The 120,644-nt window shown below is 45.4% G+C and overlaps 3 protein-coding genes across 3 annotated transcripts; 2 read left to right on the forward strand and 1 right to left on the reverse strand.

The window, feature by feature from the left end:
- Positions 1-7,900: 7,900 nt before the first annotated feature.
- Positions 7,901-73,012, forward strand: EP300 (E1A binding protein p300). Its single transcript, XM_065944571.1, has 31 exons — positions 7,901-9,224; positions 27,526-28,163; positions 33,062-33,238; positions 34,486-34,747; positions 35,884-35,997; positions 36,894-37,139; positions 40,519-40,612; positions 41,142-41,279; positions 42,945-43,062; positions 43,718-43,889; positions 45,773-45,850; positions 46,290-46,399; positions 47,877-48,014; positions 48,798-49,235; positions 50,862-51,041; positions 51,244-51,388; positions 53,240-53,358; positions 54,993-55,232; positions 55,649-55,737; positions 57,544-57,624; positions 59,419-59,475; positions 60,093-60,170; positions 62,113-62,180; positions 62,829-62,979; positions 63,097-63,243; positions 63,866-63,979; positions 64,689-64,854; positions 65,645-65,809; positions 66,862-67,023; positions 69,203-69,484; positions 69,739-73,012. Exons 1-31 carry the CDS (start codon positions 9,131-9,133, stop codon positions 71,911-71,913), a joined length of 7,236 nt encoding a protein of 2,411 aa, XP_065800643.1. The 5' UTR covers positions 7,901-9,130; the 3' UTR covers positions 71,914-73,012.
- Positions 73,013-89,964: 16,952 nt separating this feature from the next.
- L3MBTL2 (L3MBTL histone methyl-lysine binding protein 2) lies at positions 89,965-108,341 on the forward strand. Its single transcript, XM_065944580.1, has 17 exons — positions 89,965-90,087; positions 91,906-92,146; positions 93,700-93,833; positions 96,984-97,107; positions 97,956-98,035; positions 99,228-99,345; positions 99,735-99,869; positions 100,131-100,219; positions 101,423-101,654; positions 102,183-102,259; positions 102,432-102,536; positions 103,353-103,500; positions 103,881-103,963; positions 104,279-104,513; positions 104,990-105,055; positions 105,891-106,007; positions 106,442-108,341. Exons 1-17 carry the CDS (start codon positions 90,064-90,066, stop codon positions 106,552-106,554), a joined length of 2,121 nt encoding a protein of 706 aa, XP_065800652.1. The 5' UTR covers positions 89,965-90,063; the 3' UTR covers positions 106,555-108,341.
- A 2,950-nt stretch (positions 108,342-111,291) lies between these two features.
- CHADL (chondroadherin like) lies at positions 111,292-115,585 on the reverse strand. Its single transcript, XM_065937317.1, has 6 exons — positions 115,506-115,585; positions 115,293-115,461; positions 113,031-114,731; positions 112,385-112,551; positions 111,537-111,735; positions 111,292-111,303 (listed from the first exon to the last, which is right to left on the reverse strand). The coding sequence occupies exons 1-6, from the start codon at positions 115,583-115,585 to the stop codon at positions 111,292-111,294; spliced, it is 2,328 nt and encodes a 775-aa protein (XP_065793389.1).
- Between the last annotated feature and the right edge of the window lie 5,059 nt (positions 115,586-120,644).

Consider the following 120,644-nt stretch of genomic DNA (forward strand, 5'->3'; position numbering starts at 1 on the left):
ATCTATTATTAACATATTTGCATTTGTTTCTTTCACTCCATAGCAAGACCCTCCAAGGCCAGGACGGAATTTGATTTTCCTCCAGCCCTGTACATCCAGCTGTCCACTGGAGATCTCCATACAGGTGTCCCACAGGCAGATCACCCTGCCCAAAGCTGAGCTCACCTGCCCCCCAAGTGTCCAGAAAGCGCCCAAGCCTCTTTCATTGCATCTTTTTTCAAAATTTTTATTTATCTATTTTATTTTTGGATGTGCTGGGTCTTCCTTGCTGCTCACGGGCTTTCTCTAGCTGCAGCAAGTGGAGGCTGCTCTTCATGGTGGGGCCCAGGTTTCTCTTGTTACGGAGTACAGGATCCAGGGTGCTTGGGCTTCCACAGTGTGGAACCCTGGCTCTAGAGCTCAGGCTCAATAGTTGTGGTGCCTGGGCTTAGTTCCTCCACGGCATGTGGGATCTTCCCAGACCAAGGATCAAACCCATGTCCCCTGCATTGGCAGACGGATTCTTGTCCACCGTACCGCCAGGGAAGTCCTCTCATTGCATTTTGCATGTAGGTTGTAGTTTTCTGTTAACAAAACTCTCTCTCCCATTAGGTAGTGAGAAACTGGGGGCAGAAACCATATGAATTTTATTTGTCTTTGTATCCTTGGAGCCCAGCCTAGACCTTCAATGTAGGAGCTATTGAATAAATGCGCACTGAACTGAACTGGGTGTCTATATCTTCAGGCCCAGGTTCCATACGGGTACCTGGGAAACGCTCAAGACAGGTTTGTGCCATTAGATCCGAGGAAAGATGCTTCTCCCAGAGTCCTCTGCCCGCCCTCCTTCTCTAGCAGGCTTGGATTAACACTGAGAGCCAATAGTTTGTCACGTAGCAACAATAGTAAAGAATGAGCTACTGCCGCAGAGAGCAGAAGCTTGCCTGCTGCAGAGAGCAGAGCTATTTTGAGATCCTTTAGGTAAAGTCACAGTCTGATAGGCCCACGCGTTGTGGCAATAGTTACCCTCAGCTTAGGGGTACAAGGCACTGAAAACATCTTATTTGCATATCTGTCTCTTTTGCCATCCTTTGGAGTACCCTTTTAGAATACGAAGTACCACATTTTAGGTCATGGTTTTTCTTATTGTGCAGTCAATCAGCTTTTCATCTGCAATACTACTAACATATTTTAATATTCCACTGAATTACTGTACAGACGTGCTAATTTAGAGATCAAATGGCCACAAAACCCAAACAAAAAATCAGGACTTAGGTCTCAGTCCAAACTTCCCAGCATGACACACAGGGCCCTTTGTGGCCTGGCCAGGTCCACTTTTTTGGGATCGTCTCCTCCCTGGCTGTTCTCATCAGCATATGCTCCAGGCTTGGTGAGCAGTATTGAGGCACCAATGTGACAAGTGCTTTTGCTCATGAATTATCCATCTTTGTTTGCCTTGAGAGAGCCTCTATCACTCTTTCCAGGAACTATTTACCTCTATGAGTTTCTTTCCAAATAGACAGTGTGCCCAGAGGACAGGAACAGTGGTTTTTCCCTTGTTGAAATCTGCAGTATCCAGCAAAGTGCTGGGCACAGAGAAGATGCTCAGGAAAAGCTGGTTCAGGTATAAAGAATGCAAGTTCTTCAGATACCTTTCAGGCTCTGCTAGTCCATGGTGGGACACCATGCCTAATGACATGGACAATTATTACACATTCTATGGTTGTTTTTGTGGCCTTGGGACTCTGTGTTATTTTATAGAAAAGATATTGTGACTGTGTGTTTATGTATACAACTTTCTTCTTCCTTTATTCATTCATTCAACAAACACTCATTGGCTGTGAATTCTGTGGCAGTTCCTAGAAGCGGTGCTTCCTACCCCAAAGGTTCAGTGGTAAGAGGCCTGTGCTTGAGGTTGGAAGACCTACAGTCAAGCAGGCCTTGCCTTTGCCTCAGTTTGGGGTCCCGTACAGGACACTTCACTTGCTTTAGGGTCATAGTTTCCTAGATCATCAATGAATACAAACACTTATTCTCCTTCTGTTGTAATTGCAAAGAATTTGGGTCAAGATATTCAAGATGCCAGGAGAGAGGAAAATAGGCTGGCATGTTGATGGACAGGAAAAAAGAAAAAAAAAAGACCAAGTCCTTTTCAGGGCCAGAAAATCCTCCTTGCTGCATTAGAACACATGAGGGTGGGAAGGGAGACCCGCCCACCCAGACCATATTCACAAGTCAATGATATCCATCCATTTGTTTAAGAAATTTGTTGAGTTCTTGCTTTCCCTTGTAGCTCAGTTGGTAAAAAATCTGCCTGCAATGCAGGAGAGACATGTTAGATTTCTGGATCAGGAAGATCCCCTGGAGAAGGAAATGGCAACCCACTCCAGTATTCCGGCCTGGAGAATCCCACAGACAGAGGAGCCTGGCGGGCTACAGACCATGGGGCCACAAGAGTCAGACACAACTTAGCGACTAAATCACCACTTGAGTTAGGAGCTGGGGAGAGAGAAATGGACCATTTGGTCACCCTTCTCACTATCACAGGGAAAGACCAACAAGGACTGTAACAGTGTGTAATGTGGGGCAATTCAGAAGTGTAGGATACTGGCCATGGAGGCCCTGGGAGGAGTCAGTAACTTGGACTCAGGGACTGGGGAGGACTTTGGTGGAAACGTGCATGTAAGCTGAGATCTGAAGGGTGAATTGGCAATTAGGTGGAGAAAAGGGATGAGGGTGATGAGTGTTTCAGACAGAAGGAATATTTGTATAACTGTCCCAGGCACAGAGAAACCACAGCACGAACAGAACAGAAATAATTCCACTTGGCTGCAAGGAGGGAAGTTGAAAGGAATAAGACAGGTGGGCAAGAGCCATTTCTTGAACACGAAACTTTACCCTCACGATAAAGAGGAACTATTGAAGGCTTTTGAAAAAACAATTTTGGGCTCTGATGTCACACACCACAGAAATTCATATTGCAGAATGAAAGCTCTCATTCCGACACTGGTAACAGTTGGGTGCATATTCACTCCCATTATTATGATTAATAACATTTGTAAAAATAGAGCCATTCTTTACCTGCTATCTTATTTTCTCCCTGTCCTTAGTAATATGGATATCTTTCTACAGTAGTATGTATCTACCTACTGGTTTTTAAATGACCACATAATACCCCATCATTGTAAGGCTGTTTGATTGCTTTGTATTGTGGTAAAAAAAAAAAAAATATATATATATATATATATATATATATATATATGTATGTATATTCCCTGGTTGCTCAGTTGGTAAAGAATCTGCCTGCAGTGCAGGAGACCCAGTTTGATTCCTGGGTCAGAAAGATCCACTGGAGAAGGGATAGGCTACCCACTCCAGTATTCTTGGGCTTCAATTATGGATGGTAAAGAATCCACCTGCAATGCGGGAGACCTGGGTTCGATCCTGGGGTTGGGAAGATCCCCTGGTGAAGGGAAAGGCTACCCACTCCAGTATTCTGGCCTGGAGAGGTCCATGGACTGTATAGACCACAGGGTCACAAAGAGGACAGTCGGACTTGACTGAGCGACTTTCACTTTCATTTTCTCCATCCCCACTCCCCCCAGTCCCTGGAAGTCGCCATTCTGCTTTCTGTCTTTATGCATTTGACTGCTCCAGGTACTTTATATAAGTGGAAACATATCTGTAGCGTTTTGTTTTGCTTTTTAAAACATTCACATGAAAGTGAAAGTGAAGTCCCTCAGTCGTGTCCAGCTCTTTGTGTCCCCGTGGACTGTAGCCCACCAGGCTCCTCCGTCCATGGGATTCTCCAGGCAAGAATACTGGAATGGGTTGCCATTTCCTTCTCCAGGGGATCTTCCCCACCTAGGGATCGAACCCAGGTCTCCCGCATTGCGGGCAGACGCTTTAACCTCTGAGTCACCAGGGAAGCCCCATTCACATTCACACAGAGACAGGCAATTGGTTTGTTTCCCCTTTTTGGGTGAGGGACATTCTCATCTCTGTTTACTTGTATAATACATCCTAGAGATACTGGAATTTTCAAAGTCTGTAAACATTTGGTACGAATCTAAACATTTGTACCATGCTCTATCCCCACTAACAGTGTATGAAAGCCCCAATTCTCCACATCCTGGCCAACTGTTGTTATTTAGTTGTTAACTTGTGTCCAACTCTGTGACCCCGTGGACTCCTCTGTCCATGAAATTTCCCAGGCAAGAATATAGAGTGGGTTGCCATTTCCTCCTCCAGGGGAGCCTCCTGATCCAGGGATCAAATCCACATGTTCTGTGTCTCTTGCATTGCAGGCAGATTCTTTACCTCTGAGACACCAGGGAAGCCCATCCTTGCCAAAATCGGCTATCAAAAAAAATTTTTTTAAGAACAGATCTTACTAAATGTGTGATATAAAAAATATGTTCTTGCAAATGTGGACATTTTACATATAGTATATCAATCAATAATTCCTTGTGATGGGTATACAGTCACTTTCACCACCCCGTGCACTTTCACATTTGCAGGAGCAACCCAAGTTCGTGAACTGTTTTTCCCTCGATGACAAGTGCTTTGGAAAAACTTTATTGAGGCCGCACCTATAAGAGTTCGCTTTAATTTTTGTGAATAGGTGATACTTGCATGTGGTTCAACATCCTCGATTTGGAAGATAATTCAGGAAGTAGTATTCATAGGGCTTGATGACTTGGTGTGAGGAAGAAGGAACAGGGAAGAAGACTATGTGGATTCATGGATGGTGCCCAGATATCCATACACAAATAGAGGGATAGTGGGGTTATTCGTAGGAATAGGAAACAAAAAACAAAAGATATAGATCCTGGGGAAAGGGGGCAGGGGTGAACTAAGGCTACAGTGCCAGTGGGTCATAGGGGTAGCATCTCGACCAGATGCAACTGATGGATACACCCTGCAGTAATCCCTATCTCCTCCTATTCTTGTGCCCATTATCTATGTGTGTTTGTGCTCAGTCATGACCAATTCTTTGCGGCCCCACGGACCGTAGCCCACCAGGCTCCTCTGTCCATGGAATTCTCCAGGCAAGAATACTGGAGTGGGTTGCCATTTCCTCCTCAAGGAGATCTTCCCGACCCGGGGAGTGAACCCTTGTCTCCTGCATCTCCTGCACTGGCAGGTGGATTCTTTACCACTGAATAGTGGAGTGAGTGGAGTGAAGTCGCTCAGTCTTGTCCGACTCTTTGTGACCCCATGGACTGTAGCCTACCAGGATCCTCAGTCCATGGATTTTTACCACTTTATCACTGAGCCACCTGGGAATCCCCAATATCTAGATGTCTGATTTTGGCAATCAGGGCATCTGGAAAGCTGAATTAGTGATCAGAAGGTTTCAAGGTGAACCGAGAATGTCTTAAAAGGAGTTAGATTACCCTGTTAGACATTTCCTTCTGACTATGGAGAAGTGAGTGTGGTAGCTGAGGAGTCATCGCCAGGCCTGACATGCAGGCCTAATCACCTTACATGCAGTGATCTCATTTTCATTCTCCCAGCAACTTTCTGAAGTAGGTAAGACCTCTTCCCTTTTAGAAGGAACGACCAGAAACAACTAAGGTGTACTGAGTACTGGTTGTATGCCAGGCACTGTGACAAACATTATTCATAAATTATCATGTTTAGTTCGTGAAACAGTAAAGTAAGTCTAATCAAGAAGTTCATTTTACCAACGAGGAACCAAATCACATAGCTGCCAAGTGACAGAGTCAGAATTTAAACCCAGTCCTGACTGACTTCTTACCTTCCCATCTCTACTGTCTAGCGTGTGTCCCCCACTCTCCCACCACCCAGTTACCAGCAGGCAATTTCTTCTTTATGAATGTACTCTTCATTTACATGTAAATTTTCATTTGATTAGCCTAGATATAATCCAAGCTGAAGATTCAATCCTGTGTTTTTGAAAACATGTGCAGTTTTCACCCTGATTGCATTTTGTGTGATAAAATTCCTCCAGTCACTCGCAACATGGCTGACTTCAGCGTCAGACTCAGGGTGAAGACCCAGAGGAGTCAATTGCCTGGAAAGAAGGGCATTGAATCAGAATTCCTGGTTTACAGCAGAGCCTTCCCTTTGCCAGGCCCATGGCCCCTGACTACTCTCTGCAGAATTTTCCCCTGAAATGTTTCACAAGATATTCTCTGATAGGTGTTCTATACCTAGTCCCATGGTATTTGGAGCTAGGTGGGCCAGAGATGTTTGAATGCTGTTTAGCTTCAAGCTGCACCGTCTGCAAACAAGGCAAATCTTTCCCCCAAAGTCATGAGCTCTTAAAAAAAAAAGAATCAGATGAGAAACCTCTCAGGAGGAAATGATGGGCAAAATATCCAGGTACTGTGGATATTTTTCCCCTCTGTCCTCTTTACTGTGAATGCGGGTATAAACTACTAAAGAGAACTGAATTATTCCTGAAGGCCAGTTCTGACTTTAGCCCAACAAGGTGAATCCATCCTATAACAACTTTAAAGTAAGTTGGCACTGCCCTTTTCAATTTGCCTTTCTGCTGCTGCTGCTGTCACTCTAGTTGTGTCCCTTTCTACTGCAGTCTGGAGTAAATTAGGCCTGAAGTCACAGGACAGACTTCATCCCTGTTGGCAACCTGAGTTGCTTCACTAAGATGTTCACTTCTAGGTTCTTATTTATTCTAGTCATTCATTTAAAAGGCAATAAACAACATTTACAAAAATCAAAGTAAACTTGACAGTAAGGAAACATCAACTAAGAAGCATGAGATCTGAAACATGTTTTAAAAGTTTTTAACTATCTCCATAGAAACTGGTCTAGGGGTTTCTTTGGGGAGACTTGCCATCAATTTACCCAAGGCCAAACAGAGAGAAATCCTGTGACGTGTAGGACTGAACGAATGCTGGTAAGGCCTTCCTCTGCAAAACTGCTGTCACACACACATTTTATTTATATTCAAGCATTTTCCTCCATCATTTCCCCCATAATTACATTATCTTTAAAGCACTGCCTAAACATGGTTTTGTTTTGTTTTGTTTTGTTTTTTAAGCTGTTTTATTGAGAGCGGATGAAAAGAAACACCCTAAAATGTCATCAGGTCTTGGATGCGTTCAGAAAAATAATTCAAGGCTCCTTCGGTGAGAGTGCCGCCTGGTAGGGGCATGTGTACACGTGGTGGGCAAGAAATGAGTTTAGTAGATTTGGTCTTAAAACATCTTCCCACTGCTGTTATTTTTGTTTCCTGATTATCAAAATAAAATATGTTCATTGTCAAAAAAATGTAACATTAAAAGAAAAAGGAAACAACTCGTAGTTGGTGTGATTTTTGGAAGGGAGCCCTGGGAAAGCGACGGGGAGGAACGCACTATCTGTGGCCTGGAATATTGGGCGGCGGGGTATCCCTGCCTAATAAATTCAACAGGGTTGGAAGACTTGCTTCCCAAGGGTCGCGGGCGCAGTGCCATCCCCAAGGCGCTCCCCTTCGGCCACCTGTGTGGCGACTGGTCGCCTTCCCAGAGTAGCTACGCGGCCCCGTCACACCCCCACCCAGTTCCCACCGATCTCCTACGCAAAGACCCAACCCAGGCACCTTCCCCCGTAAGTGTCCACCGACTGAAAATAGATCCCAAGCCCGCCCCTGACCCCCCCACCCGCCTCCAAATCCTCCCCTTTAAAGGGAGCCACCGGGTGACGCCGGGGGAGTTTGCGGAAGCGCCAACCGCGTTGGGGCCCTGGGCGGATCCCGTGATTGACCCGGCCCCGCCCCCCGGCTCCTCTTCCCCCATTGTGTGAGCGGCTCGGGCCCAGGCCCCGCCCCCTGCCACCTCCCTCCGGAGGCCCAACCCCTCCCCTTTTTTTCACCCCCCCCCTTGGCTCATTTCCGGCCGCCGCTGCTACCGCTAGCCTGTAAGGAGGATTCGGCAGAGGGAAGAAACAACAGCCGCCATCTTGTTTGTGTGCTAGGCTTGGGGGGGAGAGAGGGCGAGAGGGAGCGGGCGAGAGTGGGCAAGCGGGACGCCGGGCTGAGTGCGAACTGCGGGAGCTAGAGTGCGGAGGGGAGCTGGGCCGGAGAGAGGCGGCAGGGGGCCGAGACAGTGGCAGGGGGCCCGGGGCGCACGGGCTGAGGCGACCCCCAGCCCCCTCCCGCCCGCACACACCCCCACCGCGGCCCCGGAGCCGGGCCGGCGTCGACGCCTAAGGGGGGACCATTACATAACCCCGCGCCCCGCGGCGCCTTCGCCCGCCGTCGAGGGCGGCCCCGAGCGGAGCCCCGGGGGGCGGGCGCTCCCGGCACCTGGCCGCTGAGGGTGGGGGCCGTAGCGGCGGCCGTATTTATTTATTTTTCGCGGGAGGGGAGGGCGAAGGAAGAGAGAGCGCGGCGCGAGAGGAAGCCGCCTGCGCCGCTCGCCAGAAGCGGGGCCTCCTCGGTGGGCTCGGCGTCGGCGCGGGCAGGCGGCGCTGCTCAGCCCGGCCCCCCTCGGCCCTCTGGGCCGGCGAGCTCCGCGCCCTGCGTCCTCGCCGCGCCTCCGCCGCGCGATGTGAAGCGGTGGCGCCAGCCTGGCTCTCGGCTCGGGCGAGCTCTCTGCGGCCATTAGGGGCCGGTGCGGCGGCGGCGCGGAGCGCGGCGGCAAGAGGAGGAGGAGGAGGGTTCGGAGGGTGGGGGCTCAGGTCCGGGAGGGGGCACCGGGAGGAGGTGAGTGTCTCTTGTCGCCTCCTCCTCTCCCCGCTTTTCGCCCCCGCCTCCTTGTGGCGATGAGAAGGAGGAGGACAGCGCCGAGGAGGAAGAAGCTGATGGCGGCGGCGGAGCTCCGAGAGACCTCGGCTGGGCAGGGGCCGGCCGTGGCGGGTCGGGGACTGCGCCTCTAGAGTCGCGAGTTCTTGGGGATTCGCCGCAGCGGACGCGCTCGGCGCATTTGTGTGCCTGTGCCCTCCTCCGGGCCTGAGCCCAGGCCCGGCCCCTCGCACTTGCCCCTACCTTTTCTATCGAGTCCACATCCCTCTTCAGCCACCGCGATCCGGCGGAGAGAAAAAGGAACTTCCCCCCACCCCCTTCGGGGGCCGGCGGAGCCCCCTAAGCCCACCCCCAGGATCCGGGCGGGGACCCCGGGCTGAAGAAGAGATTTCCCGAGGATTCTCCTTTTCCTCGCCTGTATCTCCGAAAGAATTAAAAATGGCCGAGAATGTCGTGGAACCGGGGCCGCCTTCAGCCAAGCGGCCTAAACTCTCATCTCCGGCCCTCTCGGCGTCCGCCAGCGATGGCACAGGTTAGTCTCGGGAGCCTTGGCTTTCCACCTCCTCCTCAATCTTTTCTGCTCGCTGCACCTTTATTCGTCCATATTTTCTTCTTCTCTCTTCCTAGTTTTCTGCCACTTGATTGATTTTAAAGGTGTTTGAATGAGCTGATCGAAGGCGTCCAGTAGCCCAACCATTTTCTTTGCTTCCTAAACATTCGTTGCCACACTATGTCATATCGATGTGTGTTCTGGAATTAGGGCTCTTGAGTGGTGCTGTAGAAATGGCCTTTATTGTCGTTATCATGCAGTTTAATTTTGGAAATGCTAGTGCGTTTGAGTGTAAGAGCTTTTTTTTTTTTTTTTTGCACTTTTAGTTGTAATTTGTGGTTAAGTGAGGAATTGTGAATTCTTTCTTCCTGATCGTTACTTGTCCTGTTTCCTCCACTTTCTACTACTCTTCAAGAATTCCTTTTTGCATAAGATTTTCTGTTGAGGATTAAGGTGTGAAAATTCTTGGTTTTCCTTGTTTGTGTGTGTGTGAGATCCAGGATTTCAGGCTTGATGTGAAGTTAAACGTCAAACCTGAAATTTGGTATGAATTATTTTACTAACCATTCCTAGCTCCCTCCGCCCCCTTATTTGCTTTAAAAATCAATATGGAGCGCAGTTCATTTTCTCTCTCTCATTTCTTTGGTGCCAGACCAAAATGTCTGAAATTCTGGGGTTTTAGGTTTGGAGAGAGCAGAGGCATTTTCTTTGCAGTTTGTAGTTACTTTCTCTTTGGGAAGAGTTGGGGGGTTAACTGATTCTATGGAGTTATGTACTTGGAAATCAAGACTAGAAATTAAGAGAGTCCCAGTTAAGAACTGCCCACATAAACTGATCATACAAGAATTTAAAATGTGTGTTAAGTTTTGTATTTGTGGGTTTTGTCTTTTTACACTTTAAACAATGTATGGGGATTCAGATTGCAGTTTAAAAAACTTCAAATTTTTTACTTCACTCAGTTGTGGACCAGCCTTTTGTCAAGAGAAATTCAAGGAGACTTGTATCATTCCCTTCTTACCGTGAGTTTGGTGCTATCCTGATGGGCACCAACCTTCTCTTTTGCTGTCATAGTTGTTTGAGGTGCCAGGATAATGAAGACGAAGAATGGCTGGCCATCTGACAGTCTACAAGATGTTCCCCTTTACTACGGAGCATCTCTTTAACACCCTGAGAAAACAGGCTCAACGTCATCCCTCCATCTGCCAGTGATAGTGCATAATGGAGTTAAATGTACCCTTTGAGTTTGTAGAGAACTTGTAAAGCATGGTTTTAAGTAGGTTTCCTTTCAGTGGGTGAAAATGTAAGGATATGGCAAAATGGTTTGGATTCTTTGCTTTTATAAGATGTATCATGAGTTTAAGATAACCTGCAAAGATTGAGGATTTTTGCACAGTTCCTCTGCTTCAGGCTTGTAACATTGACAGTGCATGAACTTTGATCTGTCCTCATTCCTTGAAGTTTCTGTAGTCTTCCGGGATATTGTTTTTTTTAAGGGATTTTTTTTTAAACCTGTTTTTTTCCTCAGAATTCATACACGTATCGAGTATCGTATTCCTTTGCGCTTGTTAAAATGTCGTTCGGGAGGACTTTAAGATTACCTTTAGACTCATTGTCCACCTGTAGATTTTTGTGTTTCTTTAGTTTTTGTGTACTGTGGTAGTTTTTGCTCTTTAGTTTTTGTGTAATATGGTAATAGATTTGAGTTAGCCAGGGACTGGGGATATTGTAAAGAAAACTTTTTACCTGTACTATTTTGCCAATTCCTCATTTAATCAGTTTAGCCTTGGAAGTAATGCAAAGCCTGAAAGGGAGACTGTGCTCTGTTGTTCAGATACTTCTGTTCAGGTTGATCTGTGTACTTGGTAACTTTAACTTATTTTGATAGTGTTTCACCTGATTTAAACACAAACTGATTTGCTACTTGAAATACCAGTGAATAATTGTAAGAGTACTAAATGTATCAAGTAGGTTTTTATATAAAAAAAAAATCCTCAACATTGAGATTTAACTCAGTCTTAGTATTAAAAGTTTATCTTAGTTACTTTTCTCTAAATTTTGTAGTGAAGATTGATTTTTGTACCCCCACCCCGCTTAAGATTCTATCTAATCCAGGAATTGTTTGGTTGTCTAATTTTTAATGCTAACCAGTCTGGATTTTTTGATTGGGGCTGGAGGAAGGAGAATGAGCATAAAGAATATACTGTCGTCCTGTGAACTTCACATTGGGCACCATTGTATTTCGATCAATTGATTGTTTTTGCATCCAACACGGTGTAGTTTTAGGTTTGCAGGCAACTTTAATAGAAACACTTCACTCTTTAAAACTTTACATTTTAAACTTGCAAGTTCTGCATTTTTATAGTTGCCACCCTAGGTAGTTTTTAAAAGTGAATGTAATAATTCCTCAGTACTTACTGATTGATTTTATCTAGAACTGTTGTTCAAAATGATCCCCAAATTCTAGACTCCAGAAACTTTTTTTAAATGATTGAGGCTTGCAGTTTTAGTAGTGTATGTGTACCTGCCAGGAGTGTTTGCGTGTGCCAGTTTTATAGGGAAGAAAGTTGGAACCCAATTGGGTTGACGTGCTAAAGCATTATAAAACAAATTAGTGCTTGAATCTCCAAATTTGAACTTCTAAGGTTATCCACTGATGCAGAATGAAAATGACTTATTTAATTCTCAGAGATTCTTCTAAAAAATTTTCCAGGTTGATTATAGTAGCTTGAATTAAGTTCAAGTTTTAGATGTCAAATGAGGAGAAAGAGAATTACAGCTTTTGCATCTTTATGTTCCTGTCTCAATATTCACACACGATCCATTGAAATTTTTATGTAACTTGGTATGGTTGGATCAGAACTATTTGAGAAATCGAATGACTTTCTGTCCTACCACATCTGCCACCACCCTGCATCATAAAAGTATTTGTCAAAAAATTTGTTTTGGTAAAATTATTGACCAGAATAGTTAATATGTAAGTCCTGAAAATATTTCTTGAACCTGTTTCTGGTAATGCCTTGAGTGACAGGAATGATGGGGATGATACGTTGCCTTCATTGCTCACTGGACATGTTCTAGCACTGCTTTGTGTACACTTGATGCTGTATGGACAGAATCTGGAAAGAGGCATAACAGCATGATCTGGTATGTTTAGTAGGATTAAAGCTCCTTCTCGTCTTGATACATTAAGTTTTGTCTATTTTTTTAGTGGCTCTACAGTGTACTCTGTGTCAGAATTGGCTTGGATTTTCTGCCTGTTTTCATTTTGAAAGCTAAGGACAGCTATAGTTGCATTGAGCACTAGATTATGATACGCAAAGGATTTTTTGTGTGTGTGGCAAGGATTTTTTAAGTGTTTCTTTCTCAGGATAACATTGTCTCTTAGTGGTTTATCATCAAAGAAAATATTTTTGATTGGAGACTATTTCCTTTTTAGCTTTTACACCTGTGATACTATGTTTTAATTTTATTTTGGGGGCATGAAGGTTTGCTTGAGAGTTCTGCTTCTGCAGTTTTTGAGTTTTGGCTGCTCAGTCCAGCAAAGTATTGCTAACCTTGTGTTAAGTTAAATTGCAAAACATTTTAAGTGCCTTAAACTCTGGCAATTGCTTATTCTTAAGACTTTGTAAGTTCATTTATAGGGCTCCCAGAAAGTTGTCTGTGGTTGATAGTGAGATAAGGTGACGTTTGTTAAGTTGTAAATCTTGTGTGTGTTACAGTAAGGGTTCCCTTTTTCAGCTAGAGTTCATATTCTTTTGCGGAGGTAAGAAATGCATTGCCATGTCCAGCGATTGGATGAAGGGGTGGGAGGAAAGGGTTTCTGCCTTGGTTGCCTTTTGGCATTGTTTTCTGTTTTACTTTGCTTTTGAACCTTCTCCTTAGTCTGTTCTGTAAAACGGAGGGGAATTAAAACAAAAAGTTGAATATTAGTGCATAGTGGGTTTGTAAGAATAGTAAGCGGTAAATAGAAAAGAAAAGAGTAGGAAGAATGTTGCAGATACAAGTGGGAGTGTAAAGAGCTTCTTCCTGGTGTATTTACAAAAACAATTCAAGAGTTATTCTGCCAGTTCTTACACCCAACAATTAATGGAAAAATAAGACATCTTGTTTGGTGTGATTTAAATTTTAAGGTTTCCTCCTTTGAGAATTTCTGAAGTTTATTTATTTATTTATTTTTTAACTATGGCAGGCATTAAGAGAAATTAATGGGCAAGGTGAAACTTTATTATGCCACGTGTAAAATATTTAAAACATTGGCTATTGCAGATTTTTTTTTTTTCATTAGATGGATAGTAGTTTTCCTTCTGAAATTTTAATGGGAAAATTTTTTATTACTGCTCAGTTCTCAGAAAAGATTTAAGAGAATAAATATTGAGGTTTTAAGGCCTATTCTGAACAATTTGGATATCATTTGTTTTTTACATGTAGATCTTTTAAAATAAATTCCACAAAAGGCAGGTAGGAGTAATTTAGTTGAGAGTGTAAAATTTAAACTACTGGGGAAAAAAGTAAAATTTAAACCACTGGGAAAGTGAGTGGTTGAGAGAATGCGTTTTAGAGTCCAACTAGTGGAGTTCAAATCCCAGACATGCCTTTATGAACTGTGAACTTTAGGCCAGTTACTTACTTAATCTGTCTGTCTCAGCTTCCTCACCTCTAGTACCCAGTGTGTAGGATTGTGGTGAGGAATAAATGAGCGTTCTCTTTATTAAATGCTTAGAATAGAGACTTCCCTGGTGGGCCACTGGCTAAGACTCCGTGGTCCCAATGCGGGCAGCCTGGGTTTGATCCCTGGCTGGGGAACTAGATCCTACATGCTGCAACTCAGACCAGGCACAGCCAAATAGCTGAATGAAATAAATAAATATTAAAAATGCTTAGGATGGTGCTTGCTGTAATATAGTATGAGCTCATTAAGTGTTAGGTGTTTTTAACCTTACTGCTAAATATACCACCAAAAAGCAGTGCTAGGTATATTTTTTAATGGATATACAGATAGGTTGGCTGAAGATAAAACCAAATGCATGAAGTTGAGAGAGTAGTCTTAAAAGTGAGACTTACGGTGGTTAGCCAATACATCATCTACTCAAATGTGAAGTTTTTTGAGAATATAAGAATATGACAGCAGAAATTATGAGTGTGTGTATATATACTGTCACATATTGAAGGCAATTAAGAAAGCAGATTGTTCTTACTGGAAATGCTCAAGGTAAGAGTGTCTTTTTCCAAAGAATCGTGTGGTTGAGCATTATTTTTTATTTATCTGGGTCTTAAAACTTTCTTAAAGGAGGAGGAAGGAAAGTAGAAGGAGCAGGGTACAGCTTTTCAGTATTTTTGGCCATACCCAATAAGCAATACATTTTATGTGGAGAACCAGAGACCCTGTCTCAGCAAGTGAACAAACAGTACTTATCCTGCTTACCCTTACTTCTTGTGATCTACTCTGATATTTTCTGTTTTTTATTTTTTTTAAAAAGTGGTGGTTGTGATCCACTACATTGATTTCATGACCCACTATGGCTTGTGGCTCATGACTAGTATTTGAAAAATACTAGTTTAAAAGAGTTGACAGGCTGCCAGTTAGTTGTCCTCTGTTGGACCAACATTTTCTGTGTGCTGGGCATTTATCCTCAGAATGAGGAATATTGTGGTAATCCAGAACATCATGGACCCCTCGGTTTGCAGATAAGGGAAGGAGAACAACGTTTGAGTTCAATGGGGCCAGTATTGTATTTGGGAAGTACAGTGTACAGTGGGAGAAACGGGGTTACCTAACCTGTAGCTACTGTTGCTCTGGTGGCTGTCTTTGAAGAAACTGGAATCTGATCTTGGGATTTGAAGGATAGACAGGATTGCTAAGAGTGAGCTCAGGTTGAGGAGAAGAGTCTGGTCTGTCAGGTAATCTATGCATTTCATCTAGTTGGGGGAGAGCAAGAAATAGAACTGCATAGGTTAGCAAGGGGCCAGTCATACAGGACTTATCTGGCGTTACTACTTACTGGAGTTTAGACTTTCCATTTTAGCTTTTTTAAATGGATAGACAGAATTGTACCTTAGAGTCTAAGGCTTAGATGATTGACAAATGAGGAATGGTTTGGAAAGGAAAAGGAGAAAATAGGGAGACCAAGGAGAGAACTGTTTCAGAATTCCAGCTGTGATGAGAGTGGCCTGGATTAGTAGATGAAAAGAAGTGAGGTTTGAGGGGGCATGGGTGATCAGCAGAGCTTGGTGATTAATTAGATGTCAGGATATTGCCAGAGAGGGAAATTCCCAGATTTCAAGTTTGGGCAGCAGGATTGATGAGGATGTCATTTACTGAGACAGCAAGCATAGGAAGAGATGTGTGTGGATATGGATGGGGGAGGGGTTTTGATGAGTTAAGTTTTGCACATTTTGAAGTTGTGCAATTCTCCTGAATTGAGTAGTCATTATTTTCATTTGAAGAACCTTTCATTTCAGCTAACAAACATTGACTGCCTACCAAGTTATAAGTGTTCGCACATAAAGGCAAAGCAAGATGCAGTCTGGTCTCGAAGCCTTTAGTATCTGGTGGAATTGGTATACATATCTACACAGTTTTCCCGTAAGTTATATTCTGATACAAGTTGTTAAAATGGGTTAGATGAAGGCAAAGGATAGGGATTACTTCTTTCTTGACATGTACACACTGCTATATTTATTGTTTTTGGCCACACTGGGTCTCTGTTGCTGCAGGCAGGCTTTCTCATTGCAGGGAGCGGGAGCTTCTCTTGTTGGGAAACACAGGCTCTAGGTGCACGGGCTCAGGAGTTGCTACTTGCTGGCTCTAGGTTGAGTGGGCTTCAGTAGTTGGGGCTCACAGGCTCAGTAATTGCAGCATGGGGGCTTAGTTGCTCCAAGGCATGAGGAATATTCTAGACCAGGGATCGAACTTGTGTCCCCTGCATTGGCAGGTGGATTCTTACCCACTGTGCCACCAGGTAAATCCAGGGATTATTTATGACAAAATGGATTTGAAGTATTAGGGGAAAACTTCATAGAGGAAATGTATATTTGAATAAGGGTAGGAGAGCATGACCTACCTTTTCTTAGAAGTAGGGAAAGTTGGGAATTTCCTGGCGGTCCAGTGGTTAGGACTCCTGCGCACTTTCACTGCCGGGGGCCTGGGTTCAGTCTCTCAGCAGGGAACTAAGATGTTGCAAACTGCATGGGGCAGTAAAAAAAAAAAAAACAAAACCAAAAGAAGTAGGCGAAGTTGGAATGGTATTTCAGGTGGAACAAACATAAGTAGTTTATATGTGACAGGAACACAGACTATGTGGTGGAATGTTTTCGTAGGAGACAGATGGAAAAGGATGTTAGGGTCCTATTTTGAAAAAGACAAATATGAATAGTGACATGGTCAGGGAAAGAGTAGTTCTAGTGACCTTGCACAGAATCGGTAGCAGCGACTGAACCTAATGGCTGAAAGACCTAGGATTTGTCATTTATCTCTTGGACATGCACATACCTTTTGTCTTTGAGGGTTTTGGTAAGTTGTAATTACCAAAGTGAATTATTTATTTTCTTAAGATCCAAATTTTGTTACCACTTGTTTGTCATACATGTAGAAAATATAGCTGATTAAAAAAACAGTCAAGCTCCTCTTTTTCTTTACAGATGTACAATTTCTAGGGGGCTTTTTTTTTTTTTTTTTAAAGAAAAGGGTATGAAATCTTCTCTAGGAGCCCCTTAGGCATTCCCTTGGAACAAACTCCAATTAGGCAAACAAATCCAGCCCTCAGAGCAAAGCTTCTCACAAGACTTACTATGCTCAAAATCAAGAAGTGATCAGTGGTAGTTGAGTTAGCATGCTGTTGAGGCTTAATATAAACATGTAATTGAGTTGATTGGGAAAGTGGGTATTTACTGAAATGAAAATAATAGTGTCCTCATCTTTTTAATTTCACACCGAGAAATATCATAAATGTGTTAGTGTTAAGAATAAAACTTCAGATCAGTCACTTCCCAAAATATAGGTACACCTTTTGATGTCATGGTTGCAAGACTGTTAAGAATGCATATTTTGAAAATTAATATGTGCTTTTGCCTGTTGGCTTTTGATTTTCAGCACCAGCCAACATGCATAGCTGTGTGATCCTGTAAAACTTAATATTGATTGTCGTCTTTTATCAAACTTGTATAACTTACAGATGTTTCCTGAAGTATTAGAAGTCTTACCTGTCTTTCCAGTGTGGATATTTCTTTTCTTTTTTTTTTTTTTTTTTTTTTTAATATAGTTTTTGGCTGTGCTGGGTCTTTGTTGCTGTAAAGGCTTTTCTCTAGCTGCACTGTGCAGGCTTCTCGTTGCAGTGACTTCTTGTTGCAGAGTCGGGCTCGAGGGTGCACGCACACGGGCTTCCGTACTTGCGGTGCTCGGTCTCCAGAGCACAGGCTCAGTAGTCGCAGTGTGTGGGCTTAGTTGTGGGATCTTCCCAGATCAGGGATTGAACCCATGTCTCCTGTGTTGGCAGGCAGGTTCTTTACCACTGAGCCACCACAGAACCCCCACTGTGGATATTTCATTACATTTTTTAGTGTTCCTTTAAATTCAGTATTGTAGTTTTGAGTGTCTGTGATCTTTTCCTTGACAGGTGGGTTTTTATGGTTAGATTAATTCTGCTTCATCTACAGAGTATTAAAATACTTCTGAATTACAGTACTGAATAGAAGTTATTTATCATGAAGTTTACAGAATTGCCTCGATTTTAAAGGCCAACATTGTGCTTTTTTAAGCACCCAAAACAGCTGAGTTAATTTAAGAATAGAAGTGCCCCAAACCATTAAGGAGAGATCTTTGTGAGATTGATAGTTTCATATCTAGCCAAACTGTTTTCAGAATTATTAAAGTTCTGTAGATTTGACTTTCATCTCCAATCCTTATTTTTTTAAAACCTCAGATCTCTGCCCACCTCGTCACTCACCTGGCTCCCCTTCAGTTTGCTGTGGCTCAGTTCCTCTCCACTGTTAACTTGTCCCATTCCTACGCGTCCTCTGGCCCCACCACGGGGATGAAAGAAAGGTTTTGAGATCTGGATTGTACATTCATTTAAAGACGCTTTTAATATCACCAGGGAAGTCCTTTAATATCACAGAGAAAGCTAGCTTAAAGGAGTGGATGGATAGATTTCTGTCCTTAAGCAGATACTTGCGAATTAACTAGTTTTAGAATACTTTGTACAGGTATTTCGCTAAATGTACACAGCTTAAGAAAACTGAGTTTTTATTTGAATTCAGCTTACCTTACGTACAAAAAATAAGCCTGTTTATTCAGCAAGTAAAGTTTGAACTTTCTAAATGGGAAAAAAAAATTAGTGCAAGAAATTAGATTTTGAGCCAAAATTATTTCAGCTTTGCATCCTAGTTTGTAGCTTTAAACTTTTCTTTATACTCAGACAATCCAGTGTTTGGGATTATATTGTTAGTAACCCTAATTTTGAAAGTTATACTTCAGTTATATATTTCACGGTAGTGAATGTTTGCCCAATTTCTCAGCTAACTATTTATTGTACAAGAGATGATACAGCTAAATCTGCTGTGAGGACCACAGGAATATAGAAGACACCAAGGGTGATCTACAGAATCAGAATGTAAGAATGAAAGAGTGTTTTGACTCAACACTAGTTTCCTACATGTTCAGTCCAAATTTGATTTTGTTTAAATTGTCAAATTTTTCTTATCCACGGTCCATTGGATAAACTTAATGTATTATGCTAAACTTTGCAAACCAGATTTAAATCTGTCCTGTTAGCCACATTTTGTGTCACCATGTTTGGACTGAATGTATACTCAGGTGAAGAAACATTATTTTTGATCACATCTCCTGGCATTTGGGATCTTTATTTCCCCAACCCGGGGTTGAAACGAACCCGCTGCAGTGGAAGTGTGGAGTCTTAACTATGGACCTCCAGGGAAGTCCCGAAGAAGCATTTTACTCAAAGTCCTTTTGTATTTGAGCATCTGAGAACTGTATATGGAAACTTCTCAATAAACTGTTTGATAGAAGTAGCTTGCTGTTGATGTTGATCAGTTGATACTTTGGAAAGTAAGCCCGAAATGCCTTACTGGATAGTGTGAGTTCGTCATTTCAAGTTGTTCGTGGTATTGTTCTACAGTGTTTGTCATGGGATACTTTAAAGGTAACGGGATAAATTTCAGATTTGTACATTTCTAATCAAAGAGAAAGGGGAGTCAGTAAATTAAATATGTTAGAAGCTCACCTTAGTATCTAGAAAAAGTTCTATCATTTACTGTCTTAACCTCCTATTTCTCAGTCCACTGCAGTCTGGCTTATGCGCTTCACTGCTCTTAACTTAGACCGCCAACTATCTCCTTTTATCTATCTTCAGTGAATTCTCTCTCAAGCATGGAACGCCATGAACATTGCCTTCTTGGAACCTGGTTTCCAGGACAGTATTCCTAGTAGATGGGCTGGAGGAGGGTGTTGAATTTAGCATCCTTTGTTGGTAATATCGTTGTCAGTTAAATACGGGCATGTCCAGGTTATCCAGGACAGTAACTTCAGAGTCATTCTTCTCTTTTTCTCTCCATAACCGCCTAACTATAGTTAGAGAGTTCTTCTGATAGACCTCTTTGATGCCCCTTTTGCAGCAGCCTCCTCACCAGTCTGCCTTACTGTAGACTTGTCTGTCGATTTATTCTTCATCTTTGAGTGGGCTAGAGCATGCAGATTTGTTTATATTTTTTATATATCCTGAAAAGTGAAAGTCGCTCAGTCGTGTCTGACTCTGCGACCCCATGGACTATTAAGTCCATGGGATTCTCCAGGCCAGAATACTGGAGTGGGTAGCCATTCCCTTCTCCAGGGGATCTTCCCCACCCAGGGATCGAACCAGGATCTTCCACATTGCAGGCAGATTCTTTAACAGCCAAGCCATCGGGGAAGCCCAAGAATACTGGAGTTGGTAGCATATCCCTTCTGCCCAACCCAGGAATTGAACCGATGTCTCCTGCATTGCAGGTGGATTCTTTACCAGCTGAGCTACCAGGGAAGCTCTTTGTTCATGTCATAATTTGCTTAAAATTCTTCAGTTGGGAAATTTTTCTCTTTACAGTAAAAATCCCAAGGTATTAACATTAAGGACCCTCTAGGTTGCTGCTTTTATTTGTTGAATACGTAAATGTTATCCAGCTGATCTGAACTAATCCCTGTGAAGGACAAGTTGAGATGGGGGCCTGAGAAGGTGATTATTTGAACCTTTGTATTTTTCCTTTCCTTGAAGGAAAAGGAAGAAGCTGAGGAGCTTAGTAAGAGTCATGAATTGAGGCTGGTCAGTATTGAAACGCACTGTTCAGTATTTGTTTAAATCCTGACATTTAAATTTTAATTATTTTTCCCTTTCATCTTCATACATACTACTTTTTGTTTGGGATTTGCTTTTCCACTAGTTTTAGACCATTGGGTTTATTTCTGTTTATGAAAAACTAGTTAAAGATATAATCTCTCATTTTTAGTCATCTTTTTCCTATATGTTGCTCATGAACTTGCAACCTGGTTTTTTTCTGGGAAGCCCCTTGCAGAAGGACCTAATAGGGAAAGATTGGAAGTTTGGTTGCTTAAATAAAACCCTCATGTTAAATTTATTGAGCTTTAGTACTCTTAACCCTTTGGGGTTTCCCTGATGGCTCAGCAGGTAAAGAGTCTGCCTGCAATGCGGGAGAGACAGATTTGATCCTTGGGTTGGGAGGATCCCTTGGAGAAGGAAATGGCAACCCACTCCCATGTTCTTACCTGAAGAATCCCATGGACAGAGTAGCCTGGCTGGCTGCAGTACAAAGGGTCACGAAGAGTCAGATGTGACTGAGCACACCTCTTAACTCACCAGTATAGAACTCATAACAGTTTGGGTAATTTTTTTAGTCTGTAAATATTTAAGTTTTGTTTAAAAATGTTCAGAAAAGTTATAGTTCTCATAATGTTCACTGCTACTCTAAAACAACTGCTAAAAATGAATTCTGTTTGCTTACTTACATAGAACATTCAGCTGGAATCCAGGGACTCTATTAAGAGTCCCTATTCAGCAACAAAATAGTACTGTCTGAGGGAAGCCAGTGAGGTATCACTAACTGCACCTATAAAATGAGAGAATCAGTAATTTCTAATCTTGGGCCCTCCTTGGGAGGGGCAGTGTTCTCTGAGAGCCCTGAGGAAAATGCGTCTTCCCTCTCCCAGTTCCTCCCCACCCAGTATGTCCCCTCTGTGCTCAGTCGCTTCAGTCTGACTCTGTGCGACCCCATGGACTGCAGCCCACCAGGCTCCTCTGTCCATGGGCTTCTCCAGGCCAGAATACTGGAGTGGGTTGCCATGCCCTCCTCCAGGGGATCTTCCTGACCCAGGGATTGAACCCGTGTCTCTTAAGTCTCCTGCATTGGCAGGTGGGTTCTTTACCAGTAGCGCCACCTGGGAAGCCCAATATGGTTCTGCTTTTATATTTTGTCTGTTTCCAAGTAAACACTGCTAGGTGATCCTGAAGGATCCTTTGCTCAGTCCCACCTGGTATATAACTTTTAAAAGAGGGTTAATGAATTTACACATTTTTTATAGACACATAAGTACTTTGGAATTTTACTTTTTTAATATGTAAGCACCATCTCATGAGTTCTTTAAAAAAAACTCCATTCATTCATGGGAGTAGAATAACTAGCCTTTTGACAGAAGAGGTAACATGAGCTCAATTGGTAAATTAAGTCAGCTTGTAAGAATTAGGTTTAAACCCCAGGTATTTGGACCCCTTGAACTGTGCTGTTAGATAGGTACCAGTGATGGCTGATGGCACTTGGGAATTCTAAATGTGCAGAACTCTGAGGCACAATCAGACCAGCTCAGGACAGTCAGTGGTAATCAAATGAAATAGTAATATCTGTTTAGTTGTGGGTCAAAGTAGATACGACCCTTTTGAGTCATGTTTGCCGTGCCAGCTTTTCTCTGATTGCGTTGAGCGGGGCTACTCTAGTTGCAGTGCACAGGCTTCTCACTGCAGTGGCGTCTCTTGTTGTGGAGCATGGGCTGTATGTGTGCGGGCTTCTGTAGTTGTGGTGTAGGGGCTTAGTTACCCTGTAGCATGTGGGATCTTCCTGGATTCAGGGATCAAACCTGTGTCTCCTGGGTTGGCAGGTGGATTCTTTACCACTGAGCCACCAGGGAAGCCCGTGACACTCTAACACAGTCCTCCAAATTTAATTAATACAGTCATTGAAAATAACAAGTTTTAAGGAAAGGTTAGGAGAATTTTTATAAATTTGTGAATTACCCAATCAGATATAAATATAGTGTACAATTGCAGAATTGCTGGAAACGTTTATTATCATATTCATTTATTGAGTATATGTGAGGTGCTATGGGAAATGTAAATGTTAAATGAGACCCTTATTTTTCAAAACTTAAAATTTGGTAAAAAAGATGCAGACAAATATTTAGCTATAACAAAAGGTAGAAGATAGGAAGTACATAGTTGAGATTGTAACAGTGAACCATCTTAGAGAATAGGAGTACTTGAATAAGACTGAGTTGAAACCTGAGTGGATCTTTTGTAGTGATCACTGAATTAGATCTATTGAAAATACAGGATTGCCATTAAAAGAACAACCCTATAACCGTTATCAAGGTCTACCAATGTTAACTTTCCTGTCTGCTTCACAGTGGAACCTAATTTTGTAATGAGATGTTGAATATTTTGCAACAGTAACCAAGTGCAGCAGATTTGACTGTAGTACAGGTTAAATTAAACCCTCAAGACAAGGGCCTAGAGTAAGGCTTCTGTATTACTGAAGCCTAGTTGATTTCTCCTCAGTGAACTCTCATATGTGGCTTTTAACTACTTCTGAGGTTCTTGGAGGATTAATGAGAATAATGTATTTATTGAGGAACTGCAAACAATATGACATATTGGAAATGCCTTATAAAAATTTGTTTTTTTATTATAAGGGAAGTCCCCTGTTAGAATCTATAGGTCAATACTGGGGAAGAATTGATGTCTTTATATAATATTGAGGATTTGTATCCATATTTTTTGTGATGTTATTCTGTTTATTTAGGTGGTCTTTAGTTTCATAGTTAACATATATCTTCTACTACTATTGTCAGATCCCCCCCATTTCTTAAATTATTTCTAATCATTTTTTACTGATATGCAGAAATGCAATTTAATTTGCTAACCTCTTACTATTTCCACTTCTTTGCTTTGGAGTTTCACTGTTGACAGGTGTATTGTTTGCATACAGTAGGTTATGTTTCTTCCTTGTCAGTCTTGACTCATGAATATTTCTCGTATTATTGCTTTGACTAGAGACTCCAGTTCAGCACTGAATAGAAGTGGTGGTTTTGGATATCTTTGTCTTGTTCTCATGCTAAAGAGGCTATTTTTAATGTCGGTGCATTATCCATAATTGCTGTCAGTTTTTAGGTTTTGGAAGAGCCTGTTTTATCAATTTAAGGAAGTTCTTATCAGTTGTATGTGTGTGTGTCCTTTATTTTATATCGGAGTGTTATTGATTTACACAGGCTTCTCTGGTGACTCAGTGGTAAAGAGTCACCTGCTAACGCATGAGATGTGGGTTCAATCCCTGGATGGGGAAGATAGACTAGAAAAGGAAATGGCAACCCACTCCAGTATTCTTGCCTGGAAAATTCCCACAGAGGAGCCTGGCAGGCTACAGTTCATGGGGTCGCAAAAATAGTCAGACACAACTGTAGACGAGAGCATAGTTGATTTATACTGTTGCGTTAGTTTCAGGCGTACAGCAAATGATTCAGTTATACGTATATCTGTTCTTTTTCTCATCAGGTTTTGATTGCTGTGGTTTTGTTTTTAAAATTGTGATTGGGTATTGACTTTTATCCAGTGCTTTTATTACAGTCATTGAACCTAATGTTTTATTTCTTCTCTGTTACTCTAGTGAATATGCAAACCTCTTTTTCCTGGATTCCTGAGATGATCCCAACTTGATGATGATATTACACCTTTAAGACATTGATAAATTTGGTTTGCTTTTTTTTTAAGGATAATTGCTCCTGTGTTCATGACCTTCTTTTCTTGTACTGGCCATGTGTACCTTTTAGAGTATTTCTGTTTTCTAGAAGTATTTGTGTGAGATTGAATTGTCTTTTCCTTGAAAGTTCAATAGGACATGCCTGCAAAATACTTATAGTTGGTCTTTATGGAAAAATTAAGCAATGGTTCTTTGATAGTAATAGGAATATTCAGGCTTTCTATGTTTCCTTTTAAACTTTTTAAATGGAAGAATTCAATTTAATAGGAAAAAGAATTCCCATGTGTCTGTTACTTCAGGTTACTAACAATTTTGTCCCCTCCCCACCTCTATTTTTTCTGCTGGAGTTTTAAAAAGTACACCCCAGACTTCTTGTTTCACTAGAAATGCTTAAGTATGTATCTCCTAGGATTTATTTTAATAACTGTTCTGTTGTCATACCCAACACAATTAATGATTTTCTCAATATTATCCATTAATCAGTATTTGTATTATCTTGATTCTCAAAATGTATTTCCGCAGTTGGGTTGAATCAGGTATTCAAACGATGTATTGTTGAATCTCTTGATAATTTCTACCATTGACTTGTTGGAGATGCAGGGATACATATAATTTCTTTTTGATTGAGGTTTATTGAGTGCTTAACAGGAATTTATTAATTTTGTCTCCATTTTTTTTGGTATAAAATTGATTCGTAATGCCACTTTCTCTTATTGTCTTTTCCCCTTAACTTTCCCAGAAGTTTCTCTTTTATTACTCTCTTCAAAGAACCAACTTCTGGCTTTGTTAATAACCTCCCATTTTTGTTGTTGTTGTTGTTGCATTGCTTTTGTATTTGATCATCTTTTTCTTACTATTTTTCTTACTATTTTTTTCAAATATCTTGGATATTTGTTGATCTCTAGCTTTAAAGTTTTGAAATGTATTCTTATTGTTACTCAGTTTCTTGTGATTTGTCCTTTAATTTGTCGCTTATGTATGTGTGTATTTTTTACTTATGTTTTTGGCCTTGTCACAAGGCTTGTGGGGCCTTATTTCCCCAACCAGGGATTGCACCCAGGCAGTGAAAACCTGGAGTCCTAACCACTGGACTGCCAGGGAATTCCCCATGTGTATATTTAAAATTTCTAAATAGGTAGAGATTATTTTTTCCTAAACACTAAAAATATGCTGACGGTGGAATGTTTCCTTGTGTACTCCAGGGGGACAGTAGAATGCAAAGCTGCTTACAAGTTTGTATGATTCCAGTGTTGTGAATTATGTAAATAGAAGGAAATGAAGGAAATATATAATTGTATTAAGCAGTTGTCTTGAGTAGTGATGTCAGGTAAATTTTATTTGAAACCTTATTTATATTCCAAAACTATTCATGAGATAGTTTATTTTTATGATGGAGGGCCACATGATTTTTCAGAAGAAAATAATTCTGTACTCTAAATCACGTCCTGAGATCCTGAGGTACAGTTCAGTTCAACTAAAATATCACCCTTTAAGGAGTTGGTATGTAAGTAACACATGTCATTCCCAGAGCTACAGTCTGGGTGAGGGTGAGGTGGGGTTAGGGGTGGTGGTGGGGAAAAGATGGAAGGAGAGGAGGAAGAGAAAGAGACACACATGTAATTTCAGTGCCATGACAGAGTGAAAAAGAACAGGAAGTTCACATAGAGGAAGAATTGTACTTACGAACCTGAGGGTAAGTAGACCAAGAAGATCATTATTAAAGTGGTATCTTGTCTTTGGATGAATTATCTTTAATAGGATTATCAGTTATAGGTTCAACTATATTTACTTTTTAAATACCCAGTAGGATCTTTTTTGTTTAAAATTATTTTTGGCTGCACTGGTTTTTCTTACCTGTGTGCAGTCTTTCTCTAGTTGTGGTGCTGGAGCTTCTCATTGCAGTGGCCTCTCATTGCTGAGCACAGGTTCTAGGACACCTGGGATCACTAATTGTGACATTTGGGCTCAGTAGTTGCAGTTCATAGGTTTAGATGCCCCCATGCCCAATCAGGGATGGAACCCGTGTCCCCTGCACTGGCAGGCAGATTCTTAATCACTGGACCACCAAGTAAGTTCAGCAGTTCCCTTTTAATGTTAAAAATACTTGGAGAATTAAAACACAAAACACCTCAGTCCTTTATTTACATAACACTGCAATCATATATACTTTTGAGCAGCTTTCATTCTACTGTCCCCCTGGAGTATACAAGGAAACATTCCACCATCAGCATACTGTCACCAACCAAGGACAGTTTTGCACTTCCAAAGCACATTTGGTGATATCTGGAGACATTTTTGATTGTCACAAATGGGTTAGAGGTACTACCAGCATTAACAGGAGAGACCATTTGTCACAAATGGGTTAGAGGTACTACTAGCATAAACAGGAGAGACCAGGGATTTGCTGAGTACAGTGCATGGGACAATTTTTCCTTCCTTACAAGCAGAATTATCGAGCCTAGAATGTTTAGTGGTGCCGAGGACAAGGGGCCCTATAATTTTCGCATCTTCTTTTTGGCACAGGGGTAGGGCAGAGATGGAGTGGTAATGGTTTGTAGGTTGGTGAAGGAACTAGACGCATGGTTTCATACCTTACTGAGCTAGATTTTGGTTAGGGAAAACTAATCTGTGGCTTGAAGTCAGGTGAACACAACTTCATTCAGCTTTGTGGTAGGCGCTATGTGATAGCAGTTAGAGGTAAGCAGCCCCTGTCTTCCTGGAGCTTACACTGAGTGGTCTACAAAGAGCAGATCTTTTTCTTTTTTTATCAGATGTCTTTTTTATAATTATTTTATTTTTAATCTTTTGTTTCATTCTGAATTAGTTTGTGTATAGATTCTGGATTTAGTCTGTGTATAGATTAGTTATTTTAACCCCTTTTAAGAAATTCTGGAATAGTAAACAATTTTAATTGTATATCTTTTTCATGACTGTCAATACAAACTTCCAGCGACTCGTAATGCGTATCACACTAGGATGTATTCCTCTTTGGTTTTATTTTAGGTACAGTTTATAAATGTTTAAACTTGTTAAAACAAATAAATAAACTTGTTGGCATGATAGTACTCTTATGTATTTTATATGTACACACAAACATGTAAAATAAAACTTTAGTATAACATGAAAACCTAATACAAATAGTATTCCATGGAGTGAGGTTTAGAAATTATATTTAATGCTTATCAAGAACAAGTATAGAGAAATTTGTGATTTTGACTGTCATATTTTAACCTTTATCTTTCCTCTTTGTTTCTAGATTTCGGCTCTCTATTTGACTTGGAGCACGACTTACCAGATGAATTAATCAACTCTACAGAATTGGGACTAACCAATGGTGGTGATATTAGTCAGCTTCAGACAAGTCTTGGCATAGTACAAGATGCAGCCTCTAAACATAAACAACTGTCAGAATTGCTACGGTCTGGTAGTTCCCCTAACCTCAATATGGGGGTTGGTGGCCCAGGCCAAGGCATGGCCAGCCAAGCCCAACAGAACAGTCCTGGATTAGGTTTGATAAATAGCATGGTCAAAAGCCCAATGGCCCAGGCAGGCTTGACTTCTCCCAACATGGGGATGGGCACTAGTGGACCAAATCAGGGTCCCACACCGTCTGCAACAGGTATGATGAGCAGTCCCGTCAATCAGCCTGCCATGGGAATGAACACAGGGATGAATGCTGGCATGAATCCTGGAATGTTGACTGCCGGCAATGGACAGGGGATGATGCCTAATCAAGTCATGAACGGTTCAATTGGAGCAGGCCGGGGGCGACCTAATATGCAGTACCCAAACCCAGGCATGGGAAATGCTGGCAACTTAATGACTGAGCCACTGCAGCAAGGCTCTCCCCAAATGGGAGGACAGACAGGACTGAGAGGCCCCCAGCCTCTTAAGGTGAGTGCGGTTTCGGTTTGTGTGCTTTGTCAGTATATCTTGAGTGTTCCAGGGGTGGAGGAGAAGGACCTGGGGTTATTCATTTATTTACTGTTCATGTTTAATCTTCTTATATTACGTAGCATTTCACACATATACGCCAGGGATCTATTGTCGCAAATTTTAAACTATCTTCAGATAGACTTCATTTGTTCCCATTGCTTGGAATGTCCCTGGTTTTTAAGAGATGTGTTATTTTTTTCCCTTATTGGTTGATGGATATTAAGATGCATTGTTGTTTAGTCACTTAAGTCATGTCTAACTCTTGCCACCCATGAACTCCAACCTGCCAGGCTCCTCTGTGCATGGGATTTTCTAGGCAAGAATATGGGAGTGGGTTGCTATTTCCTTCTCCAGGGGATCTTTCCGACCCAGGGATTTAACCCACGTCTTGCATTGGCAGGCAGATTCTTTACTACTGAGCCTCCTGGGAAACCCTAAGATGCACTAGTTTGCCATAAAACCCCAACCAACATTCTAGGTGTTCTAATTAACCTGATTTTGGCTGTTATTTGAAAGGCTTTTCTTTTTTAAAAAGCCTACTTTCTTACCCTTATTAAGTAGAGAATGTTAAATACATTTTTAAGTACATTTAAATATGTACTCTGTATAATTAAAATTTTATCAGCATATATTTGATGTTTGTTCCTTCATATTTTTCCTACACATTTTATTCCTTTTTCTTGAAATGGCATCACACTGTAGTTGCCAGTCTCTGACATGTAATTATTCCTAAGTTCTTGTTGATTGAAAGAGAGGGCTTCACTTGTAAGGTGACATTAGAGGTGAGAGAGATTTTCACATGGAGTTAGGAGCAAGCGTGCTCTACTAAGAGGAATAATTTGAGCAGCTGCAGGACTTGTGTATTCCTGAGAATCATGATGGTGAGAGTTCTAGAATGAAAGTAAAACATGGATGAAGTGAGAGTGGGAACCCTGAGGTCACGTAGATAAATGAAAGCCCTTAAATATATATATGTGGGTGTGTGTGTGTGTGTGTGTGTGTTTGTTTTATAGCTACAGGGTAAAAGATATAGACATCTTAACTTAGGAAAGGATTCTGTTTGGTGTCAACTACCTACTCTAGGTTATCCCTTTCTGGCACTTTTATGTTGCTGTGTTGATGTGGTTTACTTAAAATATTTGGAATGAGAACCAGAAACAAGAGGTAGAATATTTATTAAGTACCTCTTCTAGATTCTAGGGATATGCCTATTAAGAGTCCCTGCCCTCCTGATGTTTATGTGGGGTCAGGGATGACAAACATTACACCTTCACTGATTGAGCAAATATTTACTGAGTTGTAGCTTTGATGCTGAAGCTAGAGCAGTGAATAAACTCACTTCATGGAACTTACTTTCTAGGGTACACATAAGATGTAAATTAATAGTATTCTAGATAGTGCCGTGAAAAAAAATAAGAAAAGGCTCATTAGAGTGCCTAGGTTGAGAGTGGGTCACTGTTCTATTTATAATCTAAATCACAAATTTCTACATCAGCATTGTTTCAGTTGGGATATATAGCAGTGAATTAATCAGACAAAAAATCTTTGTCTCTGTGGAGCTTATATTTTCATGGAGAGGGGGAATTCAAATATAAAGACTTTATTACTAAAATATTTGTTTTAAGTGAGTATCACCTATATGAGTACTGAACCCATAAAGTTTAAGTAAAAGTATTAAATATAAGGCAGAGAGAAAAAGACAAGTCTTTATCCCAAGTCTTGATGGATTTTAAAGGAGGCTCTTACTCCCAGATTTGCAGTCTTGATAGGTGTGGTTTTAGGTGTGCTGTATCAATTTGAAAAGCAGTCCCTGTGGGGAGGTGAGGTCCCTGAATTAAATCAATAGTGTGAGAGTCATAGGAGTGAGTATGGAAAATGCTTAGGATTAGGAGTCTTTTTCAGTTCTGAAAGATCCCTAGCCTTCCTTGTTTATCATTGTACATACCACCTTGCCACCGCCTCCGCCACCCCCCACCAGTTGACACAGTGCCTGAGGGATGACTGGATATAGATGTATTTATCAAACCCAATAGGTAGACCAGGTCAGGATGTAGTTTAATTTTGTTTTTATTATTTGGGGATTCATGGAGTCACATTTTCACATTTACTGCTGGTGTGCATTACTGTTGATAAATGCAAGTCTTATTAAGGGATTTTTGTCTCTTAAATATTCCTGAACTGTTCACATTGTTGTATACTGCTTTTCTGTTTATCAGTGTTTGTTACCACCCTGGGTTTTATGTGTTCCTGTGTTCTCCCTAAGTTTCTGTTTTTAATGCATCCGACACTAAGAAACAACCTGTAGAGTCAGATTTATTTTTTAAAGAAAGATAAAATACTCCCCTGCAGTTCCTCTGGTTTTAGTTGCCTAGAACTGTCTGTGGCTTCCTGGTCCTCTGCCTTTTCAGTTGAGGTGGAGATCTATATCGCTGTGGTCCAGGTAGGTGGTAGGTAGTTGGACATCTGGATCACATTAGCTGTAGAGAAGGGAACAAGATGAGATAACTGACTACAGTGTAGCAGAAATTAAGTACAGTATATGAGAGTGGGGGGTTGAGTAGATAGAAACAGTAGGGGTGAGGGGGTGGTTGTGTTTATTTTCTAACACAGGCAGCAAAACTCTGAGGGAGATGGCACACACAAAGCCTGAGGGTCTTTGTGGGTCACAGTGGCCAGAAGTGTTAGGAATGAATTACTGCCATCTGACTGGCAGTCAGTGCAATCTGTATATTTGAGACCAGGATCTGCTAGAGTGAACTTGGAGTTTCTAGGTTATGCGTTGTGATTGAGGGAACAAGCAACATCAGGAATTGTTGAAGCTTGGTGTAGGCAATCAAGGTGATGTCTGTGTGAACAAATGTGTGAAGGACCAAACTCGACTAGAATGTACTTGATTTAAGACATTATGCATCTTAACAAGAGACATGAAGGCATATTACAAATTCCAGTGTTTTACTTATGTAAATTGTGGACTCTTAAATGGCTTTCGTTTTACATCTACCCTGGATTTCCATGCTAATAAGAAACACAAGTGAAATCCAACTCCCCCAAGTGTAGGCGAGCACACTGTTGGAACTATGTTAGTGTAAATATTAGTACTTTATCTTTTTTTTTTTTTTTTTTTTTTTAAATATTAGTACTTTAAAAGCAATATGTAGCAGCAGTGCTTCCAGCCCCATTTGAAACTACCAGAAGAAACTGGAACTTTTCATGTAATCTTGTTTTTGTATTTGATTATCCCTACGTTTTCACTGGTCAGTTTCACATAGGAAATTCCAGTTATCGGAGACCAAATACGTTTTTACTCTAGCTGCATCCCACTGAGGCTGCCTGTTTTTTTATGTTTTCACTGGAACAATGCCACTTCCCTCAGTCTCATTCCCTATCATCATCCCTGCCTTTTTGTGAATTTAGTATTTTGTTTCCTTTACAGGTTAGCATTCAGGAACCAAAAAATAGGGAAGGAAGGTATGCCCCTCACTGCCTAGTTATAGGGAAAGGGAAAAGCTGAAACAATGTTGGAGATTCAAGAAACATGATGCTCTCAGGTTTGCAAGTTAATGGGTAAGGGAGATAAGCAGTACTTCTGCCATGGAGAAGTAGTCAAGTTCTCATGCAGATAATGAAAGGTCTGGTAAACCATCGTTTTCTCCCTCTTATGAGTAGAAAAAAGTGAGGACAGATGTCAAGAAAACCTGTTAGATACAGTCTACAAAAGCTGTGATCAGGGACTTGAATTAAGACAGTGACAGTGGGCATGGATACATGGGACTGGGTGGCTAGAGGTAGAATTTGAAGGACCCTTTGATAGAATTGGATCTGTCTGAGAAAGATGAGAAATGTGGCATGATTCCTTTAGCATCCTTAGTTTCTATCCTGAGTGCTTGCTAGTAGGCAGTGATTGACTTACATAGGGGTCTTATGTGGAAGAATAGAACTGTGAGTTGCATCATTGTTATCAGTAAGACATTTGGCTTTTGACTAATTAATGCCGTGTTCTTTAAGCTACGGTCCGACAGGGCCATGCTCTGCGGCATGTGGGATCTTAGTTCTCCGACCAGGGATCCAGCCTGTGCCCCCTGCAGTGAAGGTGCAGGTTCCTAATCACTGGACTGCCAGGGAAGTCCCCAAACTTCCTTTTTAAAGTACATAGGGATTGCAGATACACTCAGATTACTTTAAGAGCCAAGGAAGCAATTTAATAAAGCAGCTAGGTGTGAGATATCAAGAAATGCAGGCTTTCAAGTTTACACACTGTATCTAGATAATTCAGATTCAAAAAAATTTTTACTCACTATTCTACTGTGTCCCTGAATTTAAAAAAGACACATCCCCCAAACTACCAGTTTTCTACCTTGTTTTGGGTATTTGTTTGTTTTTATAACCCAGCCGCTCCACCCCCTACACTGGAAGCACAGAGTCTTAACAACTGGACAGTAAGGGAAGTCCCCTTCCTTTTTTTTTTTTTTTTTAATGCTGGAATAAGCATCCAAATGCTTTGATATATCAAGTTCTCTAATATATTTAAGGATTAGATGGTTTATTGAGTTGAATTTGTTAAGTTATAGTTTGCACATTAAATGAAAGTTATTTAGTGCATTGAAAGTGGAGATGAATGGCAGAACCTGCTTAGTAATTGTAGCTAAATGAAGACACATTTTTAATAACTTCTCATATTTATAGGAAATAACTCTAAATTTACTGTACCTCAGGCCCCTAGATTATAGTCTTTTTATATACAGAGAATTTCTTTTAAAGTTGTCTTTGTAAATTAGGAAGTGGAAAAGGAAAGGAAATAGTATGTCCTGTTAGTGTGGGGAATAAGATGTAATTTCTTTTCTGTTTCTTGTTCTTAGATGGGAATGATGAACAACCCTAATCCTTACGGTTCACCATACACTCAGAATTCTGGACAGCAGATGGGAGCCAGTGGCCTTGGTCTCCAGATTCCGGCAAAGTCTGTACTACCAAATAGCTTATCTCCGTTTGCAATGGACAAAAAGGCAGTTCCTGGTGGAGGAATGCCCAATATGGTGGGTAGTAATCTGTCTGCAGGTTTGTTTTCCATCTGACACTTGAGCAAAAGAAATGTGTTTGGGACTTCCTTGGTGGTCCTGTGGTTAAGACTCTGTGCCTCCAATGCAGGGAGCATGGGCTCCATCCCTGGTTGGGGAACTAAGATCCCACATGCCATGCATGCTTGGTACAGCCAAAAGATTTTTTTTTTTTTTTTTTTTTAAGAATTCTGTTAAACTTTTATGTTTTCTGTTCCTCTGTAAAGCAGAACTCTAGGATGTAATGGGATGGTCCCTGTGATCAAGGAAGCTTATGCCTGCCTTCCATTTCACATGGTATTTTTTTACTTGGGTATTGACCGGTAAGGATGTTAGTCCAAACAGAAGTGGGGTTGCCATATTCAACTCCTTGTATACGCAGTTCTTTCTATAGGATAGGAAAGTGGAACCTTTTTCCTCTTTGGTCAGTCATCCGGATATCTATTGATTTATACCTGGTACTGTTAGAGAGAAGTAACTTCCCTTCCTCTCAAAGTTACACATTATTTTTAACAGTGACTGTTGCTGTGGAAAAATCTCCAACTCTTCTAACATTGCTGTTTTTCTAAAGTAAGACTATCTCTAGTTGTAAATGTGTCAAATAGTCCATGTTCATCTTCAAAAATTGTACTATAGGAATTTTATTTCCTTTTCAGATATTTTAGGTTTCTTGCTTCATGTCCCATAGTCATTGAATGCTGTATTTCAGATACTCTTCAAAGTTTTGGAGACAGAAAGATTAACACGTTTCTCTGTCTCCAGAAATGTTTACTTTTCTATAGGAAGAAACGAATTTTGTCCAGAGTTTACAAAAACTAGTTTTTCACCCACCTGAAAGGCCCCTGCCAGGTCTCCCAAGAAACTTCACTGTTTCAAAACCTAACCTGAACATGCCCTTCACAACAGATTTGTTTATTTTCCCCCTTGCACTGGACTTTATCATGTCCTTCTCATTCTTTTGCTCTCTGTATGTTATACATACTTTGATTATATTACTTGTTAATATAGTAATAGTAATTTATTTTCTTGTTAAATTAAGCTTCTTGATGGCAGAAGCCATCGTTTATTTATCTTAGAATCCCCTGTGTTAAAAAATTGGGTCTGGCACCTAGTAGATGACTTGTCGTTAAACGTTTTCATTGAAAATCTCCAGGTCCGTATTTATTCAGGAGGTAGCACCCAGTGACACCTAACATTGAATGTGTCTTTACCGTTGTATCCCTTAGGGCCAGCAGCAGGCCCCACAGGTCCAGCAGCCAGGCCTGGTGGCTCCGGTGGCCCAAGGGATGGGTTCTGGAGCACATACGGCTGATCCAGAGAAGCGCAAGCTCATCCAGCAGCAGCTTGTCCTCCTCCTGCATGCTCACAAGTGCCAACGCCGGGAGCAGGCCAACGGGGAGGTGAGGCAGTGCAACCTTCCCCACTGTCGGACGATGAAGAACGTCCTCAACCACATGACACACTGCCAGTCGGGCAAGTCCTGCCAAGGTGAGTGGGCTTGGAGGCTTTTATGCCCAGCAGTCAGTATTTATTTATAGTTAGAGCTGATCACATTTTCTCTCTCCTGAGACTCCTTACTGATAATGCTTTATTCTATGTTATAAAATTCAGTGTCATTTTGTGAGTGAGTATCTAGAGATGTGGTGGTAGAGGAAGTTTTAGAGACTTCTCTTTTGCAGGGGACTTTATTTGCCCCAGCATAGCCTTAAATATTGAGAGCTTGCTGTCACGTAGGCAAATACTAAAAAGAATGTGACAACTCAGTATACTTACAGAGCCATTAGGGATCTGTTTGTGTTTTTCATTGGAGCGTAGTTGCTCTACAATGTTGTGTTTGTTTCTGCTGTGCAGCACAGTGAATGTTCTACATACTCATATATCCACTCGTTTAGATTCTTTTCACACGTTAGAAAGTATTGAGTAGAGTTTCCAGTGCCATACAGTAGATTCTTTATCTATATTATAGAGTATAGTAGTATATATATGTCCTTCCCAGTCTCCCAGTTTTTCCACCTCCCCTGCCCAGTAGTCTCTGCCTCTATCTCTGTTTTGTAAATAAGTTCATTTGTACCCTTTTTGGGGGAGGGTTGCACTGGGTCTTCATCGCTGCACGCAGGCTTTCTCTAGTTGTGGCGCGCAGTGGCTGCTCCCTGTGGTGGCGTCTCTTGTTGCAGAGCACAGGCTCTAGGAGCTCAGGCTTCAGGAGTTGCGGCTCGCGGGCTCAGAAGCTGTGGCACACGGGCTTAGTTGCTCTGTGGTGTGTGGAATCTTCCTGGACCAGGGTACCCTTGCATTGGCAGGCAGATTCCTATCTACTGAACCACCAGGGAAGTCCTGTACCCCCCCCCCCCTTTTTTTTAAGAGAAATCTGTTTTTTAAAGATTTTTCTCACACAGTGTTGTGGTCAAAAATAGAGGCTCTGGAAATCAGACTGCTTGAGTTTGAATCCCACTTTGAGTGCTCTGTGACTTTGTTTAAATTACTTAACCAGTTTTTGCCTGTTTTCTCGACTGTAAAATATTTAGGGGGTGTTAACAAGATGCATTAATAACATTTGTAGCACTCATTATATGGTCGATAAGTTAGCTAATAATAATGTAAAAAATCATTTTTCTTCTTATTAGTGGCACACTGTGCATCTTCTCGACAAATCATTTCACACTGGAAGAATTGTACAAGGCATGATTGTCCTGTGTGTCTACCCCTTAAAAATGCTGGAGATAAGAGAAATCAACAGTGTAAGTGATGAAATCTTTTGAAACTTTTATATCAAAGTATTCTTAGACTCTTTACCAGTGCAATTTGGTGACATTTAACATACTTCTTGATTATATGAAGTTCCTGTGGCTGCCAGTGCTATCATACTAGATTATTTCCACTTACCACAAACTTCATAATAATAAGGTTAGAACTGAAGTATTTACTACTTAAAATAAGATCCAGAAACATCATTGCTTTGGCATTGGGCAGATTATTACTCTTCTCTACCTGTGATCTGAATATTTAGATAATTTGAAATTAATGTTAAAGAAAAGCTTGAGGTTATTTTTAGAAGCCTGGGGGTGATAAGCTTTTCTTAGAGAAAAAAAAGTGTCAAAAGTAGAAAGTGCAGCCACCACGTCTCATTTAGGATTTAAAAATTTAAATCCTAAATTTAGGATTTAGGATTGAAAAGTAGCATTAAGGACTGAAAGATAAATTTGGAACTGCATATAGCATATTTCAAAAAGGAATGAAATTCCATAAATTAGTAAATAAACCATAGATATCCTAGTAGAGAATTAGGACTAGGAAATAGTTCACTAGAAGGGGAAATACCCAAAAGTTCCCTATCAAATTAAGTAATGAAATAAAATGCCATTTCTTTCCTGTCACGCTGTCATTCATTCTTGGTGGGAACATTGATACAGCCTGTGGGGAGGCTTTTGGATATTTTGGATCAAAAGTTTTTCACACCAGTGATGCCCTTTGACCAATCAGTTCTACGTTTAGAAATTTAAGGAAATAATGGGAAACAAGATGTATGTATTTCATAATCACACAGCACTATTTTTGTGTTTAAAACTCAGACATAATAGTATTTCCTTTCTCAGCATCTTTAATGTTGTAATACTCTTTCTTCTGTTTTCCCTAGCAATTTTGACTGGAACACCAGTTGGACTTGGCAATACTAGCTCTCTAGGGGTGGGTCAACAGTCCACTCCCAGCCTAAGCACTGTCAGTCAGATTGATCCCAGCTCTATAGAAAGAGCCTATGCAGCCCTTGGACTGCCCTATCAAGTAAATCAGATGCCAACCCAGCCCCAGGTGCAAGCGAAGAATCAGCAGAACCAGCAGTCTGGGCAGTCTCCCCAAGGGATGCGGCCCATGAGCAACATGAGTAAGTCTGTGTCCTCCTCGTCATGACAGAGGTGGCACCAGTTGTGTGTGTGATTGCCGTGTAACCTGCAAGGGTAGCTCCTTAGTTTATTTTAGTCTGCGTGTATGTGTATGTCTCTTTTACCTGCTCTCTGTTCTCTCCCCCGTCTCCCCATCTTTTTTGTTGTTGTTACGTGATTTTTTGAAATAACTTTTAAAAGATTATAGTGTAAAAATCCCTTGTAGTCCATATACCAGAGGCAACAGCTATTGGTGTATATCCTTCTTAATCTTGTGCATATATTAGTTTCTGTTTCTAGAAATGGGATCCCATGAGTTTTAACAGACTCTTTCTTCATACAGTGTGAACATCTTTCTGTTTCTGTACCTAATGTATTCTTTTTGATGCTTCTATACTACTTTGTTGTATAGAACAGTCTTGTTACAGGTGGACATTTAAGTTTCCAAATTTTTTGATATTTTAAACTATAGAAAGAAATGGTTGTGTTTGGGCTGGAAGTATTCTTTCAGTTTGAAGTGTTTGATTATTGTTTATATAGATTTCAGTGTTATCTGGTAGCTGGAGTGATTTGCCTTTGAAATAGTTTATCAGATCCACTTGTTTGCCTAACCTCTTTCTATGATAGAACAGAGGGAAGGGAAGAGTGAGCAGTATTCTGATACCCTAATTTGAGGATGGTTTTCATTCTATAATTATATGGGGAAAGAGATTGGCCCAATGACTATCTCTTTACTGTCAAGCATGTAAACATCTAAGCAGTTTTGGTAAGCCCATGACTTAATACTTTGCTTCTTACTCCAAAATCGTTCATGGTGATGAAGTTCTCTGTAACTAGACAGCAGTCTGATTTGAAGTAATCTATCATGCTTTTTCCTGTGAAACTTACTTTTGCCATTCTGTTGATAGGTACAGTAGGCTTTAGTTTTTGCACATTATTTTTTATTCTAAATGAGAAAGCAAAGTTGGGCACACTACTCATAAAAATGTAAATCTTGTTGATTTTTATTATTTTTAACTTAAGAAAATATACACTTTTATTACAAGGAATGCTAACCTGTTAAAGAGTTATTGAGAAAAAAAGAGTTACTGAGAGAGGAGTTTAATTTATTTGGAAGTTAGCTTCTTGGATTTATTTTTTACCTTTCTGAGTCTTTTTTTTTTAAATTTTGATTTCTTCTACTGTTTTTGGGGGGCACTGTGCTGGGTCTTCACTGATGTACATAGACTTCCTTTAGCTGCAGCAAGCATGGGCTCCTCTGCAGGCTCCTCCTTGCAGTGACTTCTCTTGTCACGAAGCACAGGCGCTAGGCTTGCGAGCTCAGTAGTTGTGGCTCAGGGTTTCAAAAGTTGTCCCTACTTTTGAGACATCTCTAGTGTGGATGAGCAGGTAAGTGAACAAACAGACAAGACAGCAGGATCTCTACTACATATTTCGGGTAATAGAAATTCTGTAGCAGAGAGGGGAAAGGGGGAGCAACTCCCAGAACTCTGCATTAGAGCTTTTTACTATAAGGCCCCCATGGCCCTGTTTAACCACATTCTTAATCTTCTGATTACTATTGGATTCACTTAATGTATAAAGATTTTGTCAGGGCTTAGGAAAAAATACATGTTCTCCTAAGGCTTAAGATTCTCCTTAGGGCTTAAAATATTATGTGTTTTCTCCTTGATTATCAGGTGCTTTGAATTTTTCTTTTCTTTCTGACTTACTCTCTCAGTGCCAGTAGTGTTTCTTTTCCTACCTTTTTGTATCTCAAGTGAATGCTCACTCTTAGGGTCTTAAATACAAATCTGTATAAAAGTATCTTTCTAAAGTTATGATTGAACCATTACTTGCAATCAGTGCCAAAGATTAAATGAACCTGGATACTTTGGGAGGGAATGTCTGTTTTCATGCGCCACCAGAAGACAGTAAAATAAATCAGTAATAGTATAATCACTTTTTTCTTTACCTTCATCCTGTTGCCACCAGTGAAGCAGATCTGTGTTAAGGATATGTAATTTTCTTAAAAAGGAGTATTTCATAGTGACAGATAAGCCACTACCAGCAAGTGCATTTCAGAGCCTGCCTTGATGCTGTTAGAAGGAGAGTTCTGCCTAACCATTTGGGAAGCGTGATGAAAGAAGGCAATAGGATTTTTATTAGACACTGTTTAGAAATCCAGTCAATTATTTGCATTTTAGGGAGGAGTTTTGTTTTCTTATTTTTAACTAAGTATCTTGAAGGATATATTAATAAAATTGTTTATCAAAAAATTTTAACCACATGAAAATCTGGTTAGTATAAATATTGCCATTGATGGTTTTGTTTTAAAGAAGTAATATTCATTAAATCATTAATTAAAATAGTAATAGGAATACATAGAGCTATTAAAGCCAGTTTGAAGGAGTAGTCAATTTAAAATGTGTAACGCAAATACTATCTTTCATTCCCTTCCCTGGGGATCATCATCCTTAGGTTTCTTATGTTCTTACATAGATGGTGCTTATGAAAACACATACATGTGTTAAGTTCGGTTTCCTAAACAATTTTAGTTCTAGTTTTTTGCTTCTTTTGACACCGTTGCTCTTATGTTTATCCATACATATGTGACTATAACTGTAAGATGGAATAGCAAGTGGAAATCTTAAGTTGGTGAAAGTGTGTGTGCATTTTTTTTTTCATTTGTTTAACAGTTAACAGATAGCTTTCCCAAGAGTGGATCAGTTTACACACCTATGAATTTTCATAGAAAATGCTTCTTTACCCAAACCTTTCTCAACATTTTGTTTTCTCAAATTTAAAGGGAATTCATAGGAATTCCCTGGTGGTCTAGTGATTAGGATTCCATGCTTCCACTGCAGGGGGCACAGGTTCGACCACTGGTTAAGGGAACTAAGGTCCCCACAAGCCACTAAAGTTCCACAAGCCCCGTGGCCAAAAAAAAGTTTTTGTAATTTCATACATAAAAAAAATATGTTTTTTATGTATATTTTTTAAGCCATTGTATTTCTTTTTTTATGTAAATTGTTCCTTTCCTCTTGGATTGTTCATGTTTTTCTTACTATGCTGTAAAGGTACTTTGTGTAGTAGCCTTTATATATGTGTTGCTGATTATATTGCAAATAGTTATTATTTATAATATTAGCATTTTTTCCCCCAAGATTTGTCATCTTTCACTTAACTTTGTTTATGGTGATTATTTTACTTGTTACTCACATTTCTCAATATCCTTAAAACTTCTGTTTTGGGTCTTTTGAAAGGACAAAAAATTCTTGTAATGTTTTATTCTAGTACTTTCATAGTTTTTCCTCTTCCTTTTTATCCTTAATTTTTGTTGTTTTTGTTGTCATTTTTTGGTATTTAAAATACCGTCTCTTGCTTTTTGTTTTGACATAGGTGCTAGTCCTATGGGAGTAAATGGAGGTGTAGGGGTTCAAACGTCAAATCTTCTTTCTGACTCGATGTTGCATTCAGCCATAAATTCTCAAAAGTAAGTTTTAATCTTGGTTTGTGCCCTTGGTCAGATTTCATACACTTGTTATAGCTCCTTATTTGAGCTTTTTAAGTTTCCTTGATTTGACAATATCCTTGATGAATGATGACAAGTTATGTGTTTTCTTTAGGCTCTCTATAACCTCTTTAGAAATTATATCAATTATTTGGGGTAACTGACACCTTTACAAATGCAGTAGGAAGTTAACAAATGCAGCTGCTTAAAAAGCGAGATTGCTTTATCCCAATGTTAGCAGTTAGTCCATTGCCCAGTGGATTCTTGGGTAAGCTGTGTCAGTGACAGCTTAGTCTTGTAACGCAAGATATCAGCCACCCCTCCACACAGTGAAATGTTGTGTGTTTTCATTGTTTCCCCTCACAAGTACAAATACATACATACCATTTCCCCTTAAGTAGACTTATCATAGTGTATTGACCCTATTGCAGTCCTCACTGTTAGCTCTACTTCAGTGAGAGCCTCTTTCTCCTACCCTTCTTTGCTAAAACCGTTTCACTTCTTTTTAAAGCCCAATGATGAGTGACAATGGCAGTGTGGCCTCTCTGGGTCCTATGCCAACAGCAGCTCAACCATCCAGTACTGGAATTCGGAAGCAATGGCATGAAGATATTACTCAGGATCTTCGAAATCATCTTGTCCACAAACTGTAAGCTTGTTGGCATGTCTTACTCATAAGGAGTTACAAGGTCAATCTGCCAGGCACTTAAACACGAGAAATTACTCATTTTTCTATAGCCTGGTTGCTGCTGATAGTTTTCCTGTGGCTTTCCTACTTCCTATTCTCTGCTTCTCAACTTTTTCTCCATCATTTCTTAGGTGTCTTTTAGCTTTTAATCATGTGTGAGGATTCTGTCTAGTGACAATAATCAATATATATTATTTATTTTAATAATCATTTCCTTTATAAGCTCATATTTTAAAAGAAAAACTAGTTTTAACTTAGATCATTAGAATAATAGAGGCAACACAGCCTTCTGTTATCCTTGGTAAAATTTTTATTGTCTTAAAAAAAAATTTTTATTATCTTGACAAATTGAATCTGTTTGGGTGGCCTCTCTGGTCTTCTGGTTCTCTAAATGTGTACATAGCGATTGCTTGTGAAATACCTGTGCACTGTTTTTTGTGAAGTTAATGTGTGCCAGGCACACTGCCTCACAAACACTGTCTTCTTGGATGAAAGAGACGTAAGGCATATAGAATGGTAAAATGTAATATACCCAATACCCTAAAAATAGAGCTTTGCCCTCACTGGTTACAGAACTTATACTTCAACAAAATGCAGCACTTTTTTTTTTTAAGAATCAGTCTTTTTTTTTTTCCCCTTTACTTAATAGAGGGATCTCCACTTCATCCAGTTTTTTTTTTATTACCTTAAAACCAGGTAGTCTGTCTTATCTTCTTAGTTTATTTTTATGTTGCATTAGCCTATCAGTTATACTTGAGCTTCATTTAGGAATTCTCAAACGATAGCACCAGAAATGGAATTTGACACAAAGAGAAAACTGAAATTATTTTAATACAATGAATTAATAAGGAATAACCAAAACAAACTTATCTTGTGATCAAATTGTTTAGAAACTTAATAGAGACAATAGGTTATTTGGGATTGATCATCTGACTTGATGTTAATATTATATGCTTGAGAACTTTTTCTAACTCAGATTTCCATTTATTTCTTCTCCACCTGGTTCCTTCAGGTGTAATACACAGCTGACCATGAGATATCCAGATGATAAAATTTGTAGCTGAAATCACATTTGTCAGCCTTCAGGAAAGTTAGTGCCAAGCATTTTGGGGAATTGCTAAACAGTAAAAGACATTGAATTTAGCAGAATTTTTTTGCATTTTTGCTCCCTTCACTTCAAGTTTTTGATCTTTTAAGATTTTGTAGAGATTATTAGGTTTTTATTTTACTAAGCTGAGTACAAGAGTAGAAGGATCTTAAGGCTTTTGCTACATGCTGCTATAGCAAAGGTCGGGTTTTCTCACTTCCCTTTAAGAAGATAGCACAGTTTCCCCCCCTCCCCCCCTTACATTAGAGTAACAGGGACCAGAGAGTATTTCTGTAGAGTCATTTCTTATATTCTGATCAGGAAAACCCTTTGATTTGATTAATACAGACAGACACTTCTTTTGGTCAATAATTTATGTTTGAACACATCTCAAGCCTTATTTTAAAGTTTTACCTAAAGTATTCATTGTATAAAAATGAGAAAATACTAACCAGGAAAATATTTAAAATACTCTGTTTTTCTGTGATGAGAAAAAAAAGCTGACGTGATGTAATAGTGGTAGGATTTTATATTCCTAGCGTTCAAGCCATATTTCCCACTCCGGACCCTGCTGCTTTAAAAGACAGACGGATGGAAAACCTAGTTGCATATGCCCGGAAAGTGGAAGGGGACATGTATGAATCGGCAAACAATCGAGTGAGCATCTGTTTTTTCTATTTAAAGCAAAAGTGGACCTCTTCTGGTGTTTATTTTTGTTCCTCTTTGTTGCACATACACAGAACACTGTACCTCAGAGGACACCCTTTAGCAATTCTGTCCTGTAATGCACTGTGGAGTTGCGATAACAAAACACTTTTCTCAAAGTATATGTCAAGAATCTTACATTTTTCCTCTTAATACAGCGCACTCATGTGGCACTTTATCTGGGTTGTCCTTCTGGCAGCTAAAAAGTGGTTGAGCTGTTACCATGCTCCGTGCTATTTTCACTGGAATATGGTGGTGAATCAGCTGCTTAGTATTTTCATCTCGAGTAGTATTTCTGTATCATTTGAACTTTCTTCTCTACCTTGGCACTTCTTTAAGAAGTAGCATATTCTTTGCACATGTTGGGAATTGTACTTTGAGAAGTCTTGTCTTAATATGTAGATTCATTATATAGCAGTTTTTCACTGATCATTTTAAATGTGAGCTCATATTTGGAATGGTCTAAGAAAGTAGATTCGAATGCTTCTTTTTCCTTTTCATTTTTGCCTTTTTTAAATGAAGCAGATATTTGCTCTTAGTTCATTTTTCTGTTTTCTAATAGTAGTTGGTCTTTTTTCCTCATCTCTACTTAACAAAATTTAAAAAGGCGGAATACTACCACCTGCTAGCTGAGAAGATCTATAAGATCCAGAAGGAACTAGAAGAAAAGCGAAGGACTAGACTGCAGAAACAGAACATGCTACCAAGTGCTGCAAGCATGGTGCCAGTTATGAACACAGGGCCTAACATGGGGCAGCCACAACCAGGAATGACTTCTAGTAAGTGCTTTTTATGTATTTTTAAGAGAAACTGAAATAAAATGGTTTCTAACCAAATTCACTAATTTGCATTAGCTTATGTTACTATTCTAGAGCTTTCAAATGACTATTGCCTTTCCAAAGAACTTAGTTCATTCTCTAGTAAAAACAGTAAACAGTATATTGAAGACTCCTAGACTTTGTTACTTGACATGTGTTAACAATATGGCATCATTTTTAGTGCCAAAGGTATTCTTCTCTCATAGTGACACCTAGGAACTGATAGCCCATATGTTTTTACTGACTTGCATGTGGTAGGCAGCCAATTGATGTAGACTCATCAGGGAAGCACCTCACTGGCTTCCATATATCCTAAACAGTATCAGATTACTTGTCACACTTTCTTCTTGACCCAATATGTTCATAGGCTAAGAACTGTTTATTTTCTTAGAAGAATCATGTAAAATTCATCTTGACAGTTTCATTGTTCAGATTATGGCAGCCTTCTTGAGGTAATGAATTAACTGAATAGCCAAAATGATTATGCATTCCGTATTGACTCATTACTAGGTTCCAAGTAGTGAAATATAGTGTATGTACACAACAGTGAGGGAAAATGCAGGCTGTTTAAATGATGCGTGAACAGCTATGATGGGGAAAACCTGTGGTTTTTGAGTCAGAAAGAGCTGGCTACCTGTAAGTAGTGCCAGCTGAGCCAGCAGGTACCAACTCTTAGGCCATTGGTGGCTGGTGAGTGGCTGAGAAATTCACACCCCGAGGTCTTGAAGTAGTCAGGTGGAGAGCTTTCAGCAGCCTCATGTGTTAACTGTGGTGTGCTAGATGCATTTTCTCCTTGGACCATGATGGTGAAAAGAATTGAGAACAGCATTTCTGGCAGAGAGAGCAACGTGCACGGAGGCCCCACCAACAAGGGAAAATTGCAGATGTGTGGGTTTGGGTTTTGTTTTGTTTTGTTTTTAGTAGATAGCTAGAACAGTTGTTCAGAGACAAAGCCAAGACTAGAGTTGAGGACACTGCTTCAGTGCTGATAGTTTGAATTAAAGCAGTAACTAAGTAACAAGTGGATAAGTTTGAGATATTTGAGTGTGGTACAATTTACTTGACTTCTTAGAAATTTGAGCCAAGTTTAAAGTTTGTCAGGTATTAAATTGTAGTCTTATTTTAAAATACAAACAATGATTCTAGTGTAGGCAAGAACAAATATTAGTGGAACTGAGTAGCCCTAAGTGCGTATTTATAGAATGAGATCTCTCTCTTATCCAATACACAGAAATTAATTGTAGAATAATCCAATTTTTTTTTAAACCATAAACATAACTAATGAGCAAACCAAGCAAACCACCTTTCATAAAAAAGGTGATTTTAGACCATATAGATTTTAATGATTCTTAATTATTTCTCTTTTTGTATTTAAGAGGTACATGATATATAGTGAAGTATAGTGAAGTATAATATGTATATTATTTAAAGTCAGTGCTCACACTCTACGTGTATACATCAAAACACATTATTGGGGGGTACACAATCAAAATTGGTCACTGGACAAAATCTGTGGCTCTTGTCTATAGAGATATCCTTTTTACCAGTGAAGTAATCAGGCTTAATCAAAGGACAGCATATTAAATACTGCATTAGTCTTTTAAATATAAGATCTCATATATTATTTCCTGTCAACACCAAAAGCACACTGGTTCATAGAGAAATGGACTAAAACCATTTCGAGGCATTTTCTTGTATTGCAGAAAAGCATTTTCTTCAGATTCCTCTTTAGTTCTAACCTTTATTCTGTTGATAGACTGAATTCTGTTAAGTTACTACTCTTATTTAAACGGGAACAGCTGCCTGAAAGGTGTGATTCTAACCATTTCTCTATTCTGCTCTAGATGGCCCTCTCCCTGATCCGTCTATGATCCGTAGCAGTGTGCCAAATCAGATGATGCCTCGGGTAACTCCACAGCCTGGTAAGGCTTTTGTTTTTTAACAGGATTCCTAGTGTACTACAAGCTTAAAATTGTCGCCTTGATTCCTGCTGTCACTCAGCAGCAGGTATTACGATTGTCTACTTGAGAAATCAGAAAGCCTTTTAGATTAGGAGCCCAGGGAGGGAGGGAGGGTGAAGAGCAGGTTGACTGGCAGGTCTAGGAGCAAAAGATACAAACGATCAAGCATTCATTTGAAAACAACTAGCCAAGATGAGATTTATTCCATCCAAATTTGGTTGAGACCATACATTAATTGACAATGCCTTTCTGTAGCTATTGTGAATGAAACAGAGATTCTTTCACAGTTGGAAGCAGGTTCCTTTATTTGTCCTGATAAAATGACATAGAATTGTAAAGAAGAACTCTCTTATTCTCCAGTCACATGGTGTTCAGATTTAGTATTTTGTACTGATTACAGGTTTGAATCAATTTGGCCAGATGAGTATGCCTCAGCCTCCTATTGGACCCCGGCAAACCTCTCCTCTTCAGCACCATGTACAGTTAGCTCAAACTGGAACACTTAATCCGGTAAGTTTGACCTCTGGGTCATCTTTTTGGCCTTTACTTGACCTTTTTAAAGTTCCTTTTCTCTGAGACAACAAATTCTAACACTTGCTTAAACAGCTAACTATATGCAGTTAGTTCTTAATGCTGTTATTTTGGGGTGTGGGGTTTTTTGTTGTTTTTTTTTTTTTGGTATAGAATTCTGTTGTATTTAGCCCTTAACACAGACATGATTAAATGATTAAAACTAAACCATATACCACAATTAGGCAGTGAATACTAAAGTCCTTAATTTTCACCTACCTCTTTTTACCTATATTTGTTGTTTTTAGAAATTTATCCTATGGAAATAATTCCTGAGATGCTAAAAGGATATAATGTGAAGAAAATTCATATTAAGGGTGGTGTATTATGTGATGTGTTTTAGAAAATGGCCATAGCCTGAATGTACATTAAGGGACTCATTATGGTTAAATTGTGGTACATCTGTAAATTGGAATGCTTCATAAGTGGTAATTTCAGAACTTACATGATGGCATGAAAGCTGTTTACAGCTTTAATTGGGAAAAGCATGTGTCTAAAGTATATAGGATCCTGTACAGTTGGGAACTCTCTGGATTATAATTTATATAAAATAAACACTAAAAGAAAGATTTGCTTCCAAATACTGTTCATATTTAGTCACAGTACTAGAAAGCTTGTAACAGCACCCAGTCACCATTGCCTAGAGTGTCACTCGGTGTTGAGTAGTCTGCACACTTTGACAAAGTCATCTCTCTTCCGTAATGCCTATCTTCCCCAAACACAGAGCCTGCCTGGGGAGGAAACTGTCAAGGGTGATGGAGGGGCAGTTGTCTGGTTCTCAAGAGTGGAGAAGAGGGACTCTTGAGCATCTTACTGCTCCCTACGCAGATTCTAAACCTGTCATCCACCTTTCCATGTTGGCCCCCAGCCCTTACCCTGCCTCTCAGAGTTATCAGTCATTGGGCCTTTCTGGATGTCCTGCTCTGGTCCGCTGTGTTTAATGAGGGGTTTTATTTTTCATTTTAACTATGAGACAAACGCCTTTCTTAGATTATGAAGTTTTGGATCTTTGGTATCCATAATTACTCTTTATGGAGTCTTAAGCTTGTGCTTTAATAATGCCTACATAAGCAAAAATCTCATGAAATTGATCTGCTCTCCTCACTTATAAAACAAGCAGTGTATAAACACAGTTACCTCTGTACCTTGGTCTAGATGCATGTATGTAACTTCTTTAGAGTGGGCTTAAAAAATAAAAAAAGAGTGGGCTTTAGAGTAAGTAGTAAGGCTATTCTCCATTATCTTGACATGAGTGTCTGCTGCTCTCACGCCACTTTCTTCTTTTTCTTCCCCACCCTCCCATAGCAGAGCCAGAGCAATTAATTGGTGATTCCAGCCTTAGTAGAATAACTAAAATGAAGCACTTTGGTGCTCTGTGTTTTGTTTTGTTTTTGTGTGTGTGTGTGTGTGTGTACAGCCTATAGGCTACGGGCCTCGTATGCAGCAGCCTTCCAGCCAGAGCCAGTTTCTTCCTCAGACTCAATTCTCAACACAGGGAATGAATGTAACAAATATGCCTTTGGCTCCGTCTGGCGGTCAAGCACCAGTGTCTCAAGTACGTCTCACAGATGGTTGTTCTGAATTTGTGCAAATCTTGAAGCTTTTCTTGATCTAGGCTTTTACAGAGAATGGCAGCAAAATTAAGCTTTTAATAAAAATAGTTATAGACATAGTATTATGAAAATGAAGTGATGACTCTGTGATACAGCAGTGGTACTCCTGCTAGTAAGTAAGAAAAAAGTGATTGTGGTTTATTTGCTCAGTTGTGTCCAGTTGTTTGTGACCCCATGGACTATATCCCACCAGGTTTCTCTGGGATTTTCCAGGCAAGAATACTGGAGTGGGTTGCCATCTCCTTATCCAGGGGATCTTCCCCACCCAGGGACTGAACCTGGGTCTCCTGGATTGCAGGTAGATTCTTTACCGACTGAGCTACGAGGGAAGCCTGAGTAAGAGAGATTAGATTTTAAAGAAAACCATTTTAGCTAGTTTTTAAAACAGTGAACTCTAAAAATGGTATCTTACTGAGTACTACGAAGCAGAAGAGAAAGAAGAGAGCATTGGACTGAGCTTCACCATTGGCTGAAGAGAGCATTCGATGACTAGAAAACAGCATGTTCGCCTGTCCCATGCCCCCACAGCGCCTGAGACATCTGCTTAACTAAGTGCTATACTGGTTGGGTTTTCGAAAGACAGGCCCCCAGTAATAGGGTTTTTGACACATTTTGAAATGGAGGCATTCATTGCTGGTTTCTGTTAAATGTATATAGCCTGCCTATGTAAATATTTCTTTGATTCTGTTCTGAATTGCATCTTATTATGTTTTTCCTTTTAACAGGCACAAATGTCCAGTTCTTCCTGTCCTGTGAACTCTCCTATAATGCCTCCTGGGTCTCAAGGGAGCCACATTCACTGTCCCCCTCTCCCTCAACCAGCTCTGCATCAGAATTCACCCTCACCCGTACCTAGTCGTACCCCCACCCCACACCACACTCCCCCTAGCATAGGGGCTCAGCAGCCACCAGCAACAGCAATCCCAGCCCCTGTTCCTACGCCTCCAGCCATGCCACCTGGCCCACAGTCCCAGGTTCTCCATCCACCTCCAAGACAAACGCCTACGCCACCACCAACGCAACTTCCTCCCCAAGTGCAGCCTTCGCTTCCTGCTGCTCCTTCAGTCGACCAGGCGCAGCAACAGCCTCTGTCCCAGCAAAGCACAGCAGCCTCTGTGCCCACCCCGACGGCACCCCTGCTGCCTCCGCAGCCAGCAACTCCAGTAAGCAGAGTCTGGGCTTTAGGCAAAACAGTGTCAGCTGTGCTGTAGTTTTATACTACTTCAGTGCGGTTTCTTTTTTCTTTCTTTTTTTTGTGAGGGTGGGAGGTGGGTTGGGGTGGTGAGCTTGCAAGATCTTAGTTCCCTGAGTAGGCATCCAACCTGGGCCCATGGCAGTGAAAGCACCGAGTCTATCACTGGACCTCGGGGGAATTCCCTGTGCCATGTCTATTCTATGTCATTTCTTCTCACATTATCGCCTCCTCAGACTAGAACCTCTTAATGTTTGTGGACTTTTGCTGTCATACCTCACATAGAAAGACCTCAAAGATTTCGTTTAGATCTTGTGTTGACTGCCGTCATGTTGTATTCAGAGGCTTGAAAGCATGTAAGGGGAGAAAAGCAACCAGATGTTTACTACCACACGTGAATTTTACAGATATTTAAAGAGTCTTTTCAAACAGCCTGAACTGCTGTGCTCAAGAGCAAGTGAATAAAATCATTGATTTATGAGTGTCTGTGGTACTAGCCAAAATTAGAAAAGTCATGAGAAGGTGTTTCATAAGGGCCTAAAACACACCTTGCGAAAGGTGTGTTACCTGTGTAGCAGAGATCCAGGTGTACACCTGACAGTTACATCCTTATTAACAGAACTCTGCGTGTCACTGTTCAAACTTTCCACTTGATCGCTGATGCTAACACTTCATTTCTCTGTCCTGTTGGCAAACTGAGAAGTGCTGTTAAGTCATCGCTACTTCTTAACACGTCGTTCATGTGTGACTGGTTCATCTTAGCCTCTCATATGTAAGAAAAGGCAGGATGCAAAAAGGCATCTTTATTCTATGTAGGATAGATTCTGAAAAGACTTGATTTCCCATTAAGAGGTATGTTATTGGAAGACCTAGTGAAAATAGAAATCGTTAGTTATCCCACTAGAATGTGATGACTCAAAACAGCTGCTCATTGTGGGAATTTATTATATTTTCCCAACTTGTACATATGAAACTTTTTCTAAGAAGTTAAAGCTAAAAGATTGCCCATCAGTCATTCTTATTTTCTTCCCATTTTTCTATAAACATGAGCTCCTCTGAGGCAGTCCTTTCTGAAACCTCCCTCCCAGGCACTGTCACAGAATGTTACTGGAGAAACAGTTGCTGGCTCTTGTGTCTACAACCAGCCAACCAATATTTGTTAGTCCTCAGTCTCCTTTTCTTAAGCAAAATTTACTTCAGGGGGGCCAAGTAGGTAGAGTAAGTGAAAGCACCATGCATGTACATGTGTGCTAAATCACTTCAGCCGTGTCTGACTCTCTATGACCCTATGAACTGTAGCCCACCAGGCTCTTCTGTCCACGGGGATTCTCCAGGCAGGAATACTGGAGTGGGTTGCTATGCGCTCCTCTTCCAGGGCATCTTCCTGACCCAGGGATAGAATATGTTTCCTGCATCTCCTGCATTGCGGGCAAGTTTTTACTAGCGCTACCCAGGAAGCCCCAAAACACCATAAATGGGTGTAATGACACTAGTTTAGAAATAGGTGGTTATTGTGCTATCTTGTTATATAGCCTAAATTCTAGTTTTGTAACAGACGGACTTTTTTTTTTTCTCTCCCCCACCCTTTTCTACCCAGCTTTCCCAGCCAGCTGTAAGCATCGAAGGGCAGGTATCAAACCCTCCATCTACTAGTAGCACGGAAGTGAATTCTCAGACCATTCCTGAGAAGCAGCCTTCACAGGAAGTGAAAATGGAGCCTAAAATGGAAGTGGAGGCACCAGAACCAGCAGATACTCAGCCGGAGGATATTCCAGAGGTGAGAGGAGGGCAGTTACTGCCTTTTTGGGTTAGAAACATGTTACAGGAAAGGACTCTGATAATTAGGTCTCATTTTGCTGATTTCCATATGAGAAAGGGTCTTGAGCTCCATCCACAGGGTAGAATAAATAAGATGATGATGGTACTGCTACTCAGTTACATGTCTTTGGAATACCAAAAATTCCTACCTTGCCTTCTAGACTAAAGCAGAAGACTGTAAAGTAGAGCCTACAGAAACTGAAGAGAGAGGCACTGAATTAAAAACTGAAACGAAAGAGGAAGAAGACCAGCCAAGTACTTCAGCGACCCAGTCATCTCCAGCCCCAGGACAGTCAAAGAAGAAGAGTAAGTTTCTTAGGCTCTGGGTTCGTGGAGGCACAGGAAAAACTAAAGACTTCAGTAGAGTAAGATTGGGCTTCTTGGGCCTTGGAATTGAACTTTCATGTGATTTCATTAAGCTTGGCACCCTGGGCCTGGTCTTCATTATTACTAACGTTCGGAGAAGGAATTTTCTTTCCTTTAAGTGTGTTTGCTTCCAGCAGTCGCTGGGTGGCAAACAACTTCGCAGAATTCTTTCAGAGGACAGAAATTATTAAATAATACTCTGGATCAAAATGCAGGAAATAATAGCAATAATAATATTCTTTGTTTTCTTGGTTAACTGCTGTGCACCAGGCACTGTACCACACGCTGCCTTGTCTCATCAGAGACCCTCACGGCCCCTCTGAGGTCCCTGACCCCTGTTTCACGGGCTGGAAAACTGAGGCTCAGCAAGGTTCAGTAACTTACCCAGCTCACGTAGTCCAGGCAGGCTGATTCAGAGTCTGCTCTGAACCATGCTACTGAATGGTAATGAGGCAAGCAAGCATGCTTAAGCAGAGAGTGTTAAACAGGTCCCACGGAAGTTAATTTACTAGCTAGTTTAGGACTAGAACTTCATGTGGCTCTAGTGACCCCTTCAGTGTCACAGATAGTAGGACTTACCTCAGAGGGGATCTGCTAGCTCCTGAGATGATATATATGAAAGTGTTCCATGAATACAATATACCTTAAAATGATGGGGCTAAAAAATTATTTAAAAATAAGGTTGTTGGGACTCCTTGGTGGTCCAGTGTCAAGACTCCATGCTTCTACTGCAGGAGAGATGGGGTTCGAGCCCTTGTCGGGGAACTAAGATCCTGCTAAAAAATAAATTAAAGTTTTCTATATGGAGATGTGATTTTGATGTAGGCTGCAACAAACCCAGTCTTACTATTAGGAATTTATATTTAAAACAGCTAATCTCACAAATTTGCTCAAATTCTGTTTATTTTGAACACAGCAAAATATTAATATAAGAGACAAGCTTCTCCCATCTATTTGTTTGAATTTTTCATGGCAACCCCTACCATGTGGTGAAAAAATACTCAAGGTACTGACAGATACACCGTCTTGAAGATGAAATTAATTTGTAAATAGAAGAAATAATAAGCCTCTGCTCAGAGTGATGGACCCTGAATGTCCAGCTTCTTAAATGGGATCATAAATTCATTCCATTTGGCACACACCAGCAAATCTTCCTGACTTTTGGGAAACATACTGAGAACACATTTGAGCATAATTTGATAACTGAGTACATCTTTCTGGTGATAACAATTGAGTTTTGTTTTCTTTTTCTTTAGCATTAAAACTAACATTTGCCATTGAAACAGTAAATATGTCTACTCCTGAAGCTCTAAACTATCAAATATTTTAACGAAGGACTCTTGGCCTTCAGTGGTTCTGATTCCTTTGGTGATAAGACAATACCAGGTCTAATTTCTGACTTGTTATACGCTTATATTGTGAAGGGAGGGCTTCTTACTCTTCTTGCTTGACAGCATCCCTTGCCCATTGTATCATTTGGAATATGCTGACAAAGTCTTTTCATATATTTTTGGAGCACTTAGGATTCTCTTGCTACTTGGTCAAGACTAAGTGGGTTTCTGACTAAGAAATTTAACTGAATCATGAAGGGTATTTAAAGATGACTAGACAGTATGTTTTAAAGGATCTGTCTGAACCAGAAAATAGAAACATCCTTAGTTATCGTTCATGGGGACAACGTAGGGAATTTTGTGTTTTCTGGGTCTTGAGGTATATATTATGGTTTCTCCTTGAACTTTTTTCCCCTCTTTCTCTTAATTGGTAACTAATTTCTAATATACTCTTCTTAAGTTTTCAAACCTGAAGAGTTACGACAGGCACTGATGCCAACATTGGAGGCACTTTACCGACAGGATCCAGAATCCCTGCCCTTTCGTCAACCTGTGGACCCTCAACTTCTAGGAATCCCTGTAAGTATGTGGGTGATACTTCTCATTTCTCTTACAGTTTGTTAGCAGCTTTTTAAAGATAGAATTCACATATTATACAAACCACCCATTTAAGTGTACAATTGAATGGTTTTTTGTATTAACAGAATTGTGCAACTATCACCACAGTCAGTTTTGGACCATTTTTCATCTTCCCAAAAAAGAAACTCTGTCCATAAGCAATCACTTCCATTTCTGCCCACAGTCCCCCTGCTCCCAACCAGCTTGCTGGCCTGGTTTCAGTCTCTGGTTTGTCTATTCTGGACATTTCATCAAATGGAGTCTTGTAGTATGTGGCTCTTTGTAACAGGGTTCTTTTCATTTAACATAATGTTTTCAAAGTTTGTCCATATTGTAGCACAAATCAGTACTTCATTCTTTCTTATGACCCACTAGTATTTGTATGGATATACATAGTTTCTCTTTACCCATTCATTAGTCAGTAGTTATTTGGGTTTTTTATACTTTTTGGCTGTTGACGATAGCATGCCTGTGAATATTTACGTACAAATTTGCATGTGTATCTTTTTATTTCTCTTGGGTATATATCTAAAAGTGGGATTGCTGGCTCATATGCTTTATTTTTATCAGTTGAGCAGCAGTAGTTTCATGATAGAAAAGATAGATCCAAATTAGCTTCATCTGTTTTTAAAGTTGCCTTTATACACCAGACTACTGGCAAGTTTCATTTGAGGATTTTAAGTGGTGTTGGATAAGGCGTTGGAGTATTTTAAGGGGTAAAAATCTGTTGGAATCTTTTGTTTTTTTTCCCCTCTGTTTTTATAGGTGGATCACCAATGATCTTAGTTTCATCTGTAGGTCCCATCTAGTACTAAAATGCTAAGGGTCTTTGACTTCTTGGTCTTCAAGTTGATCACACACATACTATAATAAAGTGCCTGGAATTGCTCGTTTAGATCATTAGCTTGTTACGAGAAAGTCTAGGATTGAAGGCAAAAAGAGAACAGGGCGACTGAAGATGGGATGGTTAGATGGCATCACTGACTCAATGGATATGAGTTTGAGCAAACTCCAGGAGATAGTGAAGGACAGAGGAGCTTGGCGTGATGCAGTCCATGGGGTCGCAAAGAGTCAGACACAACCAAGCAACTGAACAACAACAAGAAAGTTGAAAATGGTTGTTATTCTCTCTGCCCCTGTCTGCTTAATATGTCTATAGACTGATGATTTAAGGAAGTGTTGGGGGACTTCCCTGGTGGTCCAGTGACTTAAGAATCAACCTTGCGAAAAAAAAAAAGAATCAACCTTGCAATGCAGGGGATTTGGGTTCAGTCCCTGATTGGGGAACTGAAATCCATGTGCTGGGGCGCATCCAGGCCTGAGTGCTTCAGAGCCCGCATGCCACAACTCGGGAGCCTGTGTGCTGCAAGGACAGATCTCACATGCCACAACTAAGATGCGATGCAGCCAAATGAACAGATAGATTTTAAATAAATAAAAGATGTGGTGGGCATCAATCATTTCTTTGAACATTCAGACACATCAGAGATTCAGCGTTACCTAGACAATTTAAAATGGGTATAGCTAGTTATGCTGTGGACCTTGAATATACTGAGATTTTCGGCAGTGTTGTTTGGTGTCACTTTTCCTTCTAGGATTACTTTGATATTGTGAAGAGCCCTATGGACCTTTCTACCATCAAGAGGAAGCTAGACACTGGCCAGTATCAGGAGCCCTGGCAGTATGTGGACGACATCTGGCTCATGTTCAACAATGCTTGGTTATATAATCGGAAAACATCACGGGTGTACAAATACTGCTCTAAGCTGTCTGAGGTCTTCGAACAAGAAATTGACCCTGTCATGCAAAGCCTTGGGTACTGTTGTGGCAGAAAGGTAAGAAATTTTTGCACAGATAAGAATTACATTGAAAACTTGACCAGTTATAATGCTTGAATCATCAGATTTTAAGTTCATCTTGAGTTAGGGACTTGGCCATGTTTACCTGTGGTGCACTGTGCCTGGCATGTGCTAGTTTTCCTGTGTATGCCAATTCACAATGAACTCCTCCTGTCCTCTTTAGTTCTTTGGTAACTGGGGGAGAAATAACAACTATTAAGCTTACCCCAGAGTGATGGAATAGTACAGTGGTAAACTAGGATGGTTTTAGTCCCGTGAACTGCCTTGGAAACTGAAATTGTCCATTGTGAGAGACATAATGAGGACTGAGGCTAAGCTCTCTTTCTGATTGGCCAGTGTAAATATTTTAGCTTGCCCTTCACACCACATTCACCGAATGGTTTCTCTTGCAGTTGGAGTTCTCTCCACAGACACTCTGTTGCTATGGCAAACAGTTATGCACAATCCCTCGTGATGCCACTTACTACAGTTATCAGAACAGGTAAGCTCGACCTGTGTGGACCAAGGTCACAGTGTCCGCGTGTCCAGGGAGTGCATGCGGATGGACCGGCACACATACAGTCATGGTTCGTGTGTGACTTGCCTGAAAACAACTGTACAGCACAAGTTCTGGCCTTCGCATCCCGCCTTTGAAAATTATATGATTTTCTAGCAGAAAGGAGCCTGGTGTCAGTTGTCTGAGCCCGTATTTCTGTAAGGCAGGAACCCAAGGCATGAAGAAGTCAAGCAGCTTTATGAGTTGGTAGCATACATGGGGTTAGTCCCAGGCTCCACATTCTTTTCCCACTGTCTTTTTATAGCTTACCACAGCCTCTGGCAAAACAGAAAATTGTCAAATTAATTGGTCTATCTCTCCATGAAATTCCCAAAACTACCCAAAAAATTTTAACCAGAAATTTGTTACCCAGCTGTATCTTTTAGGAAATAATTCCCTTTTTGTGTGCAATGGATTCCTCAGTTTTTCTTGGAGCATATAAAGTCAGAGGATCTCAGGGTACTTGCTTTTTTCTCTGTTAAATACATCAAAAGGCACACCTCCAAAAACAGCTTAGTACTGGATTGTTCCTTACAAGATGCATATGACAGTGGATGGTATGCTTTTAATAAGTTAGACACTTCTGCCTTCTTTTCTCCTGCCAAAGTAAGGACTATAATCACACGGATTGCATTCATTAATCATGATTTGTCTCTTATTTTGTGAGATCAGTCAACAGTTTGTACCTGGCATGGGGTGTTGACTTGGGGTCTAAGACACTGTAAGATAATGGCTGGACAGTCAGTACTTGGATAAAGCAGCCCCATGGTGGTGGTTTTTTGCTGAACTTGTGCACTACAGCTGTATTTCTAGCTTTGAAAAAGTCACTTGAACTTTTTGTTTTATTTACAAAATGTTAGCTGCATTCTCCTAATGCTTTGTAGTTGTAAGTAAGAATCCACAGTTTTTTACTCATGAAAACCTAGAGAAAAAATGGGTCTCAAGTTGTTATTAGCACCTTATGTTCAAAAAAAGCAAGTGACAGCTGGCATGCTATAGTCTCATGCTATAATCTTGGCATTTATATACCATTTTTGGATTTTTAAACACCAGTCTACAGTGCTTCCAGTCTTTGTACCAAGGAATATGTAATCACATGTCTGCACATACCACTGCCTTTCATTTCCCTCTCAAACTAGGTGACTACAATCAGTATTTAACTGCTTGTGCAGACTTCTTATTGTACTTTCCTTGGAATCAAAAAGAAATTGGTGTTTTTTGTTCTTTTCAGACCAAAATTGTTTCTAGATGATTATTTCCTAGTACTATGTCCATAGTGGATTTTTGTTTATCCTACCTTTGATTGCTTGCATCAAGTAGCATTAATTACCCAAATGAGAAGGTGTAGGTCTGTGTGAGACTTGTTTATTTGCTGTAGTCATTTGCTACTTGTGATCCCATTGAGATACTTAATGCTAATCTGTGCTTTGCCTTGGCTTTCTGCTTTGTGTTGTCTTGTCTTGCTTCTATGTTTTTTGTTGCCCTGCAATCCCTCATTTCTTCGTTTGTTTTGTGTTTTTTTTTTCTCCCTCATGCTTGTCGTTGTCTGCACTTGGCTTTGATTGCAAAAACCAAAACCCAAACTGTGGTGCCCATAAATCTGCATCATTGAATGTCCTTGTCGCCGTTGATGACCTGCTCTCTGCTCCCGTCCCCCTCCTTGGCCTGCTGTGATTGGTGGCTTCGTTGCTTGGCTTGGGCTGTGTTGTGTGAACGGAACAGTTCACCCCAGTATGGCCTTCTTGCCGACAGGTATCATTTCTGTGAGAAGTGTTTCAATGAAATCCAAGGGGAGAGCGTTTCTTTGGGGGATGACCCTTCCCAACCTCAAACGTAAGTAGCTATTATTTTAGAAAGTACTGTCTTTTCAGTTTGTTGTCAGATCATTGTGCTCAGGCTTCTAAGTGATCTTGGATTTTGTTGTCCAGGATGGTATAGCCACAGGTAGCTATTTTAGATGCAAGTTAAATAAGATTTAAAATTTCTAATTGGTGCTCCATAGACATTTGTGGCTCATGGCTGCCATATTGATCAGCATAGATGGAGAACATTTTGATCATAGCAGAAGTTCTCTCAGTACTGATTAGGTGGGGTACAACAGTACTGGATGGTAATAGATTCCTTCTACAAGGAAATAGCTTCTCCTAAAAAGTGAAAGTGTGAAGTGCAAAGTAATTTCATCATTAATTGTTTTGAGTTTGAGGAGAATTGAACAAATAACCACTATATAGCCTTTTCATAAAGGTTACAATACCAAAATTCTTAGAATCGTGAGTATCATAATATCATTAGGGGTTTAGGGGGTTGTGAGAATGACTTGTTATAAAGAGACTTGGTTGGACTTTTGCGATCCACAAGCTGTTGTGGTTTGGTAAATGCCAAGAACATTTTTTAAACATTGCCTGAACTGCCTCTAATCTCTAAGATTCAGGCCGTCAAATTTTTCACTCTTTTAGGAAGAAAGAACTATTTGGTATCCTTTAAATATTCTTCTCTTCCAGTTTAACCTATAATCAACCAATTCAGAACATTTCCCATAGCAATTCAGAATTGTTATGTTACTAGTAAAAACGGGGCTTCTGAGAAAAACTTGGTGTCTTCAAATTGGATTTTGAGGTTGTACTTTTCCTTCAGTCACTATTGACATATAGAATGGTGGGGTCTGGTACTGGTTTGGGTCCCCTTGAGCCTTGAGATTTTCTAACCTTGGCTAACTAGGAAAGTCAGGTCTAGGTAGGTTTCCCTGATGCAAAAAAGGGAGGCACCCTTACCACAAGTTCTGTACCTTAGGACAGCAGGTCTCTGACTTTGAAGTGTGTTAGGAACCCCTCTTCCAGTTCTGCAGTTGGCAGTGAGCCCAAGAGCGTGTGTTACTGACAAGTTCCCAGGTCCTTCGAGGCTGATAGTCTTCTGAACACACTTTGGGTAGCAATACCTTAGGGCACGTAGCGATGAATCTGGAGTCTGTAACTAGGAGAAAAGAGTTTCAGTGGGGAAATCGCTTCATTTTTATGAGGAAGAATCACAGTAGTCAAAGTTAGGCCCCTAACTTAAAAACACTTAAATTTTTTTAAGTTTGTTGTAGGTGGCCTCCTGTGCTTGTGAGACTGTGAGCAGTGTGGTAGGCTAGATTTCAGGATAGGAGGCCATGTGAAAATTTTTTAATGAACCCTTTTTTAAAATTAATATAAAAAGTTGCTTGACTGGACTGTCCTAAAAAAAATTTTTTTTAAATAGTGGTTTATCTACCCCTATACACACTGTCTTTCATACTGCTAGACTGAGCTGTCTAGAAACATTAAACTATTCAAAGGTATAAATACCTAACACTAAGAGTAGTAGGCAAGATTTAAAAAGGAAAAGAAAAAAGTACAAATTCATGCTTTTAGGTCTTACTGGCTTCTGTCAGTGGGAACAGATTTACTATAAAGTCATTTCCAAAAACATAGGCATGTAAACATGCGTTTTGTGGGAGCTAAGAATGTACCAGCTATATCCTTGATGTAGTCTTAGATTTAAATAATCTCCTTACCGGGTGGGGTTTTTGTCATTTGGTAATTAGAACAATAGTCAACTTGCAAATCTTCCTGTGTTGCTTTTTCTTATTGTGTCCTCTTCTTTTCTTAGTACAATAAATAAAGAACAATTTTCAAAGAGAAAAAATGACACTCTGGATCCTGAACTGTAAGTAGTTCCCCTTGAGTAGTACACTTTCATTTCCCTTCTTCCTTTTATTCTCTTGGTTTGTGCAGCCAGTGTGATGATGCTATTATTCTTGGGCTAAATCTGTAACCTACATCTAGCAAAAAAGGTAGGAATGTTAAAAATTGAAGTTATGATTTACATTTACATTTCACTACATCTTCCTAATATTTTGGTGCTTTATAGGTTCAGGTGAAGCGCCAAGCTACCTCTGCTCGGTGCCATTATTCCAGCTTTGTCCTCTGTATTTTCCAACCATTTCATAATTCCCTTCTTTATTGTGACACCTTTCAGAGGTACAGAGATATACTGGTACTAGGCATTCCTGGAATGGACAGGATGATGTCAGACTCGGAGGTTTAAGCAGCAGTCATCTTTTCTTTCACTTCTTACTCCATAGTCATAGTTCTGGTTTAATGACTGAATTTAACTGTGTTTGAGATTTGCTCTAACTGTTACACTAAAGAGCTTTTAAACACTATTAGTTCAATTCTTTGGACATGATTTTGGCCATCTTTTGAATTGTCAGAAAATGAGAAATAGTAGCAGCTTTGATTTGGTTAAAGTTTTGGACTTAATTCGACGTTTTGCCTTTGCAGGTTTGTTGAGTGTACAGAGTGTGGGAGAAAGATGCATCAGATCTGTGTCCTTCATCATGAGATCATCTGGCCATCGGGGTGAGGCATCAGTATTTTCCCCAGACTTTGTTGCAAACGTTAGCAGGTTTTTGTCATCTTTGCAATGATTGTCTTTTAACGTCAAGATTATTGCCTCTTAGAATTATTCTCTGTATTGGGAAAAGGTCATTAAAATTCAGTTTTGAAACAGTAACGAACCTGGAATCCAGAACAGGTGTTCTCTTATTGCATTGTGTTAGTTTGATTCCCTGGTAGCTCAGACAGTAAAGTGTCTGCCTACAATGTGGGAGACCCGGGTTCGATCCCTGGGTTGGGAAGATCCCCTGGAGAAGGAAATGGCAACCCACTCCAATATTCTTGCGTGGAAAACCCCATGGACTGAGGATCCTGGTAGGCTACAGTCCATGGGGTCGCAAAGAGTCGGAGACGACTGAGCGACTTCACTTCAGTCCATGTATAAACACTTCTCTCTGCTGGTTCACTTTTTCTAAATTCTTTGGTGGTCATTGTGCATAAAAAATAAATATAGAGGATTTATCAATAGAGGTAACAGGAAATCTGTAGCACCTAGAAACTAGCAAGGAAATGTTAGACACAACTAAGTGTTAGTCAGTCAGTCACGTCCAACTCTTTGTGACCCCGTGGACTGTAGCCCACTAGGCTTCCATGTCCATGGGATTTTCCAGGCAAGGATACTGGAGTGGGTTGCCATTTCCTTCTCCAGGGTATCTTCCCAACCCAGGGATAGAACAGCTCTCCCACACTGCAGGCCGACTCTACTGACTGAGCTATAGGAAAACCCTTAAAATGTTAGTTGTGTCAGCTAAACTTCACAGACTTTGAATGTTGCTAATATTGCAGTAGACTAGATGATATGGATAATGGAGGACGCCAAAACGACGACTTTGTTTCTGCTTCTGAGAGAACATTGCAGTGAGATTGTATACTGAATGGTGGCCTGGTTAGAGTTTGAATTATTTAAAGTCTTTTGGGCAGTTGGATAACAGGTAACATGGGTGTTCCCCCCTGAAAGGCAGAGATGCATGAAAATGATGAGATACAGACTTCAGTGAACTAGATATTCTTGGGCCTTGTGTTTTGTTTCTTGAGTTATTCTCCACATGTCTACCCAGGCTGCATATCATCAGTGCCTTTCATGGAAATAAGTGGAATTTTGTCCATTGTGACACTTAAATGTTTACTGCCACGGCTGCCTCTTGCTCTCCAGGAATGAGGCTGCTCCCAGCTCTGTTCAAGGGAAGGGTTGGGGAGGGGATGTCTGTGCATTAAGTGACTCTCATCAAGATGGGAGCTCGACTCTCTCTTCTGCTTTCTTCCTAGACTGAGTGTTGATGCTAATTCAGAGGTCATGGGGGGAAAGGAGGCTAAATAACAAAATTTCCAGGAAAAAAAAAAAAAAAACACTGAGGAAAATTGTGGTAGATAAGCTTGTCTTTAGATAGGTTTCTCTCTTTCATCACAGAGTAGGTGAGGATCACGAGACTTGCAGTGATCCTTGCAGCTGAAGGTCAGCCAGCTGGTTGATGAGTAAACTTATGTGGTGTCCAGTTTTTCTCAGAAATTCTACTTATGCACACATCCTTATGTAATTGCTGGAACAAAGAGAATGTACATATAAAATCTAATAATGCTGCTTTCAAAATGTCCCTTTATATTCACCAGTAGCATATAGACTTTTGCCAATGTGATTGGCCAAAAAATAAAATTTTGGCTTTAACCTGTGATTCTTCACCATCTTTGCACATGTAAGCTAATTTGTACGCTCTTCGTGTCTTTTACTTATTTATCTTTTCTTAATGTTTTCTGAAAACTCTTTGTACATTGGTTATATTTCTCCCAGGTTGTTTTTGTTGTTGTTGTTTATTTTCAATTTTACACATACTTAAGATAGGTTCTGTATAGTGCGTTACTTTAAATGCTTCTCTAAGTTGTTTAAACAAAGCCTTGGTTTACATTTTAGATATGTCTGTGATGGTTGTTTAAAGAAGACTGCACGAACTAGAAAAGAAAATAAATTTTCTGCTAAAAGTAAGTTCCATTCTTACAGGTAAATTTTGGGAAAACTTCACTGTTTAAAATTAACATCCATAATGAATTATATAAAATGAATAAAAGTTATTCATTAAAATAATGAACATTATTTTAAAATATTTAACCAAACTAAACACCAATTAATTTTTCCATGAGGTAAATATCTGTAATATTGAACTGTAATATCCTTTTTGGTGTGAAATTAATTACACCTAATAATGTGTTAAAAGGAGCAGGTGTATTTTTCTTGTTCCAAGACATTTTCTGATAGAGGCCAGAATTGCCTCCCACAAGTGATTCCCTCAGTTGTGTGTGGGGCTGTGTTTAGCCCTGTGGATCTTCTCCGTCGGGTGGGGTGGCAGTAGTTTTAGTTTGTAGGTTGATGCCTCTGCAGTGTTCTGCTCTTCTGTGTTGTTGTTTAGTCGCTAAGTTGTGTTCATCTGTTTGCGACCCCTTGAACTGCAGCATGCCGGGCTCCCGGGTACTCCACTATCTCCCTGAGTTTGCTCAGATTCATGTCCATTGAGTCAGTGATAATCTTTCTAGTATTGAAAAAGCAGAAATGAGATATGGTATTGAAATTTGACTGATAGTAATAAATGTGCACCTTGGTTACTCCTGAGCTTGTAACTTGTAAATTCCTAGGACTGCCATCTACCAGGCTTGGAACATTTCTGGAGAATCGTGTGAATGAGTTTCTGAGGCGACAAAATCACCCTGAGTCAGGAGAGGTCACTGTTCGAGTAGTTCATGCTTCTGACAAAACTGTGGAAGTCAAACCAGGCATGAAAGCAAGGTATCTAATAATTTCCCCCTTTCTTCTCTGTGGATCCACAATAGTTCACACATAGTTACTGTTGATGATTCTAATCTGAATCAAATGTACTTTTTCCCTCCACTGTGAATTGTATAGATTTGTAGATAGTGGAGAGATGGCAGAATCCTTTCCATATCGAACCAAAGCCCTCTTTGCCTTCGAAGAGATTGATGGTGTTGACTTGTGCTTCTTTGGCATGCACGTTCAAGAGTATGGCTCTGACTGCCCTCCACCCAACCAGAGGTAGGACTTTACTGTGGCTGCTTTCTAATTTGTATGGAAGTTTGAAATTACAGTAAGGTGAAGAAGCATAGTGAATAAGAAAATGTTTGATCTTCTTTTGGAAATGCAAGTTCTCAAGTGTGTAGTATGGAAGTGAAACCCAAAAAAAATAGAAAATACTGCTCTTTCTTGTTCATAATAATGGGGAAAGGCATATGAATGGCAGCCTAAAATATGACTTTTCAGAAAATGCACTTAAATCGAGGTTGTGTCAAGTACATTCTTGAGATAGATGTGAAAGAATGTCACACAAGTGAAGTAGAATATGGTGTAGAATTTTCCACGTAGTATAAAAGCCAGAATAAGAGTGCTGCCAGAATGTATTTGGATCGCTCAATAGTGACTGATTATGCTGTGTCTGAGGCCCCCGTAGGTGCTGAAATGGTAATAGAGCCACAGACCCACAAAACTCCCCTCATGGGCTCATGATCTAGTCATTTATCTAAATAACTGTAATGTTGTGTGATAAGTATTAAAAATGACAGGGTAAGCAAAGGGCACAGAAAAGAGAGATGTCTTTAGCCACATCATTAGAAACTCATTATGCAACTTGACCTGGCTTCTTTCTTCCCGTTTGATGCAGGAGAGTATACATATCATACCTCGATAGTGTTCACTTCTTCCGTCCTAAATGCTTGAGGACTGCAGTCTATCATGAAATCCTAATTGGATATTTGGAATATGTCAAGAAATTAGGGTAAGCATAAAAACAAATGCTGGTTTTAAAGACAACAACTTGTTCAAGCTGATTAGTTTTAAACTGATCACCACTGTGGTATTTTGGTGAGATATAGTATGTGCAAATACGTGACTTTTGGTTTTTTTCTCCTCCACTTTTGCTTTCATCTGGCAGAACTATAATTTGGAGACCCTTTGAAATTTTTGGCTTTGCCATGGGAAAGAAATGAATATTGTGACGCTGGTTGCACCCATCCCAAATTACTTTATTCAGTTAAGCCATTTGATACAGTTTGATTTGAAGAGCCAGAACTTTAAACCGCACTTGGTCCTTTCACACCTCTGAGTATCAAAACCAAAATCACACTAAGTTCTGGAGATACAAAACTCCTTCATACTGGTTCCTTACCTTCAAGGTATATATGTGCTTGAGAACATTTAGCACCTCACTTTGCAGATTACTCCTCTTGATAGTTTGCATTTCATTTAACTCTCTTGTTGACATGGATTGACTTTCCTTTGCAATGTAGCTTTTGTTTTGTCTTTAAATGCAAGTTGGAGATTTTTTTGATCCAGGGTTATGCCTAGTTTTGGCATAGATCACATGCTTGGTGTTACCTTGAGGAATCGTTGGTTTCTGTACTGATTCCTCTTTGGGTTTAAAGTGGAGGAGTATTTCTAGAATGGATGATCTTTCTCTTCAGTGTTCCTTCTGTCTGTGTTGTTAGATACACAACAGGGCATATTTGGGCATGTCCGCCAAGTGAAGGAGACGACTACATCTTCCATTGCCACCCCCCTGACCAGAAAATACCCAAGCCCAAGCGACTGCAGGAGTGGTACAAGAAGATGCTCGACAAAGCTGTGTCCGAGCGAATCGTCCATGATTACAAGGTCAGGACGGGGGGTGACAGCACCGTGGCTTGACTAGTCCTGCTGCTCTGTATTCCGCTTGTTTTACTGCCTTAACAAAAATCTTGTGTTTCTTCTCACTCTTCCATGTAATTAGTAAAATTAAGCTAATTTGATAGCAGGGTTTTTTCCCCTGAATTACTATTAAGATTAAGTAGACTCAGCAAAATATTTGATAATGATTTGTGACTGTAGGGTATCTCATAATAAGAAACTTGAGCTGTTAAATTTCTTACCTGTTTTTACTCATGGGGAGGGAAACATGAACTGGTATTGTCCTAATAAGCAGCCCAGAAAATCATTCTTAGCTATATGGTTTCTAGCATCTGTACCTGGGATTTTTCTGAACATGTCTCTCAGTAGAAATGGCCAATATTTCTAGGATTTTTGCAAGGCCAGTGTACCTCCCATCACACTGCATTCTGTCTCAGGAGTGCTGGAGGCACGGGTGTGAATGCTGCTGCCTCTGCCTTTGTTCCCAACAGAGGCATTTGTCACTTGGTTACATAAAGACAGATAATCTGCCTGTCCTCACGGGTAGAGGAACGAGGAAGTCAAAAATGCTGACTTCAGACCAGACCTTTCCCTGTTGGCGACACTGTCTCCCCAGGCCCCAGCCTTGGGCATAAAATCCCTGCCGTCTTCCAGAAGACACATCTGGTTTTTCATGTTTCTTGCGTCCTTTAGCTGTGACTCTGCTGCTGTATAATAAACGCTTTTGTTTTTTCCCAAAAAAATTGACATTGCTATTTGTTCTTGGATATTTTCACAGGATATTTTAAAACAAGCTACTGAAGATCGATTGACAAGCGCGAAGGAATTGCCTTACTTTGAGGGTGATTTCTGGCCCAACGTCCTGGAAGAGAGCATTAAGGAGCTAGAGCAGGAGGAGGAGGAGCGGAAGCGGGAGGAGAACACCAGCAACGAGAGCACAGATGTGAGGGCTCCGCGTTTGCCTGTCCCGCCTCTGCTCGTGTGACCCAGACGTGGACTGAGGCTTCCAGTGGGCCCTGGAGCTCTCAGCTCTCTAAACTGGGCAGGCGGGGAATATTGGTGTAGATAAGTTAACTATGGTTCTAGTTTAGAGATTTTAAGCCCTTTTAGCACCAGACCTCATTTTTAAGTGGAATCTTGGATTTCTAGTAATGGAAACCCTGGAGAACAGAACATTACCTGTCTAGAACACAAGGTTGATAAACTGTGCAAAAGTCTGAATTATGAATGTTTCAGGCCTTACAGGCCATATATTGTCTCCAGCACATTCTTGTTTTTCTTCTTCTTTAAACAACCATTTAAATGTAAAAACCATTATTCTTAGCCATACAAAAAACAGATCTGGGCCAGAGTTTACCAGTCCCCCCAACAGAAGCTGCCTAATAGCAGGTCATCTGAGGAGTTTTTCCTTGTCATTTATTTCCCTGTAGTATATCTCGATTGCCCTTGCTGAGTCTGAACTACTGAAGTCACCCTTAGTCTAAGAATTCTTTACAGCCTGCAATTTAGACTCCTCGATTCAATGTTTTTAAAGGTTCTTTTTTTAATAGTAGGTCCATAAAATTTTAGAAAGTGAGTCAAAGGAAATGGAGCCAGGGCCTTTGCCTCCCTACTCCCATGCACACTTCACCACCTGCGGCTCACTCCTCTCCCATCCTCAGATTTGGTATGGCCTGGCTCCACCTAAGGTGGCTCCTGGTCCGCAGCTTTCGCTGGCCAAAGAGCTAAGGCTGTCGGTGTCTAATAAAGAGATAGCAGCAGCGATTTTTCACTGGGAGAAAATTAATGCAAAAACATGAGTAAACCTTAGTTTACTGTAAACAACAGCTTTAGAAAGAGGAGCAATGAAGAGAGCGCAGCTGTTAGGTTACGATCTATTGCTCCATTAGAAACTTGTTCTTAACAGTTATTAACAAATAACTGTTCTAAACTTCTAGACAGTCTCTTGACAAAAGAGTTATTAACATTTTCTTGTTCTCTTATGCTAACCTGCAGGTGACAAAGGGAGACAGCAAAAATGCTAAAAAGAAGAACAACAAGAAAACTAGCAAAAACAAGAGCAGTCTGAGTCGGGGCAATAAGAAGAAGCCAGGCATGCCTAACGTATCCAACGACCTCTCACAGAAATTGTATGCCACCATGGAGAAGCACAAAGAGGTAAGATAAGAGAACAGCTCCCAGAGTGGAAAAACCAAGGCCAGGGTCCTTCAGAACTCCCCACCATGGTTGGTATTTATGATGTGAACACCAGATCATTTGAAACTCAGAAAGAAGAAAATCATTTGAGGGAGAAGAAAGCAAATGAGGGTGGTGAGAACAGGAAATGGTAAGGTGTCTTACTTAGATTTGTAGCTGTTACAAAGCTAGATGGTGTTGGGGAAAGTGTAAGCATAGTTTGTCTGACCCTATTGTTTGTAACCATTTTATGTTTGTGTTTCTGTCCATTGTTCAGAAGATTGGCTTGTTGGATATCTTTTGGGTATCTTTGTGGTTTTACTTTACACCAAAGCCCCTTAGAACTCCATTTGGCCATTCAGGTTTCTAATGGAACTTTGACAAAACGAATGAATGTTTTGCCTTACTGAAAGGGAATTGACAAATGGAGAGAATTGAAGAAAAGTTAAACTTTCATATATGCACTTGTGAATGCCTTCACAGCAAAGTTAAAAACTTTGAATTATTTCATTATTTATATTGTTTGTTTACTGTTTGGGAATATGAGTATGTTAGATTTTTTTCCCCTTCGACATTATTGTTGGTAAGATGAGGCATCTTGAAGGGTCATATTGGTTTGTTTAAAATCTGTTTACCTCCATGTTCAGACATCAGGAAGAGGCTATTAATGTGGAGAGGGAACTGATGGCTTGATTTTAGGTGTGGAACTCTGTCATAACAGCGATTGGGAAAGGCCCCTAGAGTATGTTGTAATAGGTGTGACTTCAGTTGTAGATAGATCATCTGAAGAATATGTGGGTAGTAGTCTCCTGTTAGTTAGAATCTAATGTGATCAGTTTATTAAATTTAGCTATTGTTTTAGCTCTAGGGTGACATACAGCAGAATCAGTCACAATGGCTGTTATTGGAGGTTGGCCCTAGTGAAGATTTCCTAGGGAGTCACCAGGTCGCAAGGTCAAATGCACAGTCCTCCTTCGAGCTTTTAACTCTGGCTTTCATACATCTTTACTCTTGTCCTCTGTTGTTTTGTGGCATGCGCAATCCTAGTCCTGTGTCCTGTCCCCCACCCCGGGGCCAAACCCATGCCCCGGCAGCAGAAGTGCAGAGTGTTAACCACTGGGCCACCAGGAAAGTCACTATGTTCTTTGTCCTGACTTTTGTTCTATGCCAACATTGCTGCCCAGATATGTAACAAATACTACCAGTTTGCGCAGATTTTCAGCCTCAAAAATACTGACAGAATATATATAGTGAGCAGTACAGCAGTTACAAGTTATTTTTTTTTTTCCCCAGTTACAAATTCTTGATCTCTTGAAGGTTCCATTTTACATTTTATTATTACAGAAATAATAGCAGCTTCCTCTTGGAGCCTTTATACCAGTGGTTATGGGAATCTGTGGTTGTGGTGTGTTTTTAAACTTCAACAAAAAATTTTTCTGTTTCTGTAGCAAGGAAAAAGGAGGTTTTGCTTTTTTATTCTTCCCACTCCTACCAATTTTTTTTCCTTCCAAACTTAGAGGAAAGTTCTACAGAAGATGCCCTCCTGGTGCCTTCACCTAGATTCACCGGTTAACATTCTGCCACATTTTACTTCAGTAAGCTCCTTCTAAGACAGAGGACACGCTCTGCATAAGTGTGCTGTGACTTCACACTCAGGACACTTCACCCCCGCCGCCACCTCCCGTCTGCGCCTCTGCTCCATGTTGAGCTGCCGTGTCTCAGTTCCTGGCCTTATTTTCTTTCATGACGTGGGCATTTTGTGAAGACTCCAGGCCAATTGCTTTGTAGAACGTCTATCCATTTAGGTTTTTCTGATTTGTTTCCTTATGATTAGAGTCAGGTTAAACCATGGATTGCATCTTAAAAGTTGACCTCTTTGAAGCAGAATGTCTCCTGTATGGCGCTGTATCTGACCATTCTTCTTTTGAAGAATTACTGAATGAGGTAGGAAACATAAGATGTAGATGTTTTAGGCCATTGCAGTCAGTTTCAAAAAAGAGAACAGAAATGCATGAAGCAAGAGAACGAGGGCTGTATCGTGTAACCTTGCAGGGTGGTCACAAAATGAAGCCAGGCATCCCAGCCCCCCAGGTGCGCAGCCTGGCCCAGCTGTGTGCGGTACTCTAGTTCCAGAGTCCAGAGGAGACTGTCTGTTTTGCAGGTCTTCTTTGTGATCCGTCTCATTGCTGGCCCTGCTGCCAACTCCCTGCCTCCCATCGTTGACCCTGACCCCCTCATCCCCTGTGACCTGATGGATGGGCGGGATGCCTTTCTCACCCTTGCAAGGGACAAGCACCTAGAGTTCTCGTCATTGCGAAGAGCCCAGTGGTCCACCATGTGCATGCTGGTGGAGCTGCACACCCAGAGCCAGGACCGCTTTGTCTACACCTGCAACGAGTGCAAGCACCACGTGGAGACACGCTGGCATTGCACCGTGTGTGAGGTAGGTCCCTTAGCAGGGAGGGCTAGGGGCTTCCAGGTACGTGAGAGGCAGTTCAGAGGTGGTGCTGGCCTGGGGGCAGGCTCCAGGGCCAGTGTGAGGACCAGAACAGGCCAAGTGGGGCCTGGTCTAAGATTTGAGTGGTTGGGCTAAAGCAGCTTTCTCTAAAATGGAGCTTTTTAGCCCAAGCAGGATATGTAAATGCCTTTGAATGGCTTGAATCCTGGAGTGTTGACCTGCACCTGTGTTTTCCCCAGGATTATGACTTGTGTATCACCTGCTACAACACTAAAAACCACGACCACAAGATGGAGAAGCTCGGGCTGGGGCTCGACGATGAGAGCAACAACCAGCAGGCTGCCGCCACGCAGAGCCCAGGAGACTCCCGCCGCCTGAGCATCCAGCGCTGCATCCAGTCACTGGTGCACGCCTGCCAGTGCCGCAACGCCAACTGCTCGCTGCCGTCCTGCCAGAAGATGAAGCGGGTGGTGCAGCACACCAAGGGCTGCAAGCGCAAGACCAACGGCGGTTGCCCCATCTGCAAACAGCTCATCGCCCTGTGCTGCTACCACGCCAAGCACTGCCAGGAGAACAAGTGCCCCGTGCCCTTCTGCCTCAACATCAAGCAGAAGCTCCGGCAGCAGCAGCTGCAGCACCGGCTGCAGCAGGCCCAGATGCTGCGCCGGAGGATGGCCAGCATGCAGCGGACTGGCGTGGTGGGGCAGCAGCAGGGCCTGCCCTCCCCGACCCCTGCCACCCCGACCACGCCGACAGGCCAGCAGCCCACCACCCCACAGACGCCCCAGCCCCCGCCCCCCTCTCAGCCCCAGCCCACGCCTCCCAACAACATGCCGCCCTACTTGCCCAGGACTCAAGCTGCTGGCCCGGTGTCCCAGGGCAAGGCAGCAGGCCAGGTGACCCCCCCGACCCCGCCTCAGACTGCTCAGCCCCCGCTTCCGGGACCCCCACCTGCAGCAGTGGAAATGGCCATGCAGATTCAGAGGGCAGCCGAGACGCAACGCCAGATGGCCCACGTGCAAATCTTTCAGCGGCCAATCCAGCACCAGATGCCGCAGATGACTCCCATGGCCCCCATGGGTATGAACCCGCCCCCCATGGCCAGAGGGCCTGGTGGGCATTTGGAGCCAGGGATGGGGCCCACTGGCATGCAGCAGCAATCCCCGTGGGCCCAGGGAGGACTGCCCCAGCCCCAGCAGCTGCAGTCCGGGATGCCCCGGCCAGCCATGATGTCAGTGTCACAGCATGGGCAGCCCCTGAACATACCTCCCCAGCCGGGCCTGGGCCAGGTAGGTGTGAGCCCTCTCAAGCCAGGCACTGTGTCTCAACAAGCCTTACAGAACCTCCTGCGGACTCTCAGGTCTCCCAGCTCCCCCCTGCAGCAGCAACAGGTGCTCAGTATCCTTCATGCCAACCCCCAGCTGTTGGCCGCGTTCATCAAGCAGCGGGCGGCCAAGTACGCCAGCTCCAACCCGCAGCCCCTCCCTGGGCAGCCGGGCCTGCAGCCCCCAGCCATGCCGGCGCAGCAGGGGGTCCACTCCAGCCCCGCCATGCAGAACTTGAACCCCATGCAGGCAGGCGTCCCGAGGGCCGGCCTGCCCCAGCAGCCCACGCAGCAGCAGCAGCTCCCACCGCCCATGGGTGGGATGAGCCCGCAGGCTCAGCAGATGAACATGAATCACAGTACCATGCCCTCGCAATTCCGAGACATCTTGAGGAGACAGCAGATGATGCAGCAGCAGCAGCAGGGAGCAGGGCCAGGGATGGGCCCGGGGCTGGCCAACCACAACCAGTTCCAGCCCCCCCAGGGTGTGGGCTACCCTGCCCCGCAGCAGCAGCCGCCACCGCGAATGCAGCATCACATGCAACAGATACCGCAAGGGAACATGGGACAGATGGGCCAGCTCCCACAGGCTCTGGGAGCAGAGGCGGGAGCCAGTCTGCAGGCCTACCAGCAGCGGCTCCTTCAGCAACAGATGGGATCCCCGGCCCAGCCCAACCCCATGAGCCCCCAGCAACACATGCTCCCGAGTCAGGCTCAGTCCCCGCACCTCCAAGGCCAGCAGATCCCGTCTCTCTCCAATCAAGTGCGATCTCCCCAGCCTGTCCCTTCTCCGCGGCCGCAGTCCCAGCCCCCCCACTCCAGCCCTTCCCCACGGATGCAGCCTCAGCCTTCTCCACACCACGTCTCCCCACAGACCAGTTCTCCACATCCTGGACTGGTCGCTGCCCAGGGCAACCCCATGGAACAAGGGCATTTTGCCAGCCCGGACCAGAATTCGATGCTCTCTCAGCTTGCTAGCAATCCAGGCATGGCAAACCTCCATGGTGCGAGCGCCACGGACCTGGGACTCGGCACCGACAACTCAGACTTGAATTCAAACCTCTCACAGAGTACACTAGACATACACTAGAGACACCTTGTAGTATTTTGGGAGCAAAAAAAATTATTTTCTCTTAAGACTTTTTGTACTGCAAACAATTTTTTTGAATCTTTCTTAGCCTAAGAGACAATTTTCCTTGGAACACATAAGAACTGTGCAGTAGCTGTTTGTGGTTTCCAGCAAACATGCGAGATGAACCTGAGGGGTGATAGAATACAAAGAATATATTTTTGTTATGGCTGGTTACTACCAGCTTGTTTTTTTCCCTTGTGTGTTTGGTTCAAGTGTGCACTGGGAGGAGGCTGAGGTCTGTGAAGCCAACCACACGCTCCTGCCTTGCACCTCCAATAGGTTTTATTATTTTTTTTAAATTAATGAAAATATGTAATATTAATAGTTATTATTTACTGGTGCAGATGGTTGACATTTTTCCCTATTTTCCTCACTTTATGAAAGAGTTAAAAGAACATTTCTAAAACCAGAGGACAAAAGGGGTTAATGTTACTTTAAAATTACATTCTATATATATATAAATATATATAAATATATATTAAAATACCAATTTTTTTTCTCTGGGTGCAAAGACGTTCATTCTTTTAAAAATGTTTAAAAAAAAAAAAAGAAAAAAACCCCTTTGCTCCCCTCAAGTCAACTTTTGTGCTCCAGAAAATTTTCTATTCCGTAAGTCTGATCGTAAAAACTTCAAGTATTAAAGTAATTTGTACATGTAGAGAGAAAAATGACTTTTTCAAAATATACAGGGGCAGCTGCCAAATTGATGTATTATATATATTGTGGTTCTGTTTCTTGAAAGAATTTTTTTCGTTATTTTTACATCTAACAAAGGAAAAAATTAAAAAGAGGGTAAGAAACGATTCCAGTGGGATGATTTTAACATGCAAAATGTCCCTGGGGTTTCTTCTGTGCTTGCTTTCTTCCTCCTTACCCTGCCCCCACTCCCCACACACACACTTTCTGTAAAACTTGAAAATAGAAAGCAAAAACCCTCAACTTGTAAATCATGCAATTAAAATTGATTACTTATAAATATGAACTTTGGATCACTGTATAGACTGTTAAATTTGATTTCTTATTACCTATTGTTAAAATAAACCGTGTGAGACAGACACCTGATTTTGTTTCACTTCTTGCGGTTGCATTGGTTTAAATGCCTGACGCCTAGGATTTTGGGTGGAACGTAAAAGCACTAGCTTAACACCCCTCCCTAACTATTACATGAAGTGATTTTGTCAAAAGATAGATTTTTTAAAATAGATTTTGATAAATCCATCCAAAATTTTGGGAAAAGACTTGTCACGGAAAAAGAGAAGTACCAGCTAAACGTTAATTTTACCAATTTGAATTGATACTAGCCTTTATCAGCTTTATACAGCCCCTCTGTGGTCCCCTATGTATGACTGCTTGGTCTTCATTCAGTCACCCTCATCTTACCACCTGAGGGGTCATACCTGCCGAAGTCACAAGTAGCTCCACTGGAAGCTGGGGCAGCAGTACAGCCCTGTTCTCCATGATACTTTATTTTGCTGACCGCCAGCCAAGAAGTCCTGGGGGGACGAGGCTGTAGGAAAAGACGCTCTGGAAATAAAACCCACAATGGGAAGGCCGAGAGAGGCCAGCACAGAGTCTAATACTGAGCTGGGTGTTGAAGAACAGGAAGGGAACTGGCCCTTCCTCTACGGACTATTACATCTGCTGTGGACAAGTCTGAAAAGTCAGAAGGACCCTGGAGTGAGCTGCTCTGGCAGCATTTGGCAGGTCTTCCTAGTTACTCTAACACAGCTTTAATTTACACTGACTGGATCATCTGCTAAGGGCTAAGGAAAGAAGACCCTCTTCAAATACCTTCATTCAAACTCCTGTTTGGCCTTTCCACTAGTTTACTAGGTCTCAGCAAAAATAACCAGTATGTCCATGTGAGGTGGACCAGCACACTCGGCGCCCACCCCAGAAAATGTTACCCAGTGTCCACCTGCCTCAGGTCAGTGGTCCAGCAGACATACACGCAGCACCTACGTTCTGTGCCAGGCCGGACAACACGGGATGGGATGCAGCCTTGCCCTCAGGCTAGCCAGCTAGTGATCTAGAATAAAAGACAGAATAATGCTTAAACAAGATAAAGTGGAAAGTCTTTAAGTGGTATAAGCAGGGAACAGAGGAAGTAGGGATAAAAGCTTCTGGCTATTAGAAAGTTTCTGGGGAGGACAGCACTTAAACTGTCCTTTGTGGGGACTGTCCACAGCTTTGTGGGAGAAATGGATGGGACACAGAGGAGAGAGGTGAGGAGGGTCTCCACCCCTGAAGAGAAGAGTCAGTTCCTACTGGGGAGAAAACAGCTTCAGGTCCACATGACAGACCAGAGAGAAGACGTGAGTGCCTGTTACAGAAAGGTCCCCAGTGTGGTCCCAACAACTAGAGACCCAGGGTAGATCTGAGCACCCAACAGGGAAGATACTTAGAATTCCATCCATTTCCAAGCAGTCAGTTCCCAGGGTAGATAACCCTAGTCTCTTTGGCCAAATACAGCTGGATTGAAGTGTTAACATTCTTGTCGCAATGTTGCAAGGAGGAAGTGGAGACAGAAATAATTAAATGGGGAGGAGGACACAAGCTGTCCTCGCCCAGGCCAGAGGCAGTGCTAGGGAGGGGAAAGATGTGAATTAATATACAGCCAAGAATACAAGAAGGTGATTCCAGTGTTTCTGTGTATTTGAAAATTACCAGAATGAAAAGGTCTAAAAGGAGCCCCAAGTTTCCAATTGGGCTGTTTCTCAGACCTCAATCTAGGAAATGAGCCCGATGGGTGCAGCACTATTCAGGTACTTTTTCATTTACTAGCTCACTGAATCCTCAAAACCAGCTCCAAAAGCTGACAAGTGAGAAGAATGCATCTTGGGTCTGTATGCAAGGTCACACAGCCAGAGCGAGCCAAAGGCCCGCCGGATTCCAGCCTTTCCAGACCCCCTGGCATCCTTTCTCTCACTGCAGAGAAGCCCCTGTGATGGCTGCACAACAACTGACGACACAGGGCTGTGTTCCAAACAAATTCAAAACACAGACTGAAAACTGAAAGGAGGAAAAAAATTAAGGAACAATAAAGGTTAAGTTCCAAGCTGCTTCTCCAAACAGTGATCTCTAGACAGTTTCCCGAAGTGTTAAGTTCATGACATGGTCACGCTGTTCAAGAAGCGGAGCACACAGGCCAGCATCAAAAAGGATAAAGTGTCTAAGAAAAAATTTAACAAAAGAAGTACACAATTTGTACACTGAAAACTACATAATATCACTGAAAGAAATAAAAGGACATCCTTGTTCATGGATCAAGACCAAATATTGTCAAGAAGGTATGGACATACCTGGTTTTATCGTGCTTCACGATTGTACTTTGCAGATACTTTTTTTTTTGCAAACAAGATTTGTGTAATCCCTACATCAAGCATGTCTATCAACGTCATTTTTCCAATGATATTTGCTCATTTCATTTCTGTGTCACATTTTGGTAATTCTCCCAATATTTCAAACTTTTTCATTATTATATCCGCTATGGCAAATAGAAGGGGAAAAAGCAGAAGCAGTAACATTTTATTTTCTTGGGTTCCAAAATCACTGCAGCCATGGTGACTGCAGCCATGAAATTTAAAAGCTGCTTGCTCCTTGGAAAGAAAGCTAAGACAAACAGTGTATTAAAAAGCAAAGCAAAAAAAAAAAAAAAAAAAGCAAAGACATCTCTTTGCCAACAAAGGCCCGTACAGTCAAAACTATGGTTCTTCCAGCAGTCATATATGAATGTGAGAGTTGGACCATAAAGAAGGATGAGCACCAAAGAATTGATGCTTTTGAATCGTGGTGCTGGAAAAGACTCTTGAGAGTCCTGTGGACAGCATGGAGACCAAACAAGTCAATCCAAAAGGAAATCAATCCTGAATATCCATTAGAAGGACTGATGCTGAAGCTGAAGCTCCAAACTTTGGGCACCTGATGCAAAGAGCCGACTCATGGCAAAAGACCCTGATGCTGGGAAAAACTGAAGGCAGGAGGAGAAGGGGTGGCAGAGGATGAGATGGTTGGATGGCATTGCTGACTCAGTGGACACGAGTTTGAGCAAACTCCGGGAGATGGAATGGACAGAGGAGCCTGGCGTGCTGTAGTCCATGGGAGAGAAAAGAGTTGCACATGACTTAGCGACTAAACAACAAAATGGTGATCTATGATCCGTGATCTTTGATGTTACTATTATAATTTTCTTGGGAAACTACGAACTATGCCCATCTAAGATGGTGAACTTAATCTATAAATACGTGTGATTTGACTGCTCCACTAACTGGCCATCCCCCATCTCTCTCCCTCTCCTCAGGCCTCCCCATTCCTTGAGACAAAACAATACTGAAATTGGGCCAATTAATAACCCTATGATGGCCTCTAAATGTTCAGGTGAAAGAGTCACACATCTCTCCCTTTAAAGCAAAAGCCAGAAATGATGAAGCTTAGTGAGCAAGATATGTCAAAAGCTAAGATTGGGCTGAAAGCTGGCCTCTTGCACCAAACAGATTAAGTTGTGAGTGCAAAGGAAAAATATTTGAGGGAACGTAACATTGCTACTCCAACGAATACATAAATGATGACAGCAAAGCAGCCTTACTGTTGATGTGGAAAACAAAGTTTTAGTGATCTGGAAAGAAGATCAAACCAGCCTCAACAGTCCCTTAAGCCAAAACCTAATCCAGAGCAAGGCCCTGGCTCTTTAATTCCAGGAAAGCTGAGAGAGGTGAGGAAGTTGCCGAAGAAAAATCTGAGGCTAGCAGAGATTGGTTCATGAGGTTTAATGAAAAGAAACCACCTCCGTGACACAGAAGTACAAGGTGAAATACCAAGTGCTGATGAAGAAGCTGCAGCAAGTTGTCCAGAAGACCTAGCTAAGATAATTAACAGGAGTGATTGCACCAAACATTTTCAATGCAGATAAAACAGCAAATGAAGACATGAAGAACTGACTCATTAGAAAAGACCCTGATGCTGGAAAAGACTGAAGGCTGGAGAAGGGAATGACAGAGGATGAGATGGTTGGATGGCATCACTGATTCAATGGACATGAGTTTGAGCAAGCTCCAGGAGATGGTGAAGGACGGGGAAGCCTGGCGTGCTGCAGTCCATGGGGTCGCAGAGTCGGACACGACTGAGCAACTGAACAACAACAACAATAACAAATGAAGACACTACATAGGATTTTCATAACTAAAGAGAAGTCAGTGCAATGCCTGGCTTCACATCTTCAAAGGACAGGCTGACTCCCTTGTTGAGAAATAACAGAACTGACAACTTGAATTTGAAGCCAGGGTTCATTTACCATCCTGCATATTCTAGGACACTTGATAATTAGGCTAAATCTACTCTGCCTGGGTTCTATAAATGGAAAAACAAAACCTGGATGATAGGGACTTCCCTGGTGGTCCAGTGGTTAAGAATTTTCCTTCCATTGCAAGGGACACAAGTTCAATCCCTGGTCAGGGAGCTAAGATTCCACATACCTTGCAGCCAAAAAAAAAAAAAAGCAATATTGTAATAAATTCAATAAAGACTTAAAAAAAAACAAACCTGGATGATAGTACATCTGTATAAATGTTGTTTACTGAATATTTTAAGCCCACTGTTGACCTACTGCTCAGAGAAGAAGATCTCTTTCAAAACAGTGCTGCTCCTTGACAATGCACCTGGTCCCCCAGAGCTCTGGTGGAGATGTAATGAGATTACTGTTGTCCTCATGCCTGCTGACATCCCTTCTGCAGCCCATGGATCAAGGAGTAATTCCTACTTTCAAGTCTTATTTTTAGGAAACACATTTCATAAGGTTATAGCTTCCACAGATAGTGATATTCCTCTGATGGATCCAGGCAAAATCAGCCGAAAGCCTTCTGGAGAGGATTCCCCACTCTAGCTGCCAACAGATTCAAGGCAAGAGGTCAAAATGTCAACATTAACAGGAGTTTGGAAGATGATTTCAACCCTCGTGGATGACTCTGAGGCATTCAAGACTTCAGTGGAGGGCTTCCCTGGTGACTCAGTGGTAAAGAATCCACCTGCCAATGTAGGGGACATCGGTGCAATCCCTGATCTGGGAAGATCCCACAAGCCATGGAGCAATTAAGCCCATGCAATACAGCTATTAAACCTGTGCTCTAGATCCCAGGAGCCACAGTTACTGAAGCCCGAGCTCCCTAGAGCCTGTGCTCCACAACAAGAGAAGCCACAGCAATGAGAAGCCCTAGCACCACAATTGGAGAGTAGCCCCCGCTCACCATAAGTAGAGAAAAAGCCCATGCAGCAACAAAGACCTAGCACAGCCAAAAATAAATAAAATTTTTTTTAATTAAAATAAAAGACTTCAGTGAGAGGAAGTAACTGCAGATGTGGAAACAGCAAGAGAATGAGAAGTAGCACCTGAAGAAGTGACTGAATTGCTGCCACCTCATGATAAAATTTGGGTGAGGAGTTGCTTCTCATGGATAAGCAAAGAAAGTGGTTCCTTGAGATGCAGTCTACTCTTAGTGAAGGTGCTGTGAAGACTGTTGGACAACAGTGGGGTAGAAGGTTACAGAAACCTAGGTGGTAACACCAAGCGGCAGGGCTTGAGAGGACCACCCCAACTTTGAAGGAAATGTTCCAAATAGGAAAAGGAGTATGTCAAGGCTGTATGTTGTCATTCTGCTTATTTAACTTATATGCAGAGTACATTATGAGAAACGAGGGGCTGGAGGAAGCACAAGCTAGAATCAAGATTGCCGGGAGAAATATCAATAACCTCAGATATCCAGACAACACCACCCTTTTGGCAGAAAGTGAAGAAGAACTAAAGAGCCTCTTGATGAAAGTGAAAGAGGACAGTGAAAAAGTTGACTTAAAGGTCAACATTCAGAAAACTAAGATCATGGCATCCGGCCCCATCACTTCATGGCAAATAGATGGGGAAACTGTGGAAACAGTGGCTGACTTTATTTTTCTGGGCTCCAAAATCACTGCAGATGGTGACTGCATCCATGAAATTAAAAGACGCTTACTCCTTGGAAGGAGAGTTATGACCAACCTAGACAGCATATTAAAAAACAGAGACATTACTTTGCCAACAAAGGTCCGTCTAGTCAAGGATATGGTTTTTCCAGTGGTCATGTATGGATGTGAGAGTTGGACTATAAAGAAAGTTGAGTGCCGAAGAATTGACGCTTTTGAACTGTGGTGTTGGAGAAGACTCTTGAGAGTCCCTTAGACTGCAAGGCGAACCAACCAGTCCATCCTAAAGGAGATCAGTCCTGAATATTCATTGGAAGGACTGATGCTGAAGCTGAAACTCCAATACTTTGGCCATCTGATACGAAGAACTAACTCATTTGAAAAGACCCTGATACTGGGAAAGGTTGAGGGCAGGAGGAGAAGAGGACGACAGAGGATGAGATGGTTGGATGGCATCACCGACTCAATGGACATGGGTTTGGGTGGACTCTGGGAGTTGGTGATGGACAGGGAGGCCTGGCGTGCTGTGGTTCATGGGGTCGCAAAGAGTCGGACACAACTAAGTGACTGAACTGAACTACTGGGTGTAAAATGCTACCAAACAGCTGTGCGTGCTACAGAGAAAGCATCTGTAAAAGGAAGAGTCACTTGATGATTCAAACTTCACTGTTGTCAATTTTAAGAAATTACCAGTCACCCCAACCACGCTGATCAACATTGAGGCAGGACTCTCCACCAGCAAAAAGGTTACAACTCACTGAAGGCTTAGATGGTTAGCATTTTTAGCAATAGTATAATTGTACACAATAGTATAATTTAACAATAGTATTTTTAAATTATTTAACTTATTTATTTTTGGCTGCGCTGGGTCTTTTTCTGCTGGGCATGGGCTTTCTGTCGTTGTGAACAGGAGCTATTCTTCATTGCAAAGCTCTAGGTGAGCAGGCTTGAGCAGTTGCAGTGTATGGGCTTTGCTGCTCCAAGGCAATGTGGGATCTTCCCAGATCAGGGATTGAACCCGTGTCTCCTGAATTAGCAGTCAGATTCTTAACCACTGGACCATCAGGGAAATCCCACATTTTAAAATTAAAAGATATGTACATTGTTTTTTAGCCATAATGCTATTGCACATGTGATAAACTACAGGACAGTATAAACATAACTCTTATGTTTAAGAGTTAAGCACTAGAAAATAAAAAAAAAAAAATTCATGTAACTCACTTTATGGCAATACTTGCTTTCCTGCAGTGGTCTGAAAACAAACGGTCAATATATCTGAGGTATGCCTATACGACTCTCCAACTAATCTACAGATTCAATGAAATCTCTATCAAAAATAGGGAATGAACTGAACTGAAAAGTTAAAGCTACAACTACTGAATTTTCTGAAAGAAACATACTAAAAACAAATCTCTGCAAATCTGGAGAGGCAAAGATTTCTTAGGATGCAAAAATCATGACTCATAAAAATTTTTTTTTTATTAACTTGAGTAAAACACAGTTTAATACTCATAAAACATCATTAAGAAAATGTGGACAGTCCACAACCTGGGAGATAATATTCACAGTACATATACTTGATATACTCAACAAAAAACCAGCATCTAGAATAAAGAACCCCTACAACTTAATAGTAAGATGACAAATAACCCAATTAAAAAATACACAAAAGATTTAAGCACACACTTCACATGATAAGATATATGAATAACAATAAGCAAATGAAAAATGCCTAACATCATTAGTCTTCAGAGAAATGCAAATTAAAACCACAAGATACCATTATACACCCACTAAAATGGCTCAAATTGAAAAGGCTGTCAATACCAAGTGTTGGTGAGAACACCGAACGACTGAAATTCTCCCAGCCTGCCATTCAATGTGTAAAATGCCAAACTCTGGAAGACAGTTTGACAGTTTTTTATAAATTCAATCATACCAGTATTCTAAGATCCATGAATTCTATGAAAATTCCTAAACAAATTCCCAAACATTTGTCCATGCAGAGAACTGCATATGCATGTTCCCGGCAGCTTTATTCATAACAGCCTTAAACTGAAAACAACCTAATGTCTGCAGCACCAGGTAGATGGATACTCAGCCACCAGGACACTGCCCAGCAAAGAAAGAAACAACCTAATTCATGCAACACCAAGGATGAACCCGGAAAGAACCAGATGCTTAGTGAAAAAAAACAAATTTAAAAGTATATACTGTATTACATTTATGTGAAATTCTAGAAAAGGCAAAGCTAGTCCATTAGTAGCAAAAATCAGAACAGTGGTTGCCGAGGGCCAGAACGGGGGTAGAGGTTTCTGGCTGTGAAGGCTGCTGCTGCTGGTAAGTCACTTCAGTCGTGTCCAACTCTGTGCGAGCCCATGGATCGCAGCCCACCAGGATCCTCCATCCATGGGATTTTCCAGGCAAGAGTACTGGAGTGGGATGCCATTGCCTTCTCCGGACTGTGAAGGCAACTATCAGGAAACTCCCTGGGATGGTAGGAATGCTCGGTTTCTTGTGTGGGAGTGAGGGTACTCATTGAACCGGACTCACCGCATCTCACCTCACCACAGAGAAGCCTCCTGGCCAGAGGCCACTTCTTCCCTAGCCTCCCCCACTGCCAGACCACCGAAGCCAGCAAACACTGAACTTCACACTATGCAGCGTGCGTGACACACAGCATTTCACTGAACTCTCTGGTAAGGATGTTCTGTGGCGGTGCAGACTTTGGCCCTAACCCTAAAATATAAAGTAAGCGTCTGTCCTACACTGAGCCACTAGCCACAGGTAGCGACTGAGCACCAAAAAGGCAGTTCCTATAACTGGGGGACTGAATTGTTCTTTAATTTTAGTGAATTGAAAGGGAAATGGCTACTATAGACAGCACAGCTCCAGCTCTCCCAGAAGTGAGGACCATAATCTACATTTTACAAGTGAATAAACTGGGATTCTTGCGAGGTCCCTCTGTCAGTATACAGGGAAAATGTTAAGCTTCTCCCACTCAGGGTCAAAGAGGAAACGTGAAATTGATTGTCCTCTAATGGATCAGCTCAAAGATACAAAATCATCACAAAGAAACAGCACAGTTGCCACGCCTACAGTGACGTTCCCAACGTCACTGCTACCCCATCAGAAGGGCCAATCAGCAATGGCTTTGAGAGAAGGCAGGCCATTGCAGACACATGTCCCAGCCCCGGCAAAGGGTCAGCCCAGGGATATCCAGACTCTCCATGCCAACCACCTCCTGGGGTGTGGTCCTAGATGTGGAGCCACAGTCTGGGACTGCCCGTCTCCCCCACCCACAGCCCCTGGCCATGCAGCTGAGACAGTTTGCTACTTCTCCAGGAAAATGCATTAACTCGGTGTGTCCATCAGGCCCACGCCCTTGCGTGTGGCACCCTGGCGTGAGAACTGGAAGAGCTTCCTGGTGCTGAGGCAGGTTTCTGAGCCTGCAGGTGCAGATCCGCAGGTACCAAGCTGGCTGGCGAAAGTGACGAGGGGCCCCCACTGGACTCTGTCCAGGGGCAGCTGGCCTTTCCCGGAGACCCCCAGCTCTTCTGCAAGTCTCCTCTGCAAGGGACCACACTAGCCATGGGGCTCAGCATAGGGCCAGGGACACGCTGAAAGTGCTTGATGGTGGCTCAAGGCCTCCTCCTCCAGGAAGCTGCCCTGATAACTGACGCACAGACTCCTTCCTTCAATGGACAGAGCACTTGCTGTCACAGCACGTTTGGGCTCTTGGTCACATGCTGTCCCCACTGTGCAGCACCACATTCCTTGCTAGCCTGCCTTACAGCCGTGCGCACTCTGCCAGCCCTGCCTCCGCCCCCACCAGGGTGTGACAAGCACCTGCTGACCACACAGCTATCAGGGACGGCATCACCTCCTCCAAGAGGTCCTGTACCACCGCCCTCTGGCACACTGCCCTGTGTCGACGGGCTCCAGGACCCTGTCTCTAACCGATACTTTTCCTGTTTATTATTCGTTTCAACCCTGTTGACCCGTTTAAGCCCTGGTTCCCACTGGCTGGGTGATTCTGGTCAGTGGGAACAGTTGCAGCCAAAAGTTCTTGAGAACTTGCACCTGCCAGATACCACTATGCTTTCACACACATTGCCTCATCTAACACTCACAAAATCCCAGCAAGGTAAGTTCTGTTATTACTCCAGTTTTCACATGAGAAAACTGAGATGCAGGAAGATTCAAGAACATGGACTTCCTTGGTGGCTCAGTGGATAAGAATCCACCTGTCTATAGGGAACCTAGGCCTAGACAGCATATTAAAAAGCAGAGACATTACTTGGCCGACAGAGGTCCATCTAGTCAAAGCTATGGTTTTTCCAGTAGTCAGGTATGGGTGTGAGTGTTGGACCATAAAGAAAGCTGAGTGCCAAAGAAGTGATGCTTTTGAACTATGGTGTTGGAGAAGACTCTTGAGAGTCCCCTGGACTGCAAAGAGATCAACCAGTCTATCTTAACAGAAATCAGTCCTGAATATTCATTGGAAGGACTGATGTTGAAGCTGAAGCTCCAATACTTTGGCCACTTGATGTGAAGAGCTGACTCATTTGAAAAGACCCTGATGCTTGGAAAGACTGAAGGCAGGAGGAGAAGGGGATGACAGAGGATGAGATGGTGGGATGGCATCACCGACTCCATGGACATAAATTTAAGTAAACTCTGGGAGTTGGTGATGGACAGGGAGGCCTGGCGTGCTGTAGTCCTAGGGTCGCAAAGAGTCGAACACGACTGAGCAACTGAACTGAATTGGTCCAAGTGTCACACTAGTGGTTAGTCTCACTGATCAATATTGAGTGCACTTATCATAGGAAACCAGTGACATTTTCAGATTTAACTGTGGTCAGTGGAAGAATATACTCCTGCTATTCAATTTGTTAGATAAGGCCCACACCTGTTTCGCATCTCCCTTTTTGAAATGTCAGGATTGCATTAAAGGAATTACTTCATGTGTCCCCACAGCACCACATCACATTTAGAAAGAGGGGCTAGAACATCACCATGGATTTATAAATGTTTATCCCCTTCCCTGCAGGAGGGATTGGGCTTTTTTTTTTTTTTAAGGCTTCCTAGTTGATTTCAAGGTGATCAGCTGAAATGAGCAAAAAGCATGGTGGGTTGTCATGAGGATTAAATAAAATACTCAAAGGCACCAGGCCTAAGGAGCTGTTTATTAAATATTCAGACTCTGAACCTGGATTGATCAACAATGGGAAAAGTGTGGTTTAGTGAAAAGCTATTTCAGCACCAAGGCTGGTTTACTTAACTTTTCTAAGCTTCACTCTCCTCATTTCTAAAAAGGATAAAAAACCCCTCCGGCCCTTTTTGCTGTGGGGAAAAACAAAGTTACAGGATAGATGATAACAGGCAGCCTGGAAACACCTGATACACATCACAGTAGAAAATACTTGGCCTCCCTTCCCTTTCACAGGCCAATGGGGACTGAAAAAAAAAACAGCATCTCTTGGGGTCCCGGTCAGTGTCTGTGATAATAAACTGCCACCTGCACAGACCTTGCTACATGTATTAGTAAATACACCCCTCAAAAATAGGCATTTGATGAGCACCCATCAATTAACCATACACCTAGAAGTGGTGCCCACCAAATTAACTGCCATTATTCTACAAAGAAACTGTTTCAGTTCCTTTAACTGATACTTCAAAATTCCTACTTACATTTTGCATTTGCCTTCCAGTAATCTGCTAGGAGGTGAACCTGTCAATAGGAAGGAGAAAAATTATCTATCACCAATGCCCTCAAAAGAACACTTACACTCAGTTGGAATTTTCAGAATTCAATCACCCCCTTAACTACCTCCCAGTTTTGATTCTGCCTAAAGGACTCCTCATAGTTGGTCCAGCCCAAACCAAGAAACGTTTAAAAAATAGTAAGAGTCAAAATTGCTGGGGCCTGTTGATCTTGCTTGCTGGGACACAGTCGTTGGGACTTCGGAAGGGGCAAGTAGATTTGGCAAAAGAGCTGCTTTAAACTAATAGCTAGGAGCTCAGAGGTCACAGGATCTTTAAGCTTTTCAGAGCTCTACGCTCAGCCAGGCAGATATCCTACAACCTTTGATTCAGTCAACATTAAGGCTCCGCCCCTGATCTTATAAACGTCTCTAGGACACAGTTTCTCATTTTGGGAGGCTAATAAAACGCTTCCTCGGTGCGTTGTGAGGAATTCTGACAACGTATCTGAAAGTGCTCTACCCTTTGCAAAGCACTGCTCACATACCAGTTATGTTTTCCTAAGTCCAGCCGTTTTCACGTCAGAGCAAAGTGTGGCTTACAGAGATCAAACGTCTTCTAAGGTCTCACAGAGAACCAAAGCAGAGCTCGCTCGGTTTTCTGCAACCATCCAGCCCTTCTCAACTTTCAAAGCCTGGTTCAAGGACGCGTTTTCCTCAGCCCAGAGCAGCGGGCAAGAGACAAAAACGGCCCGGGGTTCGCACCCCAGCGCTGCCTCTCCCGACCTCCTAGGACACACGTCTGCTCCGTGCGCCTCACGGGAAGGAAGGGGCGGCGACCCCGCCTGGCCAGTCTGGGTACCTAACAACGGCAGTTAGCTTCTTGTCAGCCCAGTTGGCACTCCCTCTCCTGCCCTCTCCCCGCTCGGGGGCTGCAGTCAAGGCCGGGGCACTTTGAGGGCTCGCTGCGTGCCAGGCACTGTGCTCGTGGCTCTGGCCGACCGCGACCCCCTCCTCAGCCCAAGACAAATGGTGGTGGTGTGCGTGTGGGGGTCATGCCGTCCCATCCTCCCCCTCACGGGCAGGCGGGCATCCCAGCTCTGGCAGCCCCCCGTTCAGTAGTTCTCCTATCTCGCCGCCCCGCGACGACCCCAGCGCCCCTATCCTAAACGGCAGTCACTGACCCGCCCCGACTGGCCCCCGGCTGTTCAGCACTCCGGGCGAGCCCGCGCAGCAGCTGCCCAGTCCGGCCGGGCTCGCACCCGCAGGAGCGGCAGCCTTCCCGCGGAGCCGGCGGGGGCGGGGCGCGGGCCGGGGGCGGGGCGCGCCGCGGCGGGGCAGCCGGCGGTTGGCGCTGGGAACCCGCGCGCGCGGGCGGGCCACGTGACCCACTGGTCGGTATTGAGAGCAACTCCGCCCCAGGCTGGCATTCCGGCTGCATAACCCCAGCCGGGCGCGCCGAGATCTGGGCCTAGCAGTTATCGTCCCATTTTGCAGATGAGGCTAACTGAGGCCAGCCCAGAGTCACGGGGCGGTGGGAGCCGGGTGGAGGCCTGCCCGGTGTCAAAGCGGCTAGCACCGTGCAGACCCCTGGTTGGGGCGGGAAAGCGTTGGTCTCCTTTCCTTTGGATTATGTTGGAACGGAAGCCCTAAGAGGGCAGGAGCTGTGCCGTTCGCTGTTGTGCCGCGAGCACAGTGGGCACGCAGTAAATCATTTGACTCAATGACTTACTCCGGCCCTGCCTACCTCTCTAACTTCAACTTTGAGTCACCCAGCCTTCTCCTCAAAAGCTTGTAAAAGAATCTGAGAAAGTCCAGACAGGAGGGGGTATGATATGGAAAAGAGCACCCAGCCTGCGCTTGTGCAGAGGAGTTAATCCAAACCACGGAAGAGGTGAAGAGAGACCAGCTAGGAGGCTTCAGTGAAACCTAGAGGAGGATGATAGTGGTCTTGGTTTAAGGGGTGGCAGTGGAGATAGAAGGGCAAATGTTTGAGATAGGTTTTGGAGAATTAAGGGGATTTGCTGATGGATTGAAAGTAAGGGACGGAGCGAGAGGAAATGAAGAAGCAGTTCTTTTTTTTTTTTTTTTGAAGAGGCAGTTCTTGAGTGGCTGATGGTGCTGGATATTGAAATAGGGAAAACTAGGAGAGAAATAGGTTTAGGTTAAGGGAATAAAGTGTTCTGTTTTTCTCTTTATAATGTAAGTTATCTCTACAGATATAAGAGTCTGGAACTCAGCAGACAAACACATGGACTGAAGATGGGAATCCGGGCCATATAAATGGTATTTACAGCATTAAGAATGAAAGACATCACTTATGGTGAGAAGAGAAAAGAAGCAAGCAGGACAAAGCCCTGAAGATCACCTGGACTTAGAGTTCTGGTATAAGAGGGAGGCCCTGCAAAGGAGAGGGGACTGGCCAGAGAAGTAGGAGGAAAAAGCCATGAGGGACCCAGAAAGAACAGTGTTTCAGGAAGCATGGAGTCATCAGTTTTGGCAAATGCCACTGAGAGAAGAGCAATGTGGCTGTACATCAGAGAAATTGTACTTGAATTTGACAGAGCGCTTTTGGTGGAGTGTAGGGATAGATGGAGAATTGAGGAGAAGTAGAAGTGGAGGTAGGTAGTGTGCACAGACAATTCAAGACATCAAGGGGTGGAAGAGAAGAGCGAAATGGTCAGGAACAGAGGAGGAGATTTTAAGGGATTTATTTGTCTAGAACGGGTGACACATGAGTACATGCTGTTTTTTGGGAATGATCCAACAGAGAGCAAGAGATTTAATGATCCCAGAGAGAGGAGGGCAGTGACTCACAGAGGAAAGGCCTCAGAAAGAGGGGAGTATATAAGATTGTATATAAAGGCATAGCTCAGACCAGCCAAAAAGCATACCTTTGTGACAGCTCAGACCAAAGACCCAGGAGCTCCACTGCAGAAGAAACAGCCACACTATTTCAGGGTAGCCACTGTTGCTTAGCAACCTGTGTTTAATAAGATGTTTCAACTGAATTCCTCATTAACTGCCATTTCAACTTAGGCTAACAGTTCACATCACTGGGACCTGCTTCAGCTTCTTCCCTCCCCCAAAGCCGGGTACTTTTGTGGAAATGCCATGAAACTGGAAAGCTCGAATTTCTGCTTTCTTCTACTGTTGGTGATATATTCATTGAGATGTGAAAAATAATACATCACAGAGAAGATGGATTTAGCCATCTTAAAGAGAATTTGTTGAAAACTGCAGTGTTGAGGAACTTCCCTGGTGGCTCAATGATTTAAGAATCCTCCTTCCGACGTGAGGGATGCAGGTTCAATCCCTGGTTGGGGAACTAAGATCCCACATGCCACAGAGCAATTAAGCCAGCATGCCCCAACTACCAAACCTGTGCACTCTGGAGCCCATGTACCACAATTAGAGAGTCCATATGCCACAACGAAAGATCCCACATGCTGCAACTAAAACCCAGTGCAGCCAAATTTTTTTTTTAATTGCAGGGTTTATATTTCTAACTCAGGACTCTCTGGTGAACACCACTACCTTCTTACCCTCTTGGAGGCATATCAGGCTAAGCAGAATTTCTAATTCCCTCTATTCAACCACCCAAACTCACTTATTCCTTGTACAGTTTTACCCACTACAGAACATGGTCAACCCATTTGACACATTTACCCAAAGTCATTGGATTCCTCCCTCTTCCAAACCTACTCCATACAGTTAGTTACTGCCTCCAACATACTTCTCAAATTCTTCTACTTTTCTGCATACCCTCTAAGTCTGCCCTGGTCCAAGTTACCACCATCCCTCCCCTGGGTTAGTACAGGAGCCTTCTAACTGGTCCCCCTGCTGCTCTCTTGATCTACCTCCAACATACTCCATGCAGCATCCAGAGAATGAGCTCTTAAAAAAAAACAACAATCTACTCATTGCCTTAAAAATCTTTAAAGGTTTCTGGTTACATTTTTCTGCCAACTGGAGCCCTTTACCACCTCCTCTAAATTCTGTGTCTGGGAACTTCCCTGGTTGGTCTGTTGGCTAAGACTCCACAATCTCAATGCAGGGGGCCCAGGTTTGATCCCTGGTTAGGGAACTAGATCCCACATGCCACAGTTAAGAACTCGAATGCCTCAACTAAGGCTCCTTCATGCCACAACTAAAGATCCCCCATACCGCAACTAAGACCTGGTGCAGGATACCTTTTGGTGGCAGAAGAACCAACAGTACTCATGGACAGTGTGGTGGTTAGAGGTAGAAAGTTTTGAAGAAAACAAATTAAGAAAGACTTTCACATGTATCTAGTGAACCTCAAATTTAGAAATATATTTAACATATGTCAAGGCCTACTTATGACATTTAGATTCTCAAGAGTATAGCATAGGCAAAGAATTTGGATTAAATCTTGAAATTCCAATCAAATGTGATCTTAAACAGTGTCTAAACTTGAAGGGCCACTGTTTCCTCATTTGTAAAACAGGGGCTGATTGTCCCTGATTTAAGATGTTTGTAAAGCTCCATGATAGAATTTCCCTGATGGCTCAGTGGTAAAGAATCTGCCTGCCAATGCAGGAAACAGGGCTCTGATCCCCGGTCCAGGAAGATCGCACATGCTGTGGAGCAATTAAGCCCGTGTGCCACAACTAATGAACTTGTGTCTTAGAGCCCCGTGCTCTGCACAAGAGAAGGCGTGGCAATAAGAAGCCCACGAATTGCAAGGAAAAGTAGCCCCCCCCCATCTCTGCAATTAAAGTCCACACAGCAAGGAAGACCCAGCACAGACAAATGAATTTTTTTTTTTTTTTTAAAAAGCTCTACTACAGCACCTAGAACTGTGAGTAAGGACCGTGTGGGAAATCCCAAAAGAATGAGGCAGAGAGCCTCATATCTGAGGTTTATTTCAGGAGATGGTGATGCAAGGTAGAGTGTTCCAGAATTTTGAGCATGTGGGACATTTATACCATTGGACTTAAGAGTACTCCAATTTCTGCCTAAACAGGGAAAAGTCTCTCTACTAGGCATCCCCACACTAGGGCACATTTAATTTCTCATCAGGGAGAGGGCGAGGTTTTCCCTGGAGGGTGCCTGAACAGTACCTTCTTAGGTATTCAGTAATTGTTTAATGAAGAACGGAGTCGGTGTGATAGCAAGAGGTTATCGTGGAGAAACAAGAACTATCCTCCCGGGCCGAGCAGGTCTAGGGCCGGGAAATTTTCACGTCGCCATAGCAACGACCCCCTCCACGCGCAGCCCAGAGGAAACTACAAGTCCCATAAGTACCCGCGGGTTCCCCGCCTCCAGGAGAGGCGGGGCTCAGGAGAGAGCGGAACCGGCTTTACCTCTTTCCTGCAGCGTGATTGGCCCTCGGCCCTTGGAGGCGGCCTATGAGTGCGCTCCGGGAGAGCGGCGAGGCCAATATGGCTTCCTACACCTGGTGACGGTTGAAGAAACTGTGTTAGGTCTCATGGAGAAGCCCCGGGGCGTCGAGGTGAGAGGGAGAGGACTTCTCGTGACTGGGAAAGGGAACCCCGAGAGCCTTGCTCGGTGGGCCTTCGTTAGGCCTTTGAGCGACGCCTGGAGGGTGGAGGATGGACGGATGGATAAACAGGTAGTTAGGCTGAGCGAGGCCAGAGGCGATTGATGTCGCCTTTTGCTCCCGTTCTCCTGGGTCCGAGTGAGGTTGAGAGAGGAACAGCTTCACTGGCCTGGAGGAAGAGGAACTGGATTCAGGATATGAGAGCTCCTGACTCTTCCTTCTCCCCCTTGTCTCAGGTGGCGTCTTTAGGGACTATGAGGCCAGTCACATCCTGGTGGGAAGTAAAGGAAGAGTAAAGTTTAATAAATACTCCGTATTTGGAGCGTATCCGTGCGTTGTCTCCCACGATAACAAGCCTTGTGTTATTGTTCCTTTTTTTACGGATCATGCAGCTGAGGAGAGGGTGGTGCTACTCCCCAGGAGGGTTCACACAGCTGTAAAGTGAAGGAGATGAGCACCAAGTCTGTCAGGTTCCAAAACTCTCCCTGTTTGGCTTTTTCCACTCTTCCCACCACCTGTAACCCATACATCCTTTCATCATTTGGCTTGTGGTCACCTTATATTTGAATTTCCTTTCTGGCACATTTGCATGTGTAGTGTAAATATAAAGTGGAGTCGCTCAAAAGCACTCCAAGAGTAAAGAAGAATCATCATCAGTGTAGAGTGTGAATAACTCCCAGTTTTAGAGCTGTCACTGACTGCTGGGAACAGAACTAGGCTTTCCATAGCGCCTGGGTGCTCATAGCAGCCCTCTAAAGAAGGCTTGTTCCAGCCATTGTACTGATGGAGAACCCTAGAGCCCTGAGTAGGAGAGCCTGCATTCCAACTCCGGCGTATCTGATTTGAGAGCCTCTGCTTTTAACCAGTAATGAGCACCAGCATTTATTGAGCACTTGCTGTGTGCAAATCACCATTCTGAGTGCCTTTCCCATATTAACCCTTATTTCTCCCCCAAAGCCTATGAAATAGGTGGGATTGTCCTCATTTACAGATGGGGAAACCGAGGCACTGAGATTGAACTGCTGCAGGTCATACAATAGGGATGGTTTTGGAGTCTTAGCCTAGAGCCCAAACACTTCACACCTTTTCTGCTACATGCCAGTTAGATTCATATACAATACCTCATTTTACATTGCACATCTTTTGAGCCAAATACTTTTCGTGTTTTATAGATGAGAAAGTTGAGACCCAGACAGGTTAAACAGCTTGCCCAAGGACCCACAGCTAGGTAGGATCAAGGCTGAGTCCAAAGCTATGGTATGTCCCACAGTGCTAGTATGTCATTTGCCTCAAATCCTCTTTAGGGCAGTCTGGGCCCCAAATTAACTTTCATCTGACTTACATTATTTTTGAGTTGAAATTACTTTGGTGTACATCTGCCGAAGGGGGAAGAATGAGTTTCTAAAATACATTTTTTCCAAAATGTCTTCATGAAGCACCATGCTTAGTATATTTTCACATCACTGTATTCTGTGTGAACTGTGGTAAAATGTCATCATGTATAAATTTGCAGAGGACCCTGGTGAATTCCTAATACATGTTTCTGTCTTGCTAAGGTTTTCTTTTGACTTGCAGTTGAGAAATGTATAAACAAGAGTAATGATCCTGGTGTTTATGAAAGGGGTGTTTGATTATACCTGCCACTCGGCCCAGAAGCGTTGACTTGACCGAGAACTGGAAAGGGAGTTGATAGCAGACCTGCAGTTTCCCTTGTCTTACAGTAAGCCAAGCATGATTGCTTCTGCCTGCTTTGTGTCATCCTTTTCCTAGGAGACTCAGTCTTCAGAACCGATGGAGGAGGAAGAGGAAGACGATGACCTGGAGCTCTTCGGCGGCTATGACAGTTTCCGGAGTTATAACAGCAGCGCGGGCAGTGAGAGCAGCTCCTATCTTGAGGAGTCAAGTGAAGCAGAACATGAGGATCGGGAAGCGGGGGAGCTGCCCACCTCCCCGCTGCATCTGCTCAGCCCTGGGACACCGCGATCCTTAGACGGCAGTGGTTCTGAGCCAGGTGCCTTCAAAGTGTCCCCCGAAGATAGGGAGGTTTCAGAGGCTATGGATGGAGAGGTAGATGTAGGTCAGGTGGGTGGAGCTGTCCAGGTGTAAAGGGCTCTGTGATGTGATGTCTAAGGACCTGTGAGAGAGACAGAGGCGCTCCAAGTATCCCCAAGGGTCATTTCAGTCTGATTTCAAGTTGTGATTTCATTCTTTTCACACAATTAATATCCATTCAGCACATATTAGATGCCGGTCATTAACATGGTGGTGCTTTTGCGTTTGTGTAAATAATAATAGTTGGTGGATTTCTAAGCCTGGGTCTTGAGAATATATGACACCTAATGTGATCTGGTTACTCTCTGGGAAGGGACAAGAAATAGCTTGTGAGTTGGAAGTGAGAAATACAGCAAGGAAATACAGAATTAAGTGACCTCCAGGTAAGAGGATGAGGGCAGATAAGAATCCCCGTGAATCATCTGGAAGCCAGTTGGCTTCAGAGGTATGATGCTTGCATAGCTGCTGGACCTCTGTGTCAGGGCCTCCAGTGTGGGGACTGCCTGTGCAAAGAGGCAGGTTAGATGGTCTGTGATGACACTCCTGTTTCCTGGTCCCTTTACTCTTTAGAGGAGGAGCATCTAATACTCTTTGCCTGTCCATTCATCTGTCTTCTCTTCCTCTCTCCCCTTTTATTTTTATTTATTAAATTATTTATGTTACTGTTGGTTGCGCTGGGTCTTCATTGCTGCACGCGGGCTTTCTCTAGTTGTAGCAAATGGGGGTACTTCGCTGTGGTATATGGGCTTCTTGTGTGGCTTCTCTTATTGCAGACCACAGGCTGTAGGTGCACGGGCTTCAGTAGTTGCAGCACATGGGCTCAGTAGTTGTGGGGCACGGACTTAGCTGCATTGTGGCATGTGTAATCTTCCCAGGCCAAGCATCAAATCCGCCTTTCCTGCACTGGCAGGCAGATTCTTAGCCACTGTACCACCAGGGAAGTCCTATCTCCCCTTTCTTTTATTTTTCTCCCTTCTGTCTTCTTCCAGTCATTCTCTTAGAATCTTAGCACTAGAATGAACTATTAGAGACCATCTAGTATGGGGGTGCACACACCTGGCCACACATTAGAATCATCTGGGGAACTTCTCATAACCACTGATGTCTGTGTCCCACCACAGATCAGGTCATTCTAATCAGGGCATTTTTAAATGCTTTCCAGGTGGTTCTAATGTGATATCGGGGATGAATCACTGATCTAGCTGAGCCTCTTTAGAGATGAGGAGAATACAGGCCCACAGAAGTTAAATGATACGGGTACATTTTTGTCTTCTCATTTCCTCCTTGCAGACTTTCCCCAGTTGTCCGCAGGGATTCTGCTTAGCCCCCCTGTTGACATGCAGAGCCAAGGGATGCCACACAGCTTCAGGGGTACACAACCAAACCACTTCCTCCTATTCCAGTTCTGTCAGCCTTAGGGGCTTAATGCAGTGCCCCAGGTTTGAAGGGCCCGTCATTTTGTTTGAATTGGGGTGATGATTGAGGGAGTCACGTGCTAAATTCTCTTCCCAGCTGTCTGTGAGATGTGTGGGATCGTGGGTACCAGGGAAGCCTTCTTCTCCAAGACCAAGAGATTCTGCAGCGTCTCCTGTTCCAGGAGCTACTCCTCCAACTCCAAGAAAGCCAGTATCTTGGCGAGATTACAGGTGAGAGGCAGTCACTTGGAAGATCCTTCCTGGGGCCCTGGGTACTGAGTGAGGAACTACCAACTGTGCTGGTGTGGGGCCCAGAGGGCTTGGGCAGGACATTGCTTGTGGCCTTCTGAGGTTGTAAACGGCCTGGTATTTCTTACGCACCCATTTCTGGAGCTCAGTAAGTTGCAGATTCATGGAGCTACCCTTCACCCCCAACCCTCACCCCTCAGGGTCTGATGTGTCCTTAGAAAGTTCTCTTTTTGGCCGTGCTGTGTGGAATGTGGGAATTTCAGCTCTGGGGATGGAACCCATGGCCCCTGCAGTGGAAGTGCAAGGTCCTAACCACTGGGCCACCAGGGAACCGCTGCCCTCAATAAGTTGTAAACAAGAACTCTGGGGGGAGTCTGGCACCCATGTCTTCCTGCTGCACTTTTACAAATGCTCTGAAAGGAAGCTGGGAAATGGGCCACAAGCTTCTCCGGCCATGGTGGGTTTGAGAAGATGGTGCCTTGTCTCTGAGGCACAGGCAGCTCCATTCCACAGGCAGCTGCCTAGAAAGTCTTACCAACCTCTAGTTAACTATTGACATTTGTAGAACTCTGAGAAGGGGGAGGATTCTTGGAGCTGTGTTGTCTAACCCACATACTAATTGACAAGTGTGCTGAGGTCCAGAGAGGAAGAATGATTTACCTATGGGCTCTGTAGGAAGAGGACTGAGCTGAAACTGGAGCCTCATCTCGGGAGCCTGGCCTTGTGTCTTCACGACACTGGTTTGCAAACTTGACTACATGTAGGGGTCACCTGGGAAGTTTCAAAAATCTCATGAAGATTATGGTTTAATTGGGAGGGAGTACAGCTTAGACATAGGAGGCTTTAATGAGCACCCCAGGTGATTGTCCTGTGAAGCCTGATGTTTATTGTGTGTCTCAGTCCAGCTCTTCTAGTTAAAGCCTCATGCATGTTATCTCTCACTCGTGAGACAGTTACTGTTGTCTCCCTCACTTTGCAGATTTTAGTCAAGGCATAAGAAAGTCCTTCCCTAACTCTATGGCTGATTCATATCAATGTATGACAAAACCCACTGAAATGTTGTGAAGTAATTAGCCTCCAACTAATAAAAATAAATAAATAAATAAATAAAAATTAAAGGAAAAAAAAAAAGAAAGTCCTTCCCAGTGAGCTAATAATAACATTGTTATTAACTACAGTCTGGGGATACTTGAGAAGGGCTTGGCACCCTCAGTCTAACCAGTGATTCCTAAAAAATGAATTTTTAAAGATTCCTGTTTCAAAGGCTCAAAAATTTTTACTAACTTACTCAGAGGTACATAAATAAAATTCAAGAGCCAGGATTTGGCGCCAGGTCTGTGTGGAACTTCAGTTCAATTCAGTCACTCAGTCGTGTCTGACTCTCTTCGACCCCATGGACTGCAGCACGCCAGGCCTCCCTGTCCATCACCAACTCGCGGAGTTTACTTAAACTCATGTCCATTGAGTCGGTGATGCCATCCAACCATCTCATCCTCTGTCGTCCCCTTCTCCTGCCTTCAATCTTTCCCAGCATCAGGGTCTTTTCAAATGAGTCAGCTCTTCACATCAAGTGGCCAAAGTATTGGAGTTTCAGCTTCAGCATTAGTCCTTCCAATGAATATTCAGGATTGATTTCCTTTAGGATGAACTGGTTGGATCTCCTTGCAGTCCAAGGAACTCTCAAGAGTCTTCTCCAACACCACAGTTCAAAAGAATCAATTCTTTGGTGCTCAGCTTTCTTTATAGTCCAACTCTCACATCCATACATGACTACTGGAAAAACCATAGCCTTGACTAGATGGACCTTTGTTGGCAAAGTAATGTCTCTGCTTTTTAATACGCTGTTTAGGTTCGTCATAACTTTTCTTCCAAGGAGTAAGTGTCTTTTTATTTCATGGCTGCAGTCACCATCTGCAGTGATTTTGGAACTTAAACCCACATTTTTTTAAATTTTGTAAATATTTTGTAAATTTTGTCTGTGCCACTTGTCTTGCAAGATCTTAGTTCCCCGACTAGGGATTGAACCCGGGTCCATGGCAGTGAAAGCGCCAGATCCTAACCACTAGACCATCAGGGAACTCCCTAAACCCACATTTCTATTTCTTTGATCTTTTTTTTTTTTTTTTAACTTTTTACTTTGTATTACAGTAGCTTCCTTTACGGCTCAGTGGTAAAGAATCTGCCTGCTAGTGCAAGAGAGGCGGGTTTGATCCCTGTGTCGGGAAGATCCCCTGGAGAAGGAAATGGCAACCCACTCCTGTATTCTTGCCTGGGAAATCCCATGGACAGAGGAGCCTGATGGGCTACAGTCCATGGGATTGCAAATGAGTCGGACACAACTGAGTGACAGAACAACATAGCTGATTAACAATGTTAATGATAGTTTCAGGTGGACAGCAAAGGGATTCAGCCATACATATGCGTGTGTCCATTCTCCTCCAATCACTGATCTCTTTAATAAATTCTCTGGGCCTCTCTGATCAGTGCTTAAGCTACAAATTACCGACCAGTTCTTCCCTATTAACTCAGATGTAAAGAATCTGCCTCTGATGCAGGAGACCGAGGTCTGATCCCTGGGTTGGGAAAATCCTCTGGAGAAGGAAATAGCAATCCACTCCAGTATACTTGCCTGGAGAAAAATCCCATGAACAGAGGAGCCTGGCAGGCTACAGTCCATGGGTCACAAAGAGTTGGACACGACTAAGTGACTAATAGACAGGTCAGTAGGACCCCTTTGAGTACCTCAAACTCTGTTCAGTTCATGAGCCTTCTGAAACTCCCTCTCTGCCATAAACCCATAGGAGCACCAGAGGAAGGAGAAGGCTGAGAGCTGAGGCCACCAGCAAGAGGTTCCTCGCAGCAGCAGGGCTTAAAAGATGGAAAATTTATCCCTCCCTTCCCTCTGGCTCTGCCACGCCCCCCGCCCTTGCAGGTGAACAAAAGCTAAGTGCTTATTGAGTTCAGCACAATATGTGACCCTCACCCTTGCAACTCCCCCCTGAGCTAAGCATTTTAATTGTTATCATCTTGATTTACAAGTTAAGAAACTGGAGTCCCAAAGAGGTTACCTGGGCAGTCCAAATCCAGAGCCTTGTTATCAGCCTTTAGGCTACAGATGCGCTCTCCCTCCAGGGAAAACCACCTACCAAGAAGGCCAAAGTCCTGCACAAAGCTGCCTGGTCTGCCAAAATTGGAGCCTTCCTCCACTCCCAGGGGACAGGACAGCTTGCCGACGGGACCCCAACCGGGCAGGACGGTCAGTCAGTGGGGACTGGTGCTCAGGAAGCCGTGGGGGGTGGTGCCAGGACTCGGCGGGTGAGGGGGGCGCTCCCTAGGAGCCAGGATTGGAGAAGGGGGCCAACTAGAAAGGACCAGCCCAGGCTCGCTTTAGATGGCATCTTCCCCACCTGGGAGTAACTGTGAGATGGCCCAGAAGATCCCTCAATCACTCTCCTCTTGAGCACTTAAAAGCCAAGAGTTAGCTTCCTTTGTTTAGCATTGCCTGTAACCCTCGGGCTTTTGTTTCCCTGGGGCAGTGGAGACCTAGATCTCCACTGTGAAGAATGGTGGTGGGATTAGCAACTTCTCTCTTTCTGAGTGTAAGCTGTTTCTAAATAAATCTAGGCTGGAAGCTATGCTCTATGTGGTCTGACACAGCTCCCAGATCAGGGCTGGAGGGGCTGTGGTGTGTGCACCTCCCGCCCATCTAGATTGGCTATGGCCAATGAGAGGTTGGGGGCAGTCTGAGGAATTTAAGCCCGAGGGTCTTTGAATTTCCGTCTTTCTCTTGGGGGAGGAAGATCAGACATTTCCCTCTGAGTGTTCTCTCTACTCCTGAGAGTCTGGCAGCCTCTGGATGAGGTCCTCCCGGTCCCATCCCCATGGCCACTGCTGGGGCAGGTATGGGGCGAGCCCGGGCTGTGTGGTGGGGAAGGGGCCTGTGCTCCCGCTCCCCAGGCCCGGGCTCCTGGAGTGGCCACTGCTGGGCAGGTGTGGGGTGGGCCCGGGCTGCTCCCGGTCCTCAGGGCCGCCCGGGTTCCTGGAGAGGCTACTGTGAGAGCTCCCTGCCTCGACCCCTCAACTCCGGTCCTCTTGGTTCTGCAGCACTGGTCTTGGGTTTCGACTGGGGGAAGTTCCTGAAGGATCACAGTTACAAGGCTGCTCCTGTCAGCTGCTTTAAGCATGTGAGTGCCCCGGGCACGAGGGGAGGGCGGGCAGGGGCCCGGGCGCGGCCGCCGGCTCACCCACCTGCCTCACTGCTTCAGCAGCGGGAGGGAACAGGATGAAGTCTGGTTGCCCGGCTTTTCGGCTCGCTCCGATTCACCTTTCTGTCCACTTGTTCTTCACCAAGTCCTCACAGACCCTCACCGAGAGCTTCGAGCACGCCCCATGGAGGTCCCCCCCAGGCTTATTCACATAATAGCACTTTGGCTTTGGTATCCAGAGCCAACTGTAAGAATCCCCTTCTTTTTCCCCCATTTTTAGTGCTTTCCTGTTGACAGCTTGGTGCTTGTGAACCGCCCTGCATTGGCTCCTGGGAGGCAGATATGGGTGCCTCCTGGAACCCCTTCTGCTAAAGGCTCCCTGACTCCCTGTCACTGCATACTCAGTTGCATCTGACTCCTTGAGACCCCGTGGACTATAGCCTGCCAGGCTCCTCCATCTATGGAGTTTTCCCGGCAAGAACACTAGAGTGGGTTGTCATCTCCTCCTTCAGAGGATCTTCCCAACCCAGGGATCGAACCCTGCACTGGCAGGCAGATTCTTCGTCTTTCAAGCCAATTTCCTGAAGCCCAGGAAATCTGGAGAAGGCCTATTTATTGTATTTTGGCTGCACTGGGTCTTTGTTGCGGAGCACAGGGGCTTCTCATTATGGCGCAAGGGCTTAGTTGCCCCTTGGCTTGTGGGTGCTTAGTCCCCAACCAGGGATTGACCTCACATCCCCTGCACTGGCAGGCAAATTCTTGCCCACTGTACCACGAGAGAAATCCAACCACCCGGTGTGACGATTGAAGGAGTGCTGTTTGTGTCTTAGAAGCGCCTGTCACATAGTGAGAGTGGGAAACTGCTAGGTGTCTGCTGGCACAGGTGTGATGTGCTTGGGAGGGTGACAACTAGGAGCCAGTCCTGTAGAGATTAGCAGGGCTGTGTGACACCCCTACTCCCATCCCCTGACTCGGCTCTTCACAGGGGTGGGCACCTCAGTTCATCGCTTCCTCCCTAGACCTGGGCCTGGCCTTGCACGCACAGTGAGTGAGGGGAAACACCGAGGGGCAAAGGAGAAGGATACAGCATCCCGTGAGGCCCTGCAGCCAGCCGCTCTCCTGCCCACCCAGGTGGCTCACTGTCCCCTTGAACCCTCTCACCACTACGCAGGTCCCACTCTATGACCAGTGGGAGGATGTGATGAAGGGAATGAAGGTGGAGGTACTCAACAGCGATGCCGTGCTCCCCAGCCGGGTGTACTGGATTGCCTCGGTCATCCAGGCGGCAGGTGGGTGCTCCTCTGACCAAGGCAGGGTCAAGGGCTGGGGGCGACATCTCCAGATGGACAGGTAATGTCGGAGCAGACATCAGCTTCATAAAACAAAAAACCCGCCCACTGGAGTTTTGTTCTCCCTTCTTGCTATGCTTTCATGTTACCTACTTCTTAGAGGGGACCACAGAGCTTGGCGAGTTTGGAAACTCCCATTCTGAAGTTCATTCCAGGGTAGATCAGGCTGTAGAAAATTACTCCCCCTACTGTGCCATACTGCTTTCCAGGTACATGGCAGGGGTTTGTTTTCCTCTGGCTGTTGTAGAAGGGGTTCTTGGAGTAGGCAGCCTGGTTTAGGCTGGAGAAGCAAGAAGGCCTAAGAGTTACCTCTCCTTCCTCCTGCTCAGGGTACCGGGTGCTGCTCCGGTATGAAGGCTTTGAAAATGATGCCAGCCATGACTTCTGGTGCAACCTGGGGACTGTGGATGTCCACCCCATTGGCTGGTGTGCCATTAACAGCAAGATCCTGGTGCCCCCGCGGAGTGAGTTGATGAGCGTGCTGCCCATCCTGGTTCCTGTGGGCCCCTGGGAGAAGTCAGACCAGCCCACAGCCCACCTGCCTCCTCCCTTCCTCTCCCTTGTCCAGAGGCCACAGGGCAGGTCCAGGCTGGGGAATCCAGGACTGCCGGGCTGAGAAGGCAGAAATAAGTTATTCAGGCCCCTCTGCTACTCTCTGGGGCAGACTGGCACCTGTCAGCAGAGTGGTAGCAGTCTATACTCAGGATTCTGCTCTGCCTCCCCAGCCATCCATGCCAAGTTCACCGACTGGAAGGGCTACCTCATGAAACGCCTGGTGGGCTCCAGGACGCTGCCCGTGGACTTCCATATCAAGGTCTGGCAGAGCACCCTGGGGTCTCCTAACTGGTCTGCTCCTGCCCCTTTCCCCTTCTGTCTGTCCTTTGTGTTGCTCACTGGAGTATTTTTTTCTAAGACCCCCTTGGTTTAGCCATCAGAGCAGCTCCAGATTCCCTAAGTATGGGTGGTGGGCGTCATCTACCATTAGCTTCCTCCCTGCTTTGAGCCAGCCTCATTGGTCCTGTTGCTTTGTCTGCTGGCATGCTCTTCCAGATCCTTCCTTTGCTCATAGCATTTTCAGGAGTGTTCATTCAACTGGGCTTCCCAGGTGGCGCTAGTAGTTAAGGACCTGCATGCAATGTAGGAGACCTCTATTCATTCAATAGATTTGACTTAAGTGCTTGTAGTATACAAGGCACTGCCATCTGGCACTCTCCCCCTCCTGGTGGGATTTGGAATTGCACTGCTCTGTCCCCACCACTACTAAGAAATTGGAATGGTTCTCCCTGAGTCCGCAGTGCCCCGGTGCTGGAAAAGCCCCACAGAACTTCCGTACCCATCCTCTATCCCAGACAGGACAGCGCCAGAACCTCAGCAGACAGAAGCCTGTCTCTTCACCCAGGCCCCACCACCGGGGCTCTAGAGCAGCTGTGGGATCTTGGTCATTATCCTTGGCTGTGTCCAAGGGGCAGGCATTACTGCTGAGGTGCTAGGAGAGCCGTTCAGAGCTGCAGCCTGGCGGGGCCAGGGCTGAAATTAGAGGTATCGAGGCAAAGGGTGCTCAGTTCTCTAAACACCAGGCTGGTTTAGTGGGTGCTGTCGGCAGGGGCTGGAAGGTAGAGAGCACCGGGAGGGACTCGTGTGATCAGAGTGCAGATCCCTGGAAGAGCACAGAGCTGGACCCCAAGCCCAGATGTGTGGCTCAGCTCTGGCACTAATGACCCCGTGTGACTCTAGGTGAGTCACATGACCTCCCTGGGGCACTGTTTGCTTAATCTGAAAAGCAGTCTGTGATTCCCATCCCAATGACTTGCTGGCATTTTGGTGCACACACTGTAAATATTCTATCATCCCAGGGACTTGGGAGCCAGGGTGGAATCTGGTGGGCTGGAGGGGCTCCTCTGCTGGTTTCCTCGCCCCCCACCCAACCCCGTCCCGTCCTCTGGTTACTCCCAAGGGACAGGACAGGGCAGAGAGGGAGGGATCGACCCAGCAGGCCTGTGTTCTGATGTCATTGCAGATGGTGGAGAGCATGAAGTACCCCTTTCGGCAGGGCATGCGGCTGGAGGTGGTGGACAAGTCCCAGGTGTCCCGGACCCGCATGGCCGTGGTGGACACAGTCATCGGGGGCCGCCTGCGGCTCCTCTACGAGGATGGCGACAGTGACGACGACTTCTGGTGCCACATGTGGAGTCCCCTGATCCACCCTGTGGGCTGGTCCAGGCGAGTCGGACACGGCATCAAGCTGTCAGGTTAGCCGTCCCTGGCCAGCATGGGCCTGGGTCAGGGTGGGGGCACATCTCTGCATCCCACAACTAATCTGAGTAATGGGGACAGTCATGTTTACCCTGAGCATGGCAGGACTTGACCAGGTGTCCCGAGGGGTTGCGTGACTTAACCAAGGACACTCAGCCTGAAGTGTGTTGTGTGTTTTAGTTGCTCAGTCGTGTCCAACTCTTTGCAGTCCCATGGACTGTAGCCCGCCAGGCTCCTCTATTCATGGAATTCTCCAGGCAAGAATACTGGAGTGGGTTGCCATTTCCTTCTCCAGCCTGAAATGGTAAAAGTTAATTCGCAACTACAGGCTCCAGGCCACATCCTCTCCTGGCAACATAGGAGGAGTCTGGGTCCTCAGGGCTGAATAGTTCCAACAGAGAGCTCCTGATGGAGGGGTGAGGGGCTGCTGAGCAGCCCCACATTCTGGGGGAGGTGTGGAGATGGTCGTGTTAGCAGCTTCAACTTCCTTCTCCCCCTTCCTCCCTCCACTGTCTCCCTAAAAGAGAGGCGCAGCGACATGGCCCACCACCCCGCCTTCCGGAAGATCTACTGTGACGCTGTTCCTTACTTGTTCAAGAAGGTGAGGCCCAGCCCTGGGCACTACCCCTTGGCCACAGGTCCACTCCAGACCTGAGGCCCCAGATCTCCCCCTCCCCTCCCCGTTTCCTTGTCAGGCCAACAGCAGCTGAGGCCTCTTTCCCACCCCTCCCCGGGCCAGTCCAGAGATTGCCCAACTGCCCCATTCCTTTAAGGTTCGAGCTGTCTACACAGAAGGTGGCTGGTTTGAGGAGGGGATGAAACTGGAGGCCATCGACCCCCTGAATCTGGGCAACATCTGCGTGGCTACCATCTGCAAGGTGAGCCTGGGCTCCCTCCGGCCTCCAGCAGCGCTTCTTGCGGGCAGGGCGGTGGCAGAGCGCCCCCTACTGGCTGCTCCTGAGCGGCCTGGTTTTCGCACATATAGACTTAGCTCCTGACTCAGAATCTGCTTTCTCGTCAGGGGTCAGAGGCTTGCCAGCCCTGTGGGCTGGTCCAGGCCTGTCGGCCACAGCATCAAACTGTCAGGTTAGCAGAGTCCCTGGCCAGCCACCTGTGGGAGCTACTGAACACCTGGCCTGAGCCTGGTCCTGGGTCAGCTGTAGGCCTTCCCGCCACCACCTGCTGTCTCCTTTGGGGGCTAGTCTTGCCACGCCACAGCCAGGCTGGCGTTGCTGCAGACCTCGGGTACTGCTGCAGCCTGAGGAGCCAGCAACCACCCCTTAGCCCTCCTGAGGACACACCGATTCGTCCATCTAGCAAATCTCCAGGCTGGGCCCCCGAGTACACTCTTGAGAACACAGTGACAAAAGGACAGAGGCAGTTCCTGCTGGCACAGCATGTGGTGTCCATTGAGGGGGTCAGGAAGATCCCCTCGGAGAGGAAATGGCAACCCACTCCGGTATTCTTGCCTGGAGGGGCTTGTCGGGCTGCAGTCCATGGGGTTGCAGAGTCTGACATGACTGACCACACATGAGGAAGCTAGATGATTTTACCATTACATGGGTTACATGAGTGCTGAGTGCTCTGAAAAGCAGCTCCATCCTCCTCATATCCCTATCCTGTCACCTCACCCTGGGATGGGGGTGCAGTTTAGAATACCAGGTTCTGTCTGTTTCCCTCTCCGCCACCACTAGGTACTCCTAGATGGTTACCTGATGATTTGTGTGGACGGGGGACCCTCCACAGATGGCTCCGACTGGTTCTGTTACCATGCTTCCTCCCACGCCATCTTCCCAGCCAACTTCTGCCAGAAGAATGACATTGAGCTCACACCCCCAAAAGGTAAGACTGGCATACAGTCGGAAGGAGCAGGGTTGAGGCCACAGGCCAAGCCAGACTCCGGGAGCTTGAAGTCTTGAGTGGACTGGAGAGGTGACACACTCCCCACGGTCACCACTAGCCCATAGTCTGGGCTGGCTGGGCCCCGTGGCCCCATGTGGCTTGGTGAGCAGAGCTCCCACCGTCCCTTTGGGCAGTGAGCACCCTGTGCTACAGGACCGTGGGCCTAGAGCAGGTACCAGCCTGGGGAGGAGGGAGGAACGCTGCTGGGAAGACTTTGGGCTGAGTCCTGATGAAGCTGCAGGAGCCCCTTTGGCTCTGTAGGGGGCTTTCCAGGACCCCCCCCCCCCCACCTCCCTGCTCATCTCTGCCTTCCACTCCAGGGTACGAGGCTCACACTTTCAGCTGGGAGGTCTACTTGGAGAAGACCAAGGCGAAGGCAGCTCCATCGAGACTCTTCAACATGGTAAGGAGACCAACCCTGCCCACCACCACCCGAGGTGGTGATTCCAGCCCCTTCTCTTCTCGAGTCCCTGCTGCTAAGATCAGTTGTTTCATGGAGGAGTACCAAACTCTGATGCGGATGCGTGCTGAACAGTCAGCCAGTCCCTTTCCCAGAGGGGCTGGCGCCTGGGATCACGGTGCAGAGGGGTTCCTGGTCTGAGGACCCCCCTCTCCCCACCAAACCCCTGCAGGCAGGCTCGGACCCGCTCCCACACCCAGGGCTGCTCTGACAGGGTGGGGACCTAGCTGATTTGCTTGGCCTTGATGCCCATTCCAGGACTGCCCCAACCACGGCTTCAAGGTGGGCATGAAGCTGGAGGCCGTGGACCTGATGGAGCCCCGGCTCATCTGCGTGGCCACTGTGAAGCGGGTGGTGCACCGACTCCTTAGCATCCACTTCGATGGCTGGGATAGCGAGTACGACCAGTGGGTGGACTGCGAGTCCCCGGACATCTACCCCGTCGGCTGGTGTGAGCTCACCGGCTACCAGCTCCAACCACCTGTGGCTACAGGTCTGGGCTCTCCTGGCCCTGAGGGGCTCTTGACTTTCTTTTTCCTTCCTGCCAACCACCCTCTGCCCCACCTCCCCCACCGCACACCCACCTTTGGCCCTCTGGCGTGAGATCGAGCATCTCCTGGACCACTTCCTGGGAGAGAGTGGCCCTGGTCTCCCCCTTCTGCTCCTGACTTCTCTGTCTCCCTCTCCCTCTGGCCTGCAGAGCTCCTTCCTTGACCTTGCCCACTCTGTCATATGCTCGTGCCCTTGTGCACCAGGTAAATCCCCCAGGCCCCTCTGAGCACCCTGGTGATGCGGGTGGGCAGAAGGGACAGCTGTCATCCAGTCCCTACCCGCAGCCCCTCCCCATTCTCACGACCCAGCTCTGGCTTTCCTTCAGGGGCGTCCCCTGTGTAAGGGAGGCCGGTGAGGGGTGGGCAGGGATCTTGGGATGTGCTCTTCTCGCTTCATGTCTGTGTCTTTCAACAACAGAGCCCGCCACACCTCTGAAAGCCAAAGAGGCCACAAAGAAGAAAAAGAAACAGTTTGGGAAGAAACGTAAGTGATGCTCTAAAGCTGCCCAACTGGGGTGGGACCTGGGATCAGCTGAGCCTGTGTACCTGGGCTGGGGGCCACTACCCAGATCAGTCACACTCTTCATGGCCCCACCTCTCCTTTGCCCTTTGCCCCATGAGCCCATCCATCACCCTGTGTCTTAGGGACCCAGAACACAATTAGGGAGTCTTCTGGTCTCTGGCAATGGTTAGGATGCTGAGGAAAAGACACAAGAGAGGCTCTATGGGTTGGAGCAGGGGTCGCGGGTGGCCTGGTCTGTGAGGCCTTGTGCAGTTGTGGTGTATGAGAGTAAAAGATTTAAGAGCAAATCATTCTCTCATGATCCCCAGGGGGAGGGAGCAAGGGTGACCCCCAAGCGTGGGGATCTCTCACAGGCTGACCCAACCTCAGCAGGCCCCAAGCTGAGCTGCAGTGAGCTGGGTTCCCCGACGTGGTCTCTGCAGGAGAGAGGATGTCCTGAAAGGGAACAGAGAGGAAACAGACACGGTCCCTGGGGAGGGTTAAGATCCTGTGAGGGTGTGGCATGGATCAAGTGGCAGGACCCTGTGCCGTTGAGAATCAGGGCTGGGAAAATCACACTGTAGACATGAAGAAAGTGAGGAGCAGAAACAGGAAGCTTAACCACCATGGCGGGGTGGGGGTACTAATCCGTTACTGGGGAGAAGCTCTGAGCCCTGGGCACACAGCCCTGAGGGGTGAGGTCAGAGTTCGGGCCTTGGTCCTCCCCAGCTGATACCTTCCCCTCTGCTGGGCTGCCAGACCGCTGTTTCATGTGGATACAGCCCTTGCCTGGATTGAATTCTGTTTTTATTCCAAGGAAAAAGAATACCACCGGCCAAGACACGGCCCCTCAGACAAGCGTCCAAGAAGGCCCTGCTGGAGGAGGACCTGCAGGCGGCGGAGAAGGTGCCATCGGAGCCCACTCCTGATGAGAGTAAGAGCCTCCCGCACAAGGCTGGGGCTGGTGGGCGGCTCTCTGCTCAGAAGCCGGTCCTCTCCTTCCCCACCTGGGCACAGAAGAGCAGAGTCAGGCTTGAAGGGCATTTTCTGGGCACCGAGCAACCTTTCTCAGACCACTAGGCCCAGAGGGCTTCCCAGACACCCGCCCCCAGCTCTGAATGGAGCCGAGCACTGGCCTGGCCCCCTCCACCCCAGCCCTAGCCCCAGTCCATGCACTTGGCAGGGTGGGCTGCCTGCCAGGCTGGTGGGACAGGGCCCTAGGCCTTGGCTACTGCCTGCCCCACAGAGGGGAAGGGGCTCTCCCCGCCACACCCCGAGGGCCCCTGCCTGTAGGAAGCCCGGTTCCTTCTCCAGATCCTGAGCTCCATGCAGCTCTCCTTCTTGCCCTGCACCTCTCTTCCTCTTCAGTCATCACCGTGCGTGTGAAGGAAGAGCACTTGGACGTGGCCGTGGCCGACAAGGCCCCGAGTCCAGAGCTGCCTGTCCCCGTCGAGAACATCAAACAGGAGATGGATGACTGAGCCTTCCTCGCTGCCAGCCGGAAGCCAGCCTAGGGCGCCTCTCTCGCCACCACGCCAACCTACTTTACTTTGGAGACTGAGCCTTTTTGCATAAATTTTGCCTGGTGTTGTGGGGGCCAGGCACCCAAGGAGCAGCCAGGGTCTCCTCTGGCCTCCTCTCCAGCAAGGCCATGAGATGGGGGCTACCTGTGAGCAGCTCCCTCTCCAGCGAAAGCTCCTGAAGCTCTTCCTCGCTCATCCCCTCCACTTCCCCACACTGCTCCATTGGCAGGGTGGGGGCTACACATGGCAGGCAAGTTGGCTAATGGTTAGGCCCAGGCAGATCTCGAGGTGGGGACAGACAGTCACCTGACAGACGTGAGTGGTGCCAGGGGTACAGCCTCTGCCCCAGACACCATGCAGAATGGCCCTTCCTGCCTGGGTCGGGGCTCTGCTCTTCCTGGCACCCCCAGGAGGTTGGGGAGCCCTGTACCGGCGCCCAGCTCTGGCAGGCAGCTGAGCAGCAGTGACCATCACGTAGGTCCCGGTGACTTGTGAGGTGGCCTTGATCTGTTTTCCCTTGGCATGAGTACTGACTCCATTTCCAAGAGGAGCAGAGGCAAGATCTGCCCCCTAGGAAAGGGAGCTTGCCAGGGCCTCACGTGGGGGAGACCACACCAGTCCCTGTGCCACGGGAAGGGGGGTGGGTCTGGGTGTGTGCACACGCATGCAAGCATCCCCTGAGAGAGAAGGTGCCACCATTGTTGAACCTAACCCACTCTGGAGCCCAGCTGGACTAGGACCTGTCCTTTTCTTTCTCCCTTTCTCTGTTAACCCGGAACAGGTCTGGCCTTGCCAGAAAGTCTCGGGGCCTCGATGGGATGGTCCGCCCTGCTGGCTGACGTGGCCCTGAAGGAGCTCCTGGAGCCGGGGACATGCTTCTTGGTCCTTTCCCTCACTGTGCATGTCCGTAACTCCATAATGTATTTTGATTCTGCTGCTCCTCTGAAAGTACGTTCTAGAAGTTCACCTAGCGTCTGCCCACATTTCAGCTGCTTCTGTTCCGCAGTTAAGTCTCCTCTGAAGCTGTCTTCTCCCTCTGACCTGCCGTCTCTTCAGGAGACCTGGGACCTAAGTGGTGACAGGCTGGTCTGCTCAGCCCCTCTTGCCTTCCACGTGTTTGAGCAGAGACAGCATGGCTGGGCGTGTCCCAGTGTTACCCTGTGATGGCTGCCACAGTCCGTGCCCGCCAGATGGGATGCTGACCTTGGGTGTGTAGAGGACCCTGCTGTTAGATGTCATCCCGGAGATGGGTGACCAGCCCAAGGGGAGCCAATTTCAGTTCGGAGAGAACCAGATCTTTTGTCCTTTCCTAAAGGCACTGTGCAGGCTCAGGTGGAATAGAAACGAGGCCTAGGAAGGCCCCTCTTGCAGCCTGAACTCCCCTAAATGTGACAGGGGCTGTGCCTCCCCTCACCCCACCTCATGGTGATGGAGGAAGGTGGCTGACAGTGGCACGCAGTTCCACAGCCTGCTCGCATGGCCTGCCTTTGTTGCGGGTGATTGCCCAGCTGAGAAGAATCATTGTCCCCGCTGCTCTTCCCTTTAAAGGATCAAGTTCTGACTGAAGAGCTTCTGGGGTGATGGGACTTGTTTGGCCTTGCGTTTTGCTCTTCCTGAGTGCAGAAGTTGATGCCCACAGTGCCTGAGCACAGCACGCAGGGCTAGGGGACAAGCTCAGCCGCCGATCTAGCCCCAGATGGGCTTCCCACACTTAAATCCTGTGAGACGATTAAATCCCTTTCTTGCTGCCGTTAGTCTGTGTTCCTTCTGTTCTGAGACGCCACCCCACCAGGTCAGCTACAGAGACGGGGAGCGTTCACCCATGAACAGTGCGAGACACGTCTCCACAGCAGACGCCACGGTACTTGTCCCTGCCACTCCCCTCCAGGACCCCGGGCTCCCCAGAGGCCCAGTCCATCTTCAATGCCCCTCGTGACCAGCATGAAGGTACCCTCAGCAAGCATGTGACCAAGTGTAGACACATCCCTGGGCCCTGGAGGTTAGTCAGGCACAGATGGACCTGTTGACCTCCAGGACGTTTTAGCTCAAGGCACAGAATGAACCTTGTCCCTCCACTGCCCTTGCCATTGGATGGACTAGAAGTCTTGAAGCTCCATAGCAGTGGCGGGATCGGGGAGGGAGGGGGAAACACCTGAAGGCTGGAAGCTGTCCTGAGGAACAGAAGCCACTCCGCTCCTTGCCCCGCTGCCCGACAGCCTGCAGTGAGCACCTCTCTGGGGCAAGCACTGGTGGAACCCCCTGCACTTTCCTTTCCTGTCACCCCATTGGCACCTTGGCTGCTTGAGGGATGGGGAAGCACGGGAATTGGCGTTTGTGACAGCCTCATGCCAGACACTAGTTTACAGGTGTTCACACCGCTTCATCCTTGATCCTGTGAGGACATGGTGACTTTATTTTACATGTAAGAGAAAGAAGGCTCATTAAAGTTCAGTAACTTGGTGGCCTAAGTTGACAAGAAATGGCAACAGTGGGATTAAACCAGCTTGCTTGGCCAGGTCACAAGACTCGGTGGCTTCAATCTGGTGAGTGCCCCAACGTAGAACATTCTGCCAGGGATCAGGGCCTGTGTCCTTCAAGGCCTTTGTATTCCTGGGAGGAAGCAGCTACTTTAAATAGAAGTAGAGATAAATCCTAGGGCTTCCCTGATGACTTAGTAGTAAAGAATCTGCCTGCCAGTGCAGGAGATGCTGGCTTGATCCCTGGTCTAGGGAGATCCCACATGCTGCAGGACAACTACTGAGCCTGTGCTCTAGAACCCAGGAGCTGCAACCGAACCCACGGGCAGCTAACTGCTGAAGCCCAAGAGCCACCACAAGAGAAGCCTGCGCACCGCAATAAGAGGAGCCCCCGCTTGCCGCAATTTGAGAAAAACCTGTGCAGCCAAGAAGACCCAGCACAGCCAAAATAAAATAAACCCCTGGTGTGATCACTCACCTAGAGCCAGACATTGTGGAATGTGAAGTCAAGTGGGCCTTAGGAAGCATCACTATGAACAAAGCTAGTGGAGGTGATGGAAATCCAGTTGAACTATTTTAAATCCTAAAAGATGATGCTGTGAGAGTGCTGCACTCAATATGTCATCAAATTTGGAAAACAACAGTGGCCACAGGACTGGAAAAGGTCAGTTTTCATTCCAATCCCAAAGAAAGGCAATGCCAAAGATGCTTAAACTATTGCACAATTGCACTCATCTCACACGCTAGTAAAGTAATGCTCAAAATTCTCCAAGCCAGGCTTCAATAGTATGTGAACGGTGAACTTCCAGATGTTCAAGCTGGGTTTAGAAAAGGCAGAGGAACCAGAGATCAAATTGGATCATTGAAAAAGTGACAGTTCTGGAAAATATCTACTGCTTTATTGACTATGCCAAAGCCTTTGACTGTGTGGATCACAACAAACTGGAAAATTGTTAAAGAGATGGGAATACCAGATCACCTGACCTGACTCCTGAGAAATCTGTATGCAGGTCAGGAAGCAACAGTTAGAACTGGACATGGAACAACAGACTGGTTCTAAATAGGAAAAGGAGTATGTCAAAGCTGTATATTGTCACCCTGCTTATTTAACTTCTATGCAGAGGACATCATGAGAAACGCTGGGCTGGATGAACCACATGCTGGAATCAAGGTTGCCGGGAAAAATATCAATAACCTCAGACATGCAGATGACACCACCCTTACGGCAGAAAGTGAAGAACTAAAGAGCCTTTTGATGAAAGTGAAAGAGGAGAGTGAAAAAGCTGGCTTAAAACTCAACATTCAGAAAACTAAGATCATGGCATCTGGTCCCATCACTTCATGGCAAATAGATGGGGAAACAGTGGCAGACTTTATTTTTGGGGGGCTCCAAAATCACTGCAGATGGTGACTGCATCCATGAAATTAAAAGACGCTTGTTCCTTGGAAGAAAAGTTATGACCAACCTAGATAGCATATAGTAGATAGTAGAGACATTACCTTGCCGACAAAGGTCCATCTAGTCAAAGCTTTGGTTTTTCCAGTAGTCATATATGGATGACAGTTGGACCATAAAGAAAGTTGAGCACCAAAGAATTGATGCTTTTGAACTGTGGTGTTGGAGAAGACTCTGAGAGTCCCTTGGATAGCAAGGAGATCCAACCAGTCCATCCTAAAGGAAATCAATCCTGAATATTCATTGGAAGAACTGATGCTGAAGCTGAAACTCCAATACTTTGGCCACCTGATGCAAAGAACTGACTTATTTGAAAAGACCCTGATGCTGTGAATGATTGAAGGCGGGAGGAGAAGGGGACGACAGAGGATGAGATGATTGGATGGCATTACCAACTCAGTGGACATGAGTTTGAATAAACTCCAGGAATTGGTGATGGACAGGGAGGCCTGGCATGCTGCAGCCCATGGGGTCACAAAGAGTCAAACTCAACTGAGCGACTGAGCTGAACTGAATCATGATCCCAATTACTTTAAAAAAAAAAAAAAGGAATTCAACTATATGTTTTGTCCATTGTAATGTCAAGGGGGTGATGGAGTCTGACCCGTGGTGCCAACAACACATCTGTACCCTTGCTCTTCTCACCCCAGCAACAAGTGAGACCCTCGAGATCGGGTGGGAAAAGGTTGAATCGACAGCAAGCCAGCAGTGACCGTCACTGTGGGATTCTCCTGGATACACATTGTCCCGAGAGGCTGCAGCTTAATCAGGCCACTGTCCCAGGGGACAAAATGGCGTGTGGTCATTTCTTCCCAAGCCCCATCTGAGCTTAGCCCAGAGCTGGAGAGGGTGGACATCACTCTCAGAAGCCACCAGAAGTAAATCTGGTCCCTGCCCAGATCTACAACCTCATGAAACTGAGACCAAGAGAAGTCAGACCCTTACCACAGTAAGGCCCTTAAAACCTGACCCACCCAAGGCCTCATCGCCCCCACCCCTCGGCGTACCTCATTCGCTCTCTGCCGTCTTCCCTTCATGGGGGTCCCCCAGGCGCCAGGCCTGGGGACCGGTGTCCACTTGGCCTTCCTGGCAGCCCGGCCCGGGCAGGCTTCAAAGACAGCAGCTGCGGCCTTCACCCTCTGGCCACGGGCACTGGGGGGGGTGGCACAGGTGGCCCCCACGCGCAGGTTCAGACCCGCCAGCCACCTGAGAAGAAATGGGGGGGGGAGCCCCCGTGCCGAGCTTCCCTGAGGACAGCAAGGAGGTCCTCGGGTTTGGGCACAGTGAGGCCAAGTGGGTGAGAGTGGACACACCAGTTAAGTGATCCTGAGCAAGTCAAACCTCAATCCCCTCCCTGTAAAAGGGGGCCGGTAATAAACAGTGGTGGAGGACTGGTGAGCCAAAGCGATGGAGACAAGCTCCTGAATTTAACGTCATTTTACAGTCACCACCAGGCGGTGGACGCAGTCACCATCATCCCCTTTACAGACGACTAAACAGCACAGAGAGCCCACGTGGCTCAAAAGGAGACAATCACAGAGGCGGCTTTGAGCCCTGGTCTCTGGGCTCCAGGGCCCTTGCTGCTTTCTTGGGCAATGAGGTACAGTGCTCTCACATGCTGACTAGGTCCACTTGGCCGGGCAGATTTCACCCCCACTTTATGGATGAGGGAACAGAGGCTCAGGGAAACCCACCCCAAGCCCTGTGGGGTAGCTCCCCAGGGAGGGTAGCTGGCCCTGGCAGGATCCTCTCCCACCACAGGTGCTCAAATAGCACCGACCTGGTGCCCCCAGGGAGACGGTGGGGGCTTGAGAGCAGCTGGCCCCAGCTGGGGGGTTCAGGTGGGGGTGCTCACCTGTGAAGCGGGAGCAGCTGGCAGTCACAGCGGAAGGGGTTGCCACTGAGATCAATGAGCTCCAGCTCGCTGAGACTGGGCAGGGCGGGCAGTGTCTGCAGCTGGTTCTTCTGCAGGTGTAGGCTCCGGAGCCGGGGCCCCAGGCCCGAAAAGGCCCCAGGAGAAATCTGCAGGAAGGCGTCAGGCCCTGGTGTGAGCTCCTGCCGGCCCGTCCCAGCCCCAGGCCTGGGGAGTGGAGAGCCCAAGGTGGGGGCAGGAAGGGCAGTGCTGGTGGAAGACCCAGGCTGGTCCAAGGCCAAAGCACTTGCCCTCTACAAGTCACCCAGACCCCCCAGTTCACAGTTCTTTCTGCTAGACCCTATCCCCCACACAATAACAAAAGCCCTGCCCACAAAGTATGTAACAGCAGGTAATCCCACAGACCCTGGGGAGCTCCCACCTCCAGGCCTCAGCAGCGTTCTCCCTGCCTCCATGTGGCACTGCATTCCGGCCTGATCTGTGGCCCACGCCTGAGTTCCTGGGGGCAGGCTCAGTGCCCAGCTCATCTCAGGGCCCTCACGCCCAGCCTCGGGCCCAGCGAGGCAGGGCACGGGTGTGGGCTGAGAACACAAGCTGCCTCCCCTCGCCCCTTCTCCCCTGTGCCCACCTGCTCCAGGCCACTGCTGTTCAGAAAGAGGTGCTGCAGCGAATGGCCCACAGGCCGGAAGGCGCCATCTCGTAGGGCCCCGAGCGGGTTCCCCGAGAGCTGCAGCTCCACGAGGGCCGCCAGCCCCTCCAGGGCCTCCGTGGGCACCTCGTCCAGCTGGTTCCTGTCCAGGTGCAGCTTCTCCAGCTCCCGAGCAGGGCCCAGCGCCCCAGGGGACACTCGGGCGAGGCGGTTCCCACTCAGGTAGAGCCAGCGCAAGGCCCGCCCGCCCGCCAGGTCACCGGGCGCCAGGTGGTCCAGGGCGTTGTCCTGCAGGTGCAGGGAGAAGAGGCTGGGCAGGGCGAGCAAGGCGGCCCCTGGCACCCGCACGAAGCGGTTCCGCTCCAGGTACAGGTAGCCCAGGCGGGGGGCCCCCTCGAGGGCGGCAGCGCTGAGGCCAGAGAGCCAGTTGTCCGACAGGTAGAGGTAGAGAAGGCTGTCCAGCCCCGCCAGGGCGCCCGCCTCCAGCTCCGTGAGGCCGCAGTGCTGCAGGTGCAGCGACACGAGGCGGCCCAGGCCCGGGAAGGCCGCTCGGGGCACCACGGGGAAGCGGTTCCGCCTGAGGTCCAGGAGCTGGGTGTCGTTGGGGAAGCCGTGGGGCACGGCCTGCAGGCCCCGGCCCTCACAGCTGCTGTGCCGCGACTCCGGGACGCACACGCAGGTGCGCGGGCAGGGCCCGGCAGCCCCGGCCTCCTCCCCGGGGACACCGGTAGGGGCGCGGGGCCGCGCGGCCGCCAGTTCCTCAGCCTCCTCCTCCGCCGCCGCCCCAGACTCGGGGCAGCGCAGGTCCGAGGGCCGCAGGGCGTCCAGGGCCTCCCCGCGCAGGCGCCGCGGCCCCCAGCAAGCGCCGTCCGAGCGCACGCGCGCCCGCGCCAGCCACTCCAGCAGCGGCCTGGCCCGGCAGTCGCACCACAGCGGGTTCCCCTGCAGCCGCAGCCGGCGCAGCTGCCCCGGGCCCTGCAGCGGCGGCAGGGCGTCCAGCTGGTTCCCGCGGAGGTCCAGCGTGTGCAGGCGGGGGCAGCGGGCGAAGGCCCGGGCATCCAGGGCCTGCAGGGCCCCATGGTCCAGCCTCAGCTCCCGCAGGCCGGGGAGCGCCAGCCCGTCCTCCTCCCCCGCGTAGGTGAAGGGGTTGTGGCCCAGCTCGAGGCGGGCCAGGCCGCGGGCCTGGGACAAGGCCGCTCCGGGCAGGGCCTGCAGCTCGTTGTGGTGCAGGCTGAGCCGGCGCAGGGCGGGCAGGCCGGCCAGGGCCTCTGGGGCCAGCACGCTGAGCGCGTTGTGCGACAGCTGCAGCCAGCGGGCGCGCACCAGCCCCTGGAAGGCCATGGCGGGCAGGTAGACCAGGGCGTTGTGGGCCAGGTTCAGCGTGGTCACCGCACCCAGCGCCCCGAACGTCCCTGGCCGCAGCTCCTCCAGCAGGTTCCCCGCCAGCTCCAGCCGCTGCAGCGAGCCCAGCCCGTCCAGCGCCTCCTGGGGCAGCGCGCTCAGGCGGTTGGAGGCGAGGTTGAGGAAGAGCAGGCGGCCCAGGCCTCGGAAGGCCCCCTCGGCCACCAGCTCCACCTGGCAGTACCGCAGGTCCAGGTGTGTCAGGTAAGGCAGGTCCCGGAAGGCAGCCGGGGGGATCTCCTTCAGCATGTTGCCCTGGAGCTCCAGACGCTGGGTCAGCTGAACCGGGAGAGGAGGGTGAGGCTGAGGGGCACCCGGACCACAGCCTGTGCCCCTTGCTAACACTGGCACGTGCTCTTCCCTCACCTGAACAGTCTCCCCCCTCCCCCCCCCCCCCCCCCCCCCCGCCTTCTCTTCATCCTGCTCCCTGACACCTCCTCCAGGAAGCCTTCCTCTGCAGCCGCCCGGGTATCCCTGGCTCTGGCACTTTCCACATTGAACTGTCACTGCTCCCTCTGCTTTCACTCTCCTATCCAGCTCTTGACTCTGTGGGCAGAGACCATACCTTATCCCAGTAGATCCCCCAATCGCTGTCCCAGGGCCTGTAATTAACTCAGTGTCTATTATAGGTCACTTAACTTGTTCCAGTAATTTAGGATTTTAAATAGATCATCTCCTTGTTGTTGGCTGTTATCATTCCCATTTTACAGGTGTGAAGACTGAGGCTCAGGGAGGAAAAGTGAGTTGCCGGAGCCTCCCCCAGCCAGGTAGTGGCAGATCCTCCGGTGCCAGCCCAGGCTCCTCCTGCTGTCCTCCCCCACCCCACCTTGCCCTGCTGACCTCAGGGATGGCGGTCGGCACCTCGGTGAGGTTCTGGTGCCGGCAGGCGACATGCCTCCTGGGATTGTCGCAGACGCAGGCCTGCGGACAGCGCTGGGCCACCGCACACTGGTTTGGCCCCAGTGGCAGCAGCAGTGGAAGCAGCAGCACCAGGGAGACACTCTGGGGCCTGGCAGAGAGAAGGGCCAATTGTTCGCAGAACAAGAGACCCACACTGTCCGCTTCCCTGAACCCTGCTTCTTGTCCCAGAGCCCCTCGGATATTTTCCTCCTCTGGCGCTGGGGAGCTGTCATTACCCTGAGCCTCCAACCCCTCCAATTGAGCTGGGATTCCCTGTTTTACATCAGAGGCAACAGGATCAGACCGAGGGATGACCTGGCGAGTCTCTGTGACTGTCTGCCCAGTGCCTTGGTGAGGCCTTGCCCAGTCAGTTCAGAGGAGTGGACAGGCTGTACAGAGGCTCCTGGGTCCAGGGGAGGCCTGTCCTCCCAGGGTGAGGTCGGCGATGGAGAGTCAGCCATTCCTCAGACCGATGTGGCATCGGCACCCCGGTGCTAGGGAGCACGACATGTACCTTGAGAAGATGGCCGGGCAGCCGGAGGGGCAGACCAGGCCTGGCCCGAGTGAGGCTAGACTTTGGGGGACCAGGTGTCATGGGGTCCAAGAGCCTCAAGGAGCCTTAGTGGCTGGCCAGTGTCTCTCTGACAGGCAGGCTGGTGGGAGCTCCGACTTCTCTCCTATTTATTCCTCTGCCGTCCTTTGTTCATCTTAGCGCCACCCAGCTGGCCTGGCCTGGGGGAAACTGGGGGTATGGCCTTGGGGCTGTGCTTTGGGCCAGGTCTGTCCACCCACCATGCGTCCATTGCCCAGCAAGACCCCTTCACCTCCCAACTGCTACCTGCCTCTCCACAGGGCCCACCATCCACGGTGGCACTCCTTGCTCCCCCAGCCCTCCGCTCACCACCAACACCCAGAGGGAACTTTCCGAAATACAGGTGGGCCCTGACACCCCAGCTGAAGACCCTCCAGCATCTCCTCACTGCCTATGCTGAGAAGTCCCGAGTCCTGATTCCCTGACGGGTACCCACCCTCTTGGAGCCTTCAGTGTCCCCGTTGGCTCCCCTACTGTAAGGACGCAGAGCAGCTCCCTCCTGTCTGCCTGCCATGCGAACCTCACCAGCTCTTCCCGTGTCTGTCCTCAGCTCTATGAGCAGCCCTTCCTGGCCCCTGGGCTGGCTCCTACCCTGAGCCGCCCCATTTCTGCTCACTGGCTTGTCACTGTCTATTTTGCAGTCTCCTTGGAGGAGTCCCAGGGTTGAGCCCGGCCTTGGGGCTGGTGGCATCCTCTAGAGTCTGTAATGAGGTTGGGTCTCAGGGCAGGCTGCTGTGGGGTGGGGGGTGCATGGGGACAGATCCCTGAAGGTCAAGCATCCAGGCCTTGGAGGGCTGCCAAGCTCTCAGCCGGGCTCCTGGAGGACTAGCCCAGGGGAGCTCCTGGGAGCAGCTGCACCCGCTTTCTTCCACGAAATCTTCTTTTGAGACCCTCGGAAAATCTCGGTCCAGGAAGATCCCAGGGCCCCTGCCCCCCAGCCCTGAGAGGCCCAGGGGCTTGCCTGCAGCCAAGCAGCTTCTCTGACCCCCTCCCCCGGCAACCCCGGGGCCCCAGGACTCACCCCGCCATGCCGGTCGCACGGCCAGTCTGGCCTGGAGGCGCCGCAGCACAGGGAGAGGCTGGCGACGGTCCCCCGCCTGGCCGCCGGGGGAGCCCCCCTCCCGGCCCGCAGACCTGGCAGGGGGGCAGAGCTGAATGGGAGGCTTTGTGAGGTGAGGGAGCAGCGGCTGGAGTTACAGGGCCTCAGGCCGAGTCCCCGGGCCAGCCCAGCCAGGAGGGGCCTCGAGGGGCCGGCCGGCCCGCGGGTCCCAGGCCTGGACTTCCTCCTGCTGTGGGTCCCTGGGCAGGGCTGCGCCTCCCCAAGCCTGCTTCCTGCCGCTAACCTGTTCCCACAGGGTAACCAGCTCACAGGGCTGCGCCTGGCACACAGCAGGGACTCAACAGGTAACACGGCTGGTTTGTGCTTAACATTTACATACATTGTTCAACACTTCACACAAAGTATTCTGCAAATTTGTTCTTTTTCCACTCAACATCATGGAACTAACTTGATGAGTTAGTATTGGATAGTATTTCATTGTATAAATGTATCGACTTATCCATTAGATGTTATGGTTGCCTCCATTTGTTTTATTACAGTGTTGCACAGAATACCTAAATACTTCCTAAGGACATATACACCTTCAAAAAAAAATGAAAATAGTTTATCTAGACCATAGCAATTATGTATCCTATGATTTTCCACACCCTATATTTTAGATCTGTGTTTCTGGTAGAAATGCAGCTTTCATTCTGTTTTAACTTTTTTTAAAACAAGAAACAGTGTCACACCACACACAGACTTCCACATGTGCTTTATTTCACACAAGTTCTATCCACAGTATTCCACACTGTGTATTCTTTTATGTCTGGGCCTTTTTCTTCAATCAGTATTGTTTGTGAGATTCACCTGTGATGCGTATTTTTAAAAATTTGTTCGTTTTCATTTTTATCCAGCATTCCCTTCTATAAATATTCACAAGCAGCATGGGACAGCGGCAGGAGTGAGATCCGCCCGATGGAGGTAAGGAAGAGGTGTAGCACCTCCTTGTCTCTCTTTTCTACCCAAAGGCAACCACTTTCATGCAGTAGTGTAGTTTTTAAATATATCAAACAGTGCCTATTATTTTGCAAACATGTTTCTTTCACTCAGCCATGTTTTTGAAGGTTTATTCAGTAGATACATGTAGCTTCTGCATCTGGTTTATTCATTTGGAGTGCTACATATATCTCACTGCATGTCTGTGTGCCATAGTTTATTCTTCTGATGGACGTTTGGTTATTTATTTTGGCTGTGCTGGGGTCTTAGTTGTGGCATATGAGATCTTTGCTGTGGCATGCAGAATCTGTAGTTGTGGCACCTGGAACTCAAGTTCCCTGACCGGGAATCGAACCTGGGCCTCCTGCATTGAGAGCTTGGAGGCTTAGCCACTGCACCACCAGGGAAGTCCCATCTGGCTATTTAGTTTTCTGCTACTCCTCACCAAGCTGCTTGTCTCCTTGTGCTCGCGTACAAGTTTCTCTCAAGTAGATCAGAAATGGAACTTGGGGTCACAGGCTATGTGCGTTTTCAGCTTTCTCAGTATCTGCCAAATTAACTCTCTAAAGTGGCTTTTATTAGCTTGACATCCCTCCAGCAATGTGTAAAACATGCCAGACTCATTTCTTTCTTGGTGTCATATTTGCCAGCCTGGTCTATAATGGTATTATCTGTAGTTTTATTTCACATTTCCTTCAAATTGGATGTATATTCTCAGCACGAATCCTTGTTATCTATGTTGCAGTGTCTTTTTCTGCTCTCTCACTTTGTCTGTTAACTTGTATGGTATTCTTGGTCACTTGGTTTTCACTTTATTTTTTTAAATTATTTGGCTGTGTCTGGTCCTAATTGCGGCGCGTGGGCTCCAGGGCGCAGCCTCAGTGGTTGCAGCCCGTGGACTTAGTTGCTCTGTGGCTGTGGCATGTGCTAGCTCCCTGACCAAGGACCCATGTCCCCTTCGTTGGCGGCAGATTCTTTGTACCACGGGAAGTCCCCACTTTTTATTTTGATGAAGGCAAATTTCCTTATGGTTTGTGCTTTTTATGTGTAAAAAATGCTCTCCAGTGTTTTTCTTTAAAAAAGGCTGTGGCTAAAAAATAAAAATAAAAAGGCTACGGCTGTCAGGCAGATGGAGTTGGATCACTTTGAAGAGCGGTGCACGAAGGCAGCCTGTGCCTCTGCCCCGCCCTGACCCCGCCCTCCCCAGGCTAACTCCGTGCTGGAAGCTGGGCCTGTCACTCACCTGGGTATGCCGGCTTTGGAACCCAGGGTGCTGCGCTGAGATTCCCTTCCCTTGAGGCCGCTGTTGATTCACCTGTGGGGGTCACGGTGTGCTGCAAGCCCACACCACGCTTTCACCGTTGTGTGACGTGGCCTTTGCTCCTGGTCCACTTTCCTGATGTGCCTGAGAGCCATTTCTAGGTTCCTGGTGTCAGAACAGTGCTGCTCCAGGCACCCGTGACCACACTGCCTGGGGCTTCCAGGATGGAATCGATGGTTTGCGAGCCACTGGCCCACAGCTGAGCTCCATTTACTGGGAACAGCCTGGGATTGAGCAGGCCGTTTGCAGCTGGGGGGTGGTCACAGGCTGCTCCAGAAGAGGCATCCGTGATCTCGCAGACCCCAAGTCAGGGTGCTCAGGGACCTGGAGCCTGTGTAATCCTAGGATCGGCTGTTGTCCTCAAACGTTGGCATTCAAGTCTGGGGAGGCAATTCCAAAGTCTGCTCTCAGTAGGCACCAGGCAGAAGCCCCCAGCCCCTCCCTGCACCTGGAGCTGCTCTGCAGGATGGAGTGGGGTGGGCATCCTCCGCATTGTGTGGGTGAGGAGCGGGCACTTGCCAGCCGCTAAGAGGTAAATTAGATGAGATCTGTGCTCCTCCTGTCTGAGCTGTAGTTCGACCCGCGTCAACCTGGTAGGAAGGGCCAGCTCCGGGTGGCTGGAAGGGAGGAGCACCCATGCCAGAGAACCCTGACAGGCCCCTGTGGCTCTGAGCTGCAGTTTCTCCATCTCTCACATATCACCTGTGAGAGGTCCTGCTTGGACGTCAAGACTCAGCTCTTGAACCCATAACTCGAGATCTCTTCTCTGACCTCAGCGCCCACCGTCCCCACACTGGGCCTCCTGCACCAGACTGGAGCTCCCCAGAGGCTGTGTGCACCGCCTGGGAGCTGAAAATGGCCAGACCCCCGCCTGCCTCCTGGGATGGGGCTGGGGGAGGGCGAGGCCTGGGCATCGCTCTGCCACCCAGCCAAGAAGGATATCACCTGAGTGGTCTGTGGCCAGTAAAGACACAACGCCCCCCAAGCAACCTCAGAGAGAGCTCTTCACTGCGGAGCCTGTCCTAGGGCAGGTGGTAAGGACAGGGTTGGGCTGTCATCACACCACTGTGGCAACAAGAGAGGAGGACCCCAGGGGTGGTGCCCTCCACTCTGGGCTGCTTCCCATGCAGGCCTGGGGCTCTTGCCTTGGCCACCAGCAGGGCCTGGGGCCAGATCTGGACCATGTTGCACCCAGCTGGATCCGTAAATGGAATAATGAAAGGGCCGGTGAAACCCAAAGGTTAGGTAAGGCGGGACATGGGGCTAGGCAGGTGAACCAGGGCCCAACTCACCTGCCCCTCCACCCTCCCCAAACTCCAGGAGTGACTGCCCCTCCTGGGT

The sequence above is a fragment of the Muntiacus reevesi genome, chromosome 1 (assembly GCF_963930625.1).
Source record: "Muntiacus reevesi chromosome 1, mMunRee1.1, whole genome shotgun sequence".
Classification (NCBI taxonomy): Eukaryota; Metazoa; Chordata; class Mammalia; order Artiodactyla; family Cervidae; genus Muntiacus; species Muntiacus reevesi.

Coding starts and splice junctions, on each gene's coding strand:
- L3MBTL2 (XM_065944580.1), top strand. CDS start 90,064: ATGGAGAAGCCCCGGGGCGTCGAG. Junction 103,964..104,278: donor CATCGAGACTCTTCAACATG/GTAAGGAGACCA, acceptor TGCCCATTCCAG/GACTGCCCCAACCACGGCTT. Junction 105,056..105,890: donor GAAACAGTTTGGGAAGAAAC/GTAAGTGATGCT, acceptor TTTTATTCCAAG/GAAAAAGAATACCACCGGCC.
- CHADL (XM_065937317.1), bottom strand. CDS start 115,585: ATGACAGCTCCCCAGCGCCAGAGGAGGAAAATATCCGAGGGGCTCTGG. Junction 114,732..115,292: donor TGCCGACCGCCATCCCTGAG/GTCAGCAGGGCA, acceptor CTCCCGGTTCAG/CTGACCCAGCGTCTGGAGCT. Junction 111,736..112,384: donor CAGCTGCTCCCGCTTCACAG/GTGAGCACCCCC, acceptor ATTTCTTCTCAG/GTGGCTGGCGGGTCTGAACC.
- EP300 (XM_065944571.1), top strand. CDS start 9,131: ATGGCCGAGAATGTCGTGGAACCGGGGCCGCCTTCAGCCAAGCGGCCT. Junction 37,140..40,518: donor GCGGCCCATGAGCAACATGA/GTAAGTCTGTGT, acceptor GTTTTGACATAG/GTGCTAGTCCTATGGGAGTA. Junction 40,613..41,141: donor TCAGCCATAAATTCTCAAAA/GTAAGTTTTAAT, acceptor TTCTTTTTAAAG/CCCAATGATGAGTGACAATG.